General features: G+C 41.9%; 4 protein-coding genes, 37 non-coding genes and 16 pseudogenes across 42 annotated transcripts; 30 read left to right on the top strand and 27 right to left on the bottom strand.

Moving 5' to 3' along the window:
• The first annotated feature begins 11,636 nt into the window (after positions 1–11,636).
• On the top strand, positions 11,637–11,719 carry trnal-uaa. Its single transcript has one exon. It is a non-coding gene; the product is annotated as a tRNA-Leu (tRNA).
• Positions 11,720–61,778: 50,059 nt separating this feature from the next.
• LOC120436079 (C-X-C chemokine receptor type 2-like) lies at positions 61,779–64,504 on the top strand. Its single transcript, XM_039606421.1, has 2 exons — positions 61,779–61,958; positions 62,149–64,504. Exon 2 carries the CDS (start codon positions 62,151–62,153, stop codon positions 63,102–63,104), a length of 954 nt encoding a protein of 317 aa, XP_039462355.1. The 5' UTR covers positions 61,779–61,958; positions 62,149–62,150; the 3' UTR covers positions 63,105–64,504.
• A 17,961-nt stretch (positions 64,505–82,465) lies between these two features.
• On the bottom strand, positions 82,466–82,584 carry LOC120436573. The gene has a single exon (XR_005610557.1). It is a non-coding gene; the product is annotated as a 5S ribosomal RNA (ribosomal RNA).
• Positions 82,585–82,941: 357 nt separating this feature from the next.
• Positions 82,942–83,060, top strand: LOC120436562. Its single transcript, XR_005610546.1, has one exon. It is a non-coding gene; the product is annotated as a 5S ribosomal RNA (ribosomal RNA).
• An 834-nt stretch (positions 83,061–83,894) lies between these two features.
• Positions 83,895–84,011, bottom strand: LOC120436534 (annotated as a pseudogene).
• Positions 84,012–84,366: 355 nt separating this feature from the next.
• On the top strand, positions 84,367–84,485 carry LOC120436577. Its single transcript, XR_005610560.1, has one exon. It is a non-coding gene; the product is annotated as a 5S ribosomal RNA (ribosomal RNA).
• An 831-nt stretch (positions 84,486–85,316) lies between these two features.
• Positions 85,317–85,433, bottom strand: LOC120436530 (annotated as a pseudogene).
• A 359-nt stretch (positions 85,434–85,792) lies between these two features.
• LOC120436518 lies at positions 85,793–85,910 on the top strand. Its single transcript, XR_005610521.1, has one exon. It is a non-coding gene; the product is annotated as a 5S ribosomal RNA (ribosomal RNA).
• Positions 85,911–86,744: 834 nt separating this feature from the next.
• LOC120436540 lies at positions 86,745–86,862 on the bottom strand (annotated as a pseudogene).
• Positions 86,863–87,216: 354 nt separating this feature from the next.
• Positions 87,217–87,335, top strand: LOC120436561. The gene has a single exon (XR_005610544.1). It is a non-coding gene; the product is annotated as a 5S ribosomal RNA (ribosomal RNA).
• Positions 87,336–88,168: 833 nt separating this feature from the next.
• LOC120436536 lies at positions 88,169–88,285 on the bottom strand (annotated as a pseudogene).
• Positions 88,286–88,643: 358 nt separating this feature from the next.
• Positions 88,644–88,762, top strand: LOC120436565. The gene has a single exon (XR_005610549.1). It is a non-coding gene; the product is annotated as a 5S ribosomal RNA (ribosomal RNA).
• Positions 88,763–89,601: 839 nt separating this feature from the next.
• LOC120436535 lies at positions 89,602–89,718 on the bottom strand (annotated as a pseudogene).
• A 355-nt stretch (positions 89,719–90,073) lies between these two features.
• LOC120436560 lies at positions 90,074–90,192 on the top strand. The gene has a single exon (XR_005610543.1). It is a non-coding gene; the product is annotated as a 5S ribosomal RNA (ribosomal RNA).
• An 838-nt stretch (positions 90,193–91,030) lies between these two features.
• LOC120436516 lies at positions 91,031–91,149 on the bottom strand. Its single transcript, XR_005610518.1, has one exon. It is a non-coding gene; the product is annotated as a 5S ribosomal RNA (ribosomal RNA).
• A 365-nt stretch (positions 91,150–91,514) lies between these two features.
• On the top strand, positions 91,515–91,633 carry LOC120436559. The gene has a single exon (XR_005610542.1). It is a non-coding gene; the product is annotated as a 5S ribosomal RNA (ribosomal RNA).
• Positions 91,634–92,467: 834 nt separating this feature from the next.
• On the bottom strand, positions 92,468–92,585 carry LOC116315332. Its single transcript, XR_004199094.2, has one exon. It is a non-coding gene; the product is annotated as a 5S ribosomal RNA (ribosomal RNA).
• Positions 92,586–92,938: 353 nt separating this feature from the next.
• LOC120436569 lies at positions 92,939–93,057 on the top strand. Its single transcript, XR_005610553.1, has one exon. It is a non-coding gene; the product is annotated as a 5S ribosomal RNA (ribosomal RNA).
• Positions 93,058–93,888: 831 nt separating this feature from the next.
• Positions 93,889–94,006, bottom strand: LOC120436522. The gene has a single exon (XR_005610525.1). It is a non-coding gene; the product is annotated as a 5S ribosomal RNA (ribosomal RNA).
• A 354-nt stretch (positions 94,007–94,360) lies between these two features.
• On the top strand, positions 94,361–94,479 carry LOC120436558. Its single transcript, XR_005610541.1, has one exon. It is a non-coding gene; the product is annotated as a 5S ribosomal RNA (ribosomal RNA).
• An 839-nt stretch (positions 94,480–95,318) lies between these two features.
• LOC120436523 lies at positions 95,319–95,436 on the bottom strand (annotated as a pseudogene).
• Positions 95,437–95,791: 355 nt separating this feature from the next.
• LOC120436556 lies at positions 95,792–95,910 on the top strand. Its single transcript, XR_005610540.1, has one exon. It is a non-coding gene; the product is annotated as a 5S ribosomal RNA (ribosomal RNA).
• An 834-nt stretch (positions 95,911–96,744) lies between these two features.
• LOC120436521 lies at positions 96,745–96,862 on the bottom strand. The gene has a single exon (XR_005610524.1). It is a non-coding gene; the product is annotated as a 5S ribosomal RNA (ribosomal RNA).
• A 356-nt stretch (positions 96,863–97,218) lies between these two features.
• On the top strand, positions 97,219–97,337 carry LOC120436564. The gene has a single exon (XR_005610548.1). It is a non-coding gene; the product is annotated as a 5S ribosomal RNA (ribosomal RNA).
• Positions 97,338–98,171: 834 nt separating this feature from the next.
• Positions 98,172–98,289, bottom strand: LOC120436524 (annotated as a pseudogene).
• A 357-nt stretch (positions 98,290–98,646) lies between these two features.
• On the top strand, positions 98,647–98,765 carry LOC120436555. Its single transcript, XR_005610539.1, has one exon. It is a non-coding gene; the product is annotated as a 5S ribosomal RNA (ribosomal RNA).
• An 835-nt stretch (positions 98,766–99,600) lies between these two features.
• LOC120436527 lies at positions 99,601–99,718 on the bottom strand (annotated as a pseudogene).
• Positions 99,719–100,073: 355 nt separating this feature from the next.
• LOC120436554 lies at positions 100,074–100,192 on the top strand. Its single transcript, XR_005610538.1, has one exon. It is a non-coding gene; the product is annotated as a 5S ribosomal RNA (ribosomal RNA).
• Positions 100,193–101,026: 834 nt separating this feature from the next.
• Positions 101,027–101,144, bottom strand: LOC120436520. Its single transcript, XR_005610523.1, has one exon. It is a non-coding gene; the product is annotated as a 5S ribosomal RNA (ribosomal RNA).
• Positions 101,145–101,499: 355 nt separating this feature from the next.
• Positions 101,500–101,618, top strand: LOC120436553. The gene has a single exon (XR_005610537.1). It is a non-coding gene; the product is annotated as a 5S ribosomal RNA (ribosomal RNA).
• An 835-nt stretch (positions 101,619–102,453) lies between these two features.
• LOC120436541 lies at positions 102,454–102,571 on the bottom strand (annotated as a pseudogene).
• A 354-nt stretch (positions 102,572–102,925) lies between these two features.
• Positions 102,926–103,044, top strand: LOC120436552. Its single transcript, XR_005610536.1, has one exon. It is a non-coding gene; the product is annotated as a 5S ribosomal RNA (ribosomal RNA).
• Positions 103,045–103,877: 833 nt separating this feature from the next.
• On the bottom strand, positions 103,878–103,997 carry LOC120436537 (annotated as a pseudogene).
• Positions 103,998–104,349: 352 nt separating this feature from the next.
• On the top strand, positions 104,350–104,470 carry LOC120436517. The gene has a single exon (XR_005610520.1). It is a non-coding gene; the product is annotated as a 5S ribosomal RNA (ribosomal RNA).
• An 836-nt stretch (positions 104,471–105,306) lies between these two features.
• On the bottom strand, positions 105,307–105,424 carry LOC120436526 (annotated as a pseudogene).
• Positions 105,425–105,779: 355 nt separating this feature from the next.
• On the top strand, positions 105,780–105,898 carry LOC120436551. The gene has a single exon (XR_005610535.1). It is a non-coding gene; the product is annotated as a 5S ribosomal RNA (ribosomal RNA).
• An 836-nt stretch (positions 105,899–106,734) lies between these two features.
• On the bottom strand, positions 106,735–106,851 carry LOC120436528 (annotated as a pseudogene).
• A 358-nt stretch (positions 106,852–107,209) lies between these two features.
• Positions 107,210–107,330, top strand: LOC120436511. The gene has a single exon (XR_005610514.1). It is a non-coding gene; the product is annotated as a 5S ribosomal RNA (ribosomal RNA).
• An 834-nt stretch (positions 107,331–108,164) lies between these two features.
• Positions 108,165–108,282, bottom strand: LOC120436529 (annotated as a pseudogene).
• A 356-nt stretch (positions 108,283–108,638) lies between these two features.
• LOC120436514 lies at positions 108,639–108,756 on the top strand. Its single transcript, XR_005610516.1, has one exon. It is a non-coding gene; the product is annotated as a 5S ribosomal RNA (ribosomal RNA).
• Positions 108,757–109,587: 831 nt separating this feature from the next.
• On the bottom strand, positions 109,588–109,705 carry LOC120436519. Its single transcript, XR_005610522.1, has one exon. It is a non-coding gene; the product is annotated as a 5S ribosomal RNA (ribosomal RNA).
• A 358-nt stretch (positions 109,706–110,063) lies between these two features.
• Positions 110,064–110,182, top strand: LOC120436550. Its single transcript, XR_005610534.1, has one exon. It is a non-coding gene; the product is annotated as a 5S ribosomal RNA (ribosomal RNA).
• An 836-nt stretch (positions 110,183–111,018) lies between these two features.
• Positions 111,019–111,135, bottom strand: LOC120436531 (annotated as a pseudogene).
• Positions 111,136–111,495: 360 nt separating this feature from the next.
• Positions 111,496–111,614, top strand: LOC120436549. The gene has a single exon (XR_005610533.1). It is a non-coding gene; the product is annotated as a 5S ribosomal RNA (ribosomal RNA).
• An 837-nt stretch (positions 111,615–112,451) lies between these two features.
• Positions 112,452–112,569, bottom strand: LOC120436525 (annotated as a pseudogene).
• A 351-nt stretch (positions 112,570–112,920) lies between these two features.
• LOC120436548 lies at positions 112,921–113,039 on the top strand. The gene has a single exon (XR_005610532.1). It is a non-coding gene; the product is annotated as a 5S ribosomal RNA (ribosomal RNA).
• An 835-nt stretch (positions 113,040–113,874) lies between these two features.
• LOC120436532 lies at positions 113,875–113,992 on the bottom strand (annotated as a pseudogene).
• Positions 113,993–114,346: 354 nt separating this feature from the next.
• LOC120436547 lies at positions 114,347–114,465 on the top strand. The gene has a single exon (XR_005610531.1). It is a non-coding gene; the product is annotated as a 5S ribosomal RNA (ribosomal RNA).
• Positions 114,466–115,300: 835 nt separating this feature from the next.
• On the bottom strand, positions 115,301–115,419 carry LOC120436572. Its single transcript, XR_005610556.1, has one exon. It is a non-coding gene; the product is annotated as a 5S ribosomal RNA (ribosomal RNA).
• A 356-nt stretch (positions 115,420–115,775) lies between these two features.
• On the top strand, positions 115,776–115,894 carry LOC120436546. The gene has a single exon (XR_005610530.1). It is a non-coding gene; the product is annotated as a 5S ribosomal RNA (ribosomal RNA).
• An 841-nt stretch (positions 115,895–116,735) lies between these two features.
• LOC120436571 lies at positions 116,736–116,854 on the bottom strand. The gene has a single exon (XR_005610555.1). It is a non-coding gene; the product is annotated as a 5S ribosomal RNA (ribosomal RNA).
• A 357-nt stretch (positions 116,855–117,211) lies between these two features.
• Positions 117,212–117,330, top strand: LOC120436545. The gene has a single exon (XR_005610529.1). It is a non-coding gene; the product is annotated as a 5S ribosomal RNA (ribosomal RNA).
• An 837-nt stretch (positions 117,331–118,167) lies between these two features.
• On the bottom strand, positions 118,168–118,286 carry LOC120436515. Its single transcript, XR_005610517.1, has one exon. It is a non-coding gene; the product is annotated as a 5S ribosomal RNA (ribosomal RNA).
• A 356-nt stretch (positions 118,287–118,642) lies between these two features.
• LOC120436544 lies at positions 118,643–118,761 on the top strand. The gene has a single exon (XR_005610528.1). It is a non-coding gene; the product is annotated as a 5S ribosomal RNA (ribosomal RNA).
• A 2,988-nt stretch (positions 118,762–121,749) lies between these two features.
• Positions 121,750–123,669, bottom strand: LOC116321742 (transcription factor Adf-1-like). The gene is made up of 4 exons (XM_031741667.2): positions 123,293–123,669; positions 123,123–123,188; positions 122,910–122,990; positions 121,750–122,463 (listed from the first exon to the last, which is right to left on the bottom strand). Exons 1-4 carry the CDS (start codon positions 123,620–123,622, stop codon positions 122,101–122,103), a joined length of 840 nt encoding a protein of 279 aa, XP_031597527.1. The 5' UTR covers positions 123,623–123,669; the 3' UTR covers positions 121,750–122,100.
• A 3,820-nt stretch (positions 123,670–127,489) lies between these two features.
• Positions 127,490–130,926, top strand: LOC120436409 (carcinoembryonic antigen-related cell adhesion molecule 7-like). The gene is made up of 6 exons (XM_039607398.1): positions 127,490–127,745; positions 129,726–129,887; positions 129,970–130,095; positions 130,222–130,382; positions 130,459–130,564; positions 130,662–130,926. Exons 1-6 carry the CDS (start codon positions 127,664–127,666, stop codon positions 130,748–130,750), a joined length of 726 nt encoding a protein of 241 aa, XP_039463332.1. The 5' UTR covers positions 127,490–127,663; the 3' UTR covers positions 130,751–130,926.
• Positions 130,927–134,793: 3,867 nt separating this feature from the next.
• Positions 134,794–139,341, top strand: LOC116321753. 2 transcript variants are annotated; one of them, XM_031741683.2, is made up of 11 exons: positions 134,796–135,068; positions 135,587–135,748; positions 135,831–135,956; positions 136,070–136,230; positions 136,305–136,416; positions 136,513–136,611; positions 137,208–137,228; positions 137,843–137,863; positions 138,034–138,060; positions 138,172–138,228; positions 138,504–139,341. In XM_031741683.2, exons 1-11 carry the CDS (start codon positions 134,987–134,989, stop codon positions 138,542–138,544), a joined length of 909 nt encoding a protein of 302 aa, XP_031597543.2. In that variant the 5' UTR covers positions 134,796–134,986; the 3' UTR covers positions 138,545–139,341. The 2 variants fall into 2 exon arrangements, with proteins under 2 accessions (XP_039463391.1, XP_031597543.2); XM_039607457.1 differs by lacking the exons at positions 137,208–137,228; positions 137,843–137,863; positions 138,034–138,060; positions 138,172–138,228; positions 138,504–139,341 and adding an exon at positions 136,969–137,200 and having other exon boundaries at positions 134,794–135,068.
• Positions 139,342–139,736: the final 395 nt, after the last annotated feature.

Here is a 139,736-nt window from a genome sequence, read left to right as displayed (position 1 = left end):
TGCACAGTGCGGTACATGTCATGTTCCCTGTTTTATAGCTCAGCTCAAACTGACGCGTTCTCACTAACTGCTTCTCATTTTCTCCACAGTAAACTTTGACCACTTCCAGATACTGCAGGCCATCGGGAAAGGGAGCTTTGGAAAGGTAATGTGGCCTCCATTTTTCATGCAACTTGTATATTCTTTGCCCTTAATTACCCACCACAGTCGTCATCTCTAAAGAATCGGTGCAAGCTAAGCTAAATGTGCTGGGATTACACTTTAGTTCTCGTATGCTGCTTAACAGAGCCGTCCTTTTTTTTTTTTTAATTTAAGCTGCATTTATAACTGTTATTATGTAATTATTTCTATAAAGTCAGTTAGAGGAGAGCCAATTTATATTTCATCTCACTCAGTCTACGTGGGAATTTTGACCCCACGTCTCAATGTAATTACAGAGCAGCACAATTCTGCGGCTCTATTTGTCATCGTGCTCAACAGTTGGGCTGAATAAAGGCAGGAGGAGAACTTAGCGTGTGTGTGTGTGTGCGTGCGCGCGCTTCATTTTGTGAAACCAAATTACCCACAGTTCTTTTCAACCTTGTCACAGGTGCCAATATCACCGTTGATGGCCATTGTTGAGAAAACGGTCATTTTGGATTAACTTGTGGGCCATTTTCTTTCACCTTCTGCCGAAGAATTCCTTTGTGTACCCATTGAACGTCTGGATGAGATTTCAGACAGTACTTAATTCAGGACTGTGTGTGTGTTTGTGTGTGTGTGAGATACACAATTGGGGCTCCAGAGATTGGAATAGTTTATCTTCATTTTAAATCCCAAAAATCACTGCCCTGTGCACATTATTGGCTTTAAAATTCAAACTTAAAGAGTTTGTAAGTAAACTGGCTGAGATGAGACACAGACGATGCACCGGGTCCTCGTCTGAGTGCTGGCTTTCAGCTGTGCTGTATCTCTTCTCCAGCCGTGCACGCACAGACACTGTGCCACACTTACACAGTGAGACAGATGCTCACAGAGACATCCAGATACATTTTGTCCTTGCTGGAGGTCATCTTGTGTGTGTTTTTTGGCCCACTGTGGCCTCACACCGAGCTCCTGCTGTTTTTTGAACACTTTAACAGCACCAGTCTTTAGCTTCCTGTTGAACACACAGTGGGGGAGGTGTAGGAGGTAATAAATCAGGTTTGGTTATCCTAATTTATAGTTGTCTTTATTTTAAGGATAAAAATAAAATTCACAAGAGAAAGGTGTTGGTGTGTGTGGTTGGGAAGAGAAGGGAGAAGCTAGAATGAAGCACAAACAGAGGGAGGTGTTTGCCTCTCGCTGTAGCGCTGTGAAACATGATCTGTATATTGCAGCTTGTGTAGGTGCTCCAAGAAAATGGGTTCATTGGCATGCAGCACTGTAGATGTGCACGTATGCACTCGCGAAAGAGAGAGGATGCTTGTGTTGCTGAGCTTGTTCTTGCACAGCGGGCAGATGTGAGGTAGGTTGGGGCTACCTCATAACTCCCTGCTGTGAGGCTGCCAGAGGGGAAAAAGAGGAAACTGCCTCCTTCTCCTGAAACGCTCATTTTCCTCTGCTCACTTTTCATCTTTACAATCTCAGCACTTGGGTGTGTATCTTCTTGCAGCAGGCCTCTCAGTCTCACTCTTGTTTTAAAAGAGCTCCTCTTTGTGTTATTTAGCTTAAAAGCTTGTGCAGACATCACTTTGACTCTTACAACAGAAAACATACTCTGCCCCTGACTAAGCACCGCAAGGACCCATATCGCACTCTGAGACTTAAAGTGCCCTAATTGACAGCTGACAGATGTGTGGTGAAACCTTTACCTTCAGTCATCAGTTTAAAAAAATAAAAATCAAATACACAGGGAGGCATGCCTGCTGGCAGCCAAAGATCCTGCATCAAAATTCTCCGAGCGTAGCCGCTGCTACAACTCCAGTCTGAAAATGTAAACTGATGCTGGTGTAATGACAGGGTGGGTTTGGGTGTTACAGTTTGTACCTGATAATTTATGCCTGAGTACATGAGTACAAATAAAAGGAGTACCACGTAATTTAATGGGTCAGCTTGGGTCCAGAACTGAATGTAGGGCTGTTTTAGGTCTGAGCCGCTAACCTGATTTAAAACGCAACACAACTGCTGGTAAGTGCGTGTTGTTTAAAACAGATAGTTGGAGAGGCAGGTCAGTGCTTTTAAAGGTTTATCAGGTGCCAAATCATTTTATAGTTGTGAAATGTAGGACTGTGCAAAACTTTGAGCCACACCTCAATTCTAACATATGACTTGCTGGGTAATGGGAAACGGGTGCAACAGTTTAAATTTGAAAAGCGTACATGAAAATACAGTATAAAAGGCAAAAACAGAGTTGATATAATGAGCTAATGAGCTTGAGCATCTTTATCTTCAGCACAGCCTGAACTCTCTCAGGCACATTTCTTTGGAATTCCTTTAAGTAGTCTTCAGGAATAGTTCTCCGGGCTTCTTTAAGGACATTCAGAGCTCTTCTTTCGATATTAGCTGCCTTTTTGTTCCATTCTCTGCCGAGATGATCCCACACAATTCTTGTGTAATTTGGCATCCCTCAGCCTTTTCTCCCTGTTCCCTTCCTTAATAATGGCTTCTTGACAGCCACCCTTCACTGACACCATGAGATGAGGCTTTGAGGAACACTAGATGGATCAACTGAAGGACCAGGTGCATCTTTCAGGTCCTGTGTCAGGTGTTTGCTGAAGTTTTTTTTACATGACTTTCAGGTACTGTTCCTCCACTTTAGATAGATTTTTCAGCCTGTCCCCTTTTTTTCTGTCTCCTACTTTTACTACCAGTCCAAAGAAATCCGATTAAATGGTGTGTTTTTATGACAGGTTGCTAGTAACAAAGTACCTAAAGATAAAATGGAAAATTTGTTCTTTGCTAAGTTGTGTGTTTTGTTTTGTATTTGACAACTCGGGTTTATCCCTTGAGTTAGGCTAAGTGGCTTAACAAAAAAAACAAAAAAACAACAACAACCCAAAACACAAAAAAAACCACTCTCAAAGTGATCAGGTACAAGGACTGGACTGAAAATGGGTGAAAAAAACTTTAAATGACCTTCAGAAAGTGTAAAGAAAGGTTGCTTAAGAAGAACATCTGGCTCAGTACAGGCAAAATATAAAGAACCGAGGAGAGGCTCAAGACTTATTCACAGATAATCAATCAAATGAATCAAGCGTCATCTGGAAGCAGCCTCCTGGCTGTAAGAGCGTCGCATTTTTGTCTCATTAACTGTCTGGTGGCGCTCACAGTAGTCTGCTGTGACGGGGTCCTCGAGGACTAATGTTACAGGGAAATCATTAGGAAAGTGCTTTGGACTGAGCTTTGCTGAAATCTCTGTTTTCCCCCTATCAGAGTGCTCCACCACCTCCACCCCCCCCTCCTCCTCCTATTCCTTCTTTTTAAACATCAGTGCAGGTACCGTCTCCCTCCCTCCCATCCCTGTCTTTTTGTTACATAATTACATTCAGATATATCATATAAAAGCTGAGGACCACATGATCAACACTTCCATTGGTAAACAAATGCACATAGTGAACGAAAATAAGAGGAAAATCTGCCCCAGGGCAGCTGTGGCTACAATCGTAGCTTGCCTCCACCAGTGTGTGAATGTGAGCGTGAATGAATAATGGCATTGTAAAGCGCTTTGGGTGCCTTGAAAAGCGCTATATAAATCCAATCCATTATCATTATTATTATTATTATTATTATGCCTAGTGGCTGTGCTCACTATTCAATTCAAGTTGGTTTAAGAGAGATGGTAGTTTAAAGAAACACAAGAACAAGCTGTTTGGGTAAAGCAATATATATGATTATTAAAGATAAAATATGGCGTTAATTTAGTTTGAGTTCCTGCCGTCTCTCTTTACTTCTCACTCTGTTTTGAAGCGTCTGCCTTCCAGCAGATGGGGGAGACTGTAATGGTAGCTGCTTTCCAGGAGGATGTAGCTCAGCTGTATCATGACTGCTAGGCCTGTTGGGCCATATACGTCCTAAGAGTAAGAATAATTTCCTGCTCTCTCTTTTCCTCTCTAACTTTTCCCTGTGTGCATCAGACTTTCGCCCCCCTCTTCTTTGTCACTCCAATGTTCTCAGCTCAGGCTGCATAGGAAGCTGGCATTTCTCTTGCCGGGCTTATTAAAGCCTGTGCTTTAGAGCTCTGGAGGGGGGCTAACACTCGAGGGGGACATGACAGTCATTGGCAGCGACAGCAGTTTAGTGACAGCTTCCTAATGTCAGCAGTCACATGGACAGGTAAAGACAAGACGATATTAAATGTTGACAGGTTGAAAACAATAGTCATAGAGAAAGTATTTACATTGGTCCCTCATTTATTGCAGCAGGGGTTCTCAGAATAACTAGCCCCTCGCCACGCACTTATGCCGCGTTTTGTCTTCTTCTGCCTGCCACTTTTGTGCGCCTTTTTCCTACCCGGTGCAGGTGTCTATTTCCGAATGAGGGTCATAGTTATGGGTGTTTTTGTGCTGTTTTTTTCTATTGGACGTGATGGTTATCAAAACCAAACATAAACATAAATTTGGCAAGCGCAGGAGACACGACATGGAGGAGATTTGTCAATCAGGCTGCAGAATGCAATGCTCATTGTTGACAGCTGTACTGTGCAATAAAAAACTCTGCGAAAAAGCGAGGCAGTGACGGATGAACAGCGGGACCACTGTATACTGTTTATTGATAAACAATAACATATATTCCTATATGACAACATACACAGCAGTGGGCAGGCTTGCTAGCTTTAGCACAGCTTTCTCGGGTCAGTCAAAAATTTCAACAGAGAAATGAATGAGCTTACCAGGTTGCCCGATCTCTTCACATATCTTCCTCCAAGTAGGTCCTTTTTATTCCTGTCTCAGTACAGAAAGCAGCTGGTGTCCTACAGCGTTGATTAGCCCTTCCTCCATATTAAATGAAGAGTGAAGGGCTTTGGCTGGATTTGCCCCTTTGACCTATAGGTCAGAGCCACGTCACCAGGCTCCTGATTGGTTGTCGCGGCACGAATTGACGCTGGAGTTCAGATTTTTCCAACTCGAGCGGTAGACGCGATACGCGCAAATGCACAAAATGCAACACAAAAACTTGCGCGCATATTTTCATTCGCGCGTCAAATGCGCCAGTCGTGCTACTGTGACGCGCGTTTGTTCCATGTTTTTTTTTCATCTGTGGATAATGGTTCTCATTATCGTGGTTCGCTGGAGTCCCACAACTTTAAGCCTCATTTAGGTGATTTCTCGATTGAGAACAGGGGTGGCAATAATCAGGAAATTGAACTCAGCTTCAAAGATGAGTTCAGATGATCCACAGATGTACTACACCGCAGTTAATTTATGTTATAATTTGTTTTATCACATATAAATGTTTCAATATTTAATATAAAACATTTAACTGTTACTAATATACAAAAAATAGGAAATCGGTAAGGAGGCAAACACTTTTTCACATATGTCTGTATATATTTGTTTTTCAAAAGTATATACAGACAACCAACAAGTGTCTGAACCACTGCAGGTTTACCAACTGACCACTCATCCATCAGTAAAGTAAAAAAATAAGGTGATTTTCCTAATTTGGAGCATTGTCAGTACAGTTTACATGTGGTCCCTGTTATGATCTGGCCAGTTGTCTTGTGGTCACAGGACTCAGCAGCACTAAGCAGAGCCTTGTAGGCTCCAGGCAGTGAGAAAGCGGAGCATCACGTACTTTACAGCTGTAGATGAAAAAACTGTTAACATGATGTGTGTAAGAAGGAAATTTTCTACTATAGCAGCAACATCACCAATTTGTATAAAGACATGAAAGACAAAAAAAGATAAATCTTTCTCATGGATTGGGCAGCAAAAGAAACAAAGAGTAAAAGAAAAGAAATCCTTGGACGGACCCAGATCCCTGTCACAGAGACAGAGGTCAGTGTCACAGCCCTTTCAAAAAGACAATAAATAAGCTCAAATAGTGGTGAAAATAATGTTTCAGTCATTATTGAAAAGCGCCCGGAGGCGACTGTTGTTGTGATTTGGAGCTATACAAATAAAACTGAATTGAATTATTGAAGTTGTTTAACATTAATGAATCTGGAAGAGTTATGGTAGAAAAACAAAATTAGAAAATTCAAACTGTAATGAAAGATTGATATTGTGTTTCTTTTAGCTTTTTGGGTTATTTTACTTATTGTCACGGTTAGTGCTGGGCGATATGGAAAAAATATTTATCACGATATGAATTATTTTATATCACTATAACGATATATATCATGATATACCACCTGACCCGTGGTCATCTGGAAAGTACGCAGTCTTTAAACTGCGAGTGGAGAGGGTGCAGTCTTTGTTTTGAGTTACTGTAAAGCATGTCGCAAATCCGGGTGCACGTAAAGCAGCACCATGTTGCAAAACCACAAGACAGAGTTTCTTTGCGTAAAATATCATTTTTTATACTTTATTTTCTCTTGCATAAAGTTAAGAGTATGTATAGTGAGAAGACAACACTAATATATTTGCACAGGCTATTTAACCCTTTAAGACCTACCATAGAACCAAGTCCACCAGAGCTTATCTTTACATTTATTTATTTTGAGTGTCTTCATAGTTTTATTTTTGAGATACACAAATTTTTATATACTACAGGAAAAATGAAAATAAATAAATGCAAATTTGCAAAAACACAGCATGTGCATCAAAATAAACTATTTCCAACAGTGTAATTTGACTTCTAAGCATCCCAGAAACGATACAGAAGAGCATAAAGTCAAACATGACTTTTAAAAACACCAACATAGACTTTGAAGGTTAAAAAACTACATTTTCCGCGAAAATGACGTCACTTCCGGTTTTGGACAGGTAATGGCGGACATGCGATAGTTCGCGCTGACTTATATTCCAACGTAGGAAGTGTTATGAACAGCTGATCGGATCGGCAAAGCCTGTTTCTGGAATATTATGTTTTTGTTGCTGCAAGTCTGGAATATTATGTTTTTGTTGCTGGAAGTGCTTTTTATGCAATTTTTGGAAAGCTATATGTGGAAGAAAACCGTGGCCTAGGGCAAGCTAATGGAATAAGATGTAAGTACAACTCCTACGGTTTCATATGCAAAAAAAAAAAAAAACATTATTGCGCTACCTTACGTGGTTACAGTTCTACAGGGATTTAAAAATAGTTAGGGAAAACGGAGTGTGCCTGCTCCGACCGGTTGTAAAGGGTTAATGATATATTTTATGTAATAATTTGTAAAATTCGGGTTAGAAACGATAGAAACGATAGAAGACAAATGGCATGATAGACACTTTTCTATCGTCCACATGATATATATCGTCATATCGCCCAGCACTAGTCACGGTCCTGGGTCGGTGACCCAGTGTTGAGTTTCTTGTGTCTCAGAGTTTTTGTATTATGATCTTAGTTCTCTTTGTTGCCCCAGTTTATTCTATAGTCTAGCGTCTTAGTTTGGCTTTCTTGTATTCTGTTTAGTTTTCTGAGTATGTAGTAGCTGCCCTCTGTGTCTCTTTGTTGTTGTTCTCTGTGTTTCTTAGTTGCTCTGTCTCCCCTAGTCAAGTCTGTGTCTGTGCTACTTCCTGTTGTACTTTGAAGGTCTGTGTCTCATGTGAGTGTATCCTACTTTGCTTCCTTGTCTCATCAGTTCTGATTTCCCCCAGCTGTGCTCTCCTTTTGTGTCTCATTCCCCTCGTTATTTCCCAGTGTATTTAAGCCCTGTGTTTCTCTATGTCAGTGTTGCGGTCTCCCTCATGCTGTGTGTGATTCTCCCCGTGTCTCCTGGTGTACATTACAATTAGTTTTTCCCAGTTTAGTTTTATATTGTTTGTGATCTGTTTTCTAGCAATAAAGCTGTGCTTTTGAGTTCAATTTCTGTCCCCGTGAGTTTGCGTTTGGGTCCAATTCCTGCCTGCCACACAGCCGAAACATGACAGAAGATTGCGACCATTACACGGACCCAGCAAACCGCTCTCAGCTGCGTGAGCGTCAGGATGCTGCCTTTGCCCAGCTGGAGGAGGAGCTTCGCTTGAGGCCGTGGCGCAATCCTGACTATGGGCGGATTCTCCGAGGAACTCGGCTGGCTCTCGGCGGTCCCCGGAGCTGCCGAAAGCCCCCACCTGCTGCTTCACCTGCTCCCCGTGCTATCTTGCATAGATAGAGCGCTTTAGGTTGAAGTTGTAAAATGTTGCTTTTTTTGTTTCTTTCTTTGGGTTTTGTTTGTTTCCTTCAGGTGGGAATTCTCGGCATCTCTTCAGATGCCCACGCTCCAGCCTCGGCGTCGCCGTTCTGCACGCCAGAGGCTGAGCTGTTTTCTCCGCCCGCTTCCCCTTCCCGAAGGAAGCGGCGCACACGCCGCCATAAACTGGACATTGCTGACCAACCTATGGTGGTGAATTACAATGACTGTTTTTCTCCCGCTTCTCTGGACATAAAAGACAAACTCACTTCTGATCCTTTTGGTGTGTCCCTGCTGGATGATGACATTGACTGGGACAATTATTTTCGTTCAGCTCCCTGGGAGGGGGGGTTAATTAAGGACAATTCACACACTTCAAACCCTTCGAAAACTGCTAAATTCATTATTCATTATTCATTTTTGATAGGTCTGTTTTTGTTGACCCAGTATATATTAATCCTGAGCCTACCCATTCTAAGACTGTTTTCTCTGAGCCTGCTCCTTTGCCTACTCGTGTTCCTGCTCCCAGGGCAGCTCGGGCCCAGCGTACCCCTGCACCCGTACCAGTTCCTCGTGTGAGGGAGGCTGGGGCCCAGTTGGTCCCCGCTCTGATTTCCAGGCCGGCTGAGGCCCTGTCAGTTTCTGCACCCGTACCAGCTCCTCGGGTGAGAACGGCAGCTGCCCAGCCGTTGCCGGTGCCTGTCCCGGCTTCTATGGTGAGGGGGGCTGTGAACCAGTCCACCCCTGCACCCATGCCGGTCCCCAGGGTGAGGTCAGCCAGGATACAGCCCGTCTCCGCACCCATACCTACTCCTCGGGTGGGAGTGGCAGTGTCCGGCAGGCCTGCACCTGTTCCTGTTTCTGCTGAAGGCTCAGGTGAGCCCACCCAGTAGTCCTCCCTGTGTTCCAGAAGGTCAGGAGACTTAAGGCCACAACCATCATCACCACCATGACTACTGTATGCATTTCAGTCTATAGCACAGTCATTAGCTCTGTTAGCAGCTCAGTCCATAGTTCAATTTTTTTTTTTTTTTTTTTTTTTCTTTTTAACCTGTCCCGTTTGGTTCTTTTGCCATCAGAATTATTGTCTAAAGGCGAAGAAAGATGCCCAACGGATTTACTTTTACAAATGGACCATCCCAGCCTTGCCGTAATGGTCCATTTGATTCACCTTTATTGTTTATTTTATTTTCACTTGCTGAATACGGGACAGACTTGACTGGTGGAAAGAAAGGGAGAAAGAAAGAGGAAAGAAAACAGCTGAGAAGAGGGACGGGGAGAAGGGCAAAACCAAAACCAACAGAATAAGCAGACAAAAAATACATATATCGATCACCTGGGTCACCTGTTGAGAAAGGAAAAAAGAAAGCAAGCAGAAGAAAACGAGAGTAATAAACAACATCACAATGATATATGGGAATATGACAGTAAATACTAAATATTAAACATTATTGTGCAGCACGTGAGATCGACAGCGCACAGTGTGCTTTGAGGTAGGAGCCAAAAAGGGTGTAGTTTGTGTGTGTGATCACCCGTGTGTGCACCTGTGAGCATGAACGCGCTTGTTTTTAAAAGGTTCCTTCATGTAATGATCTGCTAGAGGGGTGTGGGGGCCACTGCCCGTCCTCCAGGGCATGAAGCAGGTATGGAGGAGATCAAAACTCCAGACATCCAGAGGCCCCCAGAACACAAGAGACCAAGGAAGACCAACAGAGGGGCAGCCGCGCCACTATCCCAGAAAGAGCTGAGGAGAGTCCCAGATGAGGGGTCACTCAGCAGCCGCGGAGCAGAAGCCGGGGGGTGCAGTGACGTGCCCGTGAGCTCCGCCGGCAGCCAGCTGTGCCTGAGTGACCGAGCCCGGGCCGAGGCCGAGGCACCCCATCCCCGAGTGGCCCGAGCGAGCCCCAGGCTCCAGGCCCCGATAAGCAGCCGCCAAGGAGTGAGCCGGTGGGTACCTGGGCGCCCACCCCGGGCACAAAGAACCACCAACGCACCGATGTCTGAGGGCGTCTGCCACCGGCAGGGGAAGTGGTGGGGGAGATGGGCCTCAAACCTTGGAGGGCCTGAGATGTCCCCAGAGAGGTGGCGCCTGATACCCAACCTGACATATAGACACAGACAAACAGGCACACACAGATACAAACATCTATTCCCACCCTCATGCTCTCATATACAATTACTCAACACTCACCCAACGTGGAGACGGACATAAAGAGACGCTGTACACACAATCACACTCCCAAGCGTACTCTAAGCCCCGGGTCTAGGTACCCTTGCCCCTGGAGGGGGAAACTGCGCCCAGACCCAGGTGATGTTACCCTTTTCCCTGCGGTGGGGAGAAGCAGACTGCCCCGACTCCGCAGCAGCAGGGAGGCCCCACATTCCAGACCCCAGTCGGACGGCCAACTCCTCCTCCTAGCCCCCCCCCGCTCCAGCAGGCCGCAGAGAACGGGGGTGTAGGAAGACTCCAAACCTCCCTCCACCCGCTCATATGTAGTGTTGATGTATGTGTGTTCTAAGGTGCATTTAAAACCCAGGAGGGCATGGAGCTACCTGCCAGAGCAGCAGGTAAGCGTATAGCCCCTCCTGCTAGCCCTCAATGTCTACGTGTATTTAAAATTGAGGCCCCGAGGAGCCCATCCAGCTGTTTTTCCCCTTGGCTCCTGTACTGTCGGAACCAGGGTCAGCCCCCCGAACTATGTTTCTGGACTCTTCTCACTGCAACCCATGCTTGTCTTTGGCCTGCCTGTTTTGTTTTGCATGGTTTCCAGGGCCCCTGTCCTGTTCGTGGACATTTTCTGTTGGACTGTTTTCTCAGTTCCTGTGATGGACATTTTGGTTTAGTGTGTGTGTGTGTGTGTGTGTGTGTGTGTGTGTGTGTGTGTGTGTTTTACAGGATCATATTACAGCAGTGAGCTTGAACTGTGTCAAAGATTCAAGTTGCAGTTATTTATATTTCCTATCACCTTAAATCTTTACTCAAAGACAAGTATCTTTGACAGTGTATATATAGATGTATTATACATAAGAGACAAATATTGTTCATTTAATATGTTGGCATTACATTACATTTGGCTCAATGCCTACATATGTGTAAAAAGCAAATGTACGAGCTGTGAAAACTGTTTCTGATAGAATGAAGAGTACACTGATATATGAAATATTCCTTTATTGGGTGAGAAAATCAGACCATGTCATAACTGCTTTAAGTCATACAGAATAGATATCAGAGCCTTAAACAGGCTGACTTCTGCTAAATGGGTCAAACTCGGCAGAAAGTATACAAATGCATAACATCCTTATAGAATATGATGTAAGACTATATATCAACTTACCTCAGAATATATAAAGCATATAAACAATTACAAGTGTTGACTTTACTGTTGGGCGACGTGTCTGTTACGCCGCTCAGTTCTGTCGGACCAGGATGGCCGAGTGGTGAAGGCGTTGGACTTAAGATCCAATAGACATTTGTCCACGTGGGTTCAAACCCCACTCCTGGTAGAGAAATCAACCTGTAGCCAGCGTACAAATGATCCATAGGGAGTGGACCAGAGAGAAGACAGTGTTCGATTCCTCAGAAGTGACAAAGCTGGACGGGTTTTTGGATGTGCTGAAAGTTCATGTGAATGTGTCCTGTTGAATACAAAAATTGCAGTGGTGTGGAAGATGATCCAATCCAGCATTATCTATAAAGCACTTTAAAGTACCCAGCGCAGGACCAAAGTGCTGTACGGTAAATAAGTTAAAAAAGAAAACAGTAGAATAAAACAAAACACATAATACGTAAAAATTAAAACAGCCGTATATTAAAAAAACGAGATAGAACAGCATATAATCAACTAAAACAACTAACATAAAAATAAACTGAAACTAACATCTTACAAGGTGTCAAAGGTGAGGTGTTACCACTTTGCCAAGGACTGGAAGAAGACCCAAAGAGTTCCCCGTAGATCAGAGGGAATTTGTTATTACTGTGAACTGAGAGGATCCCAACCACAAAAAAGCCATTTGCTTCTGGAAAGACAGCTTTATGGGCAGACTAGACTATGACTGAGCTATATAATGACAACAGTATGTTTGGTGCATCAAAGGTGATCCTTTGAAATCTAATAACCGTGTACCAGATGTTAAGCCTGGTGGTGGTAGGATCATGCTCCGGGGCTGATTTGGTGCCAGTGGTACTGATCAACTGCACAAAATGGATGGAATAATGAAGGAGGACTAGTAAAGTGAGTTTACAATCCAACATAGAAACTGACCTTCACAGATGGAAAACTTCTATATTCAATGTTATGCCAAATCCTCAACTTATTAGTAAAAGAAAACAATTTTCATTATAAAATATGTTCTGATGACATTCACATGGATTTGATTTACACATCAGAGGCTTGGTCAAGTAAATGAACATGAAATAAAGAGCAGAAAACACCACATGAGAAGTAATTCAAAACATGACTTTCCGTGAAGCCGTGCTGTCACACTGTGGCTAAACTGAGTGTTTGTCAACAGTCTGATGACACTGCATCACAGAATTATCGTTAAGCACTTTGTTCTTTTCATGACCACAACTCAGCACCTTATGAGTGTTTGCAGCCTGGTAATGCACCGTGTGCCAAAACTGTGAACAACTGAATCTGTTCTGAGAGCAGAAGAAACTTCTATGAATGCAATGCAGATGTTATCACACTAACAACATATGTTATAATATGTTATAATGCAATCTTTGTGTAATGTAAAACTCTGAAGTCAAACCTATAAATGGCCGTTTTTGACACCTTTTGAGTTTACCTTCATTAATTTCACTTTTACATACTGCTTATTTTTCCTTGTTTGGTGTCATTATTTTCAGCACACCAGCACAAATAAGAATACAGTTATTATTTGAATTTGACTGCGTTTTTGACACTCAAAAAACACAAACAAAAAAACATAAAAGGCTAGATTACACACTCCAAAAATGCCACAAATCTCTCGAATCTCAAAACTCACTGTTGATGTCGTTGTTTGGCCTTCACTTTAACAACTTCTCCTTTTCCTCAGCAGCCATATAATTTTGCGATTGGCTGTCATGCTGCATTTTCCCCAATACGAAATGGAAATCACGTTTTACTTGCATTTTTTCTTCGTTACATCCTTAGAAAATGCAGTTTTTACCGCTTCTTCTAGCACTAAAGGTGATTCTCAAAACTGGCATGTAGTTTGAAGTCTTTCTGACCCAAACTGAAACAAGACTCAGTGAGGGTTCGATGTCAACTTAAATTGATCACGTGATTTGGATGCTCTAGTTTGTCTGTAGACTATAGAGGGTAATATGCTCACCATTTATTGCTTCACACAGCTCATGTTGTTAAGAAAGCACCTTTAATGCTTCAATACAAATGAAAAAGATAAATAGCAGCCAGATGCTGCTAATCAACTGCACTTGATTCTTGGTTTACCAGCAAGTGTGAGCACCTATACGAAAGCATAATTGGCAGTTAACACAGTGTCATAATCTTTCTAGAGAAATTCACCCCAGGGTCAAACTGTGCAATGGTCAGAAAAAGCTCAAAAATCCAAGGTTACATCTCAGACTCTACAGGCCTCAGTTAGCATGTTAAATGTTAAAGTCCATGACAGTACAATTAGAAAAAGGTTGAATAAGTGTAGCCTTCTTGGGAGGGTTGCAAAGAGAAAGTCTCTTCTCTCTAAAAAGAGCATGACAGCATGGCTGCAAGTTTGGTAGCAAAGTTGCAAAGCATACTGCATGAACGCCTCATACAAGCTGTCAGCACAGTGGTGAAGGGGTGATGATTTGAGCTTGTTTTGCAGCTACAGAACCTGGGCCCCTTGCAGCCATCGAATTTTCACTGAACTCCCCTGTATACCAAGTACTGTAGAGTCAAAAGTGAGTTTGGGTCAAGCAGCAGGGCAAAGTTCCCAAGCACATCAGCATAGCTGCAACAGAATGGCTAAAAAAGACAAGAATCAAGGTTTTGCAATGGCCCGGTCACAGTCCAGACCTCAACCTAAAATTCAGTGCTGGGAACTTGAGAGAGCTGAACATAAACTAATACCACAAACCTCAATGATCTGAAGAAGCCATGTAAAGAAGAGTGATTCAAATATCCTGAACAACCTTGTGACAGACTGATAGTCATACAGAAACAATTTGGTAACATTATTGCTGCTAAAGGTAGCTCTATAAGTTACTAAATCAGTGTTCTTAGTTTTTACTAGTACGCTATATTTTTATGAAAACACTCTTTTCCACATGACTGTATGTTCCCACATGGAAAAGATATTTATAAATCTTATAAAGTTTGTATCTGTCTTGTGTGAAACTTGTATGAAAACCATACAAGAGTGAAAACAGATATAAGATCCCTTGAAAAATGATATAAAGTAAAACTTGTATGTTTTGGATACTTACTAAAACAATATATGAAAGTGGCCACTTTCATGAGTAAATCATATAAGCCTTATATGATTCACTATATGAAGTAGGCCAAATCTGATGCAAGTCTTTTATAAGTTTTTTCTATTTCTTTTCCATATGGGTTTGTTTGTTTTCTTGTGACTGTGCTATGAGGATTAAGTTAGGATTTTCTTAACAGTGCAGCAGCAGCTTGAGAATGCTGCTTGGTTAATAGGAAGTTTTAAAAGACCTGATCAAATGTCTTACTGGAAATATTTGGTAAGTTAAACAGCAAAAAATATAAATGAGAACATTGTTGAGACAGCAAAAGTTGAACTGAAAGGTGGTTTATTGTGTTTATTCTGGTGGTTTTACTATTTTATTTTTTATTTCACTCTCACAAAAAGCTCTGCTGTACATCTGTGAAGACAAATATATACACAAGAGAATTTTATACCTTATAGCTCACAAGTAAAACAGACATGATCTGTGAATTCAGAGCAGAGCAAAACATTTGTTGGACCTGTGCCAAACAGTTAATTCTGTTCACCTGGACGTAGCGTTTTCAGTGGGAGAAGCGCTCCGTCACTCATCCTGCATGGAGTCAAAAATGCATAAGCTGCAACCTGTGTTTGAATTCAGACTTTCCATGTTGTCCAGTTTCAGGCAAGGGAACTGAAAAGTGTGCTGAGGATAAATGATCAATTAGGCAGATGTAAATGAACAACAGCTACAGGCTGGAGGCTATGACATCACACCTGATGGAGAACCTGGAGAGCTGGTCCTTGCTGATCTTCGGCCCCAGGTGAGTTCACTGCTGAACCCCTTCCAGTTCACCTACTACCCCAACATTACGGTAGATGATGCTGTCATCCAGCTCCTACACCGATCCCTCGCTCACCTGGAAAGTGTGTGGAGCACTGTGAGAATCATGTGCTTTGATTTCTCCAGTGCTTTTAACACGATTATACCGACAATCCTGAAGGACAGGCCTGATTACACAGGTGTGGACCATCACCACATGGATCCTGGACTGTCTTATCAACCACCCTCAGTACATGAGGAATTATGTGTCTGAATGGGTGTTCTGCAGTATAGGCACCCCACAGGGAACAGTCCTGACTCCATTTCTATTCATAATATACACAGCAGACGTCTCCTACAACTTTGCTAAATGATTCCTGCAAAAGTTCTGTGATGACTCAGCAAATATTGGTAAATGGGGACGACAGGAAGAACAGATCTGGAGACAAACTAAAGTGATTCCATGTCTCTTTTGAGTAAGCTTTGATGTTTGAACATATCCAATTTGAGGTTTCAGGGCTCTAATTGTGCTATTGTGCTAAATGCTCACTTTTATGCAGCATTAATCACATTGTTTTAATAGTGCTACATTTTACCTTGTCTCTGATTGGAGCAGGCGGCACTCACAGGGGTCATGTTGTGTGGAAGAAGAGTTCAGCTGAACAACACATGACATATTACACCAAGTTAACAAAAACTAAGCCAAGTGCAGTTTTTTTTAATTCATTATTCTGGGTGTTTACCTTAGTTTATTTTTAGACACATTTTATTTATTTATTTAAAAGTAATATTTTACAGAAAAGTTTTACAGAAAAATGCCTCTTTATTCTCTTCTATTGTAAAGCCAGCTGTGAATGACAACCTGCAGCTGCATGCTGTTGTGGTCACTGGTGTCACATTAGGTTCTGAACCACAAACAGAGACGTTTCTTAGAACTGGTGGGCTAGTGATGTAGGTATTGATGTAAATGGTTGCTTAAGGTGGTGCTACGACAGTGTATAAAAACTGAAGCCCTCAGAGCCAAGTGTTATTTATTCTTCTGTTACTGAGGTGAACTATAACCTGCTCAGGTAGAATTTAATAACAGCGTGTCTGAACTGCACTTGACTTGATCTCTGCTCATCTCCAGGCTTCACTTCTCATTCGGTAAGAACTTGTTGTTTGTTTATTAACTTTTTATAAACAACAGGCTTTTGTATACTTCCAAGAAAGAGAGAGAAATCACTCTCCTGCCACACTTATTCTCACATTCACTATCCAGACATTGGCTTCAAAACATGCTGGCATCATCTGGGTTCTGTGAGCATGCATATCATACATAAGTAATGCAAGTACTGCATGTCAGGATGGAGGCCTGTCTTTACTGATTTATGTTCAAATAAAGTTTAACTTTAATTCCACCTTCAGAGCATTTCAGTCACTGAAGACATCTTCACCACCTGCTCTTCCAGACGACGGACTCGTGCCTGAACACCTGCAGGTTAACCAACCAACCACTGATCAGTAAACCAAAAAAAGGTACATGTTCTCATTTGGAAAAATTTGAATCACAAATTTTATAAATTTCTAATATAATAATTACATTTAGCAAAAGATGTTGTCTCTTTGTGGTCCCATCTATTATCAATATCAGTGCTTACACAGCTGTGACGTGTATGAAGATAATATTTTTTTGTGACAGCTATTATCTAACTGCAGTCAGCCACCTATGATCCTATGTATGGTTCAACTCTTGAACAACCAAAAAACCCACCAAGGTTATTTAAAAGGCTTATTCTCAGGAGGATTAATTTCCACTTGTTTACATAAACTTGTTTTCTTTTTTGCAATCAATTAAATAACAAAATGCAAAAATCATAACAATAAAATAATTTCCAAACATCCTATATCAAAAAAGACCAACTTTTATCCTAGGCTGCATAAATTTGAATAAGACCTTTGCTATATATGTGTTTATATTATTAAAACAAAATTGTTATTATTAGTGGTAAATGATTTGTTTGTTTGTTAGATGCACCTCAGAGCAACAGGAAACATGTTGAACCGTAAATAGTGAAGTAGATGCGCACATCGTTTTCAAGAGTAGGTAGCGGGATCAAAGTGCAGACGGCATAACGGTGTCAATATTAGACTGAAGGGGGGCTTCATGTTTGCAGACACGCTCCAGTAACCTGCAGTCTTTACAGGTAGGACACACAAACATTAACCCGACTGGAACATCACTGTATGAAAATATGTGATCTGTATTTGTCTTAGCTTCAAACACTGTTTAAAATCAAATATTAAACTAAACAGCGGTAGTCGGAGAGGTAAGTGACGGACAAGGTAAGCGACACATGCTGTAACTGACGTCAGACGCCGGAGATTTTGGCGGAAAATTTAAGCGAATGGTAGTTTAGAACTGAACAAAGTTTCTTTAAGCTTTAGCATTACCAAATATAATAATCAATTGTCACATAACTAACAACATCTGTCCTATCATCCCTAACACCCTGGAGGACAACGGGGAGAGTTTAGACGCTCTCCAAGATTACATCGACCGCTGTTTCCAAGATTTAGTCATGAAGAAGGCCCAGAGTGCATCTTCCCCGGCCAAAATTGAGACACCGTCATCGAAGAGATGTCGCCCGGCAGACTCCCCGGCACAACATCACCTGCCGGCAAAGACATTGCAGACATCCTGGAGTCAATCGACCAACGATTGTCCAGTTTCGATGCGAGGCTGTCCCTGGTGGAGATTTTACACCGGAATTTAAATCTCTGCGAGAATCCCTGGAGTTCAGCCAGCAGCAAGTGGAAACGCTTGCCGCTGAAAATGCCACGCTACGGGAGTCGGTCAAATCTCTCACCGATAATGTGACCCAGCTAAACACTGAAAATAAAAAAATAAAAGAGTCAGTTATCGATCTACAAGCCCGTAGCATGCGTGACAACCTTGTATTTTCCGGTATTCCAGAATCTGCCGGAGAGGATGCAGAGGCAACGGTGAAAAGCTTCATTAAAATCCACCTGAAGCTGCCGGAGGACACCGTAAAGAACATTGCCTTCGATAGAGTGCATCGCTTGGGGGCCGTGAGGACGCCGGCCGGGAGACCACGTCCTATTGTGGCCAAATTTGGCCACTTCAAACAAAAGGAACAGGTGAAAAGCCGCGGGAGGGAATTAAAAGGAACGGACTTCAGCGTGAACGACCAGTTCCCCAAAGAGATCCTGGAACGACGCAGGGTCCTGTTCCCAATCCGACGCAGCTTCATCCAGAAGGGCTCCCGCGCTGTCATCGCTGTGGACCGGCTGTACGTGGACGGACAGCTCCACCGCGACCCGACATCACTCCGTGGCTGTATTAACTTCACACCAGATAAGAATCCGCTACACCCTTTCCCTATCCACGCACACTAACTTGCATTAACTTAACATTAACATCTGTCTAACTTACCAGTATCAAATCGGCTCATCTTAATTTCATAGCAGAATTAACACCGTCACTCTCCGTCAACGGTATGATTGGAATGTTTCCGGGTTTGTTTGTTTTTTGTTTTTTTTGCTATTGTTTTCTCTCCTTCTCGTTTTTTTCTCTCTTTTCCCCTCCTGTTTTTATGCTGCTCACCCTTGTACTTGGTTTCTTTCTTTATTTCTTTCACTGCTTGATCACCTGCCTCCAGACTCATCCACAAACTTTATTTCGACACATATGCACAGCACGATCACACACAATCATGCGCTCAACGGCAGCACATTTACATCAGACAGACAGCGCACACAGTATAGGATACACACACTTAAGTCAAGCGTACTACTCATATTAGTAAATATGCACACACATAATCAGACTCAGGGAGCATCTCGCCACGCATTTTTCTCTCTCTCCTCTCTTTATTTATGAACTGGTGATGTATTCTCTCCACCTGTCTAAGCCACACACACAGCATACACCCCTAGTTATACAAACATATCTATGGGTGAACTAAGATTCGTTACATGGAATGTAAATGGAGCTGGCTCCAGAGAAAAGAGGTTAAAAATATTTAACCAACTCAAAAACTACAGGCAGATGTTGTCCTTTTACAAGAGACCCACAGACCTCTTAAAGGTTCGAATGAACTTAAAACACCTGAGTTTCCTAACGTGTTCTCAGCTTGTTATAATTCTAGACAAAGGGGTAGCAATTTTAATACATAAAAATATTAATTTCACAGTACTCGATACAGTTATAGATCCAGAGGGCAGATTCTTAATCATTAAACTATCTATATGTGATAAAAAGCTATGTATTGTAAGTGTATATGGTCCAAATGTTGATGATCCCTCATTTTTTCACAGTTTTTTCAGTGCACTCTCTGAACACTTAGATGGCACACTTGTTCTTGGAGGCGACCTCAACCTTGGACTAAATGAAGAAATGGATAGGCTCAATACAGCAGGAACTCAGCGTAATTGGCAGTCCACAAATATAATCAAACAGTATATGAGCGACTTTGGTCTTTGCGATGCATGGCGCTCCCTCCACCCCAACAGTAAGGAATATTCTTTCTTCTCACATGTTCATCACTCCTACTCTCGTCTGGATTATTTTTTGGTCAGCAGCTCACTGCTGAGTGACATTTCAGACACTGAGATTCATCCTATAGCTGTCAGCGATCATGCTCCTGTATCTTTAACACTAATGCACAAGAATAATACTACGCCAAGTAAAAACTGGAGATTTAATACTTCACTGCTTAAAGATGAAGACTTTATTAAATATTTTAAAAAGAGTGGACTTCATATTTAGACTTTAATGACACTCCCGGAACATCAGCTTCTGTTCTATGGGAAGCAGGAAAGCTGTGATGAGAGGTAAAATAATTTCTTTCTCATCACATAAAAAGAAAGAAGAAAACAAAAATATTCAGGAATTAGAAAAACCATCAAATCCCTAGAAGAAGCCTCACGCGTACCACCAAGATCAGGAAACATTGAACAAAATACGCAAAACAAAACTAGAATTAAATGAGATAATTGATAAAAAACAAAATTCTTAGTACAAAGACTACGCTTACAAAATTATGAACATAGTAATAAATCCGGTCAATTTCTAGCAAACCAGCTAAAAATAAATAAAGAAAAAAACAACTATATGTGCTGTTCAAGATTCATCTGGGAACACAGTATATGACCAAACAAATAAACAACATTTTCAGGGATTTCTATAAAACGTTGTATTCACCACAAATAAACCCATCTAAAAGGAAATTGATCAGTTTTTAGACAACATAACTCTCCCAAAATTATTAGACACTCAAGCAATGGCACTAGATTCGCCACTGACACCAGGTGAACTCCAGGAAGCCCTGATAAGTATGCCCAATAATAAGGCTCCAGGCCCAGATGGCTTTCCTGCAGAATTCTACAAAGAATTCTGGACGATTCTAGCACCAGTTTTATACAGAACGTTGTTGGAAATCAAAGAAAATGGCAGACTTCCATCAAATATGAATTCTGCAAACATTAATCTCTTACTAAAACCAGGCAAACACCCTGTATATCCCTCAAGCTATCGTCCAATATCCCTTATAAATGTAGACCTCAAAATAATCTGCAAAGCTCTCTCAAAGAGATTAGAGAAAATAACCCCCTCTTAATTCATCCTGACCAAACTGGTTTCATAAAAGGTAGGCACTCATCAACAAATACACGTAGATTACTTAATTTGATAGACTACTCATACAGTAAAACCTTGAAACTACAATATTTTCTTTAGATGCAGAAAAAGCGTTTGACAGAGTTAACTGGAAATTTCTATTTGCAACTTTACACAAATTTGGTTTTGGATCTTCTTTCATCAACTGGTTAAAAATATTATATAATTCCCCAACAGCTTGTGTGAGAACAAATGACCAGACATCCTCCAGCTTCTGTCTCCTGAGGGGCACCAGGCAGGGATGCCCACTCTCCCTTCACTGTTTGCAATTTTATCGAACCACTAGCAGCAGCAATAAGACAGAATTCAGTAATTAAGGGCATAAAATGCAAGAATGTAGAACATAAAATCAGCCTTTATGCGGATGATGTGTTACTCTTTCTCCAAAATTCACAAACCAATATCTCTGGGGTGATTGAACTGATAAACTCTTTTGCAAGAATATCAGATTACTCAATTAACTGGTCAAAATCTACAGTCCTTCCGATTAATTGCTCCTTCCATAATTCCTCTTCTACTCCACTGCAATCGGAAATATAAAATATTTAGGTATTAATGTATCTCCCAAGCTTGCAGAACTAACTAAATTAAACCATATCCCACTTTTAAAGAAGGTAGAAGGTGATCTGGCTAGGTGGAAATGTCTACCCATATCACTCATGGGAAGGTTGCCGCTATAAAAATGATGGTATTACCAAAAATAAATTATTTATTCTCAATGATCCCAACTAAACCGCCATAAGATTGGTTCAGATCTCTAGATTCATATATGTCCAAATTCCTTTGGAAAAATAAGCCCCACGTATAAGCTTAAAAACACTACAAAAGACCAAGGATAAAGGAGGATTAGAACTACCTAACTTTCAGCATTACTTCTTAGCCAACAGGCTTCAGTTTATCTCAGGATGGCAAAAACATACCCTCTTAGATGAACCTTGGCTAGATGTAGAACAAGCACTTTGCAATAATCTAGAGATTTCAGATCTACCATTTATCAGCTCAAACATCCAACGACATGAATGCTTCAAAAGCATCAACATCAGCTCTTCTCTGACAGCGTGGTGGGAGTTTCTGAAGTTGACAGTCTTCATTAATCCCATGCAAACGCACACCTATCTGGAACAACCCTGACATATTACAAAACAATAATATGATAAACTTTTCAGATTGGAGTAGTAAAGGAATCAAATACTTAGAACATATACTAGAAGGAACAGAATTTATTTCATTTGACAGACTAGTTACACAATATGGGATCAACAAGAAAAGATTTTTAGAATATCAACAAATTAAATCCATAATAAAAAGAGATTTAAACCGGGTCAAGTTGAACTACAAACGCCACCAAGTGTGGTTCAATTTCTTACTCTTAAAACCCCAAATTACTATCCAAAATATACAGAATGCTTTCTAAAACAGATGAATCAATATCACTTCCTATTGCAAAATGGGAAGCGGATTTATCAGTTAACTTTGACCAAAACTTCTGGTCTCAGATTTGCTTAAAACCTTTCATCTAATTAGAAATCCCAGTCTTCAATTAATTCAATACAAAATACTACATAGAGTGCACTATACAGGCCATCGGATGTTCAAGATGGGCTTTACGTCTACCAACAACTGCTCACACTGCCAAACCAATTCACGGACAATTATATCCACGCTCTTTGGTTCTGTCCACCAGTTCAGAAGTTTTGGCGCGAGATATGTGAAGACTTATCAAAGTGTCTGAAATGTAACATTCCAACTTCCCTTTAGTATGTTTGTTGGGCAGCTTAGATAATGTCACTCCGGAAAAGAATATAGCCCATATGGTTTTCACTGCCCTATGCATAGCCAAGAAAACAGTCCTCATGAACTGGAAAAATAAAAATAATCTTAATTCTAACCAATATAGAAATTATTTATTAGATTACATTAGTCTTGATACAGCCTCTGCCACCACATCAGATCAATTGCTCTGGGCTCCTTTGATCAGCTCCATCACCTAGTGGGGTGGGGGTCTTAGTTTGGTCCCACCTTCACTGTTGTGATTGGTGTGGGGGTAGGGACAGGCTTAGGGCATCAGGGGTTCCCGGGAGCATCTTCCTTGGGGGCTCAACCCGGGTAACGGTCATGGCCAATTAGGGGCTCTGTTGGCTCTTAGGTGACGGTTTCCTCGTGGCTGCGTGCAGCAGGGCTAGGGAGGGTCTGTGCTGACGGACGTGGGTTACTGACCTGGTAGCCTGGCTGCCCCTGGGTGGCTCCGGGATGGGCGTGAGGTTCTGGGGCACTCCGTCTCTGGGCTGGGGCCCTGGCCAAGCCTCAGGGGCTTGGGTCCTGGTTGGTGTGTTGCCGGGTTGTGGGCGGGTGGGTGTATGGGGGCCCAGTCCTGGCGCAGGGTGCCGACTGTGCATCGAACCACCTGGGGGCTCTTCAACTGGTGGGGAGGTTGTCAAATCCTGCAGGAGATTTCCTCTCTTCAGGAACTCTCTCTGCAGGAGGGGAGATACAGGAGAGGTGGAGGAAGATCTCAGCCTGGGCGTCTATTGTCTTGTGTAGTCTGGAAGATGAGTGGATGATGGGGTGGGTGCAGTTTTCTCTGTGGTGGGGTCGGGTGGACTGTCCCGGGCTCTGTGGGGCTGGGCGGCGTTGCTGCACTGGGCCCCGGTCCGGATGGGCCTGGGCCCCCCCTTTCCTGGCGGGTTGCAGAGTATGGGGTGCCTACTGGGGTCAGCGGGGAGCTGGCCCCAGGAGGGGTCACTGCCCTCCTTCCTTCCCTCCCATCTCCAGCTGCCTCCCTCTTCCCGCTCCACCACAATCACCCACACATGCAGGGCCTTGGGGTAGGGGTGTGTCACCAGGGTGCAGAGGAGACATCCCCCCTCTGTCCCCTTCTGGCTGCCTCTGCCTCAATTTTATCCCACAACTTAGACATTCACATTACTCACACTCTCATTACACATACATATAGGATCTTGGGGTGGGCACGCTACACGGATTCCAAATTACCATCAGGGTGTACACCTCACCCCTGGCGTCGTTGCCCACCTCTCAATTTTAAATACACGTAGACATTGAGGGCTAGCAGGAGGGGCTATACGCTACCTGCTGCTCTGGCAGGTAGCTCCATGCCCTCCTGGGTTTTAAATGCACCTTAGAACACACATACATCAACACTACATATGAGCGGGTGGAGGAGGTTTGGAGTCTTCCCACACCCCGTTCTCTGCGACCTGCTGGAGCGGGGGGGCTAGGAGGAGGAGTTGGCCGTCCGACTGGGGTCTGGAATGTGGGGCCTCCCTGCTGCTGCGGAGTCGGGGCAGTCTGCTTCTCCCACCGCAGGGAAAAGGGTAACATCACCTGGGTCTGGGCGCAGTTTCCCCTCCAGGGGCAAGGGTACCTAGACCCGGGCTTAGAGTACGCTTGGGGAGTGTGATTGTGTGTACAGTGTCTCTTTATGTCCGTCTCCACGTTGGGTGAGTGTTGAGTAATTGTATATGAGAGCATGAGGGTGGGAATAGATGTTTGTATCTGTGTGTGCCTGTTTGTCTGTGTCTATATGTCAGGTTGGGTATCAGACGCCACCTCTCTGGGGACATCTCAGGCCCTCCAAGGTTTGAGGCCCATCTCCCCACCACTTCCCCTGCCGGTGGCAGACGCCCTCAGACATCGGTGCGTTGGTGGTTCTTTGTGCCCGGGGTGGGCGCCCAGGTACCCACCGGCTCACTCCTTGGCGGCTGCTTATCGGGGCCTGGAGCCTGGGGCTCGCTCGGGCCACTGGGGGATGGGGTGCCCTCGGCCTCTCGGCCCGGGCTCGGTCACTCAGGCACAGCTGGCTGCCGGCGGAGCTCACGGGCACGTCACTGCAACCCCCGGCTTGTGCTCCGCGGCTGCTGAGTGACCCCTCATCTGGGACTCTCCTCAGCTCTTTCTGGGATAGTGGCGCTGCTGCCCCTCTGTTGGTCTTCCTTGGTCTCTTGTGTTCTGGGGCCCTGGATGTCTGGAGTTTTGATCTCCTCCATACCTGCTTCATGCCCTGGAGGACGGGGCAGTGGCCCCCACACCCTCTAGCAGATCATTACATGAAGGAACCTTTTTAAAAACAAGCGCGTTCATGCTCACAGGTGCACACACGGGTGATCACACACACACAACTACACCCTTTTTGGCTCCTACCTCAAAGCACACTGTGCGCTGTCGATCTCACGTGCTGCACAATAATGTTTAATATTTAGTATTTACTGTCATATTCCCATATATCATTGTGATGTTGTTTATTACTCTCGTTTTCTTCTGCTTGCTTTCTTTTTTCTTTCTCAACAGGTGACCCAGGTGATCGATATATGTATTTTTTTTGTCTGCTTATTCTGTTGGTTTTGGTTTTGCCCTTCTCCCCGTCCCTCTTCTCAGCTGTTTTTCTTTCCCTCTTTCTTTCTCCCTTTCTTTCCACCAGTCAAGTCTGTCCCGTATTCAGCAAGTGAAAATAAAATAAACAATAAAGGTGAATCAAATGGACCATTACGGCAAGGCTGGGATGGTCCATTTGGTAAAGTAAATCCGTTGGGCATCTTTCTTCGCCTTTAGACAATAATTCTGATGGCAAAAGAACCAAACGGGACAGGTTAAAAAGAAAAAAAAAAAAGAAAAAAAAACAGCGGTAATTAGCTGTCCTGCAGAGCTGTGTGTAGCCATCAGTTAGAAAAATCAACAGGTCCTGTTCCCCCTGTGAAAAGTCGCTCTGCTGACTCTTGATTAATTTCAAGCTCAGGTTAACTCTGTCTGCTTCTGTCTTTTCCTTTCTTGCTGGTTCTGCGCTTTCTGCTCAAGTCAGCCACCTCTGGAGCGCACGCTCTGCTGCGCATGCCCGACAGAGGGGGTGTACGCAGCGCGTGCACCTCAGGTGTACAGAAGCCTGCTTCCGCTTTTCCGCGTGTTTCAGTTTCAAAATAAAAGTTTCAAGAGAACGCTGCCAAATATTACGTGACGCTTGTAAATCTGTAAGTAGGGGTTCGTATAAGGTAAAAAGCAAGAGAGAAGAGAAACACAGAGTCGTGCTTATGACCTCGGTATGTGATTTTAAAGGGCGAATCAAACATGTTTAAAAAAAAAAAAGGTCATAATAAGAGGATACTATGTTTATCTGTTATGTTGTTCTATGTATTTAAATTTGATGCCAGGGGGGAAATTATTAGTTGACCCCCTGCAGTAAATAAAGAAGTCAACAGTTTCTAATGTTGATAGTTGTTTCATTTTAATGGAGAGAGAAAGAATATCAGCCAAAAAAACCCAAAAAACATAAAATGTATAAACTGATTTGCACGTCACTGAGTGAAATAAATATCTCATCTCCAAGTAGCACGATGTTTCACGTCTCTTGGTTTACACAATTGGGCCCTCTCCTCTTTACAGAAACTCTCTGAATCCTTTAAGTTTCTTGACTGCCACTTGGAAAGTTGAAACTTCAGCTCACTCCACAAATTTTCTACAGTACTGAGGTCTGGAGACTGACTAGACCGCTCCGTGATCTTATAGCACTTCTCCATTAGTACATACTCAGATCGGCTGCTGTGACTCAACTCATTTTCCATTACAATCAAGTACCACCTAATGTGCGTGGGGTCATTACAGCAAAGCGGCCCAATGTCCATGTTGTCATTTATAAGCAACACGAATGCCACAACAAAGGAAGACGTGGCAGCGATGATATATCTGTGGCTTGTGGTCACACTTAGGAACCACGGTGTTGTGCAGCTATTTCCCTTGTTGCAGGGTTTAAAAAAATTGCAGTTTTGATTTTAGTGAAAGACACCGTCTCATGACTCATCGAGTGCCGCGACTGACAAGCCAATCCGTGGCAAGCAGTCTGACGACGCAGTCTGACTGGTTGGAACTGCTAAGTCGTCCTGTAGCAAAACAGGCCAACATCATAATGTTTCCATCTCTCTGCTTGACGGAGATGATATTTTTTGTGTCACGCTCCTATTTCAAAAGGTCAGTTAAAGCCACATAATTCGAATTACGTCTCATCTCCCCACAGCACTTTCTCCAAAGTCTTCCCTGAATCATTTAGATGTTCACTGGCACTTGATGGGCCTATACATGTTTCTCCTTGAACCGGCGGACCTTGGAAGTGCCGCAAGATTTTAGTCTGTTACAGCATGGTGTGTTACCAATGTTTTAAATGACTGTGATCCCAACTGCCTTCAGCTCATTAACAAGCTTCTCTCTTGTAGTTGTGGCTGATCCAACAACTTTCTCATGATAATCCTCACTCCATAAAGCAAGTTCTTGCATGGAGCTTGAGACGACTAAAGGTCATTTTAAATATCTTCCATTTCTGAATAAATGCATGAACAGTTGGTGCCTTTTCATTCTTGCAGATGTCCATACACCTGTTCAGGCCTTGTGCCGGTCTAGAGTCTTGTCTCTATCGTCCCTTGACAGCTCTTTGGTTTTGCCCACAGTGGCACGAGATTGTAGACCTGAGCAAGATAATATTCTGTCTCTCTCCATTAAAATCAAACTAATACAAAATTTAGTGACTGTTCCTTTTTTTTGTAAGTGAGCAAAGTTACAAATTCAACAGGAGATCAAATAATTATTTCCACCACTACAGTGACAAGATTTTTGCTGCTTTAAATTCTTAATCTGGAAAATGTTCCTGTTTTTCCTTCTCCAGGAAACAATGAGGATCATGTTTGCTGGTTTGCTGCTTGTGCTGCTCTTTGACACTGGACTCTCAAAACTAGCCAATCTTCAACCCAAACAGCAGCAGAATGAAACCCCTTATGAAAAGTTCAGACGGCAACATGTAGATGCTAAGATGAGTGCGGAAAAATGTGATACAGAAATAAAAAACAGGCAGATCTATGATGTTAACAGCCGTTGTAAGTTTACTAACACATTCATCCTTAGTGATGATAAAGAGGTCAAAGCCATTTGTAATGGTCAAGGAAGATATGATCGTAAGAGTCGCATGACAAAGAGTGTATCTAAGTTTAGTGTTGTTATATGTAAACTAAAGAAGAAAAGAACCAGGGAACCCAAATGTCAGTATGAAGGCAAACGTCTCACTAACAGGATTATTCTAGTCAAATGTAAAGGAAAGTTACCCGTGCACTAGGGTCGTGACATAATGACCTTTGCATCCAATAACACAACTATAGGAAAAATCCCCATGCGCTCTAATTCTGTACCCACAAATATGCATTTCTGAGATAACAAAAGAGCAACATTTATCATCAGCTCTGACAAAAGGTCACTGGAAACTTGTTATTTATTTACTTGAGCCTGTCTTGTCAGTAACATGTAATCAGCCTCCATTTCTTCACACATTGCATTAAAAAATATAAAACTATTTTCAAACTATATTCAACCCACCAATAGTGATATAATAATTGTACCGACTGTAGGATGCTGACAAGCTGACATTTTTTTATTTGGTGCCCTGCCTCTTGGATGTTTTTGGTTTTTCATGTTATCAGATGTGTTTTACTTTAGTTTTCATTTTATGCTGATGATTAATTTCTAAGATGAGCTTTAAAGTATTACATTCAAATAAAATGACCAAAAAAGAAAAGTCTAAATGTCTTTGCTATCACTCCTGCTGCAAAGCTCAGGGTGAAACATTGTTGGGTTTCCTTCTGTGTACACACCTGTACAAAGGAGTGTTAGGGTCACATTAAGAAAAAAAATTGTTATGGATTACTGTGAGAATAAAATTAAAATTTCAAGAATAAAGTTGTAATTCTATTTAGAGAAACATGTTGAAATGTGGAGATGACCATTGTTGTTTCAAGACAAACTGAAACATTTGCTTTACCTTCTAGAAGATGCCTTGTTTACATGACTTAATGCAATAAACTGATCGCACGAGTTGTGATACACCACAGACTTAGCAGCTGTGTTTATGAACTAAAAAAGAAATCATTTTCTTCCTTGTTACTAAAACTGATTCTGAAGTATGATTTCACTAACTCAGAGGGTGTAGCAACTGTAGCAGTTTGTCTTGAAACAACAACTGTAATCTCATAATTTCACTTTTTCCCCCAAAATAGATTTTCCACTTTAATGTTGAAATTTCTACTTATTCTCAAAATGATCAATAATATATGGCTTTTCTTAATATGGTCCTATACTCCATGGTACAGCTGAATGAGTGAACACTTCCTGTATAAATACAGTCTCTCAGGAGACGACTGACCCCTGGTGTCTATGAGTTTATTACACAAAAACAAATGAAGAAACAAGATAAGAGCACTCACAGAGACAGACTGTAGCTTGGAGACAAATGAGCTGAACATTTGCCCACACACACACACCTGTATTGCAGAGAGAGCCTCTAACAAGATTGAAATTATTGCAGCTTTCAGTGACAATAGGTTATTGCGGCCACACGATGGCAGTAATGTGAAGGTTGGATGGACATATTGTTTGACAGCGACATATGCAATTAAAGGAGAGAGACGGCTTAAATTTGGTAAGTTTTAATTTGTGAACGCCACTGAGGAAGAAATAAAACAGTAAAAAGGCCCTGTGTGCAGAGAGTTCTACAAAAACTGCACATTTTAAAATGTTGTCATGTGTATCCTTACATATACATAAGATGTGTCACATTTTTTAAACCTCCCTACTGTGTTTGTAAGACACATATTTAGTGTTACATAAAACTATGCTAACATTTACACTGATTATCACTCTACTAACTGATTAGCTTATCAAAGTTAGAAAGAAAATAGACATCTCACAGACACTGACAGTTTTCCTGTTAATGTTCCACCTGCTCTGTTTTGTACCAACTCTTTTAATTTAATTATCTAAACCTTCATATTTTTATCTGGTCATGCAGTCTTTTAATTATATTAATTATAAGGTAATCATTACCCATAACATACGTTTCTCTGTCCTCTTGAAGCCCCAAAACAACATCTGACAATCCGTTTTGTTTTGTTACTTTTGAGCTTCCAGTCTCAGAAAGTATGCAAATAACACACACACACACACACACACACACACACACACACACACACACACACACACACACACACACACAAGCTCAACGTTATCAAGCGGGAATTTGTCTGAATTTAAGAGCAGATGAATAAAAGTGAGGAGTATTTACTACATGCTTTGGGTGACTAAATGGAGGATGGATAGGTGACGTGAAAACACTACTGACCCTTTATACTGAGCCAATAGCTCACACACTTCTATTAGATCTGTCTAAAGAGCCAGTAATCACAGAGGATAGATACTGGAAGCAAACTGAAATGTTAGGAGGAAGTAAATCACAGATTACAACACCAGTGGCAGCACCCTGCTGTCTCACACATCGGGATCACGGTCCTGTTGAAACGGGCTAATCGCTAAAGCTCACAGTTGCATTTGTCTTTACTCAATATGATCGAAAGGAATGTTATTACACTTGAAAACTGCTCTATTCACGTCTTCTTTGGTGTGAATGATATGTCATTGACCCTGAAGGTGTCTCCTCAGCAACAGCAGGACATCGTGACCGAACTAACCGCACCTGCAGCAAGGTGCAGCACTCATAACAACAGCAGAGCTTTACCGTGCTACCGCCTGCAGCCACAGAGCAATATAAGAGCACAGCACGACTCTAATCACTACAGCACCAGCATCAAATGTCTGGCTCATTAGCTACAACAGAGTCCACTGTACCAACCATGATGCTGGGGGACAGTTAGCACAGGGTCACTGGCCACTGGGAGGAAGGGGAAGTGAGAGAGCTGGTCAGCCTCGTCCTCCAGACTGGCCAGAGCAGAGGACGCCAGGAGTTGGCGTGCTCGGACAGCGTGTCCAGCACTTTGCCATTCACATAGCCGCTCACGAGGAGCGGATCGACTCTATCTTACAGGTATGGTCTGGATGTGCGATATTGATGAACGGTGAGAGAGATTGAAGGGGAAAAGAAGAGGAAGGAGGACAGAGTTGGGTAAGAGGATTACATAAATTGTGAGGGAATGATTGAATAAGAGACAAAAAAAATCCAAAGGAGGCGAGAAATGACAAGGGAAAAAAGTGGAAGGACACATGAGGCATGCTTATGTAACAAAACATCAGCATAAAGTTATTGATGGCAAAGAACACATTGAAGTGACATGGAAACACTCGCCTGGTTTGGACAGAGGCATGGGAATAGGATAGTATTTCCTGGATGGTGTTGGAGGACTGTTGACATAATAAAAATACCTTTTATTCATATATGCATATAAAATTAGCCAATGTGATTAGAATACAATCGTTTACACATTTCTAACAAAATCTGCTGCATTAAGTATGAAGTACCTCAGGCTGTGGGTGGACAACAAACTGGACTGGTCATGCAACACGCAGCACCTGTATAAAAAAGGCCAAAGCAGACTGTACTTCCTCAGGAGACTGAGGTCTTTCAACATCTGCAGGAAGCTCCTGAGGTTGCCGGAGTACTATTGTATGCTGTGTTGTGCTGGGGGAGCAGCACAGCAAAGGAGGACTCATCCAGGCTGGAAAAACTAATCATGAAGGCTGGCTCTGTGGTTGGCATGAAGCTGGACACTCTGGTGACAGTGGCAGAGAAGAGGACATTAAAGAAAATGCTGGACATTATGGACAATGCTGGGCATCCTCTGCAAATGTTCATAAACAACCAGAGGAGTCTGCTCAGTGACAGGTTGGTCTTGGACCAACAGACTTAAAAACTCCTTTGTCCCACACGCCATCAAACTGTTTAATTCCTCGCTGGAGGGGAGAGGGAGGGGAAACAGGAGGACAAAGGAGGACAGGAACAACTAAGCTGTAGTGTTTTCTCACTGTGCAATAGACTTTAGCTGTCTTCATCTCATTAATGAGTACATTTCACTATTATTCCTGTTATATATTCTGTATTTATATATGTGTATGTGCTATATTTTTATGCTTATGCTCGTACTCTCTCATTCCCCTTACTTGATATTCTAACTCTGTAATATGCAACTCCTGTCAGTGTTCTGATACTGGAAACTGAATTTCCCGGAGGAACCACCCGAGGGATTAATAAAGTTCTATCTAATCTACATCGAGAACAGAAAAAGAAAATCTGCTGCTTTGCAACAGCATTGTGTTAGAAGCATTTTTACTGGAGTGAATGCATTTTCCTGTACTTGGATCATCTGTTAACAGTACTTATATATTGCAATAAGACTGCAAAAAGCAAAGGGGACTGAATTCTATAGTATGTGGTCTGTGTATAAGGAGACACATGTATGCACTTTCCTGCCATTAGTGTAATGTAAACTTGGAATCATCACATATCTACAGGTATTTGTACTGAATGAAATGAGCTGTGGTGATTAAAAGCATTAGCAAAAGCATACTCACTAGTGGCCTTTTCTTCTTAGGTCTGGATCTTGATGCCTCTGGGACTGAAGATCACAGCCAAGTCACCAGTTTCATAAACAAAAAACAAACAAAAAGCAAATAAACAAAACACTTCAGAGATCGCACAACGTTTGTTTTCATCTTCATATGATAATGTTCCTTGAATCGAATCTAGCACACGCTACCATACACACTCTACTACAGTGTATCAAACTACTCTAAATACTTCCACAAACAATGACATACCCATCTTTGTCTTTCTGTGGCTTTCACCAAAAACTCTCCCCCTGGTGGACCTTGTGTTGACGTATGTGATTTTAGGAGAAAAACAAAAACAAAATCATTTAAATGGTTATATTAAATGTTATAATATCAACATTCAACAGATTTGACTGTACATGTATCAACTGGTGTAAAATACATGTTCCTTGATCCTTGGTCAGGGAACATAAATTACTGTTGTTTCAGCCATCAGGTACTCCTCTAAAATTCTGCCTGGACTCCAAATATAAAACATACAATACAAACATACAAATTACCTTTGCTGGTCTTGTTGCCTGCGTGCTCCACTTGCTCCTCTGAAGTGCTCAGTGGGTCATCCTGTCCCTTGTTGAGCTCAATCTTCTCCATCACATTCCTCACTTCCTCCACCTGCGTGGTCTTCACCTCCCGTGCCTCCATGATCGTTGCCTCCTGGTTGTTGGCATCCTCCGGTGGGTCACAGGGTGTGAGGTGGAGTGCAATAAGCTGTTGATCATTCATAGGTCAAGTTAGTTTACACAATGGGTCAAACTTTTAACTTTATCCTGCTTTACGCCTCCTGGATTGTAGCAGACTAAGTATATATGATGTATGAAAGGGAACAGAGTGGAGTTCAAGTGTGAGGGTGAAGGAGAAGATGTTGTGACTCAGTGATGATGATGATGACAAAATGTCAGTCTACTGGAAGTGCCAAATGCTACAGACCCCTGACCCCAAGTGCACTTTAACCTCTATAAACTTCAAATCCAAGTGTAGACACAGTTGCCATACTGACAGTACTGAAAAGAATTACAAAAGCTTTTGATAAAACGTCTTATGATGACTATCTAAATTGCATGTGACTTCACTGTGTTGGAACAGATGTACTATAAATGCCAGTTCATCTCACAACAGCTACTGAATATGTTAATTTAAGTCAAATGTTTTTATTAAGAATGTTTCCATTTATTTGTACAAAGATGGGTATGTAACAACGACCATAAGACACACTACAGCACTTTCAGCTTAAACTGATTTGTAATGGCCATTTAAACACCATTTAAAATATCTAAAGTTCAGCAATAGATCAACAACATTTAATTATTCAGGGACTGTCTCAGTTATTTCCATTTTCCTTCATCAACAGCGTACTGGTTACCACATTTAACCAAAGGGTCACTGGTTTGATCCCAGTCAGAGACACAACTGCCCACAGGAAGAGCATCCAGTGTAAAAAGCTCCCGAATTAAACACGCGGAGCGAGCCTTTGTCACAAGGGAGCAACTAAAAGTAGCTATACATCCAATACAATATTTAAAACATTACTTAAACCTTTAAACTAACTAAAGTAAAATGTGATCATTTCTACCCAGATTACTAACATTTAAATATCCACAAAGGTTCCGATGCAACATTATCTATACCCATCACTATATTGTTAAGCTACACTATCACTTGATTTTATGCCATTTACAGTGTGTAAGTACTTTGCTACTTTAATTAACATAGATTCTCATTTACACATCACATGTATCAGTTACACATCACATGTATCAGATACACATCACATGTATCAGTTACACATCACATGTATCAGATACACATCACATGTATCAATTACACATCACATGTATCAGATACACATCACATGTATCAGATACACATCACATGTATCAGTTACACATCACATGTATCAGATACACATCACATGTATCAGTTACACATCACATGTATCAGTTACACATCACATGTATCAGATACACATCACATGTATCAGTTACACATCACATGTATCAGATACACATCACATGTATCAGATACACATCACATGTATCAGTTACACATCACATGTATCAGTTACACATCACATGTATCAGATACACATCACATGTATCAGTTACACATCACATGTATCAGTTACACATCACATGTATCAGATACACATCACATGTATCAGTTACACATCACATGTATCAGTTACACATCACATGTATCAGATACACATCACATGTATCAGTTACACATCACATGTATCAGTTACACATCACATGTATCAGATACACATCACATGTATCAGTTACACATCACATGTATCAGATACACATCACATGTATTAGATACACATCACATGTATCAGGTACACATCACATGTATCAGGTACACATATATCAATGAAGGAAGAAAACAGGCACAAACAGATTGTCACTTGTCTAAGTAGTTGCAATCTGCAGATCAGTCTTTTGATAACTTTGCTTTCTTTCTATCTTTAAGCGCGATAGCAGCAAAAGTCGCTGTCACTCAAGATTTGGAAAGAAAAAATAAGCCACCATATGTTGTTAACTACTGCTGAGGAAGGAACCAACACTTAGAAATGATGTGCTGCTTATGTGAAAATGGGAGAAGGGTTGATGATTGAATTTCTGTTTTTACAGTAAAATGGTCTTCTAACAGGTAAACATAAGAAAATATTTTTAGACACTAACATAAATCATAACTTTAAAACTGCAGGATCTGAATCTTACCTTTACAAAGGTACTCATAACATCAGCCCATCCTCTGAAGGGATTCCTGGACATAGGCTGTTAGTCTGCAGCCAGGGGTTAATATTTCACATCCGATTTCTCCTTTTTTGCTCTTCTTCCCAAGATGCAGCAGTGGTTTGTAGCCAAGGGCATGGAGTTTTTCAAGCTGCAATAAAGCATGATATTTATATTTATTGGACAGCCTGAGGTGTTCTTCAGTAAACTGGACTACCCCACAGACAGACCAAGGCCCCGCCGCTTTTGTTCGGTAAGTTAAATGTGTTTGTGTCTGTAAGTACCGTCCTTAGCTAGGTCCTGAAATCTAGGCAGCTAAGATGAGAACTGGGCTCTTCGGGGAAACCTGTTTTGTAAAGTTGCTTTAGCTAATCCGTAGAGGCCAATGAATTTACCCTGACTAGAGAAATCAGGAGAAAAGCACTGGGTTACTGTTTTCTCCAGTCATTGATGCTAGCTTAGAGGATGTAATAAAGGCAAGGTAGCAGAGATGAAAAAGGAGTGGTTGTTGAGAAATAAGTGGAGAAAGAGGTGTGCAGGGAAAAAAGCAGGTGTGAGTGTGTGAAATTTAGTCAGTATTTGAGTGCAAAAATGCCTGGTCTCCAGCTAATTTCCAAAAGGCTGGGTGCGCGATGTGCGCCTTGTGCTCTTTAAATAGAAGAATTTGCCCCATTTTCTTCGCCCGTCATGTGGCGACATGTGGCGGGCTAGCAGGTTAGTAACATAGAGGCCCGGGTTCGAGCCCTGGACTCACCAACCTACCTCTCTATGTTCATCTGCTAGGGGGAGGTCCAGGCAGGGGATCTTGGAGTGAAAATTCCGAGGGATGAACCTTGTTCAGCCTGGACTTCCCCTGATTTTCATTTTCATTTTTCTGTCTGTTTTTTTTTCTTTTACCTGCCAGCAACAAACAGCCCAGCCCGATTTATGGGACCTCCTTCTTGTCATGGCTACCAAGGACCACTCTTCTTCTGCCAACAAGTCATTGCCTGACAAAAACTTCTTTCCTATTTTTCCCTGGCTTTTTTTTATCTCCAATATCTTTACATATCTTGCTAGATAGACTTCCCTCAACAGGGCTTACAAACGCCTTATCCTCTTTGTCCACTTAAAATATCTTTACACAACTATTCTTAGATTTCTTGCAAGATCTGCTGTCCTCTTGCCCAGATTACTCTTAAAAAAACACTTTTTTTAATGTCAACCACATTTTTAGAACTAGATAAATGAAGCACATATAAACGTCACTACCAAAAACTCATTGCGGCTTCTACCTTCTTATAGGAATGTTGTTTGTGGCTCAAGATGACTTGATTTCCAACCCTGTTGGAGTCGTGGTTCAATAAGCCGTGCGTTTTTGAGGTAAGTCAGTTGTTCCTTGCTTCCTAGTACTAACATATTGTTGTACTAGGAAGCAAAATATTTTCTGTGACTAATCTGGCAGATTTGAGGTTTTTCTTTTAGTGATAAATTGATTCTGCCAGTTAAGTTTGTGCTGTTTTTCCCTTTCTAAGAGAGAGAGAGTTTTTCTATAGGTGGACATGTCTGGAATTGGGCCTAATATTTGTGTAACAGTGCACTTAGAGAAAACCTGTCAGGTGTCACCCCTCTGGTGATGATGTTTTGTGTGTTGATGATTTAATAGTCAGCTGTCTTGTAAGCAGGCCTGCAAGTTTGGAATTAAAAGCGCTATAAAATCTGTCATTGAGAGCAAATATACGGTGAGCTTCTCCAGATTACAATGGGCTTCAGAGCAAATTCACCTGCATAGGACGCTGACCATATTAGATGGTAAGTGTCTAAAAGGATTGTAGCGATTGAGTCTATTCCTAAATCATAATGAATTGTTTTTATTTTTGTAATGACGTCATATTGCTGTGGGTGGATACTCAAATGAGTGCGCGGTTTTCCACAATCAGCAATAACTGGTATGAATGCGTGTGACTGGACTGTGACTGGACTGATGATGTGGACTAAGTGTGACTGACTTGAAATTGAGATTAAGGACAGTAACCATTTTAGGATTAGTCACTTCTAATGCCTAATCCACCCCAAACAGTAAAGAAAGGGTGGATGTATGTGTTTTTTTTGTTGTTTGTTTGTTTTCGCAGGAGCAGGAGGATGACAGAGACCAGAGGAGGGGGAGACTGTAGGTTCACATGAGTGTGTGTGGGCCCTGCAGACTTAACCCTTTAACTGCCACTTTTCTGTGTTACTGATTTTTGTGTGAAGGAAACTGTTTCACTGGCTGCTTGTTGGTTATAGTATCACACTGTATTGTTGGAAAATGTTACAGTGGGAAAAATGTGTATGCAATGTGAAATACATACTGTGTTAAAATCAGTATCACTCCTTTCACAGCAGCACCTCTGGAATCTGTTAATCCAGGCCTGACCTCCAGGACGCTCCACTGCTAATGTTTTGTTTCTCTCTAAGAGTGCTTGTGGAGGATTCGGCACAGACACAGACAGACATGAGTGCAAGATGTGCAGTGATTACACAACACTTTAGTGTTGGGCTCATTATCATACCACTATTGAGCTCATAGTGTTAAAATAAGTGAGTGACATTACTTAAGAAAAGATTTCATGGGATGATCCATGATTTGGGGAAATTATGGCAACAGTAGTGTTTTTAATGATTTGGGGAAATAAACTGCACGTGGCACACTGGTGTCTGTGGTGTTGGATGCCTTATTACTTTTATGGCCTACAGTTGCTTGTAAATGTGAAGTTGTATTAACTTAGAGATTTTGTTTTCTAGGATGCAGGCTCCAGGTGAAGCTAGAGGTTAAACAGACTTAACGTGAAAACCAAACTAACATCTCCTAACGCAGGTTTACAGGGCTGGAGCGGAGCTACTCCAGGGGAGAAGCCCTGAAACTTTTAATAGAGAACGTGCAACTTTATTGTGTATCTCTAATTGTGTTGAGTTGACGCATGGCAAGAACCATGTGGCAAAAGAGGCTTTTGTGGGGGAGCTTTCATTTTTAAATTGCAGGTACCATGACGTGAGTGGTATGAAAGGAGAGACTAAGGTGCAGGTGCGGACTGAGACCAGGAGAGGAGGCTCCAAGAGGACCAGTGGGAAGCAGGGACCATTTCCAGCACAATCCAGAGAGGAGTTAAGGCAGAGGGCTGTACCACTCGGCTTCCTACAGATCGTCATGAGGAGATTGTGAACAACAGTGAAATCTGAAAAAGGTGGAAAGTGATCCTGTGGTGACATTGAGGAAAACTATGGGGGTGTACGACGTGCTCTGCCCCTAACCCTAGAGCAGAAAAACAGATGTGGATCACCAACGATAGGAGAAGTGCCTTGCACAAACGACAAACAGGAGGGAATGTCAGAATTGATCATTTAAGATTGTCATTTGTGCTAAGATATATACAACCATTGCTTTTATGTGTCCTAATATGGTTGTCATTGTTGTCGGGAAGTGACACACACACACACACACATATGCTTGTCTTAACCGTCACGTGGTTAAGTGAATTGTGTGTAACCTGTTGTCAATAAAAGAGTGAGGCGGACGCAGAGGAGTTGGAGTTGCTTGGACAGGCGAGTGGCAGCTCTGCTCTCCGACGCTCCCCTTGCAAGTAAAACGTACTGAGGTGTCTGTGTGTTTGCTTTCAGTAACAGTTTCTGTTTACCAGCACGGTTGACTTAAACCCAACAGAATCATTCATTGTAAATTACTTCTGATGTTTGAGGAAATATCTACACAGGTATGCAGAAACCCACTTTTACTAACAATCACTCCTGTATATTGTAATCTTAGATTGTGATTCTGTGTCCAAGTTTATCAGGTCAGATGGATAATATATGAGTAGAAAAACCTTTCTACAAAGAATAAGCCATTCCAGATGAAAATAGCATAGCTCAGGTTTTCTGCAACTGCATTTCAGAAAGTGAAAAACATTGTTCTCATCAGAGGAAGCATTACATTTAGAAAGTTTGGGGTCCTGAGCAATGACTTTTTGGGTTCAAAGGGATGAAAAGCTGCTGGAGTGTGTGCTAATGTCTATAGAAAAAGGTTTTTATACAACTGGACGTGTCACTCTCTTTTCAGGAAAGTGCAAATTTGATCTAATCATATTAGAAACGTTGTGTTTCAGACACAGATGTTGCTAGATTTACTATTTTTGAAGCGAGTATAATATTTTGTATAAGGATGGGGGTGTTTATGTAAGAAACTGGAACAAAAAGTGAAGATTTCTTACACCGTGGAGCGTAACTCCCTACAAACAAAAGTGCAAACTGGGTCCAGTTATGTCTTGATGCATGCTCAATCATCCAGGTAACTAAATCCCAAAAGGTTCATTCTGTTAGATGAGATAAGATAAGATAAGATAAGATAAGATAAGACTTTATTGATCCCACGGCGGGGAAATTTTTGCATTTCCTCAGCTCAGGTACAGATAGCAGAAGGAAAATACAAATAAAATACAAACAAATAGAAAACATAGAATAGAATAGAATAGAATAGAATAGAATAGAATAGAATAGAATAGAATAGAAAAGAATAAACCTTTATAATCCCACGGATCAGAAATTTCTAACAATTTCTAACAGGTAACAATGTACAGAATATGTATAGAAAAACTGAGAAAATTGTACGGAGATATGTATAAAATGTAGAGTAAACTAACAAGCTGCTGAGTAAGATGACCAAAGGAATGTTAAGCTGCATTACAGAGTCTGACAGCTGCTGGTAAGAATGACCTGCGGTAGCGCTCCTTCCTACACTGTGGGCGTAAAAGTCCACTGCTGAAGGAGCTGCTCAGTGCTCGTGTCTCATGCAGGGGGTGGGAGGTGTTGTCCATGATGGATGTTAGCTTAGACAATATCCTCTCCTCCCCAACCTGCTCGATGGACTTCAGCGGACAGTCCAGGACAGAGCTGGCCCTCCTGACCAGCTTGTTGAGTTTCCCCCCGTCCCTCTCTGCCATTCCACCACTCCAGCAGACCACAGCATAGAAAATAGCCGACGCCACCACAGTGTCATAAAATGTCCTGAGGAGTGTCCTGTTCACCCCAAAGGATCTCAGCCGCTGTAGCAGGTGGAGACGACTTAGACCCAGTAGAGTGGTTGAAGGAGAAGGAAAAGGGGGACAGGTGAGGTGCATTTCATGTCCCCGGTGCTATGGGGGGTTGCAGAGAGGTGTGACGAGCTCTGGTGGATGGGGGAGGGAAGGGCTACTGAATCAAACCTGTTAAACAACTGGTTCAATCTGTTAGCCAGAACCTGGTCTCCAGACTCTGGACCCCCTCCGCTCACAGTGCTCCGTCCAGTGATGGTGTTCAGTCCTCTCCACACACCTCTGGTGTTGCTCTGCTGGAGCTGCTCCTCCACCTTCCTCCTAAAAGGAAGCATTACATTTAGAAAATAAAATACTTGTTTTATATTTGTTTGTATTTTTTGTAAGATAATAAACTATATACACGGAGTTTATCTGGACGTAGTGTTTTCAGTGTCATCCAAGTGACTCTAGAGGATGAAAACCTGTTGGAGTGTGTGCTAATGTCTGTAGCAGGGGTGTCCAAACTACGGCCCGCGGTCCATTTTTAATTGGCCCGCACTTCAACTTTTGCTTCAGTGTATTGCACTTCTTAGTTTTAACACCAGGGCAAGCTACTGTTGATCAAGGCAGTTGCTCCACCAAAAAGGACAATCCTAGAAGAAATTTACCCCAAGTTACTGAACATGGCAGAACCAAAGAAGCAAAAGGTAGAAAGTGAGTGCAGAAAATTTCAGACACGGTGGGAGAGTGAATATTTCTTCAAAGAATTCAAGGGGAAGTGTCTGTTTGATCTGCACTGAAACTGTGGCAGTTATGAAAGAGTATAATGTACGACGTCATTATGAAACCAAACATCAGGTCTATGCATCCTACACTGGTGCTGAGCGAGAGCAGAAAGTAAAGTAAATAGTAGCTGTCCTGCAGGGTCAGCAACAGTATTTTTTTGCTCAAAAGTCCAGGAAAAGGCTACAATAGCAGCTATGAGGTGGCCCAACTCCTCGCAAGACGTGGAGTTACAGAGGAGCTGCTCGATCTTAAGAGTCTAAAAGGCACAACAACGGGTATGGATACTTTTGAAGCCGTGTCAGACTCAACTGACAAAATGGGACTTAAATGGGACAAGCTGTGTGAAGATACAACAGACGGGGCTCCAGCTATGGCGGGTGCACACAAAGGAATGGCGTCTATGATGTGCGCTGAGGTGAAAGAGGCTGGAGGTGAGGCTGTTAAAATGCACTGTACTGTTCACCAAGAAGCCCTTTGTGCCAAGACAGTCAATCTTGGAGATGTAATGAACACTATTGTAAAAACTGTCAACATAATTCGAGCAAGAGGACTGTACCATGGAGAATTTCAGCCTTTCCTTTCTGATGTGGATGCTGAATATGGGGATCTACTCTACCACTCGGAGGCGCGCTGGCTAAGCCGTGGCGCCGTGCTGAAGCGTTTTTACTCCCTGAGATCAGAAATTGACCATTTTTGAAAGAGAAGGACCGACCTCTTCATGAGCTGAATGACCCTCTATGGTTGGCAGACCTTGCATTTTTAGTTGATCTTACTAATCATGTAACCACCCTGAACAAGAGCCTACAAGGGAAAGAGCAGCTTGTACCACAACTTTATGCGCACATGAAAGCATTTTGTGTGAAGGTCAATCTCTTTAAGACACAACTGCGCAACTTCAACGTTGTGCACTTCCCCACACTGTCCGAGATCAGAACTGCTTATCCACAGGCCAACCTTTCTGCTAAAAAAGGGAAATATGTGTCTGTGATTACATGTCTCGAAACAGAATTCAGACAGTGCTTCCAGGATTTTTCTGCCAGTTCTACAGGAGCTTGGAAAAGGAAAAGTGTCCTCTGATGAGACGCCACGTGAAAAAAATGATCAGTCTATTTGGCTCAGATTTGCTCCTTGGTCAAATGACATTTGTCCGGATTTTTGGCACAAGTGGTGTCAGATCAGCAAAAGTAAAACGAAAACAAAAATGGGTACATTTTCAAATCCTTTGTTTATGGACAGAATTCGTCTTGTTGGACACAAGAAGCAGACTCCAAAAAAACTTTGAGACTCTGCAGAAGTCTGATTAGGCTGCTGTTTATCCAACTGGCTCACTGTGGTTTTTATGAACTCATCTGTAATGTGTCACCTTTTCTGTAGAATGAAGAAGTGCTTCCCTTCTTTTAAAGGAAATACAGGCTTACAAAGATCCTCTAAACATGTTTCTGAAATAATCCTAAACACAATCATTAAATCAAAACTGCAAGAAACAATTTATTTAATCACTCTTCTTCACTTAATTCCTTAACTTAGTAAAAAAAAAAAAACAAAAAACTCTTCTGCTGTCTCACCTCTGTCAGTGTTCATGCTGTTGCAAGAACAGGTGGAGGTGCAGGTGGAACTTTGACTTCACTGTGGTTTGTATGTGCAGGCAGGAGTGTGACATCTCAGAACAGCAGAGGATTGTGGAGCACGGTGACTCCTGCTGCGACACCCCCGTCTGAGTGTCCTGAGCTCTTGGACCTCAGCAGACGGCCCACACACTCATTTATCACCGTGTCTTTATCCTGCCTGTAAGAAAGCAAAGACAAGGCTAACATTAGAAACAGCCACCAACCAATCCCTTTTACTCCACCGCCCAAAAACCAGTGAGAAACACTAGCTAGTATTAACTTGGAATCAAAGTCCACTAGGGCTGCCACAAACAATTATTTTGATAGTCGACTAGTCACCGATTATTTTTGCGATTAGTCGACTAATCGGATCATGCATCCATTGGACGTAAAACGTACAGCTTATTGCACCAGCAGCATCTGCTCTTATATAACATTAGCTTACAGTTTTAAGTGTTTAGCGTATGTGCTAAGTAAAAATAAAGACAAGATGATAGTTTATTAAATTTAATGAGATTTACAGATTGTTTCGGTAAAGTTTAATAAACTCCTTGCTATCTAAAATATAACGGGACACCGGAGTATATTCTCAAGCATCTCACACTTCTGATAATCAGTTGTCTGCTTGACGTTTATTCAGCCGTGTATAAACTATAACTTTAATCTCAGCCAAACTGATTTACTCAGGAACAAATAAAATACTAAAAAAAAAGGCCAAACAATAACATTTTTAAGTTATCTAAGTGACTTATATATGTTTAACCTGAGTAGCGAAAGACGGTGGTGGGTTTGAAAACGATTTGCCGGGAGTCCGGTGTTCTCACGGGCTCTAGTGAGCCTTGCCCCCGGCTAGCTATTGAGCTAGTGGGTAACAGACGTCTCCGAAAACGTTGGAGCGCTTTTGAAAATATGCTGTGTCTTGATAAACTGAGCAGATATTTGAGGTTTACACAGCTACATTCTCGCCTGAAAATATGTTAAACGTTTATTTTGTGACCCAGAAAGATTAATAAGAGTAATATTAAAACTAACTAGCTGCCGCCATTGTTGAAAACTGAGCAGGGCCGCACTATGAATTCTGGGACACTGCTTCTTCTTCTTCTTCTTCGGAGTGTAACGGCAGCTGGCATCCTTGTACATGCAGTGCTGCCATCTTCTGTTTCAGTCCGTTATTACACTCTTAAATCCTACTACTTATTCCTGCGTCTTTTGTGATCTTACAAAGCTTCAAACGACGCGTCTGTGGTGGACCACTGGAGGGCTCCACTCACACCCAGTCCTCAGGAAGTGTTGTTGTTATGTTTTGGAGGGAAAAGAGTTCAGTTCTGTGGTGATGAGAATAAACGGCGAGTGTTAATCGAGAGCTCTCGTGTCGTCTGTGTTTACCTCCACATCGGTGACCCCTGACTCGAACATGCTGCAGTCCGATGGTGGCACCGACTCCGCTCTGGATGCATCAGCAGCCGCCAGCCCTCTGCCTCCGGCTGCGGCTGCGTTTGCTGTGCCGCTCGAGCTGCCGGACTTTTGGCTTCACGATCCCCCGTCGTGGTTCGTGCACGTGGAGGCTCAGTTCGCCCTTCGTGGCATCTCGGCTGACGACACGAAATATCACCAGGTGGTGGCCTCTCTCGACCCGCTAGCCACCCGTCGTGCGTTGCCTCTCCTCTGGGACCCACCTGCCCGAGGGAAGCGCGCCCTTAAGGAGCTGCTTCTTCAGCGCTATGCCCTCTCTGACGCAGAGCGAGCCGAGCTCCTCTCCCTCTCAGGCCTGGGTGGCGGTACGGCTCTCGAACTGATGGAGCGCATGCTGTCCTTTCTCGGTCCGGACGACGGGGATTCCTGTTCGCCCACATCTTCCTCCGACAGCTGCCGGCGGCGTGTGAGAGCCGGCCTCGCCAACTCTCCACTCCTGGGCACGAAGGATTATCGCTCCCCTGGCTGAGGACGCGGATCGTATTCTCTTGGCTACCCGTGCTTTCCACGATCACGGCCTAGTTCCAGCCTCGCCTCCTACTTCCCCGCTGACCTGCCCGACGTGTCCGCTCCTTCGCTGGCGGCAAAGGTCGCGGCACAGCCACACCGCGGACGGGACCTCTGTTTCTACCATCAGCGTTTTGGCCCCAGAGCGCGCCGCTGTTTGCTGCCTTGTGTTTTTCCTACCCTGGGACATGGGACCCGACAGCGCGCTGTAGTGGCCGCGACCGCTGGCGACAAAGAAAAGCTGCTCTTCATAGAAGACTCGCTCTCCGGGAGACGTTTCCTGGTCGACTCCGGCTCACAGAAGAGCCTCCTTCCCCCGTCCGGCGCCGACAGTTTAGCAGCGGGCTGCGGACCGCAGCTCATTGCGGCTAATGGCTCTCCCATCGCAACGTTCGGGGAAAGGTTCGTGACTGTTTGTTTTCATGGTCGGGATTTCCAATGGACCTTTGTTGTTGCCGCTAGCTCTGTTCCTATTTTGGGTGCTGATTTTCTTTGTGCTCACGGACTGCTGGTCGATGTCGCTAACAGATGCTTAATCGACGCCCAGTCTTTTCTTCAGTACCCTGTTTCACTCGCCGCCATCGAGCCCCTGAATCGGGCTAATTTGGTGACTTCTGGGAATGTTTTTCAGCGTTTGCTCTCTGAGTTCCCTTCACTGACTGTTCCTAATTTCTCAAACACGGCAACGAAGCACGGGTTGAACATTATATTCGACGGTCGGTCCCCGGTGTTCGCAGCGCCGCCGACGACCCCCCGAAACTCTCCGTCGCTCGGGAAGAGTTTGCCGCCATGGAGCGCCTCGGCATTGTGCAGCGCTCGAATAGTGCCTGGGCCTCTCCGCTACACATGGTGCCCAAGTCCGACGGTCGGTGGCGGCCGTGTGGGGATTTTCGCCGTTTGAATAATGTCACGGAGAACGACTGTTACGCCATTCCCCACATACAGGATTTTTCCGCCCACCTCGCCGGCACCTCGATTTTTCTAAAATTGACTTAGTGCGGGGGTATCACCAGGTTCCCGTGGCGCGCCAAGACGTCCCGAAAACTGCCGTTATTACCCCTTTCGCCTGTTTGAATTTTTGCGCATGCCGTTCGGCCTGAAAGGCACTGCCCAGACTTTTCAGCGGTTGATGGACTCTGTCTTGCGCGGGCTGCCTTTCGTCTTCGTGTACCTTGACGATATATTGGTGGCCAGCTGTTCTGAGAGTCAGCACGCGTCACATTTGCGTCAGGTTTTCCAGCGCTTGGCGGCACACGGCCTGATCGTCAACCCCTCCAAGTGCCAGTTCGGCTTGCCGGTTCTGGATTTCTTGGGCCACCGCATTTCCGCTGACGGTGTGGTTCGCGTTGCGGACAAGGTCCGGGCCGTTTCGGCTTTTCCGTCCCCGCGTCCGTTAAAGCGCTGCAGGAGTTCTTGGGGATGATCAATTTCTACAACCGCTTTCTCCCAGAGTCGCGCACCTGCTGCAGCCTCTCTATGCTGCCTTGAAGGGTAAAACTGCTAAGGACCCGATTGATTGGCTCCTGAACGCATCCAGGCGTTTTCTGATGCCAAGGCCGCTGGCAAACGCCGCCTGCTTGCCCACCCGTTTCCATCGGCGGAGATCGCGTTGACCACCGATGCGTCGGACGTGGCGGTGGGCGCAGTTTTGGAGCAGCGGGTCTCCGGTGTCTGGCAACCGCTTGCCTTTTTCAGTCGCACGCTTAGGGACAGTGAGCGCAAATATAGCGTTTGTGACAGGGGGTTGCTGGCCCTGCACCTTGCGACCCGGCATTTTCGTTTTTTCTCGAGGGTTTCACCGCCTACGTTGATCATAAACCCTTGACATTCGCGATGTCCAAGGTCTCTGACCCGTGGAGCGGGCGCCAGCAGCGCCAGCTGGCAGCCATTTCCGAGTTCACAACTGACATTCAGCACGTGGCTGGTAAGTCCAACTGCGTGGCCGACTGTCTATCCCGCGCGCTGGTTTCTCCCGTTTACGTTGGCATAGACTTTGACGCTATGGTCGCTGATCAACGGGCGGACCCGACGTCCCTGCCCTTCGGTCTGAGCAGACGGGCCTTGTACTGGAGGACAGACCCATGTGGAACGGCGGGCCTAGCCTGGTTTGTGACGTTTCCACCGGCCGACCACGCCCTGTAGTTCCACTTTCGTGGCGTCGTCGCGTTTTCGACTCCGTACACGCCCTCTCTCATCCAGGCGTCCGGGCCTCGGTCAAGCTGGTCAGCTCTAGGTTCGTTTGGCCGGGCCTTCGTCGGTGAAAGAATGGGCAGCGGCGTGCATCCCATGCCAACGCGCTAAGATCCATAGGCACACACAGGCGCCTCGAATCCTTCCGCTCCAGGGAGGCGTTTTGATCATGTACATGTGGATCTGGTTGGTCCCCTGCCGCAGTCACAAGGTTTCACGCACCTTTTGACTGTGGTGGACCGCACAACCCGTTGGCCTGAGGCAGTGCCTCTGGCGTCCCACTACAGCTGCAGCAGTGGCCAGGGCATTTTGTCAACGTGGGTTTCGCGTTTGGTCCCCGCCGACATCACTTCAGACAGGGGCCCCCAGTTTGTTTCCGGGCTTTGGTCTGCCATGGCTGACGGCCTGGGTGTCAAGGTCCACCGAACCACTGCGTACCACCCGCAGGCCAACGGGATGTGCGAGCGTTTCCACCGGTCGCTTAAGGCCGCGTTCCGTGCTTCTCTCACAGATGGCAACTGGGTTGACCGCCTCCCATGGGTTTTACTGGGGTTGCGCTGCGCGGTTAAAGAAGACCTCGGGGTTTCCCGGCTGAACTTGTCCTCGGTCAGCCCCCTCCGGGTCCCGGGGAATTCTTGCCCGAGAGCCCACCCGTGCTTCGCTCCCTCTGTGCTGTCTCTCCGTCCACCAAGAGACTTGTTTTCTCTTCCTGGCCCAGTGCACCATTGTCTGCCCGATACCTTTGTTCCGAGGTCGTTGGACTCTTCGCGGTTTGTTTTCGTCAGGCATGACGCTCATAGGCCTCTGCTGCGTCCACTGTATGACGGCCCCTTTAGGGTTATTCAACCGGGCCGGAAGCATTTCCTTTTGGACTTTGGGGGTCGTCAGGAGACTGTTTCTATTGACAGACTTAAGCCGGCACATGTGCTGCAGGATGATCAGTTGGTGCCGGCTCAGGCCCCCCGCCGTGGCCGCCCGCCTTCCACTGGACTGGACAACCCTGCTTCTTCCTCTGGGAGCACCCCCCACCTGGCAGGGCCCGAGCTATCTTCAGCTTCTCCTGGCCGCCCATGCCAGCCTGGTCCTCAGGCACGTTTCCCCTCAGCCAGCTCTCCACCTCCCCGGTTCAGCCGTTCTGGCCGTTTGATTAAGGCAAGGGTTCTGGACTAGGGGATGACCCTACTGGGTGTTCGGGGGGGGCATGTGTGGTGGACCACTGGAGGGCTCCACTCACACCCAGTCCTCAGGAAGTGTTGTTGTTATGTTTTGGAGGGAAAAGAGTTCAGTTCTGTGGTGATGAGAATAAACGGCGAGTGTTAATCGAGAGCTCTCGTGTCGTCTGTGTTTACCTCCACACGTCGACTATTAAATCAGTCGTCGACGATTTTGATAGTCGACGTAATCGTGACTAGTCGACGTAATCGTGACTAGTCAACTAATCGTGTCAGCCCTAGTGCTGACACATGTAAAGTACTACAAACCTAAACCTGCAGGCTCACCATGTTTAACTTCATGATTATAGACATCGCTGCAGTAAAGTTAAAAGACCAATAGTGAGTAGATAAAGACAACTACTACAGCAATTTCTCTCTGAATACTGTAATATTTTCAAAGCGATATACTGCAAAGAAAGAGTAAAGGGTCGTGACAAGCTTAAATTCAGAGTTTTCGGTCTGTTAATGACAACATTGTGAGATTAAGTGTTAAACCAATCACGCCTAAAATGTACACAGACATAGAAAATGTTTTCTATCTGAGCAGAGAAAGTTGTTCTAGGATGCTAACATGTTTCCTATGTTGACAGTCACATCTCTGTGACCGTGCATTTGTGGTTTTTGTGCATATGTCATATCTGTGCTTAAAGTAGAGATGTGTAGTGAACAGGAAATGTGGCTGCTAAGCTATTACTGTATTTGTACTGACGTCACTGATGATAAGGGCAGTACTGTAAGGAGTGTGGTATAATAGGGCCGACAGAGAAATCAGGGTTCATTTATCCTTTTGTTGGTGTGGCTCTTTCTGTTGTTTCCTTTTTGGTTGATGCTCAGCTGCATTCAAGTCAGTCTTTAGATATTAATTATTTTATCACTTTGCTTTTGTATAACCTTTTGCTTGACTGTAATAAAACTTAAGTAGGTCCCGCTGACCTGCTGGCAGAGCAAACATCCTTTCTTCTCTTTTATCACTCCTCCTGTAGATACTAATGTTCAACAGGAGGCAAAAACATAAATCTGGTGGTTAGAGGCAATTAGTGAGGTATTCATCCCATTCAGCCAGGGGCGTCATCACCTGTATGTGTCAGTCGTCCCTAACCATTGATCGACTAAGGTGGACAGTGAGTCGAGTCTTTGAGTCTATCCAGTTATAGACTTGTAAGTACCTAATTAGGTCCCTAATTCACACCTGTATTGGTGTGATCATTAGATTTTGGGATCCATTGAAATCATCCAACAATGGAGATGAATATAAAGTTCTTTTAATTCAGTGTTTGATATCATTTTATTCTTTTAGCCTTTGTTTTGACATCAGTATTTTGGTGGGTTAGGATTTCGATTTTCTTTTTCTTTCTTTTTGTTAGTGTGACTGTTCAATTGCTTTTTACCAAATTAGGAGCATGGAAACTTTGAATATATGTCACACACTGTCTAATAATGTTTCTCTAACCATTCACCAATTTCAGGAGGTTTCACTTTTGTACTTAGTAGTCAGTATAATCTTTTAATGATATAAGTTTCCATGTATGCTTAGAGGTGTATAATCGATTGTGTAGTGATAGGATGTGTGATCTTTAGTAGGCTTTGTGTGCATTCCAGGGTGCTCTGGTATTCAAACCCACATCCTGGGAGCATGGGAGAGGTCATACCTTGTTTTATTGTTTTATGATAGGATAAACGTATCTATGCCTGTTTTAGGCTAAGTGCATTTTGTTTAGATGAACTGCTGGACTTCCAGACCAGCAGGTTTAGGGAAGTCGTTTATGGACACACACACACACACACACACACACACACACACACACACACACACACACACACCTAAACATCCACATTCCAATGTAAAGAACAAACACCCACTGATGTATAAATAAAGACCAGGGCAGTCTCAGAGCGCGTGTCACAGAGCCCTGCTCTGTGCTGCCCTTGTATACAAGTAAAACTGTGTTTCTCCTCTCTGATTCTCAACTGAAGAAGTGTTTTAGAATAATTCTCCTGACAACTCATCATCTGGTGCTGCAGACGATCAACTTGTGCCTGAACCACTGCAGGTTAACCAACCAACCACTCATTAGTCAGGTTAAAAAAAGGTAGATTGGAAAAGTTTTTTTTGTGATGACATGATGCAAAACATCAGTGAAAACAAGGATTGCAAGAAAATATATACATTCATTCAAGCAACAAAGGAAGACGTTTTGCAGTGGTGTAAAGATTTAAAAAATAAAACCATCGACCTCAAAGTTAATTGCTGGAGGATTGCTGGAAGTAAAAAACCTTGTAAATATAAAAGAAATAAGGCTCATAAGTGAGACGAAGAAGGTAAAATGTAAAAACAACTATCCAGATTTTCCAAGTTGTTGCTGCTGCAAACAACTCTCTTTTTTCTGTTTCTCGCTCTCTTGTTTCTCTATTTTATTATCTGACATTGAAAATTGAAGAAATAAGTCACATAAAGAGTCTCATCAGTCAGACTGTCAAAACTTTCTGTGTCATAATCCTTTAATCTGTACAGAGTGTTTATCTTGTTTGTCTTTAAACAGTTTAAACTGAGAACAAGTTGCATCAGTAATGTTTCTAAAGCTCCTAACGTGGGCCAGAAATAATTGCAAAGTCTTTACAAGCAGTGAAATTTACAAATGTAAATAAAAGTGTAAATGTAAATAAATGCTTTACATCATTAATTATTGTATTATTGTATTACTTTAATGATTGTATCAATTATATTTTATCATAAGTAAAATACTACACATCATCAACAAATGTCCTTATGTAACCTAGTCCTGGTTTTAATAAATCTGAGGATATAGTACAGAACTCCTAATTATATCTTCTTCCATGATGATTTATCCTTGAATACTTTTCAGTCTCCCTTATTAAAACTGGACAACATGTGAAGTCTGAATGCAAAGACAGATCACAAGATCTCGTCTCTGTAGACAGATTTACACGTGCCATGATGATCTGTCATGTGGCTCATTTCTCTTTGTTGTTGCAGGTGAGGTTGGCAAAAGATTTAGTTAACAAATCATTTTTTTGATAAATACATTGTGTAAAATTATAAGGATTATTCTTAAAAACACAATGCGACTTACACCAATCACCTATTATGAGGCTGAACATGTGTGTTCTGCTTTTCTTGGCCTCTCTTTGTTTCACATGTACTATATTCATGCATTTAAATACAAATATTCTGATGTAGTGTTTATGACACTGTGCACTAAGTTTACAGCTCATCTGTTTTGCCTCTGGTGTCTCTTTGAGGTGTAACATTTACTTGTAAATAAACATGACTTCTCACAATTGCAGTTCACACCTTTGTGCCTTTCTGCAGCACATACATTGCTAGGGTGTGGTGTTCACACCATAAATAAAGCTTCATCCACAGTGCGATGTGTGGACAGCACGCTTTTGCTGAGAGTCATATTTTGAATTTGTTCCCATCCAGGGTTTATGTCGGGTGAGCAATGGCCTCATGTTGATTTACTTATAGAAACCTTTCGATTTTAAATCTAAATAAATGTCATAAATAAAATAAATACCTTAAGATTCAAGATTTATTTATTGTCATTTTGTTGCTAGAATATAATAAAAAATACAGTGGTGCCCTCAGTAATAAAGAAAACACAAAGATAAATAAATAAATAAATAAATGAGACAGATTTTTTTTTAAGAAAAAAAGATAAATGCAGAAGTCTTAAGCAGTCTTTGGAGTAACTGGATGTGAGTGTGCATGCAGGGGGTCCATGAGTCTACGGGAGTGTGTCTGCAGGGGAGCAGAGGGAAGGGCAGGTGGGCGGAGGGTGGAGGGCTTTCAGCGCTCTTGGGAAAAGCAGCCCTTCAGCCAGGTGCTGGTGGTCTTTATCTGTCTGTACCATTTCCCTAGATGGCAGCAGTATGAACAGTTCATGTTGGGTCTGTGTTTCCACAAGCCCCGGTAGTTCTAGAGACTTATTTATCACGAAAGAAAACAAGACAGTCAGTGATCGATCGATTACTTGCGCAAGGGAGGCCTCGTTTGTGTCCACCACGAAAATGACACAAAATCCGGACTCCTCCCACTGCCTTTTATTGAGTGACAGTTCACACAAAACACAGCAAAGCAACGCGCGCACGCGCGCGTGTGTGTGTGTGTGTGTGTGAGAGAGAGAGAGACCTCCTGCTGGGCAGGAAGCTTACATCAAAAAGACCTTCACAAGGATGTGGCTGTAATAAAAGACTACAGCCCCCCACCCAGAACCTTGAGAACCTGGGGAGGGGGACAATGGAATTCCATAAAAATGACAACATTTAACAATCCACTCTAACAGTTCATGTCCCGAATGAGTGGGGTTAGCAGCAATACGACTGGCCTTCCTTTGCAGCCTGCCAGTGTATACTGAATTGAGGTCTGTTAGCTGTCCCCTGATAATCCGCTGGGCAGTTTTCACAAGTGTTTTTTGTCCTGGACTATGCAGCTACGTACCACACAGTCATGCTGTGGCAGAGGATGCTCTCGATCACGGCTCTGTAAAAGTTCTTGAGGAACTTGGGGGAAGAGTCCAGCTCTCTTCAGTTTCCTGAGGAAGAAGAGTCTTTGTTTGGCCTTCTTCATCAGAAAGGCAATGAAGTGGAGGTCCAGGAGGACCTCTACATGAGGTCCTCCTGGACCTCATGTAGTCTACTATGACCTCTTTGGTCTTGCTGGTGTTAAGCACCAGATTGTTCAGCAAACATCACTTGAACAGGTTCTGGATCTCCTCTCTGTAGAGCGTCTCATCATGGTTTGTTATGAGACCGAACTATCACAGCTCGGCTGTCAGAAATGAGAAGTAGACCCAAGAGCAGATTCAGATTCATATCACTACGATGGTGTCATCTGCAAACTTCAGAACCGTGTTTGAGGAGTGGAGAGAACTGTGCAGTCGTTCGTGAATAGTGTACAAAGGGCGAGAATAGCGTGAACTCCATGAATAGCATCCTAAGATAAGTGTCAGGATGCTGCAGGTGTGTCAGGGCTTTGTGGAGGGCAATGGAGACAGCATCCTCTGTGGACCGGTTCCCCCTGTGGGGCAAACTGATGCCAGTTTTGCCTACCAGACCAGCAGGAAGGCTGTTCTCAACGTGTCTTAGGAGGATCCTCTCAAAGCACTTCATGATGACTTGACACCTTGTCTAGTCCTGCAGCTTTCTTAGTGTTAATTCTCTTCAGAGAAGAAGTCACTTGGTGAAGTTGCAGGATCAGGGAGTGATGCCAGCTGCTCCTAAAGAAAATGTGACCTTTTATCATCAGTAATTAGTGAGTCAGGACTTAGAGTGATCTCTGTTGAAGTTTTTGTGTTGGATGATAAATCAGTTTCACTCTCGCTATCCTTTCTATCCATCACTGTTTTTGAAATAAAGCTGTGTAGTGGACTGAAAAATGTTCATCAGATAAAGACAAAGAACTGTCAAGATCCTGCTACACAATGAAATAAAATACAAGATGAAATTACAGAACATTTAAATGAAATAAAAACATTTTTTTGTATTATATCTACAGAATACTGCCTATTGTGGTCAATTTCACTGGATATCTGGATGTCACTTTGATATATTCTGACTTTACCTGACAATTTGGTTCAGTAATTCAGTTTATCTTTAACTTCTAATCTTCTACATATCATAGGGCAGGTGTCTGTCCAAGTGTATCACTCCGTCAAGGTTAGACCCACTTCAAAGAAACTTTCACTCACACTAGCTAACAGCCGCTAACAGAGGCTAGCAGTGACAAATACAGCAGCACGTACTGTCGGAAAAATTTGCTTATTATTAACAGAAGCAGTTTTCTTTTTAAAGATGCTTGTTTAAATTTCTGAAGACAGCAAGACTTTCATTTGCAGGTTCACATTCTGAATCTGTTCCATAAAGTACAAACAAGTTCAGGTACAGAAATATTGATAAATCACAGATTTGTGCATCAATGCTCATATGCATGATTTTAACACTGTTAGTAATTGTTTCAGAGACTGACAAAAACACACGGAGCTTCATCTTTTGGACCCTGTGCTCATCCTCTCATTGACAGTCATGGGCGACACTGCCATGATATTCTTTGAAAAACAAAGTGCTGACTCCCAACAGGTTTCCAGGTATTTTGCACCAACGTCAGAGAGAAGTAATCCATTTCTCAGCAAGCCCCCCTGCCATCAAAACTCATCAGGAAAAGTGCCCATTCTAATCAGTGGAGTGTAAAATGACTGATGAAATATTTGCACAGATGAAATTTAATTCAAAAAGGAAAATGTATATTGCATAACAAAGTCAGGCTTTGGTCCACAAGCTAGAACCATGAACTGAACATGAAGTAAAACTCTGTCTAACTGTGTACAAGGTAAAGTGGACACATTATCAATGTCCCCCACTGCTAATCTTCTTGATTGGGTTCCTTCTACCATCTGGGGTATCGCCCCAGCTGCCCTGTCAGATGTTTCACCTTTGTTTAAGAAGGTAAATGATTTAGCCCACTTTATGTTTTCTTGATGTGAAGAGTGAAGGCTTCTATTTCTTGGGGTTTCATTTTGACCCAGGGTTCATCCACGTATCTGTACCAGTGGCTAGGTGCTGTCCCTTTGAAAGCGCTAAGAGCTTTATGGATGAATTGAAATACTATCATATCATTAAAGCTTTAGCCAACTTTTATTTTGATATAAGATGAATTGTGTTCCCCAATTTTGTGAAAGTAGTTTAACAGACAGCGTCATAATGTTTAATATTACATGTCCTCCTTGGTGTTGCTCTCTCAGGTTGATGCTGCAGCAGTTTCCATTTGTTGCTTCAGCTGATGCATTTAAACACAATCATGGCAGCTGTCCTATTTTACATGGAAACGATACCTGCAGCAAACGGGTGTGAGTCTAAAGGTGGGCACAGGGTGTACTAGACCATATTAATTTCAAGATTTGTGTAACATTTTTCAGATTAAAAGTGAAATATTATTAAATATTGTATTAATTGAATATTAAACTGTTTAGAAATAAAAACGTAAAATAAAAGCTTTTCTCACAGGCCAATAAAAATTTGCATGGGCCAGTAAACTCTGAGCCACTGACCCGAGGATTTTAGGTTGGACACTGAATTATTAGTAATATTAATTTATGGCTACATATCATAACACAAAAGCTTGACTCGTGCTAATGTCACAAACCCTTCCAAGATGATAGAGTAAAAGTAAATTTGTATGCCTTAGGTTAGATTGAGTATATATCTTATTGTTATTTGACTTTGACCTTTGACTGTACCTATGATATTTATATATTTTTCATTTAATGAAATGTTTTCTTTAAAAAACTAAATTTCAATATAGCACATACATACACACAAAAATGGCTTTAGTTGGCAACTCTAATAATTAACCGTATGAACAAAATAAAGTTCAACATCAGTAACATAGCACCCACCCAGCTGTATAGAAACTCCGTCATGCTAGCTAGCACGCAGTACGAAAAAGTCAGCATAACGAAAATAAACTCCACCTAAACTTGGTTTATATCTGACCCAGATAGACTGCAGGTCATAACTTCTTACCTGAAGTTCAGTTCACCTGACACTCGGACCGGCGGCCGCCTCGGGTCTCTCCTCTTGCCTCCACTTTCTGTCATCCACCTGCTGGCCTCCACCACTTGCTAATGTTACTGAATCTGTGGAAGCTCCGCGATATCCACCACACGAAGTAACGAGTAACGAGCCTATCTAAATCCCAGTAACGAGTAACGCGTTCCTGGTTTTGGCATAATAACTAGTTACCGTGCTCGTTACCACAATAATAACGTAGTTACTGTAACGCGTTACTTAATAACGCGTTAGTCCCAACACTGGCCATGACACTGTTCTTCTCTTTTGAATATTTATAATTGCTCATTTATAAGAAAAGTATTTATTATCTGATTAATCAATGGAATAATTCATAGATTAAATGAATTATTTAATCTATTACTAGATTAGATTACTAAAATAACTGATAGCTGCAGCCTTTAATTAAATGCTTCATTTAGGTCAAGTAGTAAAGAACTGAACACTGGCCAGCATCAGCAGTTCTTAAGATACTATCATAAACCCTAAAAAGAACAGTCGCTGTACTGTTTTGCTGTTTAAAACCTGTCTTAAATGCTTCAAACACGTTGTTCTGACATATTGCTTCAAGAAGCTGAAGACAAAGAAACTTCTCCAAGAGTTTTTAGATTGTTCTACAATTGTTGGCCAGATTTTTTAGAGGACAAAGAAGTGTTGATTTTGAAAAGCAACCAAGGGGCAGTGACATTCAGAACCTGACACAGAAATTTTGGATGTATGCTATCAACATGCCTTGAAGAATACTTCAGTTGCACCGGAGTACTTAAAAGCTCATCTGCAGAGCCTGGCATAAATGAATTTGAAACATTGTTTGGGTAAGGGATGTCAATAAGGATCGGGAGGTATTGTTTTGGATTAATTTTATCCTTAAAAAAGTTTAGAAAGTTTAGAAATGTAAGAAATTCCTTGCTCTTGGCGAAGGCGTTCGCACTTTTTTTCCTCCTCCTCCTCTCCCTTAGCTTACCTGCTTAGCCTCTTGTGTCCTTGTCTAGTCTCGTGTTTTTTGTATTACTTTTCCCTGGAACACTCTCTCACAGTCTGTTCTCTAAAACCTAAAAGAGGAATTATGGATTTGATCAACTGGTCTCTGAATGCACCCCTTCTCAACGAGAAGTCTGGGCTGGGGTGAGCCTGAGTGCTGAAGATATCTACCTGTCACGGGGTGGAAATGGACAAGTTACTGTGAGTTTTTGGTGCATGTTTTGCTGTGTTTTACTTTAATATTGTACAGTGTTTTATTTTTATGAGTTTTGTTGCATGTTTTATTGTATTTATCGGTGACTTGTCCGGAAAGACTCCGCCCCTCCCTGATTATGAACCATATACACCTGCGAGGTTCCCGGAGGCCAATAAGAGGGCCTACCAGACGACAAACAAGAGGCCTGAAAGAGAGTGTAGCAGTGATGGCGGTCTAGAAGTGGCAGCTGACGGCCGCAAGCGCCGGCGGCGCCGGAGTTGGCGCCAGTGAAGGGGGCAGAGACAGAGCGGCAGCGATGGCGTAGCGAATGGTGTCAGGCGGTGGCGCCTGCAAGCCCGCAGAGAGACTGGTAGAGCTTGGCGTGAAAGGAGGGAAAGCCAGCGACGCGGGGCGAGCGGTCCGACTGCTGCAGCAACGGAAGCCCAGATTAAGCGTCTGCGAAGAATTAGAGGCGGCGAGGCAGGCCAGTGCCATTTACAAGGAAGCGGCGGGCAGAGTTGAGAGCTCTCTGCCCACCCGGGGTAAGTCTTTTTGACTTGTCCCCTTTTTAATGAATGATAACTCCCTAAAAGAGTAGTGACTGCTGCTGCCTTTCCTTTTTTAGCGCATCGGGGCGCAGAACGCGGAGAGGAAGGCGAGGACGCCGCCGGATTCCCTCCCTGTATTGCTTCACCGGATTTGTTATTAGTGACTCTTATACCGTGGCGGACGCCACTGGACTTTTAACGTTGTGTTTTATTGATTTTTATTGTTGTCCCCTGGCCAGGGCTGTTTTAATCTATTTTATATTTTTTTTTAACTGTTTAAATGTAATAAATTATATTTTATCCTTACAGTTTTTAAATTTGTGTGCTGTTCAAACCCCCACAAGGCTGCCCGCTGGGATTGAAACGATGGGACGAGGCACGAGTTTCTCGAAATGGGCTCATTGAGTGCAGCACGGATAAGATCTTGGAGAACCGCACGGCTGCCGTGAATACTCAGAATAAGACCTCTGAGTGCAAATTGGATCACGTCTTGGGAAGCGCACTGCAGTCGTGAGTTCTCAGAACCTGCTCTTGAGCACAAGAATGACAACATCACGGAACGGAAGTTTGGATAACATCATAGAAAGCTCACGGCTCTCCAACGGGAGACTGAGAGACCAGTGTTGGACTGTTAGAACAGCTTTGAAATTCATATGAGTTGTTCGCACTAAAGTAAAAACCATCATCACTTCATGTGGAGACCCCTTCGGTGCCAGCTGCGGTCTCAAGGCTGGAGCTGAACAACAACACCCTGATAACAACTGTTCTTCCCATTCTATGCAAGGTCACCTGGGTTGGCTGGAAGACTGTTTACTTAGCCTGGCAGGGCGAAGGACACTGTCTCAGCTGAACTCTGGACATACACACACACACACACACACACACACAGACATATACACAGGGGCGGATCTAGAGAAATTTTCTTAGGGTGGCAAAGAAATCAAATGGCGTGGCAAAATCAAAGCCTTTTTTTTTTCAAACACATATGCAGGTAGTTACATATGGTTAAAATAATTCAAATGCAGTAAGTATACACGTTTTTCATATAAATATAATCTATAACTTAATTATTGTCTGTAGCCCACATAATTACACACTTTAATTACATAAAACATGTGAGTTTTGATGCTATGTACTGTATAGCCTGTATAATAAATAAATATGTAGCCCAATAAGTATAAAATCCAGAAAGCTACACAACATGGGGCGGTTCATTTACAAACACAGGTCTAACTTAAGTTTCACACTGTTTTTTGTTAGAAAACAATCACATTGTTACATGCTTAAATTACACAAAATGTCAGAAATCTGCACTGTCATGAACAAAAATTTAAACCTAATTTTCCATGATTTGTTGGATTAACCCACTGAGGTCTGAAATACAACCGGCCATTTTTGACTCCTTTTGAGTTTACGTTTGTATTTCACCCTCAAATTGTTTCATTTTATTTTTTTCCCCCTTACCTTGTTTGGTATCATTCTTTTCAGCTCAACTGAATTTAGTTGTTTTTTTCACTGACATACTGCATTAGTATTACTGAAATCACACAAAGAACTTAAAATCCTAGTAGTATTTATTTACTGTAAAAAAAAACCCCCACAGACATGTTGAGTAAATTTTTATAACTTGAAATGCAAATATAAATTGTACTTTTGTAAACATATACAACTATTTATCTAAAAATGCAGCCAATACACCTGCCGTTTTTTTTCCATTTTGTACAACCATTTAAAAATATTACTAAAACTAAAATGAGAGAACAGTCAGGTGTCGCAATAAGATGCCCCACAAATGATGTGTGCCAGTAAAAAAAAAAAGTTTGTCCACCAAAAGACAGAACAGCACAGGGATAAACCCGCAGGCCTGACAACAGGAGGTGTATCACTCCGCTGGTTTTCTACTTAGTGACAGTGTTTACATTGCAAATGTGCCTTTGTGACATTCATTAGTGCCCTCACTGACACACAAAACAAAACGACTACACAACAGAACAACTACACAAGACAACACAACACACTAAGTATACACTCCACACTTAATGTCACAAATCTCCCACATCCAAAAACTCGCTCTGTCTCGCTGCCGTTACCGTCACTCCCAAAACTCTCCCCTCTTCCTAAACAACCAAATCCCACATGTTGACTTTTTTTTAATTGGTCGACATGGTACATTTTTCCACCGATAGGAAAGAGGTGGCTTTTTTCCCCTTTCTTTACTGTTTTCGCGCTGTCCTTACAAAACGCTTAAAACACACACACACACACACAAAAACGTGACGACAGTATTTAGAAAAAAGCGTGGCTTATATATATTATCATAACTCTGGATTTACTGGCCTGTAATTAAAATTTAAAAACTTTGAAGTCCGAACTTTCAATGTGGGCTGAAATAGAGACTCAGCGTGGCTGCAGCTTGTTGCTACGTCAGCTTACATCAGTCATATGATTTGGAGGTGCACCGTGTCTGTGGACCACAGAGGGTTAATAACACTCACCTTCCTTCCATTTCCAGAGTGTAACATCCAACCACCTGTGTAAAAAGCGAAATTCCCATGGTGTTGTTCAAAATGTGCTCTGGCACAATCATAAACATCGCTTGCTACTGAAAACAAGAAAAAAGCCGATCCTGCTATGGGCTGAACCATTTGTTAATGGTGGAGGGGGGGAACACTATGCAATATATTTAGTTTTAGCAATTATATTCACTGTTGACTGTAACTACGCTCAAAGTGTTAATGCTATCTTATTTTAATAAACAACACTGTCATATGCAAAACTGGGGTGGCACTTGGGGTGGCAAGGGATCATTTTAGGGTGGCACTTGCCACCCCATGCCACCCTTCTAGATCCGCCCCTGCATATACACATGGCGATGTACACTCATCCCCCCTCCCTCTCCAAACGCCTTCGACGCCTATTCCCCTCCGATGCTGACGGTGGATCAAGGAGACCAGCGCATAGGCTGCAGGCCCGGATGTACTGTCTACATTGGCTGTCTCTCACCCTTCACCCATCCCTGTTGCTTGTCATGTGTTTCTTTGGTGTATTAAGAGTTTTTTTCATGTGCTATGTGCAGAGGTGTTTTTTTTTCTGTTCTCAAACTGATCTCCCTGTTGGAGCTCAGTCTGGGGGGAGTTATTTTTTCTCCTTATCTTTCCTCATGTTGTGCTTTTCCATGTTATACCCCTCTGACCTGTCTTCCCCATATGATGTTTGTGTAATCTATGTATGGTCGGATGGGTAAGACGGCGCTGGCACGGCTGGCAGCCTTAACCCAATTTCCCTCGGGATGAATAAAGTATAATCAATCAATCAATCAAATTCAAAATCTGACTGTAGGGTTAAAGGAATGGTCCACTTTATTAGACTTAATTCATGCATAGCTGGCCCTTGACATCTTCACCGAATCATTAAAAGTGAACATTAACCTCCTAAGACCCGAACTCTTTCATGGCATGCATTTTTATTTTCTCATTGCTATTTGGGCTGATTGGGACCTGATGAATGTAAAAACAAAGAATTATCTTTTGACCTGATTTTGCTCTACAAGGGCCTGATATCACATATGAGGACATTCATTTTAAATTTAAGTTAATCCCTGAGCGAACAATAAAGGGAAATGGATTTTGAAATGCAGTTTATTAAATTGGAATTCAAAAATTAATTTACAAATGCAGAATTTATTCTACAATTCATTATTTAAGCACAGAATTCTTTATTTCGATGCGCGTGGCTCTTGTGGTCCTCCATACTTGTAGAGCAAAATTTAGTACTGTGGTCTAGACCAGGCGTGGCCAACTCCAGGCCTTGAGAGCTGGTGTCCTGTAGGTTTTAGATGTGTCCTTGATCCATCACTGCTGATTTAAATGGCTAAATTACCTCCTCAACATTTCTTGAAGTTGTCCAGAGGCCTGGTAATTAACTAATCATTTGACTCAGGTGTTTTGACCCAGGGTGATATCTAAAACCTGCAGGACACCGGCTCTTGAGGCCCGGAGTTGGCCACCCCTGGTCTAGACAACCTAAAATGTGATGTCCACATATGTGGACGCAAGGTCCTAGGAGATTAAACCTTTCATCTCTTTATAATCCATAATCATCTTCTTTTAAATGTCATCATCTCTGGATCTCTTTCACAGCATGTCTTTGTACTGTCTTCCTCTTATCATCCCACCGGTCAAGGCAGATGGCCGCCCCTCCCTGAGCCTGTCTGTTTCCTGTCTTATTTTGATAGTCTCCCCTGTTCCCACCTGTCGCCCAGCCTCGTTATCCTGTGTGTGTATGTGTATTTAAGTCCTCAGTCTCCCTCTTGTTGTTGTGATCTCTCTCTCCAGCTGTGTGTTCTCCCAGTTAGTTTGGTTTCGAGTTCCTCACAGTTTGAGGAACCAGACAGCGAAACTAAATTACAAAAATATTGCTAAGTTACAAAATACAAAACCCAGTCTTGCCTGCTTCACACATATGGCAGAAACAGGAAATGTGTTTGCAAAGCTGTTGCTATCTGCACGAATTCTACTTGGTGTAGTACAAAAAGGGATGTCACAGAGAAATCAGGGTTTATTGTCCTTTTGCTCTCTTTGCTGTTTTTCTTGTCTCCTTTGTGAATTTTTGATCGTCTGCTGCACATAGGTGAGTAGGTAAGCAGGGCCTTGTCACCTGTCTTTTTTTACTCATCCTGGCATCACCAAATGCCCACCTAAGCCACGATAGTGTTGATGTGTGTTAGAATTTGGGGTCCGTCAAAATCAGCAACTTGTTGTTTTCCCCCTCTTTGTAGATTTACTTTTGGCTGAATCATTGCTTTTATTTCTGTCCACAGCCATGTCAATTTTCTATGCCTTTGAAGATTATTTCTTTTGGAACAATGATTCCTATAATTACAACGAATCCAGTGGATCATTCTCTCCAGATCCAGATACCTTAATGTGTGAATATGAACCTCTGGAACCTACAGCAGTTGTGATCCTGTATGTCATCTTCACAGTCATCTCTGTATTGGCCATACTCGGAAACCTGCTGGTAGGATGGGTGATCAGAACCAGCCAAGAAATTTTGGCTCCATCAGATGTGTACCTGTTCCACCTGACCATAGCAGATGGACTGCTGGCTTTAACGCTTCAATTCTGTGTTGCAGCACTAACTCGAGGATGGCTCTTAGGAGACTTCCTTTGGAAACTCCTCCACATCGTCATGGACGCAAACTTCTACACCAGCATCATCTTCCTCACCTGTATTAGCATCGATCGTTACCTTGTGATTGTGCACGCCAGGGAGACACTCAAGAGTCACCAAAAGAATTGCAGCAGGATCCTTTGCACAGTGGTGTGGGTTTTCGGTTGTGCCCTTGCTGTGCCTGCTCTTTTCATTCACTTTGATAGCTTTGACATCGGCATCTCTACAGCATGGAGGCTCACGATTCAGGGGTTCATTCATGTTTTTGGCTTTTTGGTCCCTGCGATTGTCATGATCTCCTGCTACAGCATCACTGTTTCACGGCTGCTGCTCACTCGTGGTTTCCAGAAGCACCGAGCCATGCGGGTGATCATAACCATCGTGATTGTGTTTCTGCTCCTCTGGACACCATACCAGATAACCATGGTGATAGACATACTGCTGTGGGCTGATGTGGTGCAGTATGACTGTGATATGAGGAGGTCGTTAAATACAGCCTTGGTTGCAACCCACTGCCTGGCTCTGCTGCACAGCTGCATCAACCCTTTCCTCTATGCCGTTGCAGAAGAGAAACTCAGGAAGAAGATGAAACTGCTTCTTTAGAGAAAAGACAGATGGGAAATTATGTGACGCTCAAAATTCAGGAGGTCAACATGTCAGTAGATTAATCTCAAGGTCATAGTGATAATAATGCTATTTAAACTATGTTTCTTACTGCCATTTTTTGTAATGATAACAAATAACAAATATTGAGAAGTATTATACGGGGTCTCTAAATATGTCACACTTGACCTCTGACCCCACTTTTACATTTCACATCTGCCTTTCTTTCAAGTTGACCCCAAAATCTGTTATTTTTACTACACTTTAAATTTTAGAGTATGTGGTAGAAGAAGAAAGACAACAAAATGGACATACACAAAATACAATACTATTTCTCTAAAAGTAAATGTTGCTCAGGGAGTGAGCTGCCTTGGCTAAAGTTTGGGTTTCCTGAGTGCTTCTTGCTTATTACTGTCATCATCACTAGTTGTAGTTGTACAAACTATCCAGCAGATGGCAATGAAGAACAAGACGTTGTATAGACAAATATGTGACGTTAGAAAAATGAGAATTTGAAGGTACTCCCTCGTTTTTATCTTGCAGAATTTTCAGAAACAAATAAGTCATTAGTGAGGATCTGTTTCTGTCAGCGGCCCAAGGTGAGCAGCAACTTCCCGATCAACTTTGTTACTAGCCACTGGCTGTGTTGAACCCGGCAGAGTCCCAAATGATCATTATTTAAACTTAAAGACTTAGACACATGACCTAAAATGTGTTTTCAGGCAGAGGATGAACAGAGGTACTGCATAAAGGGCCACTGTATGATAAATCATCACACCAAGTCAATTTACTTGAAATGCAGAGCTGATAATGAACACAGCAAAGTGTACTTAAATAATTAAATAATTTTGAATTTGTGAGTTTAATTCTTCATTGACATCAGTTTTGTTTTGTTTGTCTGATTCAGTGCACACTGTTAGAAAATACTTGTAGCAGGCTCTGCAGGCATTTGTTGTAAATTTTAAAGTGACCTTGATAAAATGTTATGTTAAAATGTATTAATCATTTTTGATGTGAGGTTTTTCTGTTTTGTTTTTGGTATATTAATTAAAAGTTCACGCTTGAACATGTTGTAGAGCAAGTTATTACATATTAAATCTAAAACTGTATCCAGATGTAGAAAATGGTGTCAGTAGAGAAAGTAGTTCTAGGAAGTAAGTGCATCGCTTTTGTTTATACGCCATGTATGGGCTGAGAAGTGAAGCAGACATGAAATGTGGGTGTTAAATCATCAATGTTTCTTTGATTTTCTTTGTTGTTTTCATTTTGAGTAATCCAGATCAGTCTTTATTCATTATATTTTGTCATTTTGATTTTGCAACGTTTTGTTTGTGTATAACTTCTGTCTTTGTGTGTAATAAAAATGAAGTACTGTAGGTCCTTTTGGCCTATTGAAAGAACAGGCATCTTTTCTTTTTCTGTGAATCCTGATATTTCTGCATCAACTGGTCTGTAAATGAGCTCCAAGTCAACAGTACATCCATCCTGTCATGACCAAATGACCCCAAAGTCACGTCTGTATTTGTGGTTTTATGGTCTTTTTTTACCACCAGGATTTTGGACTTTAACTGCTGGTCTTAAACATCAATTGAGTTCTGAAATAATGAACATCACAACAACTTATGAGGGCAGCTTTAAAAAAAAAGTATAATTAAAAATAAGTTAATATAGCTTGGATACTGTATGTAGTGCTCACCAAGCAGAATTGAGCTTAGATGTTATTGTTGATCTAAATTTGTGTACTTTTATGATATTTTACTAAATTTACTAATTATGATGAAACAATATCTTCTTACATATTTACTACACATGAGACAATACAGACATAGTGGGATCATAAGACTAAACCATAGTGCTCTAGTCTCAGTGAACTTGCATATCTAATAAATTGCCTCCATAGCCAGCATAGAGAGGTGAAGCTAATATGATGTTGATTCTCTGAGTATGTAAATATTGGATAGGCTATACAACTCACCCCACAGGGCCGTTCGCCACCAGATTCACAGATTTTTGCTCGAAGACATTTTCACCAATTAGTGCTGCAGACAACATGAAATCATACGTGAAGCACTGAAAGGCTAACTTTCCAAGTCAGAAATAAAGGTAGTCTGAAAAAAAAATGCATAAAAAAATGCTTTTAAATTATTTAGGTGCCTTTATTCTGAGTCATTTTATGAGCAGAGTATGAATCTAAATAATATATTCAATAAAAGTATGGGTTTAATGTACATGTACAAGCTACATGTACAAGATACACAAAGTTTGTTTTCCAGAGCAAAGTGATCTTGAGTTTTTATTTAGTTTTTTCCCCGGCAAATCACCAGGTTTCAGTGTGCCTATTTGCTGCTGCTGGGCTCTTATGTAATTACAATGAATTAAATGAATAATAAATGAAATTTCATGTTCTTTATAGACTTTAATCACCCTTCCATCGTCATTATCTGATGATGTCTCTGGCTGGAGTAGCCAGCACTCTTAGAGATCATTAAACAACCCTTTTTAATGAGCCTGAAGCAGAACTCAAGGCTTAACACTGATAATAACTGATAGCTACCCTGATATTGGTTATCTCTATCTGAGGTTTTAGGTTTTGTCGAGACAGCTACCTCAAAGGAAGCCGGGCTGTGTTGAACTTCCTTCACAGTAAAACTATTACATAGCAAATAATGCATCTTCCAAATTTTTTTATTTTTTTCGGGGGGGGGGATAAAGATTAAGGATCAAAGTTGAAAGGAATTAAACATCATGTTATGTTGATTATGTTGAGATTGGTTGTTATGGCAGTAACACAATGACGTGTTATTGCTGACAGCTTGTTGATGCTGATTCATCTGTCAAAGTATTATTGTATAGTTTGTGTTGTTTATGTTGATACTAATGTCCATATAGATCTATAGAGATGTATAAATGTAAATAGTAATAGTAACTTGTGCTTGTTTCATATCCTCTTCTGGTTGAGGATTACAATGACATCCTCTCGTCTCCAATCGGACATTATTGCTGAGATGGCATTCAAACCACCTTTAAGATAAAGTAGTAACATAATAATTGTACCAATCTGTTTCTTTTGTCCCAGGACAGTCTGCTTATGACTCAATCACTTTATTTTCATATTTTTAAGAGCTAAATGATTATATTTGACTCCTAAACTAAAACTGTACTCGCAAGGCAAACACATATCCAGTCATTAGTTTTGTTTTTTAATAAACCCAAATACATAATTGATCAAGTATAGTGCTGCAGCTATTAGTTGAAGAAAATCATTTCATTACGTCTGGAAAACTGATTTGTTTCCACGCAAAGGTTCAAACCGTTCTGTTGCTGACTGACTCAGGAAAAGTGGTGCTGAGAAGTGGCAAAAAGCAGGACTGATATATTGTTGTTTGACCCATAGAGAGTATAAAACACATTTTAAACCCTGAATGGTGGTGTTTTGGTCATCACTGTGTCATGTGGTATTTTTTGAAGCCATAAGTTACCTTATATCAATGAAAGGCTTGAGATGAAAGCAGCAAGCTTTATTCATAAACTGTATCAGTGAAACATACAGAGACACATATATATTAGTGGTAAGTAATCGACTAAATACTAGAATTTCACTCCCGAGATGGTCTGTAAAACAGTTATTGGTAATATTAGCTTAATATTAGTCAGATATTCAATTAAAAATGGTTCAAAGGTCAACTCAGTGCACACACTGAAAAGGTCCATCTTGGATGAGGCCTTGCAGACCTTTCACTGGCTACATCTGGCTGGATTAGGATGGCCACGCCCCTCAATTTTCCAGGTGGATCTGGGTGAGTTACAAAGAAATTCACCTCTATTTAGTTAGACTGATTATGCAGTCTGAAACTCAGTGAAACTGTTTTTGTATCACGCTCTAAATATGCAACTTGTAGGAAATGGCTTCAGGGTTAGTTTGGTATCCTGATGTTCAGGTTTTTTTGTAATGATTTAAGGAAGACGAGTTGAAGTACATTTCCAGTAAACTTTCTTTTTTCTTTTTTTTCTTTTTTTTTGCCTGTCCCGTTTGGCTCTTTTGCCATCAGAATTATTGTCTAAAGGCGAAGAAAGATGCCCAACGGATTTACTTTACCAAATGGACCATCCCAGCCTTGCCGTAATGGTCTATTTGATTCACCTTTTATTGTTTATTTATCTGCCCTTTTCTTTGATTTCCAACAACGTTCTGTAAAAAACTGGTGCTAGAATCATCCAGAATTCTTTGTAGAATTCTGCAGGAAAGCCGTCTGGACCTGGAGCCTTATTATTGGGCATACTTATCAGGGCTTCCTGGAGTTCACCTGATGTCAGTGGCGAATCCAGTGCCATTGCTTGAGAGTCTAATAATTTTGGGAGAGTTATGTTGTCTAAAAACTGATCAAATTCCTTTTTAGATGGGTTTATTTGTGGTGAATACAACATTTTATAGAAATCCCTAAAAATGTTGTTTATTCTTTCAGGGTCATATATTGTGTTCCCAGATGAATCTTGAACAGCACATATAGTTGTTTTTTATTTATTTATTTTTAGCTGGTTTGCTAGAAATTGACCGGATTTATTACTATGTTCATAATTTTGTAAGCGTAGTCTTTGTACTAACAATTTTGTTTTTTTATCAATTATCTCATTTAATTCTAGTTTTGTTTTGCGTATTTTGTTCAATGTTTCCCCATCTTGGTGGGACGCGTAGGCTTCTTCTAGTGATTTGATGATTTTTTCTAATTCCTGAATATTTTTGTTTTCTTTTTTCTTTTTATGTGATGAGAAAGAAATTATTTTACCTCTCATCACAGCTTTCCCTGCTTCCCATAGAACAGAAGCTGATGTTCCAGGAGTGTCATTGAAGTCTAAATATGAAGTCCACTCTTTTTTAAAATATTTAATAAAGTCTTCATCTTTAAGCAGTGATCTATTAAATCTGCAGTTTTTACTTGGCGTAGTATTATTCTTGTGCATTAGTGCTAAAGATACAGGAGCATGATCGCTGACAGCTATAGGGTGAATCTCAGTGTCTGAAATGTCACTCAGCAGTGAGCTGCTGACCAAAAAATAATCCAGATGAGAGTAGGAGCGATGAACATGTGAGAAAAAAGTATATTCCTTACTGGTGGGGTGAAGGGAGCGCCATGCATCGCAAAGACCAAAGTCGCTCATATACTGTTTGATTATATTTGTGGACTGCCAATTACGCTGAGTTCCTGCTGTATTGAGCCTATCCATTTTTTCATTTAGTCCAAGGTTGAGGTCACCTCCAAGAACAAGTGTGCCATCTAAGTGTTCAGAGAGTGCACTGAAAAAACTGTGAAAGAATGAGGGATCATCAACATTTGGACCATATACACTTACAATCAGAGATGGGCAGTAACGCGTTACTTGTAATGCGTTACTGTAATCTGATTACTTTTTTCAAGTAACGAGTAATGTAAGGGATTACTATTGCAAAAACGGTAATTAGATTACCGTTACTTTCACGTAGGAACACTGCGTTACTGCGTTACTAAAACCGTGATTTTTTGCGAGAACGTCTCATGACAGTGACGTAAGCGAGTGCGACATTCGTGACAACAGCTGTCTGCAGATCATAATGGTCGTGTCCAAATTCATGGGCTGCATCCTCCTGAGGACCCGGCCTTCGCAATCTAAGTGGGCCGGGTCCTCAGACGGTCGGGTAGGCCAGAAGTAAACGGCAGTGAAATTGGACGGTCTAGCCTTCTGATTAACGTCACTGCTGTCTCGGTGGAGTTTAATAAACTCGGCCGTCTGCTCCTTGCTATGTAAAATATAACAGTACACTGGCATAAATTCTCGACCATCTCACACTTCTGTTTAATCAGTTTTCTGTTTGACGTTTAGTCAGCTGTATAAAAACCAAGGAGGAACCCACTCGGAGGATTAATAAAGTTTTATTTTATCTAATCTAATCTAATAACTTTAATCTCAGCCAAACCGATTTACTCACGAACAAACAAAACACTGAAAAAGCCAAACAATAACATTTTCAGGTTGTCTCAGGTACTTATATACTACGTTTAACCCGAGTAGTGAAAGTCCGCGGTGATCTGAAAATGATGTGCGGGTTGTGCCGTTCTCTGCGGCTTCAGTGACCGTCGAGCTCCGGCTAGCTATCGAGCTGGTGGGTAACAGACGTCTCCGAAAACGTCAAGCACTTTTCCAAATATGCGATATCTTGATAAACCGAGCAGGTATTTGATGTTTACACAGCTACTTTCTCGCCTGAAAATATGTTAAAAGTTTATTTTGTGACCCAGAAAAATTAATAAGAGTAATTTTAAAACGTAGTACCGGCCGCCATTACCGGAAACTAGAGTTTGGCTGGGCCGCGCTATGAATTCTGGGATATGGTGGGCAAAGAAGGATACATCAGACCCATCCTCAAATTCGGAGAAAATGAGGACCCATTTGTCGGCTGCATTCGGAGCAGCCTATGAATTTGGACAGCCTTCGGCGCGTCGCTGTGACGTAATCGGTCTACAAATGCGGCCTCAGGAGGATGCAGCCCATGAATTTGGACACGACCTATATATCCAGTGCGGGACAGAGTGTAGCATGCAGCGTTTAAAGCGTGGAAGTACTGACCTTATTTTGAGTTTGATTCCATAAAAAGTGACAAAAACATTAGTGTCCGTTGTGCGTGGGAAGAAAACTTCTTTTTACAGCGAAAAAACCCCTAAACTTCCAAGCAAGCACCGAGTGTACTACAACGTAATGTGAAATTCACAGAGAAACTCGCGGATTCTTCCACTGACCGCTGCAGCACCTGCACCAGGGTAAACCTCCGCCTACCCCAGTCCTGCTTTACAGGTGAAAATAGAGCAACAGGAGCACTAGTCTTTGATTTTATTTATTTTCTGCTGTGTTTTACTTGCATCTATTTGAAAGAGTGAGTGTAAACACAAAAAAATATTTTATTTTATATGCTGGAATGTGCAGAAAATAGGTTTAAATGTTAAACAAATTTCTTCCAGTCAGAGAATGTTGCATATAATTTAATTTTTGCTTGATGCATAAAGTTAAAAGATTAAAACTAATAAAACAAGTTTAAAAAAGAGACTTTTCCATTTGATTACATTTTGTATGATGGATTATGCAGAAAAAGTAGAATTGGGCTGAAAGATCTATCGCTTTATCACCTATTCAGGTTGTAAATCGTGTTTTTAAAAAGTAACTAAGTAACTAAGTAACTAAGTAATTAATTACTTTTGAAAATAAGTAATCAGTAAAGTAACGGGATTACTTTTTGGGGGAAGTAATCAGTAGTTAGTAACTGATTACTTTTTTCAAGTAACTTGACCAACACTGCTTACAATAGATAGCTTTTTATCAAGTATAGATAGTTTAATGATTAAGAATCTGCCCTCTGGATCTATAACTGTATCGAGAACTGTGAAATTAATTTTTTTATGGATTAAAATTGCTACTCCCCTTTGTCTAGAATTATAACAAGCTGAGAACACATTAGGAAACTCAGGTGTTTTAAGTTCATTCGAACCTCTAAGAGGTCTGTGGGTCTCTTGTAAAAGGACAACATCTGCCAGTAAACTTTCAAGGGTCACCTGGGATGGGTGGCTGATCAAAAGTTACACAATATGAAAGGTCTTATTTTTACCAACAGTTTGATGCCACCCCTCATCTTGTAGCGATGATTTTTTCTGGGTAAAAAGAAAACAAGTTCTCTCCATCCCACTTAAAAAATGTGTTAAAACAATGTAATCAGTGGCCAAAATTACTGATGAGACAGAGGGTTCCAGATAGCTATTTTCACCTTTTTTTAAGAAAAACACTGCAATTCTTAAAGCATCGCTGTAGATAGAACTATTTATTGCCAACCAGTACAATAACACACACAGAAAGCAGTTGTGTTCATCAGCTTTTCACAGTCATATCTGTAAATATTTGAATATTTGTGAATATTTGAAAATGTTTGTAGTCTGGCCTCTCTACGCCACCGCAGTGGATTTTAAAAAACAATCAAGATTGTGATTGAAGTGCAACTTTTATGTAAGGGGTTAACTTAACTATTGCATTAACTCAGAGGTTCCCAAAGTGTGAGGCCCGCCCCCTAAGGGGGGCGCAGAGCCATTGCAGGGGGGGCGCGGTATGAAAAGAAAAAAAAGAAAAGAAGAACGCTTGGACACTGCTAGCATAATGGACAGATTTTTGGCGGGGCTCCCACACAAACGCAAAGCAGGAGATGAAGCATCGCCAAATATGTTTCCAAACCAACTTCCTTCCAAGCCAAAGACTAGAAAATATGGTGAAGCATATCTTCCCTTTGGCTTCACCTGCACAAGTGCCGAGGCAGGTCTCCCCTGCAAAATTAGTTTTCCCTGCGTCGGGAGCAGCGCTGGGCTCTCCAAATCACGGACAAACAGTATCCCACATTCTTGATTTTTAGTTCACAAACACTTGTTGTAATGACTAACTACTCCTGACATTTTGGAGATGTTAGCTCTTTATGCAGTAAAGTTAAAGTGGGATACAAATAATATCAGGCTGATCCTGCCACGATTTGTTTCCCCGGTTCAAATCACGGACAAACAGTATCCCACAGCTGTTTTTGTTTTTGAACTCATTTTGCACAGAGAGGCATTTTTTGAAAAATGTATTGATAGCAATGTTGAATATTATTACACAGGAAAAAAACAACCTGTTGACGAAAGGCCCAAACGCATAGAAACAGCTGCGTTTTCAAAAATACCCGTGTAGGTGTGGACAAAGAGTTAGTAGTATATTTTATTACTACCTGTAATTTATTGCCATTTACTTGTATTTGCTTAATTGTTTACTAAATGTTTGAGGTGTGAAATAAACCGCAATGGAGTTTGTAAACAAAATATGGGTGTGTGTGTTTGGAGGATGTGTTTGTGCGGGGGTGGGGGGGCGCGAACATTTTTCTTGTAAAAAAGGGGGGCCTGGCAAAAAAAGTTTGGGAACCACTGTATTAACTCATTGGCTATTTTAATATATATTTGTTTTTCTTTGTATCGTATTTGCTTCTTTTTTCTTTTTTTTTTAGAGGGGGCCGATTATTTAACTTTTATATTTTACAGCTCAGTGTATATCAACCCACCAGCCACTTCGTTAGGCATGGCTATTCAACTGCTTATCAATGCGAATATCTAATCAGCCAGTCACAGCAGCTCATTGTATTTTGGTGCTTAGACCTGGTCAAGGTAACAAACTGAAGTTCATCCTGAGCACAGTGACCCTTCCAGTCTTAAATCACCTTTCTTTCATTTGTGGGAAAAAAATGAATTAGAGCCAGGAGGAAGCCACACAGTTTTTCAGACGTGTGTGGTTGTTGGTCCTGATGGTCATGTCATGAGTTTGTATCCTTGTATTTTAGCTCATTTTAATCTTTCAATCTTGCAAACATGCAGGTTTTTGAAAGATGTTACAAAATATTTGAGATGTTTAAAATGGAAATCCCTTTCTGTACCAAACTCTCTGTTCTTAGATTATTTTTGAAAGACTAAGACTTTATAATAACACCAAAACAGACCGAACTGTTTGAAGAGTACGGCCATCACCACCATCAGAATCAACGTCACTGAAGATATAAATACTGGAGCTCAATAAAAATACTAAAATGCCTTTAGTTGATTCAGCTGTCTTAGCTAATTATAGAGCAATCTCAAACTTTCCTCTTATTTTGGAAGAGTAGTTGTAGTAGATGAGGTCAGGATCTGGAGTGCTTTACTGACCACTGCTGAAGGTTGCGATTGATCTAATCGCCTCTGATGATGGACTCATCTCTGTTCTTGTCCTATAAGACCTCATTGCAGTGTTTGATACCACTGACTACGATCTTTTACTACAGATTAATACATTGATATTAAAAGATATGCACGCCAGTATCTTGAACCATATGAACCATGTGTCTTCTTCACACATGAATGTTAGTCAAGGAGTTCCACGGGGTTCTGTGCTAGAACCACTACTTTTTGCATTATACATGTTTCCCTTAAGTATTATTATTACTTTATCTATCCATGAAGCTAGGTAACACTCACCAATTAGTGAAACTGCAGAAATGTCTAAAGACATAAAGGCCTGGATGACCTCTGATCTTCTGCTTCTAAATTCAGATAAAACTGAGGTTCTTGTACTCAGCCCTAAAACCCTTAAAAACATGGTGACTTGTAAGATACTTACTTGGCCTCCAGCAACACTGTGAGCAACTGGGAAATTTTTGACAAAATATGTGCTTCAATGTCCATAATTAACAAATATGTAGGACTGCTTTCTTTCCTTTGGTCAACAACTCTACAATTTGAAACATCCTGTCACAGAGGGAAAACTAGTCCATTATTTTTTACTACTTCTAGGCTGGACTACTGTAATTTGTTATTATCAGGATGTCCTACAAACTCCCTGAAAAGCCTTCAGTTGATTTAAAATGCTCAGCAAGAGTACTGACAGGGACTAGAAAGAGCGAGCCTTTCTCCTTTATTAGCCAATCTTCATTGGCTCCCTGGAACCAGCTTCCCATTTGGAATCGAGAGACAGACACCATCTCTACTTTTAATATTGCGCTTAAAACTTTCCTTTCTTTCAAATAGTTAGCGTTGGATCAGGTGACCCTGAATCCTCCCTTGGTTATACTGCAGTAGGGTCAGACTGTTGCAGGACTTCATGTGATGTACTGAGCACTTCTATACCAGTGACCTCTGTTCATGCCCCAGGTGTTTATATACCACCACAGCATGTCATTAAAATTGTGTGCCTTTTGTCTTTTCATTTATCTCTTCTCTTTCCCCTCACTCCAAATTGGTCATGGCATATTTTTCATATATGTTTCTTGTTAAAAGGGAGTTTTTCCCTTTCCACTGGCACAAAGTGCTTGGATTACTCCAGAATACTGTCAGGTCCTTATCTTACAGCATAAAGTACCTTGAAGTGAGGGTTGTCGCAGTTTGGCAGTATATAAATAAACCTGAAACTGAACTGAATATAGTCAGTGGAGCAAACATCAGAAAGTGCATTTTAAGTGAACTTTCTGGGGCATATCTTGTAGCCATGACTCCTTCTGTGTCAGCATGACTTTCTAATAAAATCATAGATAATGTTATTATTGTTTTAAAAACATTATATATTAGCCATGTGCAAGTGTTTTTCTGACCAAACAAAGCAAAAAATATTATTTCAGATGATAAAAGACATCTTTGCTTTAAAAAGTTATAAAAGGTCAAATTGTCAAAGAAATTGCTAGTTATTTTGTTAGTATAAATAGTGTGATAAATTTAATCACACTGCCTCAAAGAAAAGTAGATAAAAGTTGTGTCAAAATTCTCAGCAATTACTTATCAGTATCATTTTAATTGCTGCTACATATATATATATATTAACTTTCCACTGCGGTTCATTGATCAGATTGTAGCCTTCCTGTAGCCTTTCTTGAGAAACAGTGTCATTGAGATGTACTAATAGCACAGCGCTTTACTGTAGGTAAAAGATGAGGCACATGAAACCAGTCCAAGTTGTTCATGGTGTTTAATTCTCTTTTCATTTCACAAACTGGACGGGAGATTAGTGAACATACTACTGAGCCATTTGATTTTGTTGTTAAGTTTCAAGTAGGTGACATCAGCTTTTTGTCATTCTTTTGCTTGCTGTAGTTTAGTATCTCTACCAACAACAAAAAACACTAATGGCAATGGCAATTTTATTCTATAGCACATTTCGTTAAACACCAACCCAATGTGCTTAACACAGAAGATAAAAACAAAAAATGAACAAAATAATTTTTTTTAAACAGTCAGTTATAACAGTAAAAAAAAATTAATGGATAACAAAGTTTATATTTTAGCATTAATGATATAATTGTTTGTACATACTGGTGAAATAACCATTAAAGAAACATTAAAAATTGTTATCTTAATTACCAATACTGTTCATTTAGGGCAGCTGTGTCATAAACCTTACATTGGGTGGTGGTCTAAATAAAACCACTTTATAATAATCAAATAGCAAACTACTGAATGACCGCTTTCTGAATTAAATTTAAAAATATTAGTCTTTAATATAGTTTATGTGCCTGTCTTTACCAAACATCTAAAAAGGTAAAGATTTGTTTGGGAATTACCCTATTTCAAAAGTTTAATTCCTTTGCTTGAAAATGTCCACACAAAAAAAAAGCTTAGTGTGACTTTTAATCTGTTTCTGTTTAATCTGTTCTCTGGGAGGAGGTTTGGTAATAGTTTCTGTTAACTTATCAGAATTCACTCATCAGCATGATTTTATCACTATGTTTAAAAAAAAGACTAATAACTTTCTTCTGCAGCTAACTGATCAGATACTGTGAAAGCAACATGATGTCTTAAATGGGTTAATATTGACTATTTATCCATTTTTATTCATTGTCCCCCATTCACAAAGGTAACTGGAAAACTTACTAACCATCAGTTTCATTGCCAACTGAAGCCTGTCTGCTCATCATTACAAATTAAGCAGATAAAAGATGTGGAGATGAGTGTTATACAGTCCTGATCAAAAGTTTAAGACCAAGGTAATCGTGGGCAAGGGATATACCATTTTCATCCCATTATTTCTCAAATTCAATTGTATTGTATTGATTTGTATCTACTACAATCCTCATATGTAGCTTCCAGTTCCAGTGAACTGCTGCCAAATTGAGGTACAGCCCCGATTAAAAGTTTAAGACCACTTAAAAAAATGGCAAAAAACCATATTTTTCCAAATGACTGTCTTACTACGTCCCACATCAGCAGCAATGGCGCACTGCAAGAGACCCTTCTTATGCAACAACCCAGGTTTTTTTTTGGTTTTGCCATCTGAACATCATGACAGTGTGACTACCTGTCAGAAAATAATGATGAATCCACATTTTTGCACAGATTTGGCCTTTTAAAGGCATGTGGTCCTAAACTTTTGATCAGCTGTAAAACAGCCTATTTCAGCTTAAGCGTTGTTTTCAATAAATTGCATGCTCACTGCAACAGCTACATATTGTATTGTAGGATTGTAGTAGATACAAATCAATACAATACAATTGAATTTTAGGAAAAATGGGATGAAAATGGTCTATCCCTTGCCCACCATTACCTCCCTTGTTTTCATCACAGACTTAGAACAAAGAAGGTATCAAATAATGGTTTTGTGTTTCTTCATAAAGGCTGTAGCTGTTGTGGATGCTGTTTGTGACCAGAAGTTACATTTAATTTAATTTAAGTTAATTCAATTTTTTTTTTTAAAGAAAGAAAAGCAATAAATGACAAACAATCTAATAATATGTTTAAATGTATGTAAGTTTGCTTTTTGCAACCTTGGTCGTCTTTTTCATTTGGTCCTAAATTTTCAACGTAATATTTAAAATAATTTAAAACATCAGACACCTGTTCAACGGATTGCCTGTTAATGTTTAAATTTATCTTGATGGCTTCTTTTGACGACTGAACCTTGGAAGAAAAGCAAACTGACAGCTTTTACTTTAAGAAGACACAGATAAGGCATTCCTGTCTGATAATAATATAACACTGACATACATCTCAAAGCATGACTGTGGTAGATCATTTATTTATAAACTAAATAGAAGTGGACTGAGAACAGAACCCTGTGGAACACCTATTTACAGATTAAAAAGGAAGATATTTCATTTTTAGGAACACACTGTTCACAAGTAGAAAGATTTCTGCTTTCAGCACTCAAAAATTTGAAAGTTTAGATAGAGCGGCTGTGTGTATTTGTAGCCTCGCTACCAAACCAGCATTTCACCTCCGAGGAAGTTATCCCAGAGAGAAGTAAAGCAAGTGTGTAAGTTCATCTCTGAATGTTTGTAAAGCATTCCCGCATTAAGCTTAACAACCGATATATGGAGCGACTGCCCCTCTCTCTCCCTCTCCTGCGCTACTTCAATCGTGAAACTGATTAATGATCAGCTGATCGGCTTTTCTGTCGCCAGTCCGTCTCTCTTCTTTGTTTTTGGCCCACTTTGCACCAGAAAGAGGAAACCAGCACGTTTAAGCTTGTTAAGCTGTTGTTAGAATTTATTTAATATTACTTTCTAAACCAGGATCTTTTTCTACATAGCTGACGGCTGGTAACTGTGCAGGGGCGGATCTAGCAAAGTTTAGCCAGGGGGGCCGATAGGGCATTAACAGGGAAAAGGGGGCACAAAGACATACTTTTCTTTCTTATTCTCATTTAAAATGTCTAGCTTTTAATGAATAATTATCTGAATCTTACACCCAAAGTTTTAATCTGATGTAAAATGTATAGAAGTCCATTATTGTATATAGTAACTATTAAGGCTAATATACCCTAGTAAGCTATAGTACTTTTTCCTTTGGGAAGGTACCATCTGTGCAGTCTGCAATTCTGTTGAAGAAAGATGTTGAATCTATTTAATTATTCTTGAAAAATAATTTATTTCTGTGCATTTTTTTTTCACCCTGCATTAAATTAAAGTTGATTACATCGATTAAGCATCATGAGGTGGAGGGTGGGGGGTGGTTCCCTATTTTCTTTTGCTGGGAGTTTGCAACCCTATTATTTAGGTTGCTTAACATTTCTGCTAAGTACTCTTTAAAATACCAGAATAGGGAGGATGGAGCAGGTTTAAGTTTATTAGATTGATCAGTGTTGCTGAACTATGAAATATTTGGGGCGCAGTGTATTTTTTACATACAGGTATAACAGAATAGCTTTAGTGTTGTTGTTTATTTAAACTTGAGTATGAACTTATACAAAATGCAGCAAGATATTAAAAAAACAGTTTTATTGATTAAAAAACACTATATCGGATTCATATCGGTATCGGCAGATATCCAAATTTCTGATATCGGTATCGGTATCGGACATAAAAAAGTGGTATCGTGCCATCTCTAATTTCAATTCCTCATTTGGTAAGAACTTTTGAGTTAAGCATTTAAAACACTGTAGAGGCACAAGCTTACACAGCACTCTTTACTGCTACACTTTTCAGGGCACATTCACTATCCAGACAGTTTGCTTCTTGTTTTCTCCTAAACTCGGTTTAACTCCTGCCAAAAAGAAAGAAAAAAATAAACAGAAGAGTGCTGATATCAGCACTCTTCTGTTTATTTTTTTTATTTTTTTAGGTGGTTTCTCTGCACTTCCTGCTAATATCAATCATAGATCACATGTAAGTTGCAGAAGCACTTACAAGTGGTGATTAAACATGCTTGATTTTTTTTAAATGCTTCAATTTCAAAATAAAAGCTTTGAGAAAATGCTGCCAAAAAATCACTTGATACATAAGCACACAACACTAAGGACAGATCTGTGATAAGTGGGTGTTATAAAGTCAAAAATGTGCATCTGCAAAAGTTTCAAAGCATGTTATCCTGTTTGTTAGTAGCTAAAAGTTATAGTATCAACATTAATCAAAGTTAGTTGTAGCTGATTTTTGTTTGTATCCACATTCATGCACTGTGTAGCATTCTTTTAATACTGAACAGGTATATTGAATGGCTTAATAGCTTATATTAGCAGTATATTTAGGATCATTCATTGGCTTTAAATTAGGGATTCATGTCTGCAGACATGAAAAAGTTCCACTGTGGATATAAACAACCGAAAACTTTGACCAATTTAACTTTAGTGGGTGTTCAATTTTAGTCTGCTTAAGACAGAGGTTCCCAAAGTGTGAGGCCCGCCCCCTAAGGGGGGCGCAGAGCCATTGCAGGGGGGGCGCGGTATGAAAAGAAAAAAAAGAAAAGAAGAACGCTTGGACACTGCTAGCATAATGGACAGATTTTTGGCGGGGCTCCCACACAAACGCAAAGCAGGAGATGAAGCATCGCCAAATATGTTTCCAAACCAACTTCCTTCCAAGCCAAAGACTAGAAAATATGGTGAAGCATATCTTCCCTTTGGCTTCACCTGCACAAGTGCCGAGGCAGGTCTCCCCTGCAAAATTAGTTTTCCCTGCGTCGGGAGCAGCGCTGGGCTCTCCAAATCACGGACAAACAGTATCCCACATTCTTGATTTTTAGTTCACAAACACTTGTTGTAATGACTAACTACTCCTGACATTTTGGAGATGTTAGCTCTTTATGCAGTAAAGTTAAAGTGGGATACAAATAATATCAGGCTGATCCTGCCACGATTTGTTTCCCCGGTTCAAATCACGGACAAACAGTATCCCACAGCTGTTTTTGTTTTTGAACTCATTTTGCACAGAGAGGCATTTTTTGAAAAATGTATTGATAGCAATGTTGAATATTATTACACAGGAAAAAAACAACCTGTTGACGAAAGGCCCAAACGCATAGAAACAGCTGCGTTTTCAAAAATACCCGTGTAGGTGTGGACAAAGAGTTAGTAGTATATTTTATTACTACCTGTAATTTATTGCCATTTACTTGTATTTGCTTAATTGTTTACTAAATGTTTGAGGTGTGAAATAAACCGCAATGGAGTTTGTAAACAAAATATGGGTGTGTGTGTTTGGAGGATGTGTTTGTGCGGGGGTGGGGGGGCGCGAACATTTTTCTTGTAAAAAAGGGGGGCCTGGCAAAAAAAGTTTGGGAACCACTGGCTTAAGACAAGAAGAAAAAAAATAGAAAAAGAAAAAAGAAAACTTCATCACCTCCCATATATGGACTGAGCCATATGACATCACCTTGATTCTTGATTTCTTTAAATTTATGTATAATTGCCAATATGCATATATGATTTTTACATTATATATAAGAACTTAATGCAACCAATCTTAACTTCCAGAGAATTTTGTTTACTAAAGATCTGCTGTCTCATTCAGCTGACTCCTGTCAGACACCACAGGTGCTCAAGCCAGGCACTCACTCTTCAGCTCATTTTAAAAGGAGGAACAGGTGAGACACCTCTACTCATTTTAAATTGAAGCGTTGGTGAAGCTCATCCAATTTATATGTTTTAGTGTGCAAGCATGTTCAAATGGTAAAATGATCGAGAAACCAACAAAAAATGCTGATTTACTTACAATACTTGCTTACTCTCATTAATATTGTGTGTATGTTTGCTTTGTTTTTGTTTATCTTAAAACAGAAGTACGATGAAGATCTCCGTTTTCCTGCTGGTGGTGCTCTCTGCCACTCTGCTCTGCGGTGACTCCAAGGCCAATGGAGATGTTACGAAATTCAAAAACCAGCACATATTTCCACAAGTACTTTGCGATGAATTGATTGAATTCAGTGTAACCCATGGTTATTTTATTGACAATTGTATTGTATTTTTATTCTAATTTTAAGTGTTACTGTTTTGTTAAGTGCTGAGTTTTCCCATGTACCGTGAATGCACCATAGCGCTGTGCGTGGTGACTTTCTTTCACTGCATCCGCCTGCACGGAGCTAGATGCACAAAGCTGTGTGGAGATTCAGTCCTGTAACGTGTTGCGCTACGGAATTGTTTTCTTTGAAGAATATCCTGGCTGGTTTTTTTTGTGGTAGAAATCTGCTGCAAGGACCGAGTGGTGCCATCTAAGGACTGGATGCCACTGGAGGTGCCTAGAAAGGACATTCTCAATCTGAAGGCCACCTGTTTCCTTGGAGGGTGGTAGGATACAACGATTTGCAATTTTTTTTTAAGGATTAACGTTTTTTTTTACTGAGATCTCAGGACGCTTTATGTTGTTACTTTTTCCTTTTTTGGGTCAGATCTGATTCCACTTAGCACAAAAAACTGATGCATCTAAAAGCAAAACTGTGACTAAAGACAATTAACACTTACTGAGAACACTGAACACTAAGTGCACTAAACTGGAATGGACAGCCTATCTAATACATTTATGGACACTTGAAGTGATACATTGTACATTGTTGATATTTACATGTTTGAATTGATTTAAATGTTTTGTTCATGTCTATGTTGGACCATTTAAATGTTGAATACACTCAAATCACTTTTTTCCTTTAAGTTGTTGTCAGTGTCTCATTCTGAGTGGAGGGTTTTTCCTTCTTTAAGTTGAGTTACCACTGCCAGTCTCCTTACGATCCTAACTGAACCCAACAAGAGTAGATTCTGAAATATTGTTTTCCCTTGACTTTGTATGACAGATTAGTGTGGATTTGATTGATTTTTGACTACTCAGTTAAAAAGGGTGACATCAGGAAAATCAGAGATGACAATAACCACTGTAAGAGAGCGAATACCTTCATCTTTGATACGTTTGACAACGTTAAAAAAAATCTGTGATGAAAAATATCTTGTTGATTACCAAGTTTATGAAAGCCCTGAACCAGTGGATATTTTGTACTGTAGGCTGACTGGAGGAAAATACGGCCGTCCTTGTAGGTACAAAGAGGTCTGGCTGAAAAAGAAGATTGAAATCATATGCGACACACATGGTCAGCCTGTACAATTTAAAAAGTTTGTTTGATCTGACTACTGATGTGTACTCGCTACGATCTTTATACATCATATCATGATGTTGCTTTGGATTCCTTTCTTAAAAAATCATTACGTTTGATGAAATATAAATGGTAATTTTCAGCGAATGTGGAAACATGCTTTAGACTGACTTTCTTGTCTCACTTGCATTCAGCGTATATTTGACGTTTTTGCATTATTTTCTCCATGACTGTGTTTAATCTTGCAGCACAGTCATTGTTTGCCTGTCAGCATGTATTAAATAAACTAAGATAAGTTGCTGCTCCAGTGAATTTTATTATACTGAAAGTGAAGCACTTGTGAAACCACATGAAGTGGTTTTAAAATCTTAAAGTAAGAGCTTTATGCACATTGCCTGGATGAAGACTTTGGTTAAACAGAGCTAGCAAGAGTTGGTTATGAGAATTTCAGGCCAACTTCCAGACAACTGAATCATCATTAGTAGAAAATCAAGGTTTAGATCCATCATCATTATAATGCTCTGCTGAAACAATCATAGAAGTGATCATTCTATTTCATGTCTTGATGCATGCTCAGTCAACCAGCTAAGAAAATCCCAAAAAGTTGATTCTTTTCATCTGGACTTAGTGTTTTCAGAGAGCGAGAGGCTTCCTCGATAACAGGGTTCATGTAGATACTGTAACCCATTTATTGTGATTTAAAAAACAATTTAGAGTGAAGGATATTGATTAGTTTCTTCCTTCCTTTTTTTTAATACCGGCACATGACAGCACAGTTATAATGCATACTTAATGTTGCAAAATTCACGTCATAAACAGTTGTGAGTGTTTGCACAAAAACATCTACAGGTGCTCTGTGCATGTACAGTGATATTGATATAACGCTTGAAGAATTTGACATTACTACATCAGTGGAAGAGCTCTTTACATAGAAGACTCACTAAGCACCCTATTAGAAAATGAGCTAAAAGAGTGCCTCAGATTCGTTTCAATATTTAAACTGTCATTTGTGTGTTGAAGTGCAAAAGCTTACAGCACCTGGTATTCCCAGGCGGTCTCCCGTCCAAGTACTGACCAGGCCCGACCCTGCTTGGCTTCCGAGATCAGACGAGATCGGGCGCGTTCAGGGTGGTATGGCCGTAAGCGAGAGAACGCTTCAGAAACAGCCTTTTTATACATGCTGTGATGACACAGTCATGCTTACGTTTTTATGTTCTGTGTAGAAGTTGAATTCTCCAAACCACGAAAATGTTGGACTTCCAAATCGTCCTAACACACTGTGTGCTCTCTGTCACTTTAACACTGTGCTGTGAGAAACTAACATGTGTTATTATCGTGACGTTACCAGCTGAAAAGCATTTTTGCACCTCAGTGTTGAAGCTGCAGTTAACAACAAAGGTTTGCATGTTTTCGCCGTAACATATGAAGCTTAGCACAATACTATAGTTTAAGCTGTGTGACATTTGCCAAGTATAAAAGGTCTTTTGTAGCGGGCCTCCCTCGCTTACGGCCATACCACCCTGAACACGCCCGATCTCGTCTGATCTCGGAAGCTAAGCAGGGTCGGGCCTGGTCAGTACTTGGATGGGAGACCGCCTGGGAATACCAGGTGCTGTAAGCTTTTGCACTTCAACACACAAACTGCAGAGGGCGCTGCTGCACACTCAGTGGAGGCAGCTTCATGACAACGCTCCTGATTGCCTTTTGCTTTTGTGTAAAACAAAAACAGGAAAACAACAAGAACAAAATATTTAGGAAATACACAAACTTATTTATTCTTTAAATGTAGGAAATGTCTATGGCTAGTCCGTCTGGGCTCAGTAGTGAGGAACTTGTTAACCTTGTAGTGTGCAGCGGGCACAGTGTCCACCCATGTGCAACGACTTTGAATTCTTATTCGCTGCTGACTGCGGTCCCGAAGAATACTGAATAAATGCGCAGCAGTGTGCTACCCTGAGCAGGGAACACGATATCATGGAGTTTCTAACATGGAGCAAGGTGACGGTGATGCTACTATCTAGGACCGCCCCGCTTAGCTTCAGAGATCAGATGAAATCAGGCGTGGTATGGCCGTGGCGAGAGGCTTCCTCGGTAACAGGGTTCATGTAGATACTGTAACCCATTTATTGTGATTTAAAAACAATTTAGAGTGAAGGATATTGATTAGTTTCTTCCTTCCTTTTTTTAATACCGCACATGACAGCACAGTTATAATGCATACTTAATGCTGCAAAATTCACGTCATAAACAGTTGTGAGTGTTTGCACAAAAACATCTACAGGTGCTCTGTGCATGTACAGTGATATTGATATAACGCTTGAAGAATTTGACATTACTACATCAGTGGAAGAGCTCTTTGCGCAAGACTCACTAAGCACCCTATTAGAAAATGAGCTAAAAGAGTGCCTCAGATTCGTTTCAATATTTAAACTGTCATTTGTGTGTTGAAGTGCAAAGCTTACAGCACCCGGTATTCCCAGGCGGTCTCCGTCCAAGTACTGACCAGGCCCGACTCTGCTTGGCTTCCGAGATCAGACGAGATCGGGCGCGTTCAGGGTGGTATGGCCGTGGCGAGAGAACGCTTCAGAAACAGCCTTTTATACATGCTGTGATGACACAGTCATGCTTACGTTTTTTATGTTCTGTGTAGAAGTTGAATTCTCCAAACCACGAAAATGTTGGACTTCCAAATCGTCCTAACACACTGTGTGCTCTCTGTCACTTTAACACTGTGCTGTGAGAAACTAACATGTGTTATTATCGTGACGTTACAGCTGGAAAAGCATTTTGCACCTCAGTGTTGAAGCTGCAGTTAACAACAAAGGTTTGCATGTTTTCGCCGTAACATATGAAGCTTAGCACAATACTATAGTTTAAGCTGTGTGACATTTGCCAAGTATAAAAGGTCTTTTGTAGCGGTCCTCCTCGCTTGCCGCCATACCACCCTGAACACGCCCGATCTCGTCTGATCTCGGAAGCTAAGCAGGGTCGGGCCTGGTCAGTACTTGGATGGGAGACCGCCTGGGAATACCAGGTGCTGTAAGCTTTTGCACTTCAACACACAAACTGCAGAGGGCGCTGCTGCACACTCAGTGGAGGCAGCTTCATGACAACGCCCTGATTGCCTTTTGCTTTTGTGTAAAACAAAAACAGGAAAACAACAAGAACAAAATATTTAGGAAATACACAAACTTATTTATTCTTTAAATGTAGGAAATGTCTATGGCTAGTCCGTCTGGGCTCAGTAGTGAGGAACTTGTTAACCTTGTAGTGTGCAGCGGGCACAGTGTCCACCCATGTGCAACGACTTTGAATTCTTATTCGCTGCTGACTGCGGTCCCGAAGAATACTGAATAAATGCGCAGCAGTGTGCTACCCTGAGCAGGGAACACGATATCATGGAGTTTCTAACATGGAGCAAGGTGACGGTGATGCTACTATCTAGGACCGCCCGCTTAGCTTCAGAGATCAGATGAAATCAGGCGTGGTATGGCCGTGGCGAGAGGCTTCCTCGGTAACAGGGTTCATGTAGATACTGTAACCCATTTATTGTGATTTAAAAACAATTTAGAGTGAAGGATATTGATTAGTTTCTTCCTTCCTTTTTTTAATACCGCACATGACAGCACAGTTATAATGCATACTTAATGCTGCAAAATTCACGTCATAAACAGTTGTGTGTTTGCACAAAAACATCTACAGGTGCTCTGTGCATGTACAGTGATATTGATATAACGCTTGAAGAATTTGACATTACTACATCAGTGGAAGAGCTCTTTGCATAAGACTCACTAAGCACCCTATTAGAAAATGAGCTAAAAGAGTGCCTCAGATTCGTTTCAATATGTAAACTGTCATTTGTGTGTTGAAGTGCAAAAGCTTACAGCACCCGGTATTCCCAGGCGGTCTCCGTCCAAGTACTGACCAGGCCCGACCCTGCTTGGCTTCCGAGATCAGACGAGATCGGGCGCGTTCAGGGTGGTATGGCCGTGGCGAGAGAACGCTTCAGAAACAGCCTTTTTATACATGCTGTGATGACACAGTCATGCTTACGTTTTTTATGTTCTGTGTAGAAGTTGAATTCTCCAAACCACGAAAATGTTGGACTTCCAAATCGTCCTAACACACTGTGTGCTCTCTGTCACTTTAACACTGTGCTGTGAGAAACTAACATGTGTTATTATCGTGACGTTACAGCTGGAAAAAAGCATTTTTGCACCTCAGTGTTGAAGCTGCAGTTAACAACAAAGGTTTGCATGTTTTCGCCAGTAACATATGAAGCTTAGCACAATACTATAGTTTAAGCTGTGTGACATTTGCCAAGTATAAAGGTCTTTTGTAGCGGTCCTCCTCGCTTACGCTATACCACCCTGAACACGCCCGATCTCGTCTGATCTCGGAAGCTAAGCAGGGTCGGGCCTGGTCAGTACTTGGATGGGAGACCGCCTGGGAATACCAGGTGCTGTAAGCTTTGCACTTCAACACACAAACTGCAGAGGGCGCTGCTGCACACTCAGTGGAGGCAGCTTCAGGACAACGCTCCTGATTGCCTTTTGCTTTTGTGTAAAACAAAAACAGGAAAACAACAAGAACAAAATATTTAGGAAATACACAAACTTATTTATTCTTTAAATGTAGGAAATGTCTATGGCTAGTCCGTCTGGGCTCAGTAGTGAGGAACTTGTTAACCTTGTAGTGTGCAGCGGGCACAGTGTCCACCCATGTGCAACGACTTTGAATTCTTATTCGCTGCTGACTGCGGTCCCGAAGAATACTGAATAAATGCGCAGCAGTGTGCTACCCTGAGCAGGGAACACGATATCATGGAGTTTCTAACATGGAGCAAGGTGACGGTGATGCTACTATCTAGGACCGCCCGCTTAGCTTCAGAGATCAGATGAAATCAGGCGTGGTATGGCCGTGGCGAGAGGTTTCCTCGGTAACAGGGTTCATGTAGATACTGTAACCCATTTATTGTGATTTTAAAAACAATTTAGAGTGAAGGATATTGATTAGTTTCTTCCTTCCTTTTTTTAATACCGCACATGACAGCACAGTTATAATGCATACTTAATGCTGCAAAATTCACGTCATAAACAGTTGTGAGTGTTTGCACAAAAACATCTACAGGTGCTCTGTGCATGTACAGTGATATTGATATAACGCTTGAAGAATTTGACATTACTACATCAGTGGAAGAGCTCTTTGCGCAAGACTCACTAAGCACCCTATTAGAAAATGAGCTAAAAGAGTGTCTCAGATTCGTTTCAATATTTAAACTGTCATTTGTGTGTTGAAGTGCAAAAGCTTACAGCACCTGGTATTCCCAGGCGGTCTCCGTCCAAGTACTGACCAGGCCCGACCCTGCGTGGCTTCCGAGATCAGGCGAGATCGGGCGCGTTCAGGGTGGTATGGCCGTGTTTACAGAACGCTTCAGAAACAGCCTTTTTATACATGCTGTGATGACACAGTCATGCTTACGTTTTTATGTTCTGTGTAGAAGTTGAATTCTCCAAACCACGAAAATGTTGGACTTCCAAATCGTCCTAACACACTGTGTGCTCTCTGTCACTTTAACACTGTGCTGTGAGAAACTAACATGTGTTATTATCGTGACGTTACCGCTGGAAAAGCATTTTTGCACCTCAGTGTTGAAGCTGCAGTTAACAACAAAGGTTTGCATGTTTCGCCGTAACATATGAAGCTTAGCACAATACTATAGTTTAAGCTGTGTGACATTTGCCAAGTATAAAGGTCTTTTGTAGCGGGCCTCCCTCGCTTACGGCCATACCACCCTGAACACGCCCGATCTCGTCTGATCTCGGAAGCTAAGCAGGGTCGGGCCTGGTCAGTACTTGGATGGGAGACCGCCTGGGAATACCAGGTGCTGTAAGCTTTTTGCACTTCAACACACAAACTGCAGAGGCGCTGCTGCACACTCAGTGGAGGCAGCTTCATGACAACGCTCCTGATTGCCTTTTGCTTTTGTGTAAAACAAAAACAGGAAAACAACAAGAACAAAATATTTAGGAAATACACAAACTTATTTATTCTTTAAATGTAGGAAATGTCTATGGCTAGTCCGTCTGGGCTCAGTAGTGAGGAACTTGTTAACCTTGTAGTGTGCAGCGGGCACAGTGTCCACCCATGTGCAACGACTTTGAATTCTTATTCGCTGCTGACTGCGGTCCGAAGAATACTGAATAAATGCGCAGCAGTGTGCTACCCTGAGCAGGGAACACGATATCATGGAGTTTCTAACATGGAGCAAGGTGACGGTGATGCTACTATCTAGGACCGCCCGCTTAGCTTCAGAGATCAGATGAAATCAGGCGTGGTATGGCCGTGGCGAGAGGCTTCCTCAATAACAGGGTTCATGTAGATACTGTAACCCATTTATTGTGATTTAAAAACAATTTAGAGTGAAGGATATTGATTAGTTTCTTCCTTCCTTTTTTTAATACCGCACATGACAGCACAGTTATAATGCATACTTAATGCTGCAAAATTCACGTCATAAACAGTTGTGAGTGTTTGCACAAAAACATCTACAGGTGCTCTGTGCATGTACAGTGATATTGATATAACGCTTGAAGAATTTGACATTACTACATCAGTGGAAGAGCTCTTTGCGCAAGACTCACTAAGCACCCTATTAGAAAATGAGCTAAAAGAGTGTCTCAGATTCGTTTCAATATTTAAACTGTCATTTGTGTGTTGAAGTGCAAAAGCTTACAGCACCTGGTATTCCCAGGCGGTCTCCGTCCAAGTACTGACCAGGCCCGACCCTGCGTGGCTTCCGAGATCAGACGAGATCGGGCGCGTTCAGGGTGGTATGGCCGTGGCGACAGAACGCTTCAGAAACAGCCTTTTATACATGCTGTGATGACACAGTCATGCTTACGTTTTTTATGTTCTGTGTAGAAGTTGAATTCTCCAAACCACGAAAATGTTGGACTTCCAAATCGTCCTAACACACTGTGTGCTCTCTGTCACTTTAACACTGTGCTGTGAGAAACTAACATGTGTTATTATCGTGACGTTACCGCTGGGAAAAGCATTTTTGCACCTCAGTGTTGAAGCTGCAGTTAACAACAAAGGTTTGCATGTTTTCGCCGTAACATATGAAGCTTAGCACAATACTATAGTTTAAGCTGTGTGACATTTGCCAAGTATAAAGGTCTTTTTGTAGCGGTCCTCCCTCACTTACGGCCATACCACCCTGAACACGCCCGATCTCGTCTGATCTCGGAAGCTAAGCAGGGTCGGGCCTGGTCAGTACTTGGATGGGAGACCGCCTGGGAATACCAGGTGCTGTAAGCTTTTGCACTTCAACACACAAACTGCAGAGGGCGCTGCTGCACACTCAGTGGAGGCAGCTTCATGACAACGCTCCTGATTGCCTTTTGCTTTTGTGTAAAACAAAAACAGGAAAACAACAAGAACAAAATATTTAGGAAATACACAAACTTATTTATTCTTTAAATGTAGGAAATGTCTATGGCTAGTCCGTCTGGGCTCAGTAGTGAGGAACTTGTTAACCTTGTAGTGTGCAGCGGGCACAGTGTCCACCCATGTGCAACGACTTTGAATTCTTATTCGCTGCTGACTGCGGTCCCGAAGAATACTGAATAAATGCGCAGCAGTGTGCTACCCTGAGCAGGGAACACGATATCATGGAGTTTCTAACATGGAGCAAGGTGAAGGTGATGCTACTATCTAGGACCGCCCCGCTTAGCTTCAGAGATCAGATGAAATCAGGCGTGGTATGGCCGTGGCGAGAGGCTTCCTCAATAACAGGGTTCATGTAGATACTGTAACCCATTTATTGTGATTTAAAAACAATTTAGAGTGAAGGATATTGATTAGTTTCTTCCTTCCTTTTTTTTTTAATACCGGCACATGACAGCACAGTTATAATGCATACTTAATGCTGCAAAATTCACGTCATAAACAGTTGTGAGTGTTTGCACAAAAACATCTACAGGTGCTCTGTGCATGTACAGTGATATTGATATAACGCTTGAAGAATTTGACATTACTACATCAGTGGAAGAGCTCTTTGCGCAAGACTCACTAAGCACCCTATTAGAAAATGAGCTAAAAGAGTGTCTCAGATTCGTTTCAATATTTAAACTGTCATTTGTGTGTTGAAGTGCAAAAGCTTACAGCACCTGGTATTCCCAGGCGGTCTCCGTCCAAGTACTGACCAGGCCCGACCCTGCGTGGCTTCCGAGATCAGACGAGATCGGGCGCGTTCAGGGTGGTATGGCCGTGGCGAGAGAAACGCTTCAGAAACAGCCTTTTATACATGCTGTGATGACACAGTCATGCTTACGTTTTTATGTTCTGTGTAGAAGTTGAATTCTCCAAACCACGAAAATGTTGGACTTCCAAATCGTCCTAACACACTGTGTGCTCTCTGTCACTTTAACACTGTGCTGTGAGAAACTAACATGTGTTATTATCGTGACGTTACATGGAAAAGCATTTTTGCACCTCAGTGTTGAAGCTGCAGTTAACAACAAAGGTTTGCATGTTTTCGCCGTAACATATGAAGCTTAGCACAATACTATAGTTTAAGCTGTGTGACATTTGCCAAGTATAAAAGGTCTTTTGTAGCAGGCCTTCCTCGCTTACGGCCATACCACCCTGAACACGCCCGATCTCGTCTGATCTCGGAAGCTAAGCAGGGTCGGGCCTGGTCAGTACTTGGATGGGAGACCGCCTGGGAATACCAGGTGCTGTAAGCTTTTGCACTTCAACACACAAACTGCAGAGGGCGCTGCTGCACACTCAGTGGAGGCAGCTTCATGACAACGCCCTGATTGCCTTTTGCTTTTGTGTAAAACAAAAACAGGAAAACAACAAGAACAAAATATTTAGGAAATACACAAACTTATTTATTCTTTAAATGTAGGAAATGTCTATGGCTAGTCCGTCTGGGCTCAGTAGTGAGGAACTTGTTAACCTTGTAGTGTGCAGCGGGCACAGTGTCCACCCATGTGCAACGACTTTGAATTCTTATTCGCTGCTGACTGCGGTCCCGAAGAATACTGAATAAATGCGCAGCAGTGTGCTACCCTGAGCAGGGAACACGATATCATGGAGTTTCTAACATGGAGCAAGGTGACGGTGATGCTACTATCTAGGACCGCCCCCAGCTTAGCTTCAGAGATCAGATGAAATCAGGCGTGGTATGGCCGTGGCGAGAGGCTTCCTCGGTAACAGGGTTCATGTAGATACTGTAACCCATTTATTGTGATTTAAAAACAATTTAGAGTGAAGGATATTGATTAGTTTCTTCCTTCCTTTTTTTAATACAGGCACATGACAGCACAGTTATAATGCATACTTAATGCTGCAAAATTCACGTCATAAACAGTTGTGAGTGTTTGCACAAAAACATCTACAGGTGCTCTGTGCATGTACAGTGATATTGATATAACGCTTGAAGAATTTGACATTACTACATCAGTGGAAGAGCTCTTTATGCATAAGACTCACTAACCACCCTATTAGAAAATGAGCTAAAAGAGTGCCTCAGATTCGTTTCAATATTTAAACTGTCATTTGTGTGTTGAAGTGCAAAGCTTACAGCACCTGGTATTCCCAGGCGGTCTCCCGTCCAAGTACTGACCAGGCCCGACCCTGATTGGCTTCCGAGATCAGACGAGATCGGGCGCGCTCAGGGTGGTATGGCCGTAAGCGAGAGAACGCTTCAGAAACAGCCTTTTTATACATGCTGTGATGACACAGTCATGCTTACGTTTTTTATGTTCTGTGTAGAAGTTGAATTCTCCAAACCACGAAAATGTTGGACTTCCAAATCGTCCTAACACACTGTGTGCTCTCTGTCACTTTAACACTGTGCTGTGAGAAACTAACATGTGTTATTATCGTGACGTTACCGCTGGAAAAGCATTTTGCACCTCAGTGTTGAAGCTGCAGTTAACAACAAAGGTTTGCATGTTTTCGCCGTAACATATGAAGCTTAGCACAATACTATAGTTTAAGCTGTGTGACATTTGCCAAGTTTGCCAAGTATAAAGGTCTTTTGTAGCGGTCCTCCCTCGCTTACGGCCATACCACCCTGAACACGCCCGATCTCGTCTGATCTCGGAAGCTAAGCAGGGTCGGGCCTGGTCAGTACTTGGATGGGAGACCGCCTGGGAATACCAGGTGCTGTAAGCTTTTGCACTTCAACACACAAACTGCAGAGGGCGCTGCTGCACACTCAGTGGAGGCAGCTTCATGACAACGCTCCTGATTGCCTTTTGCTTTTGTGTAAAACAAAAACAGGAAAACAACAAGAACAAAATATTTAGGAAATACACAAACTTATTTATTCTTTAAATGTAGGAAATGTCTATGGCTAGTCCGTCTGGGCTCAGTAGTGAGGAACTTGTTAACCTTGTAGTGTGCAGCGGGCACAGTGTCCACCCATGTGCAACGACTTTGAATTCTTATTCGCTGCTGACTGCGGTCCCCAAGAATACTGAATAAATGCGCAGCAGTGTGCTACCCTGAGCAGGGAACACGATATCATGGAGTTTCTAACATGGAGCAAGGTGACGGTGATGCTACTATCTAGGACCGCCCGCTTAGCTTCAGAGATCAGATGAAATCAGGCGTGGTATGGCCGTGGCGAGAGGCTTCCTCGGTAACAGGGTTCATGTAGATACTGTAACCCATTTATTGTGATTTAAAAACAATTTAGAGTGAAGGATATTGATTAGTTTCTTCCTTCCTTTTTTAATACCGGCACATGACAGCACAGTTATAATGCATACTTAATGCTGCAAAATTCACGTCATAAACAGTTGTGAGTGTTTGCACAAAAACATCTACAGGTGCTCTGTGCATGTACAGTGATATTGATATAACGCTTGAAGAATTTGACATTACTACATCAGTGGAAGAGCTCTTTGCGCAAGACTCACTAACCACCCTATTAGAAAATGAGCTAAAAGAGTGCCTCAGATTCGTTTCAATATTTAAACTGTCATTTGTGTGTTGAAGTGCAAAAGCTTACAGCACCTGGTATTCCCAGGCGGTCTCCGTCCAAGTACTGACCAGGCCCGACCCTGATTGGCTTCCGAGATCAGACGAGATCGGGCGCGTTCAGGGTGGTATGGCCGTAAGCGAGAGAACGCTTCAGAAACAGCCTTTTATACATGCTGTGATGACACAGTCATGCTTACGTTTTTATGTTCTGTGTAGAAGTTGAATTCTCCAAACCACGAAAATGTTGGACTTCCAAATCGTCCTAACACACTGTGTGCTCTCTGTCACTTTAACACTGTGCTGTGAGAAACTAACATGTGTTATTATCGTGACGTTACCGCTGGAAAAGCATTTTGCACCTCAGTGTTGAAGCTGCAGTTAACAACAAAGGTTTGCATGTTTTCGCCGTAACATATGAAGCTTAGCACAATACTATAGTTTAAGCTGTGTGACATTTGCCAAGTATAAAGGTCTTTTGTAGCGGGCCTCCTCGCTTACGGCCATACCACCCTGAACACGCCCGATCTCGTCTGATCTCGGAAGCTAAGCAGGGTCGGGCCTGGTCAGTACTTGGATGGGAGACCGCCTGGGAATACCAGGTGCTGCAAGCTTTTGCACTTCAACACACAAACTGCAGAGGCGCTGCTGCACACTCAGTGGAGGCAGCTTCATGACAACGCTCCTGATTGCCTTTTGCTTTTGTGTAAAACAAAAACAGGAAAACAACAAGAACAAAATATTTAGGAAATACACAAACTTATTTATTCTTTAAATGTAGGAAATGTCTATGGCTAGTCCGTCTGGGCTCAGTAGTGAGGAACTTGTTAACCTTGTAGTGTGCAGGGGCACAGTGTCCACCCATGTGCAACGACTTTGAATTCTTATTCGCTGCTGACTGCGGTCCCCAAGAATACTGAATAAATGCGCAGCAGTGTGCTACCCTGAGCAGGGAACACGATATCATGGAGTTTCTAACATGGAGCAAGGTGAAGGTGATGCTACTATCTAGGACCGCCCGCTTAGCTTCAGAGATCAGATGAAATCAGGCGTGGTATGGCCGTGGCGAGAGGCTTCCTCGATAACAGGGTTCATGTAGATACCGTAACCCATTTATTGTGATTTAAAAACAATTTAGAGTGAAGGATATTGATTAGTTTCTTCCTTCCTTTTTTAATACCGCACATGACAGCACAGTTATAATGCATACTTAATGCTGCAAAATTCACGTCATAAACAGTTGTGAGTGTTTGCACAAAAACATCTACAGGTGCTCTGTGCATGTACAGTGATATTGATATAACGCTTGAAGAATTTGACATTACTACATCAGTGGAAGAGCTCTTTGCGCAAGACTCACTAACCACCCTATTAGAAAATGAGCTAAAAGAGTGCCTCAGATTCGTTTCAATATTTAAACTGTCATTTGTGTGTTGAAGTGCAAAAGCTTACAGCACCTGGCATTCCCAGGCGGTCTCCGTCCAAGTACTGACCAGGCCCGACCCTGCTTGGCTTCCGAGATCAGACGAGATCGGGCGCGTTCAGGGTGGTATGGCCGTAAGCGAGAGAACGCTTCAGAAACAGCCTTTTTATACATGCTGTGATGACACAGTCATGCTTACGTTTTTATGTTCTGTGTAGAAGTTGAATTCTCCAAACCACGAAAATGTTGGACTTCCAAATCGTCCTAACACACTGTGTGCTCTCTGTCACTTTAACACTGTGCTGTGAGAAACTAACATGTGTTATTATCGTGACGTTACCGCTGAAAAAGCATTTTGCACCTCAGTGTTGAAGCTGCAGTTAACAACAAAGGTTTGCATGTTTTCGCCGTAACATATGAAGCTTAGCACAATACTATAGTTTAAGCTGTGTGACATTTGCCAAGTATAAAGGTCTTTTGTAGCGGGCCTCCTCGCTTACGGCCATACCACCCTGAACACGCCCGATCTCGTCTGATCTCGGAAGCTAAGCAGGGTCGGGCCTGGTCAGTACTTGGATGGGAGACCGCCTGGGAATACCAGGTGCTGTAAGCTTTTTGCACTTCAACACACAAACTGCAGAGGGCGCTGCTGCACACTCAGTGGAGGCAGCTTCATGACAACGCTCCTGATTGCCTTTTGCTTTTGTGTAAAAAACAAAAACAGGAAAACAACAAGAACAAAATATTTAGGAAATACACAAACTTATTTATTCTTTAAATGTAGGAAATGTCTATGGCTAGTCCGTCTGGGCTCAGTAGTGAGGAACTTGTTAACCTTGTAGTGTGCAGGGGCACAGTGTCCACCCATGTGCAACGACTTTGAATTCTTATTCGCTGCTGACTGCGGTCCCCAAGAATACTGAATAAATGCGCAGCAGTGTGCTACCCTGAGCAGGGAACACGATATCATGGAGTTTCTAACATGGAGCAAGGTGAAGGTGATGCTACTACCTAGGACCGCCCGCTTAGCTTCAGAGATCAGATGAAATCAGGCGTGGTATGGCCGTGGCGAGAGGCTTCCTCGATAACAGGGTTCATGTAGATACTGTAACCCATTTATTGTGATTTAAAAAACAATTTAGAGTGAAGGATATTGATTAGTTTCTTCCTTCCTTTTTTTTAATACCGGCACATGACAGCACAGTTATAATGCATACTTAATGCTGCAAAATTCACGTCATAAACAGTTGTGAGTGTTTGCACAAAAACATCTACAGGTGCTCTGTGCATGTACAGTGATATTGATATAACGCTTGAAGAATTTGACATTACTACATCAGTGGAAGAGCTCTTTGCGCAAGACTCACTAACCACCCTATTAGAAAATGAGCTAAAAGAGTGCCTCAGATTCGTTTCAATATTTAAACTGTCATTTGTGTGTTGAAGTGCAAAAGCTTACAGCACCTGGCATTCCCAGGCGGTCTCCGTCCAAGTACTGACCAGGCCCGACCCTGCTTGGCTTCCGAGATCAGACGAGATCGGGCGCGTTCAGGGTGGTATGGCCGGAAGCGAGAGAACGCTTCAGAAACAGCCTTTTTATACATGCTGTGATGACACAGTCATGCTTACGTTTTTATGTTCTGTGTAGAAGTTGAATTCTCCAAACCACGAAAATGTTGGACTTCCAAATCGTCCCTAACACACTGTGTGCTCTCTGTCACTTTAACACTGTGCTGTGAGAAACTAACATGTGTTATTATCGTGACGTTACAGCGGAAAAGCATTTTTGCACCTCAGTGTTGAAGCTGCAGTTAACAACAAAGGTTTGCATGTTTTCGCCGTAACATATGAAGCTTAGCACAATACTATAGTTTAAGCTGTGTGACATTTGCCAAGTATAAAGGTCTTTTGTAGCGGGCCTCCTCGCTTACGGCCATACCACCCTGAACACGCCCGATCTCGTCTGATCTCGGAAGCTAAGCAGGGTCGGGCCTGGTCAGTACTTGGATGGGAGACCGCCTGGGAATACCAGGTGCTGTAAGCTTTTGCACTTCAACACACAAACTGCAGAGGGCGCTGCTGCACACTCAGTGGAGGCAGCTTCATGACAACGCCCTGATTGCCTTTTGCTTTTGTGTAAAACAAAAAACAGGAAAACAACAAGAACAAAATATTTAGGAAATACACAAACTTATTTATTCTTTAAATGTAGGAAATGTCTATGGCTAGTCCGTCTGGGCTCAGTAGTGAGGAACTTGTTAACCTTGTAGTGTGCAGGGGCACAGTGTCCACCCATGTGCAACGACTTTGAATTCTTATTCGCTGCTGACTGCGGTCCCCAAGAATACTGAATAAATGCGCAGCAGTGTGCTACCCTGAGCAGGGAACACGATATCATGGAGTTTCTAACATGGAGCAAGGTGAAGGTGATGCTACTACCTAGGACCGCCCCGCTTAGCTTCAGAGATCAGATGAAATCAGGCGTGGTATGGCCGTGGCGAGAGGCTTCCTCGATAACAGGGTTCATGTAGATACTGTAACCCATTTATTGTGATTTAAAAACAATTTAGAGTGAAGGATATTGATTAGTTTCTTCCTTCCTTTTTTTAATACCGCACATGACAGCACAGTTATAATGCATACTTAATGCTGCAAAATTCACGTCATAAACAGTTGTGAGTGTTTGCACAAAAACATCTACAGGTGCTCTGTGCATGTACAGTGATATTGATATAACGCTTGAAGAATTTGACATTACTACATCAGTGGAAGAGCTCTTTGCGCAAGACTCACTAACCACCCTATTAGAAAATGAGCTAAAAGAGTGCCTCAGATTCGTTTCAATATTTAAACTGTCATTTGTGTGTTGAAGTGCAAAAGCTTACAGCACCTGGTATTCCCAGGCGGTCTCCGTCCAAGTACTGACCAGGCCCGACCCTGCTTGGCTTCCGAGATCAGACGAGATCGGGCGCGTTCAGGGTGGTATGGCCGTAAGCGAGAGAACGCTTCAGAAACAGCCTTTTATACATGCTGTGATGACACAGTCATGCTTACGTTTTTTATGTTCTGTGTAGAAGTTGAATTCTCCAAACCACGAAAATGTTGGACTTCCAAATCGTCCTAACACACTGTGTGCTCTCTGTCACTTTAACACTGTGCTGTGAGAAACTAACATGTGTTATTATCGTGACGTTACCAAGGAAAAGCATTTTTGCACCTCAGTGTTGAAGCTGCAGTTAACAACAAAGGTTTGCATGTTTTCGCCAGAACATATGAAGCTTAGCACAATACTATAGTTTAAGCTGTGTGACATTTGCCAAGTATAAAAGGTCTTTTGTAGCGGGCCTCCCTCGCTTGCGGCCATACCACCCTGAACACGCCCGATCTCGTCTGATCTCGGAAGCTAAGCAGGGTCGGGCCTGGTCAGTACTTGGATGGGAGACCGCCTGGGAATACCAGGTGCTGTAAGCTTTTGCACTTCAACACACAAACTGCAGAGGGCGCTTCTGCACACTCAGTGGAGGCAGCTTCAGGACAACGCTCCTGATTGCCTTTTGCTTTTGTGTAAAACAAAAACAGGAAAACAACAAGAACAAAATATTTAGGAAATACACAAACTTATTTATTCTTTAAATGTAGGAAATGTCTATGGCTAGTCCGTCTGGGCTCAGTAGTGAGGAACTTGTTAACCTTGTAGTGTGCAGCGGGCACAGTGTCCACCCATGTGCAACGACTTTGAATTCTTATTCGCTGCTGACTGCGGTCCCAAGAATACTGAATAAATGCGCAGCAGTGTGCTACCCTGAGCAGGGAACACGATATCATGGAGTTTCTAACATGGAGCAAGGTGAAGGTGATGCTACTATCTAGGACCGCCCCGCTTAGCTTCAGAGATCAGATGAAATCAGGCGTGGTATGGCCGTGGCGAGAGGCTTCCTCGATAACAGGGTTCATGTAGATACTGTAACCCATTTATTGTGATTTAAAAACAATTTAGAGTGAAGGATATTGATTAGTTTCTTCCTTCCTTTTTTTAATACCGCACATGACAGCACAGTTATAATGCATACTTAATGCTGCAAAATTCACGTCATAAACAGTTGTGAGTGTTTGCACAAAAACATCTACAGGTGCTCTGTGCATGTACAGTGATATTGATATAACGCTTGAAGAATTTGACATTACTACATCAGTGGAAGAGCTCTTTGCGCAAGACTCACTAACCACCCTATTAGAAAATGAGCTAAAAGAGTGCCTCAGATTCGTTTCAATATTTAAACTGTCATTTGTGTGTTGAAGTGCAAAAGCTTACAGCACCTGGTATTCCCAGGCGGTCTCCCGTCCAAGTACTGACCAGGCCCGTCCCTGCTTGGCTTCCGAGATCAGACGAGATCGGGCGCGTTCAGGGTGGTATGGCCGTGGCGAGAGAACGCTTCAGAAACAGCCTTTTTATACATGCTGTGATGACACAGTCATGCTTACGTTTTTTATGTTCTGTGTAGAAGTTGAATTCTCCAAACCACGAAAATGTTGGACTTCCAAATCGTCCCTAACACACTGTGTGCTCTCTGTCACTTTAACACTGTGCTGTGAGTAACTAACATGTGTTATTATCGTGACGTTACCGCTGGAAAAGCATTTTGCACCTCAGTGTTGAAGCTGCAGTTAACAACAAAGGTTTGCATGTTTTCGCCGTAACATATGAAGCTTAGCACAATACTATAGTTTAAGCTGTGTGACATTTGCCAAGTATAAAAGGTCTTTTGTAGCGGGCCTCCTCGCTTACGGCCATACCACCCTGAACACGCCCGATCTCGTCTGATCTCGGAAGCTAAGCAGGGTCGGGCCTGGTCAGTACTTGGATGGGAGACCGCCTGGGAATACCAGGTGCTGTAAGCTTTTGCACTTCAACACACAAACTGCAGAGGGCGCTGCTGCACACTCAGTGGAGGCAGCTTCATGACAACGCTCCTGATTGCCTTTTGCTTTTGTGTAAAACAAAAACAGGAAAACAACAAGAACAAAATATTTAGGAAATACACAAACTTATTTATTCTTTAAATGTAGGAAATGTCTATGGCTAGTCCGTCTGGGCTCAGTAGTGAGGAACTTGTTAACCTTGTAGTGTGCAGGGGCACAGTGTCCACCCATGTGCAACGACTTTGAATTCTTATTCGCTGCTGACTGCGGTCCCCAAGAATACTGAATAAATGCGCAGCAGTGTGCTACCCTGAGCAGGGAACACGATATCATGGAGTTTCTAACATGGAGCAAGGTGAAGGTGATGCTACTATCTAGGACCGCCCGCTTAGCTTCAGAGATCAGATGAAATCAGGCGTGGTATGGCCGTAGCGAGAGGCTTCCTCGATAACAGGGTTCATGTAGATACTGTAACCCATTTATTGTGATTTAAAAACAATTTAGAGTGAAGGATATTGATTAGTTTCTTCCTTCCTTTTTTTTTAATACCGCACATGACAGCACAGTTATAATGCATACTTAATGCTGCAAAATTCACGTCATAAACAGTTGTGAGTGTTTGCACAAAAACATCTACAGGTGCTCTGTGCATGTACAGTGATATTGATATAACGCTTGAAGAATTTGACATTACTACATCAGTGGAAGAGCTCTTTGCGCAAGACTCACTAACCACCCTATTAGAAAATGAGCTAAAAGAGTGCCTCAGATTCGTTTCAATATTTAAACTGTCATTTGTGTGTTGAAGTGCAAAAGCTTACATCACCTGGTTTTCCCAGGCGGTCTCCGTCCAAGTACTGACCAGGCCCGACCCTGCTTGGCTTCCGAGATCAGACGAGATCGGGCCCGCTCAGGGTGGTATGGCCGTAAGCGAGAGAACGCTTCAGAAACAGCCTTTATACATGCTGTGATGACACAGTCATGCTTACGTTTTTATGTTCTGTGTAGAAGTTGAATTCTCCAAACCACGAAAATGTTGGACTTCCAAATCGTCCTAACACACTGTGTGCTCTCTGTCACTTTAACACTGTGCTGTGAGAAACTAACATGTGTTATTATCGTGACGTTACCGCTGGAAAAGCATTTTTGCACCTCAGTGTTGAAGCTGCAGTTAACAACAAAGGTTTGCATGTTTTCGCCGTAACATATGAAGCTTAGCACAATACTATAGTTTAAGCTGTGTGACATTTGCCAAGTATAAAAGGTCTTTTGTAGCGGGCCTCCCTCGCTTACGGCCATACCACCCTGAACACGCCCGATCTCGTCTGATCTCGGAAGCTAAGCAGGGTCGGGCCTGGTCAGTACTTGGATGGGAGACCGCCTGGGAATACCAGGTGCTGTAAGCTTTTGCACTTCAACACACAAACTGCAGAGGGCGCTGCTGCACACTCAGTGGAGGCAGCTTCATGACAACGCTCCTGATTGCCTTTTGCTTTTGTGTAAAACAAAAACAGGAAAACAACAAGAACAAAATATTTAGGAAATACACAAACTTATTTATTCTTTAAATGTAGGAAATGTCTATGGCTAGTCCGTCTGGGCTCAGTAGTGAGGAACTTGTTAACCTTGTAGTGTGCAGGGGCACAGTGTCCACCCATGTGCAACGACTTTGAATTCTTATTCGCTGCTGACTGCGGTCCCCAAGAATACTGAATAAATGCGCAGCAGTGTGCTACCCTGAGCAGGGAACACGATATCATGGAGTTTCTAACATGGAGCAAGGTGAAGGTGATGCTACTATCTAGGACCGCCCCGCTTAGCTTCAGAGATCAGATGAAATCAGGCGTGGTATGGCCGTGGCGAGAGGCTTCCTCGATAACAGGGTTCATGTAGATACTGTAACCCATTTATTGTGATTTAAAAACAATTTAGAGTGAAGGATATTGATTAGTTTCTTCCTTCCTTTTTTTAATACCGCACATGACAGCACAGTTATAATGCATACTTAATGCTGCAAAATTCACGTCATAAACAGTTGTGAGTGTTTGCACAAAAACATCTACAGGTGCTCTGTGCATGTACAGTGATATTGATATAACGCTTGAAGAATTTGACATTACTACATCAGTGGAAGAGCTCTTTGCGCAAGACTCACTAACCACCCTATTAGAAAATGAGCTAAAAGAGTGCCTCAGATTCGTTTCAATATTTAAACTGTCATTTGTGTGTTGAAGTGCAAAAGCTTACAGCACCTGGTATTCCCAGGCGGTCTCCGTCCAAGTACTGACCAGGCCCGACCCTGCTTGGCTTCCGAGATCAGACGAGATCGGGCGCGTTCAGGGTGGTATGGCCGTAAGCGAGAGAACGCTTCAGAAACAGCCTTTTATACATGCTGTGATGACACAGTCATGCTTACGTTTTTTATGTTCTGTGTAGAAGTTGAATTCTCCAAACCACGAAAATGTTGGACTTCCAAATCGTCCTAACACACTGTGTGCTCTCTGTCACTTTAACACTGTGCTGTGAGAAACTAACATGTGTTATTATCGTGACGTTACCGCGGGAAAAGCATTTTTGCACCTCAGTGTTGAAGCTGCAGTTAACAACAAAGGTTTGCATGTTTTCGCCGTAACATATGAAGCTTAGCACAATACTATAGTTTAAGCTGTGTGACATTTGCCAAGTATAAAGGTCTTTTGTAGCGGGCCTCCTCGCTTACGGCCATACCACCCTGAACACGCCCGATCTCGTCTGATCTCGGAAGCTAAGCAGGGTCGGGCCTGGTCAGTACTTGGATGGGAGACCGCCTGGGAATACCAGGTGCTGTAAGCTTTTGCACTTCAACACACAAACTGCAGAGGGTGCTGCTGCACACTCAGTGGAGGCAGCTTCATGACAACGCTCCTGATTGCCTTTTGCTTTTGTGTAAAACAAAAACAGGAAAACAACAAGAACAAAATATTTAGGAAATACACAAACTTATTTATTCTTTAAATGTAGGAAATGTCTATGGCTAGTCCGTCTGGGCTCAGTAGTGAGGAACTTGTTAACCTTGTAGTGTGCAGGGGGCACAGTGTCCACCCATGTGCAACGACTTTGAATTCTTATTCGCTGCTGACTGCGGTCCCCAAGAATACTGAATAAATGCGCAGCAGTGTGCTACCCTGAGCAGGGAACACGATATCATGGAGTTTCTAACATGGAGCAAGGTGAAGGTGATGCTACTATCTAGGACCGCCCCGCTTAGCTTCAGAGATCAGATGAAATCAGGCGTGGTATGGCCGTGGCGAGAGGCTTCCTCGATAACAGGGTTCATGTAGATACTGTAACCCATTTATTGTGATTTAAAAACAATTTAGAGTGAAGGATATTGATTAGTTTCTTCCTTCCTTTTTTAATACCGCACATGACAGCACAGTTATAATGCATACTTAATGCTGCAAAATTCACGTCATAAACAGTTGTGAGTGTTTGCACAAAAACATCTACAGGTGCTCTGTGCATGTACAGTGATATTGATATAACGCTTGAAGAATTTGACATTACTACATCAGTGGAAGAGCTCTTTGCATAAGACTCACTAACCACCCTATTAGAAAATGAGCTAAAAGAGTGCCTCAGATTCGCTTTCAATATTTAAACTGTCATTTGTGTGTTGAAGTGCAAAAGCTTACATCACCTGGTTTTCCCAGGCGGTCTCCGTCCAAGTACTGACCAGGCCCGACCCTGCTTGGCTTCCGAGATCAGACGAGATCGGGCCCGTTCAGGGTGGTATGGCCGTGTTTAGAGAACGCTTCAGAAACAGCCTTTTATACATGCTGTGATGACACAGTCATGCTTACGTTTTTATGTTCTGTGTAGAAGTTGAATTCTCCAAACCACGAAAATGTTGGACTTCCAAATCGTCCCTAACACACTGTGTGCTCTCTGTCACTTTAACACTGTGCTGTGAGAAACTAACATGTGTTATTATCGTGACGTTACAGCGGAAAAGCATTTTTGCACCTCAGTGTTGAAGCTGCAGTTAACAACAAAGGTTTGCATGTTTTTCGCCGTAACATATGAAGCTTAGCACAATACTATAGTTTAAGCTGTGTGACATTTGCCAAGTATAAAGGTCTTTTGTAGCGGGCCTCCTCGCTTACGGCCATACCACCCTGAACACGCCCGATCTCGTCTGATCTCGGAAGCTAAGCAGGGTCGGGCCTGGTCAGTACTTGGATGGGAGACCGCCTGGGAATACCAGGTGCTGTAAGCTTTTGCACTTCAACACACAAACTGCAGAGGGCGCTGCTGCACACTCAGTGGAGGCAGCTTCATGACAACGCTCCTGATTGCCTTTTGCTTTTGTGTAAAACAAAAACAGGAAAACAACAAGAACAAAATATTTAGGAAATACACAAACTTATTTATTCTTTAAATGTAGGAAATGTCTATGGCTAGTCCGTCTGGGCTCAGTAGTGAGGAACTTGTTAACCTTGTAGTGTGCAGGGGCACAGTGTCCACCCATGTGCAACGACTTTGAATTCTTATTCGCTGCTGACTGCGGTCCCCAAGAATACTGAATAAATGCGCAGCAGTGTGCTACCCTGAGCAGGGAACACGATATCATGGAGTTTCTAACATGGAGCAAGGTGAAGGTGATGCTACTATCTAGGACCGCCCGCTTAGCTTCAGAGATCAGATGAAATCAGGCGTGGTATGGCCGTGTTTAGAGGCTTCCTCGATAACAGGGTTCATGTAGATACTGTAACCCATTTATTGTGATTTAAAAACAATTTAGAGTGAAGGATATTGATTAGTTTCTTCCTTCCTTTTTTTAATACCGCACATGACAGCACAGTTATAATGCATACTTAATGCTGCAAAATTCACGTCATAAACAGTTGTGAGTGTTTGCACAAAAACATCTACAGGTGCTCTGTGCATGTACAGTGATATTGATATAACGCTTGAAGAATTTGACATTACTACATCAGTGGAAGAGCTCTTTGCATAAGACTCACTAACCACCCTATTAGAAAATGAGCTAAAAGAGTGCCTCAGATTCGCTTCAATATTTAAACTGTCATTTGTGTGTTGAAGTGCAAAAGCTTACAGCACCTGGTATTCCCAGGCGGTCTCCGTCCAAGTACTGACCAGGCCCGACCCTGCTTGGCTTCCGAGATCAGACGAGAGATCGGGCGCGTTCAGGGTGGTATGGCCGTGTTTAGAGAACGCTTCAGAAACAGCCTTTTATACATGCTGTGATGACACAGTCATGCTTACGCTTTTTATGTTCTGTGTAGAAGTTGAATTCTCCAAACCACGAAAATGTTGGACTTCCAAATCGTCCTAACACACTGTGTGCTCTCTGTCACTTTAACACTGTGCTGTGAGAAACTAACATGTGTTATTATCGTGACGTTACGCGGAAAAGCATTTTTGCACCTCAGTGTTGAAGCTGCAGTTAACAACAAAGGTTTGCATGTTTTCGCCAGAACATATGAAGCTTAGCACAATACTATAGTTTAAGCTGTGTGACATTTGCCAAGTATAAAGGTCTTTTGTAGCGGGCCTCCTCGCTTACGGCCATACCACCCTGAACACGCCCGATCTCGTCTGATCTCGGAAGCTAAGCAGGGTCGGGCCTGGTCAGTACTTGGATGGGAGACCGCCTGGGAATACCAGGTGTGCTGTAAAGCTTTGCACTTCAACACACAAACTGCAGAGGGTGCTGCTGCACACTCAGTGGAGGCAGCTTCATGACAACGCCCCTGATTGCCTTTTGCTTTTGTGTAAAACAAAAACAGGAAAACAACAAGAACAAAATATTTAGGAAATACACAAACTTATTTATTCTTTAAATGTAGGAAATGTCTATGGCTAGTCCGTCTGGGCTCAGTAGTGAGGAACTTGTTAACCTTGTAGTGTGCAGGGGGCACAGTGTCCACCCATGTGCAACGACTTTGAATTCTTATTCGCTGCTGACTGCGGTCCCCAAGAATACTGAATAAATGCGCAGCAGTGTGCTACCCTGAGCAGGGAACACGATATCATGGAGTTTCTAACATGGAGCAAGGTGAAGGTGATGCTACTATCTAGGACCGCCCCGCTTTAGCTTCAGAGATCAGATGAAATCAGGCGTGGTATGGCCGTGGCGAGAGGCTTCCTCGATAACAGGGTTCATGTAGATACTGTAACCCATTTATTGTGATTTAAAAACAATTTAGAGTGAAGGATATTGATTAGTTTCTTCCTTCCTTTTTTTAATACCGCACATGACAGCACAGTTATAATGCATACTTAATGCTGCAAAATTCACGTCATAAACAGTTGTGAGTGTTTGCACAAAAACATCTACAGGTGCTCTGTGCATGTACAGTGATATTGATATAACGCTTGAAGAATTTGACATTACTACATCAGTGGAAGAGCTCTTTGCGCAAGACTCACTAACCACCCTATTAGAAAATGAGCTAAAAGAGTGCCTCAGATTCGTTTCAATATTTAAACTGTCATTTGTGTGTTGAAGTGCAAAAGCTTACATCACCTGGTTTTCCCAGGCGGTCTCCGTCCAAGTACTGACCAGGCCCGACCCTGCTTGGCTTCCGAGATCAGACGAGATCGGGCCCGCTCAGGGTGGTATGGCCGTAAGCGAGAGAACGCTTCAGAAACAGCCTTTTATACATGCTGTGATGACACAGTCATGCTTACGCTTTTTATGTTCTGTGTAGAAGTTGAATTCTCCAAACCACGAAAATGTTGGACTTCCAAATCGTCCTAACACACTGTGTGCTCTCTGTCACTTTAACACTGTGCTGTGAGAAACTAACATGTGTTATTATCGTGACGTTACCGCTGGAAAAGCATTTTGCACCTCAGTGTTGAAGCTGCAGTTAACAACAAAGGTTTGCATGTTTTCGCCAGTAACATATGAAGCTTAGCACAATACTATAGTTTAAGCTGTGTGACATTTGCCAAGTATAAAGGTCTTTTGTAGCGGGCCTCCTCGCTTACGGCCATACCACCCTGAACACGCCCGATCTCGTCTGATCTCGGAAGCTAAGCAGGGTCGGGCCTGGTCAGTACTTGGATGGGAGACCGCCTGGGAATACCAGGTGCTGTAAGCTTTTGCACTTCAACACACAAACTGCAGAGGCGCTGCTGCACACTCAGTGGAGGCAGCTTCATGACAACGCTCCTGATTGCCTTTTGCTTTTGTGTAAAACAAAAACAGGAAAACAACAAGAACAAAATATTTAGGAAATACACAAACTTATTTATTCTTTAAATGTAGGAAATGTCTATGGCTAGTCCGTCTGGGCTCAGTAGTGAGGAACTTGTTAACCTTGTAGTGTGCAGGGGCACAGTGTCCACCCATGTGCAACGACTTTGAATTCTTATTCGCTGCTGACTGCGGTCCCCAAGAATACTGAATAAATGCGCAGCAGTGTGCTACCCTGAGCAGGGAACACGATATCATGGAGTTTCTAACATGGAGCAAGGTGAAGGTGATGCTACTATCTAGGACCGCCCCGCTTAGCTTCAGAGATCAGATGAAATCAGGCGTGGTATGGCCGTGGCGAGAGGCTTCCTCGATAACAGGGTTCATGTAGATACTGTAACCCATTTATTGTGATTTAAAAACAATTTAGAGTGAAGGATATTGATTAGTTTCTTCCTTCCTTTTTTTTTTAATACCGCACATGACAGCACAGTTACAATGCATACTTAATGCTGCAAAATTCACGTCATAAACAGTTGTGAGTGTTTGCACAAAAACATCTACAGGTGCTCTGTGCATGTACAGTGATATTGATATAACGCTTGAAGAATTTGACATTACTACATCAGTGGAAGAGCTCTTTGCGCAAGACTCACTAACCACCCTATTAGAAAATGAGCTAAAAGAGTGCCTCAGATTCGTTTCAATATTTAAACTGTCATTTGTGTGTTGAAGTGCAAAAGCTTACAGCACCTGGTATTCCCAGGCGGTCTCCGTCCCAAGTACTGACCAGGCCCGACCCTGCTTGGCTTCCGAGATCAGACGAGATCGGGCGCGTTCAGGGTGGTATGGCCGTGCTTTGAGAGAACGCTTCAGAAACAGCCTTTTATACATGCTGTGATGACACAGTCATGCTTACGCTTTTTATGTTCTGTGTAGAAGTTGAATTCTCCAAACCACGAAAATGTTGGACTTCCAAATCGTCCTAACACACTGTGTGCTCTCTGTCACTTTAACACTGTGCTGTGAGAAACTAACATGTGTTATTATCGTGACGTTACCGCTGGAAAAGCATTTTTGCACCTCAGTGTTGAAGCTGCAGTTAACAACAAAGGTTTGCATGTTTTCGCCGTAACATATGAAGCTTAGCACAATACTATAGTTTAAGCTGTGTGACATTTGCCAAGTATAAAGGTCTTTTGTAGCGGGCCTCCTCGCTTACGGCCATACCACCCCCTGAACACGCCCGATCTCGTCTGATCTCGGAAGCTAAGCAGGGTCGGGCCTGGTCAGTACTTGGATGGGAGACCGCCTGGGAATACCAGGTGCTGTAAGCTTTTGCACTTCAACACACAAACTGCAGAGGGCGCTGCTGCACACTCAGTGGAGGCAGCTTCATGACAACGCCCCTGATTGCCTTTTGCTTTTGTGTAAAACAAAAACAGGAAAACAACAAGAACAAAATATTTAGGAAATACACAAACTTATTTATTCTTTAAATGTAGGAAATGTCTATGGCTAGTCCGTCTGGGCTCAGTAGTGAGGAACTTGTTAACCTTGTAGTGTGCAGGGGCACAGTGTCCACCCATGTGCAACGACTTTGAATTCTTATTCGCTGCTGACTGCGGTCCCCAAGAATACTGAATAAATGCGCAGCAGTGTGCTACCCTGAGCAGGGAACACGATATCATGGAGTTTCTAACATGGAGCAAGGTGAAGGTGATGCTACTATCTAGGACCGCCCGCTTAGCTTCAGAGATCAGATGAAATCAGGCGTGGTATGGCCGTGGCGAGAGGCTTCCTCGATAACAGGGTTCATGTAGATACTGTAACCCATTTATTGTGATTTAAAAACAATTTAGAGTGAAGGATATTGATTAGTTTCTTCCTTCCTTTTTTTTAATACCGCACATGACAGCACAGTTATAATGCATACTTAATGCTGCAAAATTCACGTCATAAACAGTTGTGAGTGTTTGCACAAAAACATCTACAGGTGCTCTGTGCATGTACAGTGATATTGATATAACGCTTGAAGAATTTGACATTACTACATCAGTGGAAGAGCTCTTTGCGCAAGACTCACTAACCACCCTATTAGAAAATGAGCTAAAAGAGTGCCTCAGATTCGTTTCAATATTTAAACTGTCATTTGTGTGTTGAAGTGCAAAAGCTTACAGCACCTGGTATTCCCAGGCGGTCTCCCGTCCAAGTACTGACCAGGCCCGACCCTGCTTGGCTTCCGAGATCAGACGAGATCGGGCCCGCTCAGGGTGGTATGGCCGTGGCGAGAGAACGCTTCAGAAACAGCCTTTTATACATGCTGTGATGACACAGTCATGCTTACGCTTTTTATGTTCTGTGTAGAAGTTGAATTCTCCAAACCACGAAAATGTTGGACTTCCAAATCGTCCCTAACACACTGTGTGCTCTCTGTCACTTTAACACTGTGCTGTGAGAAACTAACATGTGTTATTATCGTGACGTTACCGCTGAAAAGCATTTTTGCACCTCAGTGTTGAAGCTGCAGTTAACAACAAAGGTTTGCATGTTTTCGCCGTAACATATGAAGCTTAGCACAATACTATAGTTTAAGCTGTGTGACATTTGCCAAGTATAAAAGGTCTTTTGTAGCGGGCCTCCTCGCTTACGGCCATACCACCTGAACACGCCCGATCTCGTCTGATCTCGGAAGCTAAGCAGGGTCGGGCCTGGTCAGTACTTGGATGGGAGACCGCCTGGGAATACCAGGTGCTGTAAGCTTTTGCACTTCAACACACAAACTGCAGAGGGCGCTGCTGCACACTCAGTGGAGGCAGCTTCATGACAACGCCCTGATTGCCTTTTGCTTTTGTGTAAAACAAAAACAGGAAAACAACAAGAACAAAATATTTAGGAAATACACAAACTTATTTATTCTTTAAATGTAGGAAATGTCTATGGCCAGTCCGTCTGGGCTCAGTAGTGAGGAACTTGTTAACCTTGTAGTGTGCAGGGGGCACAGTGTCCACCCATGTGCAACGACTTTGAATTCTTATTCGCTGCTGACTGCGGTCCCCAAGAATACTGAATAAATGCGCAGCAGTGTGCTACCCTGAGCAGGGAACACGATATCATGGAGTTTCTAACATGGAGCAAGGTGAAGGTGATGCTACTATCTAGGACCGCCCGCTTAGCTTCAGAGATCAGATGAAATCAGGCGTGGTATGGCCGTGGCGAGGCTTCCTCGATAACAGGGTTCATGTAGATACTGTAACCCATTTATTGTGATTTAAAAACAATTTAGAGTGAAGGATATTGATTAGTTTCTTCCTTCCTTTTTTTAATACCGCACATGACAGCACAGTTATAATGCATACTTAATGCTGCAAAATTCACGTCATAAACAGTTGTGAGTGTTTGCACAAAAACATCTACAGGTGCTCTGTGCATGTACAGTGATATTGATATAACGCTTGAAGAATTTGACATTACTACATCAGTGGAAGAGCTCTTTGCGCAAGACTCACTAACCACCCTATTAGAAAATGAGCTAAAAGAGTGCCTCAGATTCGCTTCAATATTTAAACTGTCATTTGTGTGTTGAAGTGCAAAAGCTTACAGCACCTGGTATTCCCAGGCGGTCTCCGTCCAAGTACTGACCAGGCCCGACCCTGCTTGGCTTCCGAGATCAGACGAGATCGGGCGCGTTCAGGGTGGTATGGCCGTAAGCGAGAGAACGCTTCAGAAACAGCCTTTTTATACATGCTGTGATGACACAGTCATGCTTACGTTTTTTATGTTCTGTGTAGAAGTTGAATTCTCCAAACCACGAAAATGTTGGACTTCCAAATCGTCCTAACACACTGTGTGCTCTCTGTCACTTTAACACTGTGCTGTGAGAAACTAACATGTGTTATTATCGTGACGTTACCGCGGGAAAAGCATTTTTGCACCTCAGTGTTGAAGCTGCAGTTAACAACAAAGGTTTGCATGTTTTCGCCGTAACATATGAAGCTTAGCACAATACTATAGTTTAAGCTGTGTGACATTTGCCAAGTATAAAAGGTCTTTTGTAGCGGGCCTCCCTCGCTTACGGCCATACCACCCTGAACACGCCCGATCTCGTCTGATCTCGGAAGCTAAGCAGGGTCGGGCCTGGTCAGTACTTGGATGGGAGACCGCCTGGGAATACCAGGTGCTGTAAGCTTTTGCACTTCAACACACAAACTGCAGAGGGTGCTGCTGCACACTCAGTGGAGGCAGCTTCATGACAACGCTCCTGATTGCCTTTTGCTTTTGTGTAAAACAAAAAACAGGAAAACAACAAGAACAAAATATTTAGGAAATACACAAACTTATTTATTCTTTAAATGTAGGAAATGTCTATGGCTAGTCCGTCTGGGCTCAGTAGTGAGGAACTTGTTAACCTTGTAGTGTGCAGGGGCACAGTGTCCACCCATGTGCAACGACTTTGAATTCTTATTCGCTGCTGACTGCGGTCCCGAAGAATACTGAATAAATGCGCAGCAGTGTGCTACCCTGAGCAGGGAACACGATATCATGGAGTTTCTAACATGGAGCAAGGTGAAGGTGATGCTACTATCTAGGACCGCCCCCGCTTAGCTTCAGAGATCAGATGAAATCAGGCGTGGTATGGCCGTAAGCGAGAGGCTTCCTCGATAACAGGGTTCATGTAGATACTGTAACCCATTTATTGTGATTTAAAAACAATTTAGAGTGAAGGATATTGATTAGTTTCTTCCTTCCTTTTTTTAATACCGCACATGACAGCACAGTTATAATGCATACTTAATGCTGCAAAATTCACGTCATAAACAGTTGTGAGTGTTTGCACAAAACATCTACAGGTGCTCTGTGCATGTACAGTGATATTGATATAACGCTTGAAGAATTTGACATTACTACATCAGTGGAAGAGCTCTTTATGCAAGACTCACTAACCACCCTATTAGAAAATGAGCTAAAAGAGTGCCTCAGATTCGCTTCAATATTTAAACTGTCATTTGTGTGTTGAAGTGCAAAAGCTTACATCACCTGGTTTTCCCAGGCGGTCTCCGTCAAGTACTGACCAGGCCCGACCCTGCTTGGCTTCCGAGATCAGACGAGATCGGGCCCGCTCAGGGTGGTATGGCCGTAAGCGAGAGAGAACGCTTCAGAAACAGCCTTTTTATACATGCTGTGATGACACAGTCATGCTTACGCTTTTTTTTATGTTCTGTGTAGAAGTTGAATTCTCCAAACCACGAAAATGTTGGACTTCCAAATCGTCCTAACACACTGTGTGCTCTCTGTCACTTTAACACTGTGCTGTGAGAAACTAACATGTGTTATTATCGTGACGTTACCGCTGAAAAGCATTTTTGCACCTCAGTGTTGAAGCTGCAGTTAACAACAAAGGTTTGCATGTTTTCGCCGTAACATATGAAGCTTAGCACAATACTATAGTTTAAGCTGTGTGACATTTGCCAAGTATAAAGGTCTTTTGTAGCGGGCCTCCTCGCTTACGGCCATACCACCCTGAACACGCCCGATCTCGTCTGATCTCGGAAGCTAAGCAGGGTCGGGCCTGGTCAGTACTTGGATGGGAGACCGCCTGGGAATACCAGGTGCTGTAAGCTTTGCACTTCAACACACAAACTGCAGAGGGCGCTGCTGCACACTCAGTGGAGGCAGCTTCATGACAACGCTCCTGATTGCCTTTTGCTTTTGTGTAAAACAAAAACAGGAAAACAACAAGAACAAAATATTTAGGAAATACACAAACTTATTTATTCTTTAAATGTAGGAAATGTCTATGGCCAGTCCGTCTGGGCTCAGTAGTGAGGAACTTGTTAACCTTGTAGTGTGCAGGGGCACAGTGTCCACCCATGTGCAACGACTTTGAATTCTTATTCGCTGCTGACTGCGGTCCCCAAGAATACTGAATAAATGCGCAGCAGTGTGCTACCCTGAGCAGGGAACACGATATCATGGAGTTTCTAACATGGAGCAAGGTGAAGGTGATGCTACTATCTAGGACCGCCCCGCTTAGCTTCAGAGATCAGATGAAATCAGGCGTGGTATGGCCGTGGCGCTTAGAGGCTTCCTCGATAACAGGGTTCATGTAGATACTGTAACCCATTTATTGTGATTTAAAAACAATTTAGAGTGAAGGATATTGATTAGTTTCTTCCTTCCTTTTTTTAATACCGCACATGACAGCACAGTTATAATGCATACTTAATGCTGCAAAATTCACGTCATAAACAGTTGTGAGTGTTTGCACAAAAACATCTACAGGTGCTCTGTGCATGTACAGTGATATTGATATAACGCTTGAAGAATTTGACATTACTACATCAGTGGAAGAGCTCTTTGCGCAAGACTCACTAACCACCCTATTAGAAAATGAGCTAAAAGAGTGCCTCAGATTCGCTTTCAATATTTAAACTGTCATTTGTGTGTTGAAGTGCAAAAGCTTACAGCACCTGGTATTCCCAGGCGGTCTCCGTCCAAGTACTGACCAGGCCCGACCCTGCTTGGCTTCCGAGATCAGACGAGATCGGGCGCGTTCAGGGTGGTATGGCCGTGCGAGAGAACGCTTCAGAAACAGCCTTTTTATACATGCTGTGATGACACAGTCATGCTTACGTTTTTATGTTCTGTGTAGAAGTTGAATTCTCCAAACCACGAAAATGTTGGACTTCCAAATCGTCCTAACACACTGTGTGCTCTCTGTCACTTTAACACTGTGCTGTGAGAAACTAACATGTGTTATTATCGTGACGTTACCGCGGAAAAGCATTTTGCACCTCAGTGTTGAAGCTGCAGTTAACAACAAAGGTTTGCATGTTTTCGCCGTAACATATGAAGCTTAGCACAATACTATAGTTTAAGCTGTGTGACATTTGCCAAGTATAAAGGTCTTTTGTAGCGGGCCTCCTCGCTTACGGCCATACCACCCTGAACACGCCCGATCTCGTCTGATCTCGGAAGCTAAGCAGGGTCGGGCCTGGTCAGTACTTGGATGGGAGACCGCCTGGGAATACCAGGTGCTGTAAGCTTTTGCACTTCAACACACAAACTGCAGAGGGTGCTGCTGCACACTCAGTGGAGGCAGCTTCATGACAACGCTCCTGATTGCCTTTTGCTTTTGTGTAAAACAAAAACAGGAAAACAACAAGAACAAAATATTTAGGAAATACACAAACTTATTTATTCTTTAAATGTAGGAAATGTCTATGGCTAGTCCGTCTGGGCTCAGTAGTGAGGAACTTGTTAACCTTGTAGTGTGCAGGGGCACAGTGTCCACCCATGTGCAACGACTTTGAATTCTTATTCGCTGCTGACTGCGGTCCCAAGAATACTGAATAAATGCGCAGCAGTGTGCTACCCTGAGCAGGGAACACGATATCATGGAGTTTCTAACATGGAGCAAGGTGAAGGTGATGCTACTATCTAGGACCGCCCCGCTTAGCTTCAGAGATCAGATGAAATCAGGCGTGGTATGGCCGTGGCGAGAGGCTTCCTCGATAACAGGGTTCATGTAGATACTGTAACCCATTTATTGTGATTTAAAAACAATTTAGAGTGAAGGATATTGATTAGTTTCTTCCTTCCTTTTTTTTTAATACCGCACATGACAGCACAGTTATAATGCATACTTAATGCTGCAAAATTCACGTCATAAACAGTTGTGAGTGTTTGCACAAAAACATCTACAGGTGCTCTGTGCATGTACAGTGATATTGATATAACGCTTGAAGAATTTGACATTACTACATCAGTGGAAGAGCTCTTTATGCAAGACTCACTAACCACCCTATTAGAAAATGAGCTAAAAGAGTGCCTCAGATTCGTTTCAATATTTAAACTGTCATTTGTGTGTTGAAGTGCAAAAGCTTACATCACCTGGTTTTCCCAGGCGGTCTCCCGTCCAAGTACTGACCAGGCCCGACCCTGCTTGGCTTCCGAGATCAGACGAGATCGGGCCCGTTCAGGGTGGTATGGCCGTGGCGAGAGAACGCTTCAGAAACAGCCTTTTATACATGCTGTGATGACACAGTCATGCTTACGTTTTTATGTTCTGTGTAGAAGTTGAATTCTCCAAACCACGAAAATGTTGGACTTCCAAATCGTCCTAACACACTGTGTGCTCTCTGTCACTTTAACACTGTGCTGTGAGAAACTAACATGTGTTATTATCGTGACGTTACCGCGGAAAAGCATTTTGCACCTCAGTGTTGAAGCTGCAGTTAACAACAAAGGTTTGCATGTTTTCGCCGTAACATATGAAGCTTAGCACAATACTATAGTTTAAGCTGTGTGACATTTGCCAAGTATAAAAGGTCTTTTGTAGCGGGCCTCCCTCGCTTACGGCCATACCACCCTGAACACGCCCGATCTCGTCTGATCTCGGAAGCTAAGCAGGGTCGGGCCTGGTCAGTACTTGGATGGGAGACCGCCTGGGAATACCAGGTGCTGTAAGCTTTTGCACTTCAACACACAAACTGCAGAGGGCGCTGCTGCACACTCAGTGGAGGCAGCTTCATGACAACGCTCCTGATTGCCTTTTGCTTTTGTGTAAAACAAAAACAGGAAAACAACAAGAACAAAATATTTAGGAAATACACAAACTTATTTATTCTTTAAATGTAGGAAATGTCTATGGCTAGTCCGTCTGGGCTCAGTAGTGAGGAACTTGTTAACCTTGTAGTGTGCAGGGGCACAGTGTCCACCCATGTGCAACGACTTTGAATTCTTATTCGCTGCTGACTGCGGTCCCCAAGAATACTGAATAAATGCGCAGCAGTGTGCTACCCTGAGCAGGGAACACGATATCATGGAGTTTCTAACATGGAGCAAGGTGAAGGTGATGCTACTATCTAGGACCGCCCCGCTTAGCTTCAGAGATCAGATGAAATCAGGCGTGGTATGGCCGTAAGCGAGAGGCTTCCTCGATAACAGGGTTCATGTAGATACTGTAACCCATTTATTGTGATTTAAAAACAATTTAGAGTGAAGGATATTGATTAGTTTCTTCCTTCCTTTTTTAATACCGGCACATGACAGCACAGTTATAATGCATACTTAATGCTGCAAAATTCACGTCATAAACAGTTGTGAGTGTTTGCACAAAAACATCTACAGGTGCTCTGTGCATGTACAGTGATATTGATATAACGCTTGAAGAATTTGACATTACTACATCAGTGGAAGAGCTCTTTGCGCAAGACTCACTAACCACCCTATTAGAAAATGAGCTAAAAGAGTGCCTCAGATTCGTTTCAATATTTAAACTGTCATTTGTGTGTTGAAGTGCAAAAGCTTACAGCACCTGGTATTCCCAGGCGGTCTCCCGTCCAAGTACTGACCAGGCCCGACCCTGCTTGGCTTCCGAGATCAGACGAGATCGGGCGCGTTCAGGGTGGTATGGCCGTAAGCGAGAGAACGCTTCAGAAACAGCCTTTTTATACATGCTGTGATGACACAGTCATGCTTACGTTTTTATGTTCTGTGTAGAAGTTGAATTCTCCAAACCACGAAAATGTTGGACTTCCAAATCGTCCTAACACACTGTGTGCTCTCTGTCACTTTAACACTGTGCTGTGAGAAACTAACATGTGTTATTATCGTGACGTTACCGCGGGAAAAGCATTTTGCACCTCAGTGTTGAAGCTGCAGTTAACAACAAAGGTTTGCATGTTTTCGCCGTAACATATGAAGCTTAGCACAATACTATAGTTTAAGCTGTGTGACATTTGCCAAGTATAAAAGGTCTTTTGTAGCGGGCCTCCCTCGCTTACGGCCATACCACCCTGAACACGCCCGATCTCGTCTGATCTCGGAAGCTAAGCAGGGTCGGGCCTGGTCAGTACTTGGATGGGAGACCGCCTGGGAATACCAGGTGCTGTAAGCTTTTGCACTTCAACACACAAACTGCAGAGGGCGCTGCTGCACACTCAGTGGAGGCAGCTTCATGACAACGCTCCTGATTGCCTTTTGCTTTTGTGTAAAACAAAAAACAGGAAAACAACAAGAACAAAATATTTAGGAAATACACAAACTTATTTATTCTTTAAATGTAGGAAATGTCTATGGCTAGTCCGTCTGGGCTCAGTAGTGAGGAACTTGTTAACCTTGTAGTGTGCAGCGGGCACAGTGTCCACCCATGTGCAACGACTTTGAATTCTTATTCGCTGCTGACTGCGGTCCCGAAGAATACTGAATAAATGCGCAGCAGTGTGCTACCCTGAGCAGGGAACACGATATCATGGAGTTTCTAACATGGAGCAAGGTGAAGGTGATGCTACTATCTAGGACCGCCCCCGCTTAGCTTCAGAGATCAGATGAAATCAGGCGTGGTATGGCCGTAAGCGAGAGGCTTCCTCGATAACAGGGTTCATGTAGATACTGTAACCCATTTATTGTGATTTAAAAAACAATTTAGAGTGAAGGATATTGATTAGTTTCTTCCTTCCTTTTTTTTAATACCGGCACATGACAGCACAGTTATAATGCATACTTAATGCTGCAAAATTCACGTCATAAACAGTTGTGAGTGTTTGCACAAAAACATCTACAGGTGCTCTGTGCATGTACAGTGATATTGATATAACGCTTGAAGAATTTGACATTACTACATCAGTGGAAGAGCTCTTTGCGCAAGACTCACTAACCACCCTATTAGAAAATGAGCTAAAAGAGTGCCTCAGATTCGTTTCAATATTTAAACTGTCATTTGTGTGTTGAAGTGCAAAAGCTTACAGCACCTGGTATTCCCAGGCGGTCTCCCGTCCAAGTACTGACCAGGCCCGACCCTGCTTGGCTTCCGAGATCAGACGAGATCGGGCGCGTTCAGGGTGGTATGGCCGTAAGCGAGAGAACGCTTCAGAAACAGCCTTTTTATACATGCTGTGATGACACAGTCATGCTTACGTTTTTATGTTCTGTGTAGAAGTTGAATTCTCCAAACCACGAAAATGTTGGACTTCCAAATCGTCCTAACACACTGTGTGCTCTCTGTCACTTTAACACTGTGCTGTGAGAAACTAACATGTGTTATTATCGTGACGTTACCGCGGGAAAAGCATTTTTGCACCTCAGTGTTGAAGCTGCAGTTAACAACAAAGGTTTGCATGTTTTCGCCGTAACATATGAAGCTTAGCACAATACTATAGTTTAAGCTGTGTGACATTTGCCAAGTATAAAAGGTCTTTTGTAGCGGGCCTCCCTCGCTTACGGCCATACCACCCTGAACACGCCCGATCTCGTCTGATCTCGGAAGCTAAGCAGGGTCGGGCCTGGTCAGTACTTGGATGGGAGACCGCCTGGGAATACCAGGTGCTGTAAGCTTTGCACTTCAACACACAAACTGCAGAGGGCGCTGCTGCACACTCAGTGGAGGCAGCTTCATGACAACGCTCCTGATTGCCTTTTGCTTTTGTGTAAAACAAAAACAGGAAAACAACAAGAACAAAATATTTAGGAAATACACAAACTTATTTATTCTTTAAATGTAGGAAATGTCTATGGCTAGTCCGTCTGGGCTCAGTAGTGAGGAACTTGTTAACCTTGTAGTGTGCAGGGGCACAGTGTCCACCCATGTGCAACGACTTTGAATTCTTATTCGCTGCTGACTGCGGTCCCCAAGAATACTGAATAAATGCGCAGCAGTGTGCTACCCTGAGCAGGGAACACGATATCATGGAGTTTCTAACATGGAGCAAGGTGAAGGTGATGCTACTATCTAGGACCGCCCCCGCTTAGCTTCAGAGATCAGATGAAATCAGGCGTGGTATGGCCGTAAGCGAGAGGCTTCCTCGATAACAGGGTTCATGTAGATACTGTAACCCATTTATTGTGATTTAAAAACAATTTAGAGTGAAGGATATTGATTAGTTTCTTCCTTCCTTTTTTTTAATACCGGCACATGACAGCACAGTTATAATGCATACTTAATGCTGCAAAATTCACGTCATAAACAGTTGTGAGTGTTTGCACAAAAACATCTACAGGTGCTCTGTGCATGTACAGTGATATTGATATAACGCTTGAAGAATTTGACATTACTACATCAGTGGAAGAGCTCTTTGCGCAAGACTCACTAACCACCCTATTAGAAAATGAGCTAAAAGAGTGCCTCAGATTCGTTTCAATATTTAAACTGTCATTTGTGTGTTGAAGTGCAAAAGCTTACATCACCTGGTTTTCCCAGGCGGTCTCCCGTCCAAGTACTGACCAGGCCCGACCCTGCTTGGCTTCCGAGATCAGACGAGATCGGGCGCGTTCAGGGTGGTATGGCCGTAAGCGAGAGAACGCTTCAGAAACAGCCTTTTTATACATGCTGTGATGACACAGTCATGCTTACGTTTTTTATGTTCTGTGTAGAAGTTGAATTCTCCAAACCACGAAAATGTTGGACTTCCAAATCGTCCTAACACACTGTGTGCTCTCTGTCACTTTAACACTGTGCTGTGAGAAACTAACATGTGTTATTATCGTGACGTTACCGCGGGAAAAGCATTTTTGCACCTCAGTGTTGAAGCTGCAGTTAACAACAAAGGTTTGCATGTTTTCGCCGTAACATATGAAGCTTAGCACAATACTATAGTTTAAGCTGTGTGACATTTGCCAAGTATAAAGGTCTTTTGTAGCGGGCCTCCTCGCTTACGGCCATACCACCCTGAACACGCCCGATCTCGTCTGATCTCGGAAGCTAAGCAGGGTCGGGCCTGGTCAGTACTTGGATGGGAGACCGCCTGGGAATACCAGGTGCTGTAAGCTTTTGCACTTCAACACACAAACTGCAGAGGGCGCTGCTGCACACTCAGTGGAGGCAGCTTCATGACAACGCTCCTGATTGCCTTTTGCTTTTGTGTAAAACAAAAAACAGGAAAACAACAAGAACAAAATATTTAGGAAATACACAAACTTATTTATTCTTTAAATGTAGGAAATGTCTATGGCTAGTCCGTCTGGGCTCAGTAGTGAGGAACTTGTTAACCTTGTAGTGTGCAGGGGGCACAGTGTCCACCCATGTGCAACGACTTTGAATTCTTATTCGCTGCTGACTGCGGTCCCCAAGAATACTGAATAAATGCGCAGCAGTGTGCTACCCTGAGCAGGGAACACGATATCATGGAGTTTCTAACATGGAGCAAGGTGAAGGTGATGCTACTATCCACATTACTGCAAGACTAAAACCAGGTTAATAAAGCTATTTTAACAGCAGGCCTCATGGGTTTTAATTGCAAACTTGACTTTGTAGTCTCAAACGACAGAAATCCTTTTAACTTTCTTTAACCAAAACGACGCCAATATGTAATAACTGTAATAATTCGAGACTTTAAAACAAGAAGTTTTAGGGACTTCAGTTTCAAAATGGCTATTCTTGTTTCTCCCAGAGTGACAAGAGCATCACATCCACTCTTCCATTCAGCTTACTGATTCCTACAACTCTTAATATTCATTACATTATATGTAGATGACTGGATGAGTGGCTGGATTTGAACAGTTCATTGTAAAAGGCAGAATCGTATTTTGCTATTAATTTAGGATATGTAATCACACTATTAACAATAGGTTCATGAATGGAATTGACCTGTTCCTGTTGCTTTTTCAGATTAAAAAAAGGAAATAAATAAGCTGTGCATTGTTCTCCTTTTTCTAACAGCTGTCTGCTAGCTCTCACATTACGAGACATAAATCATTAGGAATTTCAAAGCGATGTGCACATTTGGGTATCAAAAACTGTTTCTCCATTTTTCTCTACTATGTTAAATTACTGCTGTAATTACTAAGAAATCGGGCTGTTTCAAATTTACAAATTTTGCAGTAAACAAATTGTTTTCTGTAGTTTCTTGAAAGGAAAAGTGGGAAGCTAATTTCTTTAAACGAGCAATACCACCCTGATTTTCATTAGGCTTTAAACTTACATTCAATAAAGTCTTGAGATTTAAGACGTTTTGTTGGGCCAGAGCAGTCAGCTATTATCAGACTAGCACTGTGGCAAAACAGCACAGTGACCATGATCAAGATACACCTGCCAGTTTTATGGTGTGTACAGTGTAATAACAGTGCGCTTTCCCATTGCCTATACAAACTACAAAGAGCGCCGACATCCTGGTAACTCTTGTTACCAGGATGTCGTCACAGTACGTACAGGGAGTGCAGAATTATTAGGCAAATGAGTATTTTGTCCACATCATCCTCTTCATGCATGTTGTCTTACTCCAAGCTGTATAGGCTCGAAAGCCTACTACCAATTAAGCATATTAGGTGATGTGCATCTCTGTAATGAGAAGGGGTGTGGTCTAATGACATCAACACCCTATATCAGGTGTGCATAATTATTAGGCAACTTCCTTTCCTTTGGCAAAATGGGTCAAAAGAAGGACTTGACAGGCTCAGAAAAGTCAAAAATAGTGAGATATCTTGCAGAGGGATGCAGCAGTCTTAAAATTGCAAAGCTTCTGAAGCGTGATCATCGAACAAAGCGTTTCATTCAAAATAGTCAACAGGGTCGCAAGAAGCGTGTGGAAAAACCAAGGCGCAAAATAACTGCCCATGAACTGAGAAAAGTCAAGCGTGCAGCTGCCAAGATGCCACTTGCCACCAGTTTGGCCATATTTCAGAGCTGCAACATCACTGGAGTGCCCAAAAGCACAAGGTGTGCAATACTCAGAGACATGGCCAAGGTAAGAAAGGCTGAAAGACGACCACCACTGAACAAGACACACAAGCTGAAATGTCAAGACTGGGCCAAGAAATATCTCAAGACTGATTTTTCTAAGGTTTTATGGACTGATGCAATGAGAGTGAGTCTTGATGGGCCAGATGGATGGGCCCGTGGCTGGATTGGTAAAGGGCAGAGAGCTCCAGTCCGACTCAGACGCCAGCAAGGTGGAGTACTGGTTTGGGCTGGTATCATCAAAGATGAGCTTGTGGGGCCTTTTCGGGTTGAGGATGGAGTCGAGCTCAACTCCCAGTCCTACTGCCAGTTTCTGGAAGACACCTTCTTCAAGCAGTGGTACAGGAAGAAGTCTGCATCCTTCAAGAAAAACATGATTTCCATGCAGGACAATGCTCCATCACACGCGTCCAAGTACTACACAGCGTGGCTGGCAAGAAAGGGTATAAAAGAAGAAAAACTAATGACATGGCCTCCTTGTTCACCTGATCTGAACCCCATTGAGAACCTGTGGTCCATCATCAAATGTGAGATTTACAAGGAGGGAAAACAGTACACCTCTCTGAACAGTGTCTGGGAGGCTGTGGTTGCTGCTGCACGCAATGTTGATGGTGAACCGATCAAAACACTGACAGAATCCATGGATGGCAGGCTTTTGAGTGTCCTTTCAAAGAAAGGTGGCTATATTGGTCGCTGATTTGTTTTTGTTTTGTTTTTGAATGTCAGAAATGTATATTTGTGAATGTGGAGATGTTATATTGGTTTCACTGGTAGAAATAAATAATTGAAATGGGTATATATTTGTTTCTTGTTAAGTTGCCTAATAATTATGCACAGTAATAGTCACCTGCACACACAGATATCCCCCTAAAATAGCTAAAACTAAAAACAAACTAAAAACTACTTCCAGAAACATTCAGCTTTGATATTAATGAGTTTTTTGGGTTCATTGAGAACATGGTTGTTGTTCAATAATAAAATTATTCCTCAAAAATACAACTTGCCTAATAATTCTGCACTCCCTGTAGTTCCTAAATCAAAGTCAGTCTTCTGGTGTACCAGACAAACAAAGCACATAATTATAAAAGTTCAAAGATTTTATAAATATACACTACACATTTAATATAAAAATACAATATATACATTTGTGCTATACTAATTTCTGTATTTTTGTAATAAAGCTATTGTGGGACTTGGCGGATGTATGTGCACACGTATAAACTAAACACTTGACAACTATAAAAATGTCCTGAAACTGTCAGCAACAGTCAGTGTAGCAAGCTCACACTTCACAGCATGCTGTCAGAGAAACTCTCGGCTTCTTTCTATGAGCCTCACAGACAAAAGCAGAAGATGGAAGCAAAGGTTTTATGATATTAAGAACAACGCGTAAGAATGGGTGAAAAAAAATAAAGAACAACAAAGACGTGTCATCAGGTTTTCTTGTTGTCGTTTGTTGTTTGCAGCTCAAAAGCTTGTTGACGGAAGTTGCTCAACAGCAGCATCACCTGTGCCATGGCATCTGCCCGCATTTTGTCCGGCAATGTCCGCAGCCCCTTTGCGACCACGATTCCAAAGTAGTGCGACTCGTCCAGCTCGTCCCCTTGCACAGCACACATGTCACGTAATGCTGCCATTTTGGAGCAGTCCAATATCAGGTCTTTTATGGAGGTGGTGGCGTGGTCCTCATCATGTTCCTTCCTTTTATTAGGCCGGCTTTGTGGGGTCGGGGTGATGCAGCGCCGTGTCGGGCTGCCCTCGGACCTGGAGGGGCTCGGCAGAGTTGACTCCATCAACTGCAACGAAACAGAATGGGAAATTACTAGTCAAGGAAGCATCATCAAGCAGTTATTAACCTTACCATAATGACTGTATTGTATGGACCACATCTCCTCCTCATTGGGTCAAGATGAATTTGCAGAAACATATCTGACATGAGGCAATTATTAATAACTATGTTTCCAAAAACTTCTTATAAATCCTAATTCTTTTAATTTCCACATATATTATGTTTATTTCATCATCACCTTGTCAATGTAATGTTACATTCTCCATTTGTGTATGTGTATATTTCCGTTTTTTCCATATGTAAATATGGTTCTGTTAAGTGTTTATAAGCAACCAAGTTTTTGTAATCTGATTATACTGCTATTTATTTTTTATACATGCTATTTAAAAAAAAGCATGATAGAGGACCCACACATGTCTGTGCCAGTCAGGCTAGTCCTGTAAAAGCACTTACTTGTATTTCGCCACCCTGGCTGCTGTTGTGTGGTGACGGTCCAGGGGATGCTGCAGCTGAACTCTGGGATTTATCAGGATACTAAAGGAAAACAGCACCAGTGTAAAAATACTGAGATGCAGTAATACCACCAAACACTTCCGCTATGACTGTACATAGCTAAACATACAGGTGAAGGGGATCAAAACATCACACACAAACAGGAATACTTACAGGGTTAGCCATGTCTTCCAGCACCTGGGCCGGCCCTGCGGGGGAGGATGAGAAGTCTTCGGGACTCTATTAAGGACACATGAACTGTAAATACCCCAAACCTTCTTATAGTTTGTTTATTTTTATTTATTTTATTTTTCTGCACAGCTGGAAGTTATTGCGTCTCGTACCTCTATTGTGTACCTCGTCACGGCATTCCTGTGTTTCACGTACCCGTCCAGCCACGACAGGGACTTCAGCAGCGGAGGGGTTCTCGCTGGTCTCGCTGGCTGGCCGCTTTTGCTGGTGAACTTTTTCTTGGCCCGAACATACCTGTCCCGAAGTTGCTTCCACTTCTCCCGGCATTTGTCAGGCTCTGTCTGGAGGGCGGCTGCTATTTCTTGCCACGACTTGATGCTAACGTGCGGGTTCTTGTAATACTTGTGTCCAGGGTCATAAAGGTTGTGGTGTAACGCAATTTGTTCAGCTAACTGTTCCTCGAAACTTTCGAGCGCTGCCATTTTTGTCAGCTTCCGTGAAGGTTTTCTCTTTCCGGGTCAACTCAGTGTTTCAACCAATCAGCATTCGATCTACGTATAGCGTCATCAACGTCGACTACGTGCTGTTTGTTATGATTATTATTGTTATTATTGTTAATAATAATAATAATAATAATAATAATAATAATAATAATAATAATAATAATAATAATAATAATTAATATAGAGATATAGAGATACGATTAAAATGCCTAAATAACATATGCAAATTAAGATTTTTGCAGTTGCATCTTCACGCTAATTTCTGCCAAAAAGGGAAACAAATGAGTGTGATTGTGACCCAACACATCAGAAGAAGAGAGATTTCATAGCCACCCAGAGCAGTCAGAATGGCAGGACAGAAGGGGAATATAAGCAGTGTCTAATCTGGCACTTCCACCCACTCCTTTTTAGAGACCCTTAACGGTCAGATGGAAATACAGCAGGAAGCTTTGTGATACCTTCACTTTTCTCTGACAGGGTCTCCCAATCAGTGTGTGCGACAAGTTTACACTGCTAATAATGGATAAACTGACAGCTCAACCACTGAAATATGGTTAAATATTGATTTTCACTGTAGCCCCTCTGTTACATTTCAAAAGGATTAAAATCATCACTACAGTGTCCACTCTTTCAGGAAACGTGTGTAGTCTGTTTCAGTTTCATCCTTTTGAAAAGCTCCTTCCTTTATCATCAGGATTCATTAAAACAGGAACCACATAGTGATTTCATTGTGTTTGTGATAACCACTAGAACCTAAAACATTGAAAGGAAACAATATCTAAAAACTCTTTTGGGGAACCGGGTGCAATCTACTTGGTTATATTTTCTTTTGACTTTTGACAGCATTTTTAACATTTACTTTTTGTCTTTAGGTTCACTGTTAATTCTTCTTTACTTATATGAAATGAAATGTCTTTTAGCATTTATTTGGGCAGTTATTTTAACTTTAATTTCAGTCGTTACTGGGACACAAAAGAGCATTTATATTGTACAATCAACAGTCAAAGTAAACAAAGTGAATGCTGTAATTAAAATAAAGCACTTTTCTGAATTTAATAAGACCTGACATTTTTAAAAAAAAATGCCTGTAGTACAGTGGTGTAAACAAAGGGAAGCATTACTCCTCTTTATCAGATTTGACTGGAGTGTCCACACATGGGTATGAAAAATGTTGGTCACTAGTAAGTGTGCTGCAATATGAGTTTTTATCTCATAACCACAGGGTGCATATTTCTGAAAACATAAATGAGATTGAGTGGAGCGTTCTCTTGGGTTGCAGTAACACATTATTGTCGCCAGGGGGAGAAAAATTACGTTTTGGGTTTTTTTTTTTTAACTTTCCATTTACTTTCTAAAAAGTACTTTAACTTTGCTTAACCTCGTTTAAAGTTCGTTTTATTGGTATCAAACGCTTCTGTCAGTGCGCCCCAGGGTGGCTGTGGCTACAATGTAGCTTGCCATCACCAGTGTGTGAATGTGTGTGTGAATGGGTGGATGACAGGTTGTGTAAAGCGCTTTGGGGTCCTTAGGGACTAGAAAGCGCTATACAAATACAGGCCATTTACCATTTATCTCCAAAAGTTGAATCTGTTCATCTGGACGTAGCGTTTTGTGGGAGAAACGTTTCGTCACTCATCCAAGTGACTTCTTCAGTCTCAGCTGACTGCAGGTTTCCCCAACCTTTATAAACAGTACATTTGCATAATGACTGAAACCAGCCCACTGAAGGAACAATGGGCTGTGAGGTCAGTTCCTTAATCATAATTATGCAAATTCCCATGACCATTGATCAACAATCACTGACCAAAACCCACTGATCAAAGCCCGCTGATCAATGGCCATGAGTACCATTCACAGAGAGTTGGGGAATGGCTGCAATCACAGCATTGTAAGATGGCGAAAGATGTACCCTTAGGCCCCCTCCTCGATTCAGAGATGGTCTTTCCCTTTTCACGTAAATGGCCTCCTTGACTCCGCGCTCAAACCAGCGTTCTTCCCTGTCCAGGATGTGTACATCCTCATCGTTGAAAGAGTGTCCACTGGCCTGTAGGTGTAAATAAACTGCAGAGTCCTGGCCTGATGAGGTTGCTCTTCTGTGTTGTGCCATCCGCTTCGCCAGAGGTTGTTTGGTTTCCCCGATGTATAAATCCTGGCAATCCTCCTGGCACTTAACAGTGTACACTATGTTACTCTGTTTGTGTCGGGGGACCCAATCCTTGGGGTGGACCAGTTTTTGGCGCAGCGTATTTTGGGGTTTAAAAGCCACAGAGACCCGGTGTTTAGAAAAATGCGTCTCAACTGTTCCGATACTCCTGACACATATGGGATCACTACAGGTTTTCGCCTGGGCAGCGGTTGTCCTTCTCTCCTGGATCGGCTGGAGCTTTCTTTAGGTGCCTTCCCAGCTTTGACAAAAGTCCAGCTGGGATAACCACATTTACTCAGGGCCTTCTTGATGTGCTGTTCTTCTGCCTCCCTGGCCGCTGTGTCAGTGGGGATGGTGTTCGCTCTGTGTTGTAGCGTTCTGACGACACCCAGTTTGTGCTCCAGTGGATGATGAGAGTCAAACCTTAGATACTGATCCGTATGTGTGGGTTTACGGTACACGTCAGCTTTTAGATGTCCCCATTACTGATGGAAATCTCACAGTCTAAGAAGGCTAACCTGCCACTTTTCATATCCTCCCTGGTGAATTTGATGTGTTGGTCCACCGAGTTAATGTGATCTGTGAAATGTAGTACGTCCTGAGATTTGATTTTCACCCAGGTGTCATCCACATATCTGAACCAATGGCTTGGTGGTGTTCCAGGGTAGGATAGCAACGCCTCTTTTCCACTTCTTCCATGTACAAATTGGCCACGATGGGTGAAACTGGGGAGCCCATGGCACACCCATGTTTCTGCCTGTAGAACTGACCCTTGTATGTGAAGTAGGTGGAATGAAGACACAGTTCCAAAAGCAAACACACTTGGTCGATGCTGAGAGTGGTCCTGTTGCTGAGGTTGGTGTCATCCTGTAATCTCTCACGGACTACCTCCAACGCTTCCGTGACTGGGATGCAAGTGAAGAGAGATGTAACGTCGTGCGAGACCATGGTTTCATCTGCCTCCATAATGACATCTCTCACCTTCTCAACAAAATCCAGGGTGTTCTGGATGTGGTGTTCAGAGCTGCCCACCAGCGGGTTGAGGATCGAAGCCAGAAACTTGGAGATGTTATAGGTGACCGAGTTGATCATGCAGACAATTGGTCTTAAAGGTGCACCCTGCTTATGTATTTTCGGTAAACCATACAGACTTGGTGTAGACTCCCCTGGGTACAGCCTGTGGTATGAGGTCCGGTCGATAGCCTTGTCTTGTTCTAACTGCTTCAGACAGTCTATGACCCTCTTCCTGTAGCCACTTCCTGGGTCTCGTTTCAGGGGCTCATAAGTATTGATCAGTGTTCTTTGATCAGTGGGTTTTGGTGAGTGATTGTTGATCAATGGTCATGGGAATTTGCATAATTATGATTAAGGAACTGACCTCACAGCCCATTGTTCCTTCAGTGGGCTGGTTTCAGTCATTATGCAAATGTACTGTTTTTATAAGGTTTGGGGAAACCTGCAGTCAGCTGAGACTGAAGAAGTCACTTGGATGAGTGACGAAACGTTTCTCCCACAAAACGCTACGTCCAGATGAACAGATTCAACTTTTGGAGATTTACTTTCCTGGATGATTGAGAATGCATCAAGACCATTTACCATTTACCATTTATGGTGATTATCCAACAATATAACAACGTTGTGGGTGTTAGTTTTGTACAGAGGCATGTCCGGGTTGAGGCGGGGTCTCCCACCCTTCTTTCACTTCCATCGTTTTTTTTCGCCCTGTCCTGTTCAGTGTTTCTGCTAGCTTAACTGTTTATGCTGGCTCGTCTAAACTACTGTGCGTTTGGTTTTTGACTTTAAGTTTATCTGGCACGTTTCTCGGGACTTCCGGCCTGGAGTTTTCGTCGTTTATGACCGTTTAAGTGACGAAGATGTGGCCTTCAGAGACGCTAATCGTGTGGCTCGGCTGTTTGTGTGTCCTCCTAGCTGCCGTGTCTCCTTCAGTACATGCGGGTAAGTCTGCTGTCCTCTTGAAGGACCCTTGAAGCAGCTCGATTTGTAGCACATAGTGAAAACTGTGTTTTGCGGATTAGGTGGGTGTTTTTTATGGCGTTATTTTTGTGCCACTATTCTGAGCGCACGTTAAAAAAAATTGAGCGCACGTAAAAAAAAAAAATGCAGGTGCAAGTGTTGCATTTTGAGGAGAAATTTCGAGGAGAAATGTAAATAAAAGCTGAGAAATACTTTTTTTTTTTCCACAATGATGCGTCTTGTACATCATCTTATTATCTTTTGGGAGACGCCTGTGTCATTTCCAGTCAAAAAATAACTTGCTAGTTGAATAAAAGTAACTTTAAGTCAAAATTTGCCAGGGGTATGAATAATTATTGGCTTGACTGTATGTATGATTTGTATCACCTTCATGTTTCCCTCTCACCACATATCCAAACCGATATCATGACCAGCAGCTTTTACAGCTGTGGCTCCAGCAAACAGCTGATACTAGAAATTATTATTAAATAAATTCTAACAACAACTTATCAAGCTTGAACGTGCTGCTGTTGTTTAGCGCGACATCAGCTGGTTTCCTCTTTCTGGCGCAAAGTGGGCGATAAACAAACAACAGAGAGGATCAGCTGATCGTTGATCAGTTTCATGATTGAAGTAGCAACAGGAGAGGGAGGGGGGAGAATGAAAGAAGAAGAGGCAGCTGTGCAGCAAAGACACAGAATAACTCCAGCTTTGTCTTTTTCATTCTCCCTGAAGTACGGGACCAATCGCGTTCCTTTTCCCCTCAATACGGATGTATTGTAATTGGTCCAGCCCAGAGTTGATCATGACCAATTGGCTAATCCACCACCTTTCATTGTTTATACCGTTACAAAAACAAACAAACAAACATAAAAATGAAAAATCACCATCGGCCCACCGGGCAAGTGCCCGGTATGCCCAATGGCCAGTCCAGGTATGCGGTCAGCTGGTGGGTAACAGGGATCTCCGAAAACATTAGAGCACTTATGCAAATATGTGATGTCTTGATAAATCGAGCTGATATTTGAAGTTTACACAGCACCATTCTCGCATGAAAATATCTTAAAAGTTTATTTTGTGACCCAGAAAGATTAATATTTCAAACTCCGCCACTCTGTGTTCCTCCGCCACTGCCTCGTTTGAGTTTTGGACGAAATGGATTCTGGGATATTGCATTTCGTCATTTCGAGCTGATTGGAGACCAAAACAGCCAATCAGATTTTTTTGCATCCCAGTCTGTGATTGGCTGGTTTTGTGGCACAAATATAACGGTGTACAGAAAGAGTTGAACGCGCACGGGCAGAAATGTTGAGAGTGCAAACAACACATTGCGAGCAAGTGGAAATGCAAAAACTGTGCGAGAGTTGCTGCTATTGTGTGTGTATATGGATAATAGCAAACACTATGAATTTTGTTCACTCAAATTTAGCTTTTCTTCGCTCAAAATAAATTTCTCCTCAAAATGCAACACTTGCACCTGCATTTTTTTTTTTTTTACGTGCGCTCAGAATAGTGGCACAAAAATAACGCCATACTTTTTATGAAAGCTAAATCGTAGTTTAGTGATTTTCCCTGTTTGTGACCCCACCCAGTGCAAACCGGCGTTCACATAGTGTTTTCAGCCAATTTCTTACAGTTAACAATAGCCAGCACACCAGGACTGAGTCCTTATAGACTCCAGAATAGAGGAGGTGAAGTGGAAGCTACAGCTGTAACAGGATGTGTCACACAACAGTGATAAATAAGTCAGGATTAGTTAGCACACAATGAGACAGACAGCAGCGTGACACAGCAGCACGATGCATGTTTGAAATGCCAAAGCGGTTTTATAGAAACGTGTAGTATGTGTGCAGTTTAGCTTTATTCAGCATGAAACTTTCACACTAGTTTAAGGAATGAGTCACCTTTTCCAGTCACTAATAGAAGCTTTAAAGTATTTTATCTGATCATTTATCCTGGCAGATACTACAGTCTATGGAAAAGTGGGAGGAGAAGCTGTCCTAACACCACCTGATGGTTCTGTGTCTGGCCCCATCACACAAATCTCATGGAAAGAAGGTTCTAACAAAGCCATGGAGTGGGAGACAGGTGAAATGAATGCAACAGGCTATCGTCAGTTTGATGGTAAGCTGTGTTAGCGGTGCAGTGGTCACATCTTTGATTATCAGTGATGAGTTAAAGGTAACAGTATCATATATGTTTGAAGATCGTAGCCACCTGGACACTTCCACTGGTGTGATGACGATCAGCGGACTGTTATATGAGGACAGCAACAGCTACACACCCGAGATCAACAACAGGCGACTCTCTCCAGTTCGCCTCGTCGTCCTCTGTAAGTGGATACATTAAACTGTGTTCAGCTTATCAAGTAAAAGACTTAAAATGTTTAGTATGTTACAGCAAAACTAATGAAAGTGAATCACATGATGAATTTTCCTGTTTCCTTTTCTAACAACAGCTCCCGTCCCTGCACCCAGTGTTAACAAATCCTGTGATGAGAGCAAATGTGACTTGATCTGTGAAGGAAACACAGCCAGAGCCACTCCAGTCAACTACACGTGGAAGTCAGATGATCCTCGGATGCATGTTTCATCTGGGAGACAATATACTGTTTATAAGGTAATATATTTAGACTTAAGAAAAATGTGAAGACCTTTTCTCTGTGGGTTCAATAATATTAACTCTTTCACTGCAGTCCCAGATAAACAGTTTAAGCAGTTATGAGGTCAGCTGTGAGATACAAAACCCAATCAGCAAGGAGAGAAGTGAACCGATCACCATCTCTTCAGACTCATTCTCTTGTGAGTTATTGCCATAAAGTATTCCTTTCAATCTCATTAATGCTGCACATCACCAACTTTGAAAAGCCACTTACTGCTGCTGTTGTTTTTTTTATAGCATCTGGAGGAGGTCCAAACATTTCCATGGGAGTTACAGTGCTTGTGGTGTTTTCTACAGTGACTGGGATAATGACTTATTCCTTTTAGATTTTGTATCACAAACAAAATAAGAGAATTACATTTGAAAATACTAGATAACATTGTGACAAAGTGGGTGAGAACACCGTTTGTCTATATTCTTGGTTAACATTCTTGTTTTGATTTAACCATATTTCACATGTAATCTGCAATAGAATAAAGCTTTGATTGATTGATTGATTGATAGGCAAACATCTACTATCCCGGGTTTGTTTATGTTTTGCACTTTTACAGATTACATAATATAACATCTTGGTTTATGTCAATTCCTACAAGTTTGTTAAGTTAACATGTTATTTACTTCAACTAGTGATGGGTCCTGCAACACTGACGCACCGACACATGTATCAAGCTCACCTAGCGAAGCCTGTATCCGTGCATGCGTCACTTTAAGAAAAAGTCACGTGATCGATACAGCTGCTGTATCGCTCATTGCCAACGAGCCAAACTGTGTTTAAAAAGTACCGCATCCGTATCTGCCAACGGAATGAGTCGCCACAAAAAAACAACAACAAAAAAACCCACAACTCTCCATAACAAAATGGAGCCCGAAAGAAAAAGAAATGTTTCTGCTGTGTGGGATCATTTTGATCTTTTAACTGCAAATAACGTAATAGTTTGTCTTTGTTTCAGTGTAATCTATCAGAATAGGAAAAACAGCAATGTGAGTTGAAGTGTAAATTATTTATTTCATTTTATGCAGGTTAAATGTCGCATCTGTTCTGCAGAGCTTTCTTACACAAACAAAAGCACCTCCTCAATGTTTAGGCATTACAGAGCCAAACATGAAAATGAGGAGACAAACACACCGAGAATGAACACAGGTCGGCCTATATTGACACTGAACAGCTTTATCATCATTTTTTTTTTATTAATATGTGTTTTATTATTTTCAAATCAGCATCTAGGAAGACTGTTCTGGACCAGGCAGTCCTGAATTTTATTATAAGGGACTGCCAACCCCTTAGTATTGTGGAGAGTGTCGGACAGAAACATTCCAAGATCAGAGGATCCTTTAAGGTACTGGGGGAATAGGAAGACATCTTATCAGAACCTTTTCCACCTGGCTTTGCAGTTTTTGTGTACCCCAGCTTCATCTGTGCCTGTGAGTTTTCCAAAGCTGGGGAAATTGTGTCAAAAAAACGCAATAGACTGAATGCAAAAACATTGGATAAACTTATTTTTCTGAATAGAATTTTATAATAAACTCTGAGTCAAATGGGTAACATTACATTCACAATACTGTGGAGAGTTCAGTCACGGAGGAGACAAAGGTTTCTTTGGGAGCACCCGTTTATTTACAACCACTGCCGCTACCTCCCTCCCCAGCGCAGCAACCAAACATAAAAACAAAAAAAAAGGGCGCTCTCTCACCGGAAACAGTCGCCGAGAGAGCGCGTCACTCATCACCATGACAACAGCAAACAGAACTATAATAACAAAACCCCAAAACAGCCCTGACCCGCTACAATACTTTCATTTTAATTTTCACTTAGTGTCATTCACAATATATTTTATAGATGTCTACAATATTTGAAATGTAAAAGATATAAAGTGATTCCATGGAAAGTACAATACCTTACAGTGTACAAGTACGACTAGATCTTTGAATCAGTGTCTGTTGTGAGTCTCAAGTAAGTTGCCTGCAATGATATTTAATGTCCAGCAGGTGTCAGTATGGAGCAAAACAGCAACACTGTGTCGACACAGTATCGATACAGTTTGGGGAATGTGCTGAAACGCTACACGAGGCCTCATCTACCCATCACTAACTTCAACTGTTAATTTGTATTGTTTAGAACTTACTTTACCTACCTGTCTTCTAGCAACAAAAGGAGGAAATGTAGTTTTACTTCCTGCTTTATACCTTCTGGGTTCATCTGAGGTCACAGGAAGAGACCAAGTGCAGGAGGGGAAGAACTCTCGTAATTTAATAAAGTTGATTTTAGAGTGTTTATGGATAAATAGATTTATTGTTGTAGTATGTATTGATTACACCATAGAGTTTATGTTGCCAGTAAAGAGTAGTAGAGGTTTGAATATAATTATGTTCATCTTACCTACCTACGGAATGGAATAGTCCAGAGGAGAAATTGTTTGGTTAAGTGGACTATTTAAACAGAAGAACTCAGGTGTATGAGAAGAAAGGTTCAGGTCAGTGTAGCTGTGTGCAGTTTGACCTTAATTTCCGTTGATTTAAGTTCAGTTATGTTTATTTGAACGGAGTTAATTTGGAGTTGAGTTTCTTATTTGTTTCTTTGTAAATATTGTTTGGGTCACACAATGGTGAATAAATCACTTGCTACACTGGACAGCATCAGTCTCCTGCACTTCTTTGACCGCTTAAGTCAAGTCCTACCACAAACATATATCCATCCAACACATACATTTCAAGATTATGTGACAGTGATAGAAAATGTACCTTTTGTAAATATGAACCTGAAAGTGTAACTCATTTGTTTTATGGCTGTTCATATAGTGCTACATTTTGGAGAGAACTTGAAAATTATATACTGTGCAAAACAACATACAAAGTCAAAATTGAAGGGAAGAACATTATCACTTATTTTAAAACCAAAAAAAAAATTTATGTACCATTGTCAATCTTTATATCGTCATAGGGAAATTCCACATACATAAATGTAAATTTCAAAACTCAACACCATTATTTAATGTTTATTTAATTGAAATTGAATATTGCTTAAACTCTCTTAAATTAACTTCAACTAAAAAAGGTTTATCATTGATTGACATTCATTCAGAATTTTTTAACAAATGAGCTGTCACAGATTTTCAAGTACAAAGCTATTATGAAGTCTGTCACATCCCTCTTTTTTCCCTTTATTTATTTACTCTATTTACCCTTCTTATTTTCATTGTACTGCTTATTGTTACTCTTATTTGCCCTGTATGTCTACTGTACAAACTGAAGTGGAATGACTGACTGTTCACTTTACAATTTCAAATAAAGTTCTGAGAAAAAGTTATCATTGTTATTATTATTGTTGTTGTTGTTGTTTATTTCATTTAATTTTAATTAGTTCATGTAATTTTGTTTTATATATTTTGACTTATTCTCTGTAATTCACAAATATAGAGATACAATAGAAGAAATGCACAATATCATTAAAATGCATAAATAACATTATGCAAATTAAGATTTTGCAGTTGCATCTTCACGCTAATTTGCATTTTAATTTAATTCAATCAATTTTTACTTCAGTGTTTGTTTAAAGTAATATTTTATACCAGTTTCGATTCAATTCTGGGACCCCTGCTCTGCACATTTACTTCTGGTGTAATAACATTTGTTTATCAATGGTAGGTAACTTGTTATATCAAATGCACTATTTTCATTGAGTAGAATGTAAATCTAGGCTAGTGGTGTCTGATCCTACTGTATTCGGCTTTGCAGGTTTACCAGTGATGTGGTTCAGAAACACAGTGCCCTTATGAGCCAACAGAGGGAAACAAATGAGTGTGAAGAAGAAACAAAAACCACAGAAGAGAGATTTCATAGCCACCCAGAGCAGTCAGAATGGCAGGACAGAAGGGGAATATAAGCAGTGTCTAATTTGGCACCTCCATCCACTCCTTGACATTTAGGAAGCTTTGTGATACCTTCACTTTTCTCTGACAGGGGCTCCCAATTTACACTGCTACTAATGGATAAACTGACAGCTCAACCACTGAAATATGGTTAAATATTGATTTTCACTGTAGCCCCTCTGTTACATTTCAAAAGGATTAAAATCATCACTACAGTGTCCACTCTTTCAGGAAACGTGTGTAGTCTGTTTCAGTTTCATCCTTTTGAAAAGCTCCTTCCTTTATCATCAGCGTTCTCTTAGGTTGCAGTAACACATTATTGTCGCCAGGGGGAGAAAAATGACGTTTGGGTTTTGTTTGTTTTTTTTAACTTTCCATTTACTTTCTAAAAAGTACTTTAACTTTGCTTAAGCTCGTTTAAAGTTCGTTTTATTGGTATCAAACGCTTTATGGTGATTATCCAACAATATAACAACGTTGTGGGTGTTAGTTTTGTACAGAGGCATGTCCGGGTTGAGGCGGGGTCTCCCACCCTTCTTTCACTTTCATCGTTTTTTTCGTCCTGTCCTGTTCAGTGTTTCTGCTAGCTCGTCTGAACTACTGTGCGTTTGGTTTTTGACTTTAAGTTTATCTGGCATGTTTCTCGGGACTTCCGGCCTGGAGTTTTCGTCGTTTATGACCGTTTAAGTGACGAAGATGTGGCCTTCAGAGACGCTAATCGTGTGGCTCGGCTGTTTGTGTGTCCTCCTAGCTGCCGTGTCTCCTTCAGTACATGCGGGTAAGTCTGCTGTCCTCTTGAAGGACCCTTGAAGCAGCTCGATTTGTAGCACATACTGAAAACTGTGTTTTTGCGGAGTGGGTGGTTATTTTTATGAAAGCTGAATCGTAGTTTAGTGATTTTCCCTGTTTGTGACCCCACCCAGTGCAAACCGGTGTTCACATAGTGTTTTCAGCCAGTTTCTTACAGTCAACAATAGCCAGCACACCAGGACTGAGTCCTTATAGACTCCAGAATAGAGGAGGTGAAGTGTGGAAACTACAGCTGTAACAGGATGTGTCACACAACACGCGATAAATAAGTCAGGATTCGGTAGCACACGATGAGACAGACAGCAGCATGACACAGCAGCACGATGCACGTTTGAAATGCCAAAGCGGTTTTATAGAAACGTGTTGTATGTGTGCAGTTTAGCTTTATTCAGCATGAAAATTTCACACTAGTTTAAGGAATGAGTCACCTTTTCCAGTCACTAATAGAAGCTTTAAAGTATTTTATCTGATCATTTATCCTGGCAGATACTACAGTCTATGGAAAAGTGGGAGGAGAAGCTGTCCTAACACCACCTGATGGTTCTGTGTCTGGCCCCATCACACAAATCTCATGGAAAGAAGGTTCTAACAAAGCCATGGAGTGGGAGACAGGTGAAATGAATGCAACAGGCTATCGTCAGTTTGATGGTAAGCTGTGTTAGCGGTGCAGTGGTCACATCTTTGATTATCAGTGATGAGTTAAAGGTAACAGTATCATATATGTTTGAAGATCGTGGCCACCTGGACACTTCCACTGGTGTGATGACGATCAGCGGACTGTTATATGAGGACAGCAACAGCTACACACCCGAGATCAACAACAGGCGACTCTCTTCAGTTCGCCTCGTCGTCCTCTGTAAGTGGATACATTAAACTGAGTTTGGCTTATCAAGTAAAACACTGAAAATGTTTAGTATGTTACAGCAAAACTAATGAAAGTGAATCACATGATGATTTTTCTAACAACAGCTCCCGTCCCTGCACCCACTGTTAGCAAATCCTGTAATGAGAGCCAATGTGAGTTGACCTGTGAAGGAAACACAACCAGAGCCACTCCAGTCAACTACACGTGGAATTTAAATGATACTGGGATGCATGTTTCATCTGGGAGACAATATACTGTTCATAAGGTAATATATTTAGACTTTAGAAGGTGTGAAGACTTTTCTCTGTGGTTTCTATAATATTAACTATTTCACTGCAGTCCCAGATAAACAGTTTAAGCATTAAGTTAAGCTGTGGAATAAAAAACCCAATCAGCGAGAAGAGAAGTGAACTGATCACCATCTCTTCAGACTCATTCTCTTTGACATCTTGTGAGTTATTCCCATAAAACATTCCTTTCAAATTCATTAATGCTACAGGTCACCAACTTTGAAAAGCCTCTTACTGCTGCTGTCATTATTTTACAGCATCTGAAGGAGGTCCAAACATTTCCATGGGAGTTATAGTGCTCATCGTGCTGCTGGGTTTCGTCATATTGCTGGTTGCCTTTCATAAATGGAAAACAGGTGACAAAATAAATACTGTCTTTCATCAGCATATTGATATTCAGCAATAACAGTTAACATTAGTATTAAAGCCTTATCTTGCACACAGGCCTGTTTTGTGTGAAATGTGATCCCCCCGCCCCCCCAAACTCATAAGCTCAGATGCTAGCAGAACATTATAAAAATGTCCTGTCGACCATGAAATGAACCTCAATGTAATTCCAAATTATAACATTTAGAAAGAAGACACTTTCATACAAACAACCCGCACGTGTTCAGTCTTTGTACTGCCATGAACTTCAACATTCATCCTGCTAAATGGCACCAGTAGAGTCTGAGATGTAGCTCTTGGGTTTTTTGGAATTTCTCGTCTGACAGAGATGAATTTGTTCGGGTGGAAGACATACCTGAATGCTCCAGACCGACACACCACTAAAACCTCAGTATTGCTGATGATTGATTAATTAGTGCATTTGGCAAAGAGGGTTCATCCCAGTGAGTACCAAATAAAGTTGCTAGTGAGTATAGGTTTTATTGAGCTTCATTTGAGTTTCATTTCTGATTGATAATGGTGGATCGCTAATCTAATGCTGTCATTTTCTTTTGATTTCTTCCAGGAACGTGGTTTTTTGAAAAAGGTAAGAAGTCTAAAACAAAGTCCTTCCTAAACAAATCTGAAGCTGGAAAGTAAACATTTACTTTTTATTTGCTTAATTGTATTTTATTATTCACTTTGTCAGTTACTCTCTATTTTAAAATGGTGAATTAGTTATCAGTACTATCTGATACTTTCGGTCAGTTTAAAAATGCATCACATGTGATTCATCTTTAGACTAGAGTGTTAGTTTTACAATCCACAGGCCAGTGGTGGATCTTGGTAACAAGAACAACATGGAGAGAGGCGACCACAGTTTGTGTTGTGTGTAAATGATCTCAGAACGTGACTGAAGGAGCATTTCTGTTCAGTTTTAGCTCTAATGTTGAAGCCATCACAGCTGAATCTAATTAACATTAACAGAACCAGCTGGCTTCAAGAAATGCTGCAGCGTTTTAGTGAACGTGGATGTATTTTTAGTCCAAAATCAGATTCTCTGATCAGGCAATGAAATGCAGCATAATTATAGCATCATCAAGAAAATATTGTCCTTTTTTATGGTATAAATATCAAAGTGTTGGCAGCTCAGTGATGACTGCGAACAATAAAACAAAGACTGGTGTCTTTAACTGTCCTTTGCTGTAATTCTCTCTGCAGAGTCCATGCCGTGGGAAGGAGGTCAGTAACATATTGATTATAGTCGCCTTTTAAAAAAAAAAAAAAAAAAAAAAAAATCAGTGTCTTTTAGAAAGTAAAACTCACTGAATACCTGTGGTTCTTCTGTGTGCTGTTTCTTGTTAATGTCATTGTTGTTTATGTTTTGTTTTGGGGGGTTTCATCCACTTCAGATTTCTGGAGGAGGGATGAACATCAGAGTAAGTTTCAGCCACACTGTGGTTCATAAATTTTATTTATTTTTTTGTTCACAGTGGGGATTTTTGTGGAATTAAAAGCTGATGTCTATATTTCTGTCATTAAAATAACAGGACAAGCTCATGCGGCTAACGGCACCACTGCTCAAAAACAAAATGAAAACCCTGAAGGTAAAACTGTCTCTACTTAAATCCATTTACAGCAGTAAATCACTCTGGGTATAGACTTGATAAAGGACATGTTAAGCACATCTCTAGCTCCATAGTTTGATCTTGGACTCTGTGAAAGTTGCTTTGACTGACTCACAGCTTTAAAAATACTGGGACCTGAATCGGTGTTTAATTTAATTTAAAACTTTGGCCATATTTATAAGGCCTTCACCTTCAGCTTTTTAACACCTGTGTCTAACTTTTTTCTTCTTTGTCTTCTTTTTGAAATCTGTCAGAGGAGACGCCAATGACAAACCGCCAAACCACACAGCAGTAAAACAAGTTTTACTTGTTTGTTTGTTTTTTATCTTTCTAGAGACTTAAGAAAATGAATCATGTAATATTTTGAAGTTATTTCCATCAGAAGAAGAATACAATTTTGTTCACGACTCTACTTTGTTCTTCGTGTACCCTGCATTGTTACTGTGAACACATTTAAAGCGGAGAGGAAATACTACATGTATAAAGGCTGATTTACAGCATCGAGTCCTACTCTTAAAAAACTGACTATGAAGCTGGATTTATTAATAATACTACTACTAATAATAATAATAATAATATGTGTCTAAAGTTAAAGTTTTTAGTGCCAGTACGGAAAGTGATGTTATGTGGTTGGTTGGTTGGTGCTAATAGACTTAAATTAGTTTATGTTGCTTCTGACAGCTGCAGTGAGTTTTATGTTAAAGTACCAAGGATATATTGTCCCCTTTCACGCTCTGTCTCTTAAGCACTAAGTGGTCGTTCATTATTGACTAGCTGCACTGAAATATGGGAATCCACCTGTTAGCCATATTGTTAGGGTTTGTAGAGCACTTTATAAATGAGCAGAGCTTGGTCGAGTTAGGTGGACTAGTGATTTACAAGGATGAGAAGCTTAAGTCTGACACTGTCACCTTTGTCTTTGATTTTTCCTCCTTTGGTTGGATGTAGACACACGGCACACAATCAGCTGGCAGAGCAGATGTTCAGAGGATGTGATTAGTGTGATGTGCATACTTACTACATTACTTACTAGATGTGAAAAAAAAAATCAAAACGCACAATAAGTGAAGGAGAGCGTAACATGGAGGGGGCGGGGGGTTATGATTCATCTGTGAAATCACAGCTGTGTGGAAACCTCAGTGTCACGGTTGGTGGGGCTGATCTGACTTTTCAAGTGGAAAATCTGAGTTGAGGATGACAGTCTAGAGTAGGGCTGCATGGTGTAAATCAGCCATTATAAATGTAGTGTTTCATGTTCACTTTAATCTGATGTTTAATCTGACATGAAACTATTGTTTTTTTGTTGTTGTTTTGTTTTGTTTGTTGTCCTGCTTAAAGCTGCTGAAGTATTTTAATCACTAGCATTTACTATTTAAAACACTACAGATGTAGTTAGATGTAAAAAGGTAACTTGAATGAGATGTAACAGGAGTCAAGCTTTAAGCAGATCTCCAAGATTTTGCATAGAGGCTAAAAAAATTCAAACA

Source organism: Oreochromis aureus, linkage group 23 (assembly GCF_013358895.1).
Source record: "Oreochromis aureus strain Israel breed Guangdong linkage group 23, ZZ_aureus, whole genome shotgun sequence".
Lineage (NCBI taxonomy): Eukaryota > Metazoa > Chordata > Actinopteri > Cichliformes > Cichlidae > Oreochromis > Oreochromis aureus.
The sequence above is the reverse complement of the archived record's forward strand: the minus strand, read 5'-3'. Positions and strand labels throughout refer to the sequence as shown.

Excerpts from the sequence above, each read along its gene's own strand:
- LOC116321742 (XM_031741667.2), bottom strand. The coding sequence starts at position 123,622 with ATGGCAGCGCTCGAAAGTTTCGAGGAACAGTTAGCTGAACAAATTGCG. Across the intron at positions 123,189-123,292 it reads TGACGAGGTACACAATAGAG|AGTCCCGAAGACTTCTCATC; the intron begins GTACGAGACGCA and ends TGTCCTTAATAG. Across the intron at positions 122,991-123,122 it reads TGGAAGACATGGCTAACCCT|TATCCTGATAAATCCCAGAG; the intron begins GTAAGTATTCCT and ends GTTTTCCTTTAG.
- LOC120436409 (XM_039607398.1), top strand. The coding sequence starts at position 127,664 with ATGTGGCCTTCAGAGACGCTAATCGTGTGGCTCGGCTGTTTGTGTGTC. Across the intron at positions 127,746-129,725 it reads GTCTCCTTCAGTACATGCGG|ATACTACAGTCTATGGAAAA; the intron begins GTAAGTCTGCTG and ends TTATCCTGGCAG. Across the intron at positions 130,383-130,458 it reads GACAATATACTGTTTATAAG|TCCCAGATAAACAGTTTAAG; the intron begins GTAATATATTTA and ends CTTTCACTGCAG.
- LOC120436079 (XM_039606421.1), top strand. The coding sequence starts at position 62,151 with ATGTCAATTTTCTATGCCTTTGAAGATTATTTCTTTTGGAACAATGAT.
- LOC116321753 (XM_031741683.2), top strand. The coding sequence starts at position 134,987 with ATGTGGCCTTCAGAGACGCTAATCGTGTGGCTCGGCTGTTTGTGTGTC. Across the intron at positions 135,069-135,586 it reads GTCTCCTTCAGTACATGCGG|ATACTACAGTCTATGGAAAA; the intron begins GTAAGTCTGCTG and ends TTATCCTGGCAG. Across the intron at positions 137,864-138,033 it reads GTCCATGCCGTGGGAAGGAG|ATTTCTGGAGGAGGGATGAA; the intron begins GTCAGTAACATA and ends CATCCACTTCAG.